This window comes from Chelmon rostratus, chromosome 6 (genome assembly GCF_017976325.1).
Source record: "Chelmon rostratus isolate fCheRos1 chromosome 6, fCheRos1.pri, whole genome shotgun sequence".
Taxonomy (NCBI): Eukaryota; Metazoa; Chordata; class Actinopteri; order Chaetodontiformes; family Chaetodontidae; genus Chelmon; species Chelmon rostratus.
Genome location: NC_055663.1, coordinates 6,883,600 through 7,005,495, shown reverse-complemented (window position 1 = coordinate 7,005,495; position 121,896 = coordinate 6,883,600). Strand labels below are relative to the sequence as shown.

Genomic DNA, 121,896 nt, shown 5'->3' with positions numbered 1-121,896 from the left:
TGCTAAGTTAGCTGTGCTGAGCCCATGTGAACACAGCTGCACCAGCTGTGGAAAATGTGGCCATAAGCATGAAAGGCTACATACGTGTGATCATAATCAATTCAACTGTTGACTAAGCTGTTGATTGTTTTTCATAAATTTGTGTATTTTATAAAATTGAAATAAATAAAATGGTCAAATGTGATTTTGGTCAGGACAATATCCTTTTCTCTCCTGCCGTGCTGTATTTTCCTCTCCTCTTTGTAATCAGCCTCCCTCCTTCTATCTGTTCCTGTCTAAAAAAAAAACACCCCACCCTTTTCAAAATAGGAGACAGAGACGAGGGCTTAAAGATGAGAACGAAGACAGCAGGAGAGGGCTGTGTGCCGAGAAAGAGGAGAGGGAGTGGCGGAGGCGAGCGCTGCACGGCCAGGCACATCTCGGCGATGAGGTGTGAGGATTAGCTGTATCTGAGGCAACGCCCCCGCTATGCTTCTCCAAATGAGTATTACCCCCCCCCCCCAAGTTGGCACAAGAGCAAAAGCTCACACAATGCCATGTTGTCAGGGCTGGGAGGAAGAGGGAGGCCAGCACACTGTAGGCCTCGCTTCATTATCTGTGGCAGGTGGCAGGCGGCCATAAAGGCAGCTATTAGGTAACTGCTGATGTATGTGTCTGACTATGCAATCGTGATACATGTATTTAGACAGGCTCTCTGTTTATGGTATGGATGATGCTTGATACGCTGCTGACTAATGCTTTCGACTACATGTGGTGTGAACGGGGTCACTAATTGTGATGTAATCACAGATGATTTTGAGGCAAACAAATTTAGCGATGAACATAGTGGAGCCACAAATCTCCATTAGGAGTCAAATGCTATGACCCTGTGAATTAAAACTACATTAAAGAGTCTGGTCATCATCCACACCATGTTATTCCTCTTTACTTCAAAAACCATCTAAATCCACTGCTGAAAAAAATGTTGCTCATGCAAAGGCAACAACAATTTTAACTGCAGCCCGTTGTAGGAGCAGTTCATCCACTTTTCAACAGCCGTTGCCTGCAAGGACCCCCCCGGGGTGGCCAGAGTGAGCTCACGTGGCACACTGAGGTTTTAGCAAAGGTTAAGCAATTCAATATTACACAAAGTGATGACATTCAATTCATTAGAATTCAATTCATTGAGGCTCTTTCTCAAAATTATACAGTTTAGATCAGGTGGGTTTTCATGTGACATTTGGAGGCGATCAATGGTTTGACGTAGGTTGGAATTTTTCTAATACAGGTGACAGTCAGACTCAGAAATATGGTGTTAACACACAAACCCCCGCTCTCTTGTCTTGGTGGTGACAGATCTTTACAGCAAGGACTACAACAGGTTACATACTGACACGGGGCAGGGACGGCTTTACTGTCCACCTCCAGGTTCCAGCAGCACTTACAACTCCCAAGAGTCTGACTCACATGTTTACACAGGAAGTTGTTTTCATGTCACTATGTAAAGGAGCTTTCAACAAAATGAAGGGAAAACTAAGCACATTGGTCGTCAGCTTCCCAGTTGTTTATGACACAACTTCAACGAGCCACCAGGATTAAAATAAAAAAAGTGATGTGTGGAAACAGTTTGTGCAGGAAATGAACTACTTGCTGTGTGCCAGTGTCAGTTGCATAAAGTACATAAACATATTATTACATATATAGAGTACATACACATATTAAACTCCTCATTAGCACGTTACTGTACCTCATTTAGCTGTAGTTTTTGCACAAAATAATCAGTTTATCCTCGTAAGACTGATAAGGACTTTGTGTCTTTAAAGGGAGCTCCAGGAGGCCTTCAGTATATCTTTATGACACCAATGTGAAATTACATACAAAAGAAAATTTTCAACAAAATTGGGTAGCACTTATTTTTGGGGTTTGAAATTTCCAAATGACTTCCTAATAATCTCTGAGAAACCTTTTAGAAGAAATCATGTAATTTCATAATAATCATATGGAAAATAGAGATAGTGTCCAATTGGTGCACTTTCACTTAATTAATTCTTATTAATTGTGTGTTTTTTTTTTCCTGAAAATGTAAGCATGTAAAATTTTCTATGGGCGTCATATCATTCAATGGAGATCCATTGTTTCCAGTTATAAAGGCAAAATCAACAAATATTTACTTGGGATTAAACTGAGCTTTGACCACCAAAGTGCAAAATTACACAGTTTTTTTCAAGGAAGCTTTGTGGGAGTTTATTGGGAAATTAGTAGGAAATTACAGACCTGTAAAATAAGAAGTTACACACAGATTATGTGATATTTGACCTTCATCAGCTTTCAGCTGGTAACCAAGTGGATCTCAAATGAGAATATTTAGCACAGATGGTTTTAAAGAAGAGCCGCACTAATTTTAACCATCATTGTCTCTTTCCAGGTGTTAGAGAACAGCTGCACATCAGGGGTTGCAGTAAGTGTTTTTTTAACAGTGACAGACAAATTTGAAGGCCATCCATCATTCTGACAGATCAGAACACTGAGGGCGATCTACTGCGACATAAAGCACAGGCATTCACAGGCAACACTGTGAATAACCACATGTAGCAGCTCCCTCCTGTCTGCATGGTGGTGGGTGTGCCTATTCATTAGCTATAGTCTTTGATCTCGTCTCATTTCTAGCTGGCTTTAGCCGCCACACTGTTATGTGCTATAGGCAAAGTGTCACATGTGCAGTGTGCTTTTGGTATATGATATCTTGTTTGTCAATAGTGGAAGAAATTAGACTTATGTTGAGAATATTTACCACTCAAGCCCTTATATAACTCCATTGTCCCTCCCTCAAAGAGTTTGGCAAGCTGGTCCAGACCCAGACCTGTACTGGCCATGAGGAGAGTTCCCGGTAGCCTGGCAAGCTGATTGGCCAGAATTAAAAATGCTAAATGAAATGGGTAAATCACCGCACAGGGCAGCTGCAGTTCCTCTAGGGCAGCGTTGAGGTGGGGAGTGAGTTTATCTCTGAAAGCCTTGAACCGTTCCATCGAGGCACGGGGATTTTCCACTGCACATTAGTGCTATTGTCTTTAATATTTCCATCTCATAAATGGGTTTCCCCCAGCGTGTCCAGCTCCTCTTTGGTACTATAAGTGTCAGATTTATAAATGTAAAATAAGACAAAGATGACTTGTCAAACTGCCTTTTCCCTCCCCAATCTCTAATCCCTGCTCCAGTGCTGTTATTCTCTTTCTGCTTAAGCAGGCGTGCCAAATATTTACTAGGTGTGTTTGAATATTCATACAGTTGTTGCCTTTGATAAAACAATGGCCGAGAGGCTTTCTCATTCAGAACAGAATTTAGTGCCGCTCTGATAGTTTGTATGTTAATGAAGTTTGTTTTAGTTGGATGAGATTTATGAGCTATCTCTGACTTTTTAAACTGCTCTCAATTCATCAAAACTGGAAAAAGGCACTTTCAAAAACATGCTATTAATGGGCTAACTCCAACCAACCAGATCAACAAAGACTCACAGCGATGCCAGTCAGGGAAGAGTGAAAACATCTTTTCCATGGAGAAAAGCCTTCAGTGCCATGCTTTGCTCTTCTTTAAATGAAGAAATGCTCTCCAGTTCTGATCAGCAGTAACTGATGTGCACGCCTTTAGGTGCTGTGTTGTTTTCGAATGAATGGTGGCCTCTCTCACTGTCTTCATGCTGTAGCTACCAGTGGTCCCTCATAGGATGCTGACTGGTTCAAAATGACCTCATCAAACACCATGTGTTTATCAACTAAATGGCTTTCTTGTACCTTGTCTTTTTTTGAGAAATTGGATGATGGATCCCTTTTATGTTAAAGGTACAGAACTTGCTATTCATACATGACATTTTCCACTTTTTTCTTGTGTCACAGAGATACACTGTCCTTCTGGCAGCTCACTGGACATCTGTGTTATCTGACCTTGGCCTACCTACTTCAAATGAATACTCCCTTGTGGTGGTGGGGTATGAAAACCGACACTTAAATACACTCATGTAACAACAAAAAATAACTCAAGTAAACACACGCCTGCTGTAACGTTAACTTATCTATTAGTAGGATGAAAAGAAGCTCCTCAGACTTTATATTGTGTACAAACATCTTTCAGGGAAAGTAACTATGCAGTGTACACCACCAACCATGATGTTTCTTTTCTAGTCGTTGCACTGCAGCCTGTGTTATAAATGTACAAGCATACAAAACTAAGGCAAGATCATTTCAATCATACATGCATCGTGCTCACAAGTGACTGCTTCATCATAATACCAACAAAGATTAGCAAAATGATACATTCCATTGAATTCCAACGACAGAAATGTTATCAACTTAAACTTTGAGCACACTCTGCAACTGGGCAAACTACTAGGAAAGTGCAGTAAGCTACCAGGTATTCTACATTAAATGAAGCATCGCTGCACTGGCGCTACCCCTCCACAGAAATGTAGCAAGGTAAGCAGCATGACAAAAGTAGTTTAGTTTAGATCAAAGTTACCGGTATTATTTTTTTTACACTAAACCCAACTGCAACCACTGTGCAGCAGCCCGGGGACCGACTCTACACCACTGCCTTGGACAAGGGCACTGACAGGAGAACTGACCTATGACGGCCTGCATGTTTTGATGGTACCGTCTAGCTGTGAGGCTACAGTGTTCAATTACTGTGAGTTCAATCGCCTGTGGCAACAAAAACAAGCATGGGTATGCTCAATTTCGTCCTGGGCACATTTGCAGAGCAAACTCAAGTGGCGTTGCTATTTGATGACCTGGGATGAGAACATATTAAATACAGGCTGAGAATAAGACACGAGGGGCCGGCCCGTGGCTGAGTTTGCCTGGGGCTGCCAAATCACTGAATCCAGTGGGTCTGGATTTAAAACATGTAGCGGTGTGAAATTAGAAAGAAGTGTACTTACCAGACCTCTGTAGACCACTCCTCATCTGGGCTTTAGGCTAGTGGCTTGGGGCTATGTTACTTGTAGCAGCTACGATCATAACACATCAAATCTCCAAACTGGTGTTCAAATTGCATCGAGGGTAATGTATGTGCCAAGTTTTGACAAGAAGGAAGCACCTGAAGAAAAAACATTCTGAATATGACAATAATATACAGGTTAAATCAATGGAGTGTTCTCCTAATGAATTAACTGGGTCATGTTCAAGGATCTCCTTCACAGGGACCACAGTCTGACTGTGCTCCTCCCTGGCTTGTTTACCTTTGCACTTGTGACTTCAACTGCCACCACTCTGTGTCATGCCACAAGCAGAAGTAGCAAGAAGAGACTGAGATTGTTTGGTGTATTAGGAGTGAGTACAGGACCCTGGTGAAGGACTCTGTAACACGGTTCAGGTCAAACCATGGTGATGGTGATGATGGGCTGGACTGGTCAGCAAACACTGACACTATGCGCAGGAAGGGGCAGAGCTGGCTTCTTTTCCTGAGGAGTGGTCCTTCAGCATCCGGTAGAAACTACTGCTGATGTTTGCCAGTCAGTTGTTCTCTTCTGTTCACTGGGGAGGCAGCATTAAGAAGAGGGACGCTCGGCAGCTGGACAGGCTGCTGAGGAGAGCGGGCTCTGTGGTTGGCATGGAGCTGGATTCCCTTATTCCCTCGGTGGCAGACAGAAGGACGTTAAATAAGGTGACAATGCCCGCCACCCTCTGCACAGCACATCCACTAAACAGAGGAGAGTGTTCAGTGGCAGCCTGCTGTCTCAGTACTGCTCAACAGACAAACTGATGAAGTGTCCCCCAGACCTTAGGACTATTCAGCTCCTCCCAGTGATGGCAGGGTGAAACTGAGTGCTCACCTGCATTCTGTCATTAGGCTGCTGGACTGTCAGCTACTGGCTATGTTAGCCTTTGCATACGATTTGTATATGTTTATATAGTTATCTTCAATTTATATTATCCAGATTCATCATTATTCTTACACTGTTTTTACTTTTTAATCACCTTACATTTGAATGACCTCCATTAGCACATCATCTATCATAGTGACAGTAGTTCTGGTGGTTAGACTATCACCTCACTGTACTTTTTATTACTGCATTCTTGTCTGTATAGGGTTTTCTTTTGCATGTGTCATATAAGCTACAGGATGCCTAAATTTCCCTCAGAATCAGTAATTTAACTGTCTGTCTGTCTATGGATGACAAAATGCCTGGTTCTGTCTGCGAGTTGCCATTTAATACGTTACACAGTGCTTACTACAAGCAACTCATTCACTTGCTCCCTCACACACTTTAATTACCCTGCACTGTGTCTCTGCCTTCTCACATAAACAGACACTCACATTTACAGAAATCTACAGAGGCCAATTTGCAGCATATCAGGTGGATGAGTCATAAGAACAATAACAGCAGCTCAGTCCTCCCAGGGGTCAGTCTGGCTGTTGGCAGTAGACACACTCCGGGCTCCTGTGGCATTACTGCACAGAGTGAGAGCTTTTTAGGCTGGATCAATGGGAATGGATGCTGGGGACGGACATGCCAGGGGGCTGGCTTTGTGGCTGGCACACGCTGAGGTTTAAATCCCTGCCTGTGTGTTGATTGTGGCTCCTTCATATTATGTTTCTGTGTATGCGGGGTTTACTTTTTAAACAACGGATATAAAAGCATACTGTCAGTGGGAGGTCGGGCGAGATTTCAGTGATTTTGCTGGTGGGTGACGGTTCGAGTCCATGGCTGGCTGAGCCATGTGGCAAAAAAGGTATTTGTTGATGGCGCTCCCTCCACCAACACAACCTCCTCTTCCTGTGCTAAGCTTACGGTCTGGCTGATTTTACTGTCTTAATGTTTGTGCATGTGTTTGTTACGGTTGTATTCTTTGATGAGAAGAGAGCCTTTTCCACCAAAATCCAGCTGTACAATCTCAATTCATATGTCTGTTTAACTAATTTAAATGAAAATAATGGTTTTAGCTAAACAACTGAAATAGTATGGGCCCAAAACAAGATTGATTAAATGATTAAAACTCCCATTTAGTCGATGTCTCCAGTTTTGCATGACAGGGAAGAATACTGTTGTAACCATTTTTTCCCCCAAATGCATCACAGTACAAACAAAAGTTAAATCATCTCTTTAGAAATGCTCACAGTTGGATTTAATGAGTAATAAGTCTTTCAATAGATTGGACCGTTATATATTTGGTAGCATGTTAATGATGATTGATTCACATTAACTGCTGTATATATATATATATATATATATAACAATAACAGATGACTGACTGCAGTGGACAAGCTGGTCTTACTTAGCTGTGTGGTTGACCAGCCTATGAGAGAAAGATCAGGTTTAATATGCCAGGCAGTGCATGAAACAATTCGTAGAAGTTGATCTAAAAGCTTGTGACACGTGTCAACAGAAATCAAATGATTCCACATGACAGACACGTCTGAAAAGTTGCTGGCGGACGTCACAGGGCTTAGGAAGGGATCTCGTCTCCGTCCTTCAACATTCTAGTTTTCCCTGAGGACAGTTATCATTTAGAATTGCTCGTCATTTTCAGTAGGTAGGAAAGCTTTACTTTTACATCCTACCTCATAATTTATGCATTCGGCTGACATTGTAGTCTCGAAAAATTAGCTGGAAACTGGCGAGGGCCCAGGCTTTTGCTCCAGGCCATTTTTGCAAGATACATGACTGTTGATGGACACACTGGGAGATTGCAGAGATTGAGCCTGTGGCTATCTGGTTCCAGAACTGTAACAGTCTCCAGCCTCACTGTTGGGTGGCCTACTGGTGAAGTTGTTGCTACGGTCTTACTGAGATAAGCCTGTCAGCATCTATGACAACAGCTCCATATACAGAGGAACTATACTACAAGGAGATAAGTGCAATTACGCACTGCTGTTGATGTGAACACACACATTTATTTAAAAGATGGATGAGGTGACATCAGAAATAATTATAAACATGGAAAATTATAAACATGAGGGAAAACACAATGCACTCAAATATTTAATTAGAATAATTATACATACATATATGATAGCCTGAACTGTGTTCAATCCTGCTGAATCCATATTTTTGATAATATCATTCAGTCAGATGCAGAGTTTAAGAGCTTGCTCACTGAAATGCAGACTGCAGAAATTAACTAGAATCTTCACCAAAATTTCCAAGCAGCACTATGGAGGTTTTCTTTATTTCTTTTAATTAATTGTGTTGGTTCTATAGTAAACTGGCTCAATGGTTCAGTCCTCAGACAGCAAAATCCATCATGAAAGCTCTCATAAACCTATTGTACACCAAACTGCAAACAGCAACTATCTGGTGTAGAAAGTTTAACGCATATATTTATATTTAGCTATAGATCAAATATTTCTTTCAGGAGTTTGTGGAGACCAAATGAAGAGCTAAAACACGAGAACGTTTTCACTGAAAACAGCTGCCTGCTGCAGCATAAATCACACCAAAACAATTGTGCTGGACAGTCAGACGATGAACTGAAAGTCACAATAAAACTATGTAAAGCTGAGCCACACCTTTCACACTGTGGTTTGATCCATTGTGATAAAAATACTGATTGGAGCCTCTTTAAGAAGTAAGACTACTCAGTTGGAGGATGCAGTACCCTGTCTTAATACAAAAAGCACAGGTGGATCTGATAACATGCATGATGGCTCTGTTCCACTGAAAAGAAGCCACACCAGTGAGGCACATGCAAAGACCCTGGAACCGTCTCAATGAAATGCTGCTATGTTATTAAGTACATCTGTGCATTTCCTGCCATAGCAGAATGAAAATGTTACTATAACATTACTTTATAACTTAGTGTCCCTTGTGAACGGTCATCCAGCTACCTGCCATCTTGACAGACCAGAGTCAGAGGAGGTGCATTTCAAAACAATGACATACTGAAGTCAGTCAGCCAGTGATCTCTTTGTCCTCTCTAGAAAGTTGTTCATGCCTCATAAACAGCCGTAACTAATTTCTCATTGCTCACAGGATTGTGCTGAAATGAAACAGGGGCAAAATAGATTACTTACTGTTACATCCTTGACCATTATTGCCAAATTAATAAACCCTGTAATTGACTCAGCATCACAGATTGATGCAAAAATCTTTAGAAATGGTAAAGTTGCTAAAGTCAAGACAGATAATCTCATTACAAGCTGTGCAAGATGATGCCATGTAATGTTTGCAAAAAATGCTCTAAATTTGTATGTGAAATCTAGGCTGCATGTTATATAATGTGGCACAGATATGCCTTAAACAACCCCATATTCCATCTGAATCATACTAAATGTAGCATGGTACAGCTTATCTAACGTAGGGTTGAGTCATACATCTATTTAAATCTAATACATTTCAATTAGATTAGAGTCCAGAGCGAGTGCTGGTTGATCAAGACAGGTTAGCTCAGAGTGTTCTGGCAAGCTCTCCATCAGTTTGAAGCTGCTGTCTAGCCAGTCAGACTGTGGCGTGCTAAGTAGGTCACACTATCCATGAGAAAGAAGAAAGTGTACCGGGCAGAGAAAGAGAAGGAAAGGATGGTGGGATGGATGGATGCACGGATGAACAGACAGATAAATGGCTCCACTGAAACAAATACAGGGTTGAGTTTCCTAATTCTGGATAATGCTGAAAATTTCTCATTTAAAAATGTTTCTAAAAGCTTTTCATTTGAATTTGCAAAACTTTACCATGACAGCGATATAAATATCAACAATTAAGCATCAAAAGCTCCATTTAAATTTACAGTTCATACACGTTTCATTAGCTAATGTCCACAGGGAGCAAACACTCAAAGCTTATTCTCTGCTACTTTGTATCCTGCATCACGATTCACTACTTAATTGGTTCTGTTTATTTGGACCATGGAGCGGTCTGGCCATCAGGAGCACCAGGAGAAGTCCCGGTGGGCCGGTCGCTCTGTGGGCTGCGTGAGCATCTCATTATACAAAAACAAGAGCCAGGGAGATGCGTCACTGGCCCGCTTTGAACCACCGTGCAACAGCTCCCTCACCAATCCCAGCAGCCAGAGAGTGGTGGTGTTGAGGGCTGGTGTGTTCGCATGTGCGTTGTTGGGGTGGGGGTGGGGGTGGGTCAGTATCTGCGCGCAGGTCTGAGTGAAAAAGTCCAGGGCCATTTGTCTATATGGAGCCCATAAACATCACTGAAATTCATGAAGTGCCACTTTTGGATGAAATACAAACGGAATGAGACATAATTTTGTCAGAAAAAGAGAGCGCATGCCAATGATCAAGAGAAAGGCAAGTAGAAAGAAACTGCCACCCAAATGATGGTGTTTAGTGAGTACTCCAGGGACGGGAGGTTAACTGAGGAGGAGGAAACACGGGGAGAAGATGGAGGAGGAATTACAGGAGTAGCCTGATAATCAGACTAAATTGCCCTATTGTTTCAAACACTTGACTAAGTTTGACGTGGCATCGTGTGTTCAGGGAGGATTATACTGACTCATTATCAGTCAATTCTGGCAATGTTACATCTAGCAGATTTACAGAGAGCTGATTTTTAAGAGATACAGAACTTGCTGGTTGAATCGTGATAACACACAACAAGGCATCATAGATTTCCACTGTGCACAACAAGACTTCAGCGCAGTCATCGTGGTTTTGTTGTGCGAGGAGAGAAAGGAGCGGGCTTAACAAGGCTACCAGGGGGAATTGTCAAGGTCATGACAAAGACGCTTGCCAAAGAAAAAAAAATAAGGCTGTGTTTAATGAACTGATGAGGGTGCAACGAAAACTACTGAAGACTTTCTCTTTAATGTAGTCAGTATGTGATCCTTTTTACATAATGAGCTGGATGGCTGATAATTGCAAGGTAGCTCGTTAGCATAAACCATTGAGTGAGCTTTTGGTCATAGTTATTGTTTTCTTACAAGAACAGGGATAGAAAATAGAGAAAAGAGACAATTTGTCCAGGGGCAGGGTTGTAACAGCGTCTAATTAGCTAGTAGAGCAGGTGAGCATAATGAGGATGTCCTCAGATATTGTCTGCTCATACTGGATAAACCATGGATCTGTTGAGAGAATCTGGACGATGTGTTTGGGTGACAAAGTTTTTCTGAAATGAAAAAATCGACTGATCTGACTCTTCCAGACATTTCGCATTTTGTTGGACCTAATTGATGAAATTCTGATGATACAAACAGTCAGTTCGGGGGTTGTGATGCTCGGAAAAGTTCATTGGTTTGCTATAGAGCCACATGATGTGGCCTCTGTACCAAACATGCGTCGGAGCACAGAGCAGTTCCTGGGGGCCTGGAGAAACTCGCTTTGCTAACTAGACAGAATGAACTTGTCGTGATTTTCAATGTGTGCTCGAATGCCTCCCCATTTCACACTTGTTGCTGTGGACGTTTTAATGCTCACAGTAGCTCTCTTGTTAGGTCAGTGTCTAAATAAGAACCTGCACTTTCTCCAACAGTTTACATGACTGCGTGCCAAACAGCGCTTTGTTTTCGGATCAGTACTCCTGGAGACAGTAGTCATACAAAAGAGGAATCCTTTCACTAGAACAACACCGGGTCCACTTAAAATGCTGACAGAGACGTGAGCAGAAATTCACAGCACTGAAACCAGGCTAGAACAGGTGGTGGTCCCAGACTCTCCTCTGAATCCTAAAGACATTAACACTTTGGCAAAAGTTCAGCCAGCAGCACAGTAAGATGCCCAGTCAGAGGTAGACAGGATCACACATCAGCCCAAACCCTGCTCTCCTGCACTATCAGAGGAACAGATCGTAGCAAACCACTCTGAACCAAACATCTGCCGGTGCAGGGAACTCATCTGGAGTACGAGATACGTGAACACGAGTGTAGTACAAACAGCGGAGAGTCTGACAAGGCTAAAATATCTGTTGTCATAAACATGCCATATTTTATTTATCGTCGTCTCTGCTGAAGTTTCGGCCTGGACTGCTGCTGCTACCAGAACCTCGTGGATGATGCTGCTATCAGCGTCCCCATCGCTTCAGTCCAGAGTTGCCCAAACATGGTCAGTTCCTTCGACGGCCGCTTTTACCAGACAACAAATCTCTCCCGATTGCCTGCAGGCTGTTGTGTTGGCTGCGTGTGTGTGTGTGTGGGCTTGTGTGAGGATGTCTGCGAACTGATACGGAGTCATTTGGTGTCACAATTGGATGCTCGGAAGAGGATGTTTTCCTCCAGATTCGGATGAATTTATTCCCATTTTGTCAACGTGTTCTAAGAGCATGAGTAATTTCATGGCTCGCGTTCGCCAACTCGCAGCCGCAGCGTCCTGCTCTCAACAACAAAATGAACGCACACACGCAGGGCGGACATACACACACATTTCTCTTCCAGCCAAACTCAACTCCTTCTCTCTTTTCTCCTCTTGACTCCCCTCCTCCACTTGTCCTCATTTCTCCTTCTTCAAGTCCTTTCTTTCCCCCTTTGTCACTTCTCTCCTCACTTCTCGGCGCTGTGGTCTTCAGTGTGCTGCATCACTGGTGAAGCCACGTGCTCTCTGTTTATCATCAGGAAGGGGAGGGAGATCGAGAAAGAGACTGCATCTCTCTCTCTCTCTCTCTCTCTCTCATTTTGCCTGGTGCACCCACAGACACAAACACTCAGCGACGAACACTCCTCCAGTCCTTAGTAGCCTGAGGGACGGACACTCGGACACAGACACCAAAAAGCAGCGAAACCAGACTGTGCTGCCCGGAGAAGCTCTGAAGTACACCACAGGTACAGTAAAGCTTCATCTATCTGGAGCATGATTTTTTTTTTTAACAGTTTCTGTCGGGAAATGTGTGTGAAACGGTCGCCCTGAAGTCTTGTTTTTGCGCCGAAATCAAGGTGAAAACAATTTGCGAAGCTGACATGAGCGTAATGTTTTCACTTTGTCCCTAATCTGTCCAGGAAAGTAAAACTTAAGCCCCCTTATGCTGCAGAAGGAGGAGGAGGAGGATGTTAAAATGAGGACAGGATTTTTGGCACAATGTGTGTGAATACTGCTGCTGAGGCTTTGTACTCTATACTTTACTTCCCCCCCGCCCCTCCACACACACACACACACACGCACACATGCACAGATACACACACCTCCCATCTCCAGCTTCTGCATTGGCGTGAATATCATGTCGACAGGTTGAATTTATTGACCCTGCATGAGCCAAAGTGTGCCATTTACACGACAGAGGTGCCTACCAACGCAACGAAATAGACTAGAACGCGTTTGATCTGACAGGCAGTGTCTTTGCATTGTGTTACTTGTATCTACAGTGAAATGTTGAAGTTGCCGCTTCTAGGAAAAAGTCTTTGCACTTTCAGTAAACACCTTAAATCTCAGTCTACAGCGGCATTTAGCTGCAGAGAGGAGCGAGCAGTGCGTGCTAAAGAAAATAATGTTTGGTTTGCAGCAGACGGAGGTGAGTGAATGCTGAGTCTACAGTAGGTGGAAGTCATAAAAGTTGATTGAATTTGGCGCTGGCTGGCGTTAGGGGTGCCCCCAAAACCTCCCTGCATTTGCTGAATGCTGCTGGCAACAACTGGAAGACTGAGGCTGGAATGCATGATGGCTTGCTCGGGTGCTTTTTCCAACAAGACCCCATGAGGCACTTAGATGTTTTAAAATGCCTGCCATTCTGTCTGGTTTCACTGACTGTAACTAATACTAATAAAGTTCAAAAGACTCACACATTTTATTTTCAGGGGGCCCGGTTGGGTCAGATCATAACTAGACTATCGGCAGCAAGATCAACTGAATTTTTGCATCCCATTCAAAACCTCTGTAATTGAGATAATGTTAATGTCCCATTTTTGTTTGGTCCTCTTACATAATTTCTCCGTAGGATTCAGAACTCTGCCCCCCTTCCAGTTTCCTTGAAGGGAGCATTTTCATTCTGTTTTAAAGATATAAAACTTATTGGCTTTTTTTCATTACCGTGCTGCTCCTTCACTACATGAAACCAGCGAAAAGCCACCGAAGCCTAGCCTGTCTTCCCTTTGGGAGCGGGTCTGTTTCTCAGCTCAGGGTTTATAAATAGATTTACAAAGAGCAATAGACTCCTGCTTTTGTTCCTACATGAGCCACACGGAGCCACATAGCAACGCTAGCCTCATCACCCACCTTGTCACTGCTCCAGTCCATACTGGGGGAAAGGAGCTGACTGTTTACCAGAATCTTTGAGCATGAATGTGCAAGAAACTAGATTTAAAGTTGAACTGAAATATATTTTTTATTCATATAGTGCTTGTTTTAAAGGACCAGTGTGTAGGATTTAGGAGGATCTATTGGCAGAATATGAAACAAAATATTCATAGGTATGTTTTCATTGGTGTATAATCACCTGAAAATAAAAATCACTGTGTTTTCATTATCTCAGAATTAGCCTCTTCCACCAAATTGCACAACCATGTTTCTACAGTAGCCCAGAGTGGACAAACCAAACACTGACTCTAGATCGGGTCTTTTGCATTTTTCAGGAGTTTTGCTGCCACTGTAGGTTCTGCAAAGGGGTGAGGCGAGTGGTATCCAGTTGGTTGCAACATACATCCTCACCACTAGATGTCACTAAATCCTAAACACCAGTCCTTTAATGCTTGTAAATATTTGGTCAACATTTGAATTAAGTTTTGTTTTGTTTTTGTTTTTTTCCAGCGACAGCTCTTTACATTATTGTAATATCGCTTCAATTCCATCTGCCACACTTGCGGGTTAGCAGCTGGTGGCAGTGTTAGCCGTTGCCTACTTCTGTTCGTGATTTGAGCACTTCCTGTGTTTCTCTGTGACTTCCTGTGTTACTTCCTGTCTTGATTTAATTCACTGGTTAACAGGCAGAGTGCTGTCAGTTTGGACAGTCTGGACATTTGCCAGAACTGGACCCACGATAGAGCTGAAGCTAGCTAGACCCCCTCCTCTCTAAAATGCTGGAGGAGCACAGAGAGTGACTCAGCAGGTGCTAAGATAGCAAACAAGAAGTAACGTCTACGCAGGGTTAAATTTAGCTTTGTAGGCTAACTAGCTAGATAGCAAGTTGAGTGGAACAACAACAGCACGATTGGTTTTCTTAAATGTTGAACATTGTTGAAGGACAGACAGCTTGAAGCAGACAATATCCGGACTGTCTTGTTGAAAAGGAGGGAAAATGTTAGCGACTTTTGTAGGATATATGATTATGACGTGTTCGAGTCAGTAATGGTGCCTCCTGACCACACCAGCTTTGAGGGTGTTAGCCAGTCGCAGTGTGCTGCCAAATCAGTCTACATGTCCTCACACAAAAAGTGAGGAGAATTCAGATTTCACTTTGACTTTAAGGGTAAAGTGAAGTTTCAACTCTCCTTTAGAGGAAAAGGACATTTATTATGATTCATATGGTTGCTGATCAATACTCATGATTCTTTTTTTTTTTTTTGTACTTGTTGTTTTTTGATGATTTTTGTTTCAGTTCTTTCTGTTCTGGGGCGACTCTTCTTCCTCCTTGAAGTCCCCAAACCCTACTCTCAGCTCCAACCCCCTCGCCCCCCTCCCACCCACTGGCATTTTCACCAGCTAAACAATGGCTGGCACTGCCAGGGGGGCCACTGGAAAAGCTCTGTTGTTATAACCATGTGTTGCATGCTGATATATTTCCTCTTTGCTAGATGTTTCTGTTGGATCTGTGCTCTACTTAGCATCTGTTGAAATGGGACAACAGTACTATTTATGTCAATTACAGTCTGTGTTGTTGCACTTCTTTCTGGCCTCTATTAGAGGCTGATAAAGGTCAGTTAATGCAGCTGTAGAGACCTCAAACTGGATTTTCTAAGAGCAGCGGACGCTGCTTGTCTTTTTTATTGATTATAAGATCAAATAACTGAAATAGCATCAATTACTCAATCACAGAAGAGTCTTTTTCTATTAATTGTTAACCTTCACATTTCTCTCCCTTGTCTTTTATGGCCACTTCCACAGAACCCTTTTAATACCTTCTTTCTGCTCTGTATAGTTTTATTGCATGAAGTCTCCTCTTAAATTCTGTGAATCTTATTACTGCCTTTGCACCTGCAATGCACCAACACCAGTACAGTAGATCTTGTCTCTTGTATTTTTATACCTGCTGCTAGATGGGGCCTGGATTGTTTTGGAACTTCCCTCCCAAGGCTGGCTGCACGGTTCCACAGAGCCTCCTGCAGACCATGTACGTAGGATCGTGAAGCCACTGTATAACGTACCATACCGTGCCACACAGGCCTCTCCTTTATCCAGCCTGTGTGGATTTCCTTATGGCATCTCCGTCCATCCGTTCCATTTTGTCAATCAGTCAGTCCAGTGTTTCACATATTCATTCCGCAACAATGGGCAAAAGCCCACAAATCAAATGAAAATCCATCATATGGTTAAACATGCAATTAAACAAACATGCATAGGACAGCAACAGGATGAGGAGTCCATCTGTCATGTCACACATATCTTTTTAGAAAACGTTTTCAAATCACAACAGATACTGGAACAGATACTGGGAATTAAGCTGGGAGCAAATCCAGACCGTCAAACTGAAAATTCCCTCTACAACATTTGGCGGCAACCTATTCCAGGAGACACACTGTGCTGGAGAGAGTAGTGCAGCACTAGCCTTTTGCTATTTCTTCAGATTTTTCACCCTTTTAATGTTGTTGAATACATCAATACCCAACACCACAAATAATATCTTAAATCAGTTTTGCCAGAAATCTCAAGCTTATTCCCTCCCATTCAATTCAGACTTAGAATTCATTCTATTCTGGTAAAAAAAACAATAATAAGCACTTGTGTTAGGTGCTGCATCAAATTGCTAATACCACTGTTTCAAATTAAGAGCATGTAAAAATAGCCGTTGACTGTATTTTAACATGCTTATTCCTTCCAAAACTAAAAGCCTCCAACCGTTCATTAATGCTCTTTGCAATTACATTAAGAACCAGTTCTGGTCAATCACAACCCTTTCAAGCTATAAGAAAAAAAAAAAAACAAAAGACACAACTTCACCAGCTACGTTATATAAAATACAAATTTCACTCAAATTCTACTCACTAGCTTTTTTTTGGAGCTTTCATCTCCGATCACACGTTATCACGTGACTGAAGTCCCATACATGATATAATGACAACTGAGCCATCTCCATGACAACTGAGCAAACTTCATCCACTGATGAACGCTGTGAGTTGCTGTTGAAAGCCTGGAAGAAAGCTAGTAAGTGCACCTCCGAAATGTCCACGATATATGCACTCATGTGACCTTGCATTAATAATGTCTACCAATATGTCATTATGGAAATATGCACAGGAATACATGACACATGACACATGACACAGAGAAAAGCCAGTGTCTCTTTAGCCAACAGCTAATGGCTATCACGCCACATTCTTGAGGTAAATACACGTTAAATTACAGTATATTCAGAATTAAATGTTGTCCTAATTCAACTGTGCTGGTTTGTTTAGGGTTCTAATTGTACAGACAAACTTTCCATTGATTTTAGAATAATTACTACATGGCATATTGTTGGCCTTCAAATTTGAATTAGTCTAGTTTATTGTAAATGGATCTCTGGGATGGACCTACAGTCTCATTAAACTGCATGCTGAATGGTTTTTAAAACTGACCAAAAATTACATTCATGTTGGCCTTGTCACATTAGAGCGCTAAGGTGCTGGAAATTGTCTTGCTATATGTAGTTACATTTTGTTTGTAGATGCTTGAGGTTATGAGGTAATTTCTCATTTGCTAGGTTCAATTAAGGGGCTGCACTGATTCAGTTTGTTTTGCATAATTCGTCAAGTAGATGATGACCTTCAGCAGCAGGATTACCAATAACGATGCTGATCCCACACTGGTCTTTTGGTGGAATTTCAGTCCCATGTAACTTTGTAGCCCCCCCCCCATCTGACCTGTAGCCCAGGTGACAGTCCAATCTCCAATCAATGCATTGGTAGCAAGTTTTCCGATCCATCTCTAAACAGCGAAAACACTTGATACGACTTGATTGGATGATTTAAGGTCAATCTGACCCTCATTGGTTAATATTATCACTCAGAAAGAAATGGAGCATAACGGCATGTTCTGTCATCACACATACACACGCACATTATTTTTTCTCAATGTGTTATCTATTACTGTCGTCCATCCGCTTTGAAATGCCAGCCCAGGTGCTGGCTGTCCTGTGTGGTTGTCTGAGTCAGTCTGGAAGGAACTGCATGTTCCACACATCTATGCATGCGTATTAATGCATTTTTGCTATGGAGCTTATAGCTCTTCTGATCTTAGCAACTGCTATAAAGAGTCACTTATCTGTGGTGATAATGATTATCTTGGGAAGTGTTCCTGAACAACAGATATACGTTTTGTGTTATGTGATCACTGCAGAAAAAAACTTCATGCTTAGAATGTGCTCAGTGCAGATGTCATGATGTGTTAGAGTCAAGAGGAGCCATTCATTAAGCGAATGCTGCTGCTTACATATTGGTTATTGAATGTCAGCGCTGTGCCACTCTATGGTCACTAATGGAGGAGGTCTATAAAAATGGAGGCTTCACACCAGGGGCAACAGCTTCATATAATGTGGAAACATGCTTTTGTGTTTTGCCCTCAAGTTGAGTTGCTCATTGGAAAACTGAATGCACCTCGCTCTCAACAAAAAAGCAGAAAGAGATTGAGATTGGTACGGAAATAGAAATGCGATGTTATTTGTATTGTTATTTGTACAGAACAAAAATAGAAGCCTGCCATGTCAGGATCACAATCCATCAAGCTAAAAATAATACATGTGGTGTGTTTCCATATCACCTCCTCAAATACCCCTCAGCTCTGTCTGAGTGTGTGTGAGGCAGCAACAACCAGAGGAAAACTCAGTGTGATGTTTTATAGCTAACCGATCCACCAGCCCAGCAGAGGTAGAGCTGAGCAGTGGTGTCAGGATTTGAGATATCTGCCTCCTCCCCAACACAATGGAGGTGAAGAGGACTTGCATTTAGGCCATCAGGACGAGCTGTGTGTCTTCCCAGATATAGCGTCCCCATTACTCTGGATAATCTACAGACCTTCTTGTTAACAGTCTCCATAGGAAATCTGCTCATGCAGATCTGCAGTTTATCCAAAGTAACAGTGACACCGTTTCTCCAAACAGATGTGGCTGATTAATTTTTTAAACGTCATTCCTCCGCTGTGTTTGGGTGGAGGCAGACACCTCGGAGAGGAGTATCTTGAAACTGGTTTTCACGCCCTGGTAGCCTAATGCAACCACATAACCACAATGCAATGCAGTGCTTTGTGTAGTGTGTGTCTTTTTTTATTAATTACAGGTTATTAGCAATAGATGTTTTCATAAAGTTCTATTCTAAAATTGTCTCTCTGGGAAATGATAACCCCTTTATCCCACTGCATGATTTGGCTTTACATCTCCAGCCCCACTCAGAAATAAAATACAGGGCGATCACTGCTGTTGGGGTTCGGGGTTATGGCCGTTTTCAGGGGACGCTGTAATAAAACCATGTGTCTCTGAAGGAAGTGATTGCCGTTTGCTCAGCAAACCATTCATCCCCTCAGCGTGCTCCACTGAGCTTTGCTCCTCGACATCTGGTTCTCCGTTTGGTTCAGGAAGGAGTCCGGTAAACACTCCCCTCTTCCCTCAATGTACTGCTGGTAGCCACACTGCCTGCCCGTCTGCGCTGCTGGCATCCGCTCTGCAGCCCTGTGAGCGGACCATAGAAACGCAATCACTAGAGTGGACATTTGGTTGCATTTTTCAGTGTGGCTGCCTGGACGATCCAACTGTGCCATTCAGCTTGAGCCAAATAAATCCAAGTCACGGTGTGTGAGTGTTGGTGAACAGTGTAGTGAACTAACATGTAAGCTTTAGCTGTGGCTGGTGGCTTCAGCATGGCGGTAGATGAGAGGTTCATTTCTCCACACCTCAGCAGGCCACTGTGATGCATGTTCATAAAACACTGGGATAATTACTGAGAGGTGGATGTGACCTTTTCAGCTTGAAGCTCATGCTCATTGAACCTTTAGGTGAGTTAAAAAGGCAGAGCTATTACTCAGAGAATGTCATGAGTCACTGGTGAGATAGTGACAGAAGCTTAGTGCCACTCTATTGTATAACTAATGTACACTACAGCTACAAAGTTGGAAGCACATTAATTTCTAAAATACTATATGATTCAGCATTGAGGGTTCACTTAATTTAAACCAAACAGGCTCAGAACATCATTCCTTCTCCACCACCACCGTTTGGCACCATGCATTCTGGCAGGTTACGTTCTCCTGGAATCCAGCAGACTAGATGTGTGAATCTGCGTTTTCCAGATAGTGAAGCTTCATGCATCACTGCAAACAACGGATAGGAGACCAAGCGACCTTTTCCTTACACAGAATATTAAAGTGAAAATATATATCAAAGCAACAAAGGATCTATTCATTTGTTAACTCCATAAAGTGTGGCCATGACTGCCGTACATAAGAAACACATTTTTTTACCATAACTTAAGTAAATCTGTTCATTTATAGGCAGTTTTTTTTCCATTACGTATGCTTCATTAACTGTAACTGACAATTATTTTTATTTATTTATTTTTTACAAGCAGATTTCAGAACAACAAATATCTTTTGTTTGAAATGCCTTGAATGAAAGTCACCTTTCCCTAAAATAAAAGTGCAAAACTGGAAAGGTATTTTCATATCAAATATGACCTCTAATGTTTCGTGCATCTCTGGCTGGAAATGTCTTATTGCGAGACATTTCCAAATATATTGCTGTGATTGGCATCCTGGCTCTCACACAGGCTGCAGCACTTTGAATCCTCTAAAATGTGCTTTCTGCTTCTGGGTAATGAAAAATCTAATTAGATACTTCTGTCCAAATTCTCTCCATGTTTGTGAACTGCTGCACTTCAATTGAAAGTCACAGTAGTGACAAGCCCACAGGCGCAAAGTTCAGGACTCAAAAAATGCAGACTCTAGACACAGAGGCGTGGTTTCAAAAAGGTGTGGTTTATTAACACAAGACGCTCAGGATATCTCACTACCGAACATCAAAAGTTAAGTTAACAAAGTGCAAACAAAAGGCGCCAAGGATATTTGGAAAACAAAGAAACAAAAACTCTCAATAGGCTCAAACTGGTAGATAACTAAGTAACAAACAAAAAACGCAAGGAAAAAAGGAATCTATTATCAAAACTAGAAAAAGGGTCTCAAGGACTACTCACGAATTTAACAATGCAACAAGAAGTCAAGGATCAATACAGAACTAGGTAGGTCAAGGCTGGTACATGACATGGCACAAGACAATCTGGCACAGGACAAAGGGAGACACGGACTATATATACACGAGGTAACAAGGAACAGGTGGAGACAATTAGGGCGGGGTAGACAATCAGACCAGGAAGCCAGGAAGTCAAGGGCCTGAAACGAGAGGAGAGTTAGGTTTCACAATAAAACAGGAAGTGCAAGACGAGACATGACGCTCGTGAACAAACACATTAACAGACACGACGAGACATGAAAAGGTAGCTCTTTCAAAATGACCTTTGTTTTCCCAACATACTCCTAGATACTACTAGATTTTTTTGTCATGAACTTCTTATACAATGTGGATGTAGCACCTTACCCTTCTTTCCGTGCTGGGTCATCTATATCTAGTAGACAATGTTTTACAGCTTGGTCAAAATAATAATTTCAGAGAAAGTCTTACTTTTCAAGAGCATATTCTTCTTTCCAAATCTTTTAATTATTCCTCACCGATTATTATCCAATTTTTCAAACTAGGATCCAGTTGATTAGGCTAAAAATTGGGATCATAGGCACACCATCTAATTATTTTTAGTTTATTGTGCAATTTATGTTCCTCTCTAACAGTGTTCCAGATTAAAACTGGATTTTTTCTTTTTCTAAATCCTCATTATTAACAGTGTCTGAGTGAGAGGGTCCTGCACAGATTCATAAGTGGACTAATATGAGCTGAGTAGAAGTAATCCTTCAAATGTGGTACTTTTATTTTTTTGGGAGGTGTAAAGTTTTAAACTTAACTCTATTTTTTTTTTTTTTTTTTTACTCTGCCAAATGTATCTGGAAATAATTTTAGCCCGCTTCGGGATTGTTTTGTGGAGATTTCTACGGGGAGGGGTTGAAACAGAAAAGGAGTCTTGGTTGAATGTTCATTTTTACATATTCAGTTCTTTGGGTGAGACTCGTGAAAGGAGTTCCATCTCAAATGGGGGTCAGAATTAAACTTCCTTCGGTATCAGCTCACCTAAATATTTCTGTGTAGCCTGGTCCCATTTCTGCTGAAAGTTATCTTGCTTTGGGGAAGTATAGTTTAATGGCAAAATCTGGCTTTTCCCAACATTTAGTTTGTATCCTGCACATTTACCAAACATGTCTAAAAGCTTCAACAGTTCAAAAATTTAATTGGAACGGTCATGTAAATATATCAAAACATTGTCTGCATACAGCACAGTCTTGCGTAGTTCAGTTTTATATGGGGAGCTATTGTACATTGTACTAATTCCATTAATAAATGCTTTGTGGAACCCAAGTGTCTCAAAAAACTTGTATGTAAACCTCCAACTCATGGAATCGAAGATCTTCACTATGTATTCAGACAGGCTGTAAGGCTTGTAATTTATGTTCCCACATATGACTGACTATATGCAGAAAACGTCTGATAAATCTAATGGGTTTGTCTCTGCAGGATAAAGCCTGTCTGGTCAGTGTGGATAAGATGTGGAAGGAACCTTTCAACTTTCTTGGCAAGAATTGATGTGTAACTGAAATTGATCTAAATGACCCGCAGTCCAATCTTTCTTTTTCCTCCTTGGGGATAACAGAGATAGCAGCTTCTCTCCATGATGGTTGGATTTTCTCATCTTTTAAAGCTGAGTTAAATGTCTGGAGAAGACTTGGTGCTAACTCAGACTGGAGGGTCATGTACCATTCGGAAGAAAAAACATCCAGGCCAGGAGACTTATTTGCTTTTAGCCTGGAGAGCACACCGTTCACTGTTATTTCAGCTATGAATTTTGTGTTTTGATCTTCTGAACGAGAGTAGTTAAATTCAGGTATTCTAAGAACTGTCCAACTCATTGTTCATCTGCAGCCTCGTGCTTTTCAACTTGCTCCTAGACTTCCTGCTTCATAATTACATGCACTCGACAGGGGCAACCCTATACTGATCCCTTTAACTGGAATGTTATGACAGTGCCACGCTGAAGCAACCAAACAGAGTTTTAGTTCCTACTGTATTGCAAATATTTGTTAATGGAGATTGCATCTCTGCATACTTGTTTTTTGCACCTGCTAGAAATGGGTGTGGCTGAGGCAGCTCAACCTACTACTTAGAAGGGGTATCTACATATTTGAAGATATAAGCTGTATCCAAAATCACTCCATATTAACTACTTAAGAGTACTAAATTCTAAGTATAAGATATACGCAAATTCCTACAATGTAACAAAAAGCAGGGTCCATAGTATGTGCACTACTTCTTGCTAAACATTCCACAATGCAATGCTTCACATTTGATAATTATGTAAATTATAGTTATAATGAATTAGTTATCATGAAATGAGTCTAAAAGTGTCTGAAATCTCACCTTATTGCTCATTGTAAAGTACAAAAAGAGAGATGCTTTTCTTCAAGAACTGCTGTTAAAAAGGATCGCACTGGTTTCACATTAGTCAAAGTTCATCAAACTTTACTCTCTGCCTACAAAATTTGCAGAGCTGAGTCCCAGCTGTGAACACATCCCTAACCGTGTGTCTGGAGCAACGTGATGATGAGTCCCCGGCCTGTCCTGATGAAAAAATGGTGGAAATGACCACTGGAGTGCCACTGGCTTCTTGTCTGTTAACAGTATATACATGCAAACCCGGACACGAGTGGCCTTCACTTTAATCACTGCTCTCACCTCAGGCGGTGGCAGCTCCTCATCCAACCAGCACACTCCTGGGAAAGCTGGGAACATATTTTAGATTATACATCAGAGCAGGATTTAGTTTAGTTGGCGTGCAGGTTGAAGTTACTGCTGGTGCTTGTAAAGTGTCCAGACATTCAACTCAAAATCTAACTAGTTTTTACATTTCCACTCTAAAATCAACATGAAACCGTCAGAGATATGATGGTAATATCACAATATTCTTCCAATATCACAATCTATCACACAAAATACCCCATCTACATTATTTTTAGTGCAATGAACTGTGCCCCACTGTTAAGTATTACATATACTATAATATATAGTATATATATATGTAAATATGTGACTGTCTAACTTTTGAAGAAGAAATAACACATTCTAGTTAAATTCGTAAAATATTCTATAACGCCTTTAATAAACTCCAAATATTCAGAGGTTTTGCTGCATTATTACAAACCTGGCTCAGAATTTGCAACAAATGTGACTGTATGGACTAATGAAAGGTGAAAATGCTATTTATTAAAACTAGCATAACAATAGAATTAAAGGAAAATAACCAAAAGCAGACTAATCTAAAGTGAAGGCCATGAGGACGGTGTCCTGGCTGCTCGGCAACAAAGGACAGGAAACTCCAAGGACAGCGGGCTGTTTGTACCCTTGGCCACGCCCTCTCCAGGTGCAGCCAACCGGCTCTGACAGACCTCTTTATGCTGATGCTGACACTACCGGACAATGGCCGTTACTGAGTCACTTCACCGAGTTGATGGCTTACCATGATGCCACAATGTCAGTGGCAAACCTTACGCAGGTTCCCAGTAAAGTTAATTTGTGGATTTAACAGCGCTGAAAACCAGCCTAACAGTAAATAATAAGCAGTCCTAATTTTCCATGTTCCTCAGTTAATGTCAACTCACTTCTTCCTCCATTTATATACATAATTTATATCTTACAGCCTGCCCTTATTGATAGGCTTTTAATCTTGTATTTATTCTTTTAGGCTTGTATGGTAGCTTGTTTTGTTGCTTATTTGAACTGCAAAACAGACAAGAGGGACAGGTCATGGATGTCATGTCAACTACTAATACCTGGGTTTTATATAGATATATATAATTATCATCTTGCATACAATGATATCACATGGAAATCTCTAAAACAGCCCAGCAATGACTGCCCCTCCACAGGAAGCTTAGCTGTTTTGAAGTGTGTGAAAAACTTTTGAAAGTCTGTGTGGAGTCTGTCATTACTTGCTTTGGTATTAGCTCTTATCTGCAGGAGAGGAAATTGAAAGGCTTGAGTCATTCAGGAGTGTCCTCCATATGGAGTGAATGGACAGAGAGACAAGATTATTGCTTCACAACTATTAAGTGGAAAAAACACCTTCAAAATTGATTTTCACTCAGGTCCCTGCAAGACAGAGCCTCATGATTAGGTCCTAACTATCATTTCAGTTTTTACTGTGCTGTGGCAGTGTGTACAGTGTGAACCTCAGGTCTCACTATTTCTATTCAGTCAGAGAGAAGCTGCATCAGACAATCTTTTTATAATGTGGGATTTAAAATAGTTCCCAAATTGAATTCCAGGGAGCATTAAAGGGCTCTTAAATTTGTCCTTTAGAAACCTGCCAATTCTCAAAGTAAATGAATGAGTAAGATTGGAGATAATGGCGGCTCAGTGCTCTGTCCTCTGCACACATCTTAACTGCTGGAACTCAGACTCTTAGGGGGGCGCTGCCCTCTCACACTGAGAGCTGAGGCAAAAATAGAGCTGCGAGCACACCCCTGTGTGACTGGACGCTGCCTGTGCCCTCGTTATTTTCTGTTTTTACCTGAAGTCGCTGGCTGTCTGCTATGAACACACTGTGTATAAAGGCAAAAATACACAGCCTTCAATCCAAGAAGGAGGCTGCTCCTCTTACTGCCTGTGAAGCTTTCTGGAGTAACAGTTTTTAGAGACACAAAGCTTTCATCTGACAGTGCTGACAAGGAAGCTTTTTATGCCAGGAGAAAAAGTGCTGCTGAAGGTTTCAGTCTGGAGCTGATAGCTGATATTTAATATTTAATCCTCCACTCAGACATTGATATCTCTGCTCTGGGTAGCTTCTCAGCCACAGAAGACTCCTCGAGACATTCAGCAGCTATAAATAATTAAAAGTTTCATTTCAAATGGGAGAGAGCTGAGCTCCTAACTGTGATTTAAAGACACTTCTAAGCAGTGCCGTGATTACAGCGCGCCTTTTTTGCTCAAAGGTGTGGAAGAACATGCGTGTCAGCAGATGTATCTGTTCATTTTAGAGGCGCACACAGACCGACATGCTGGATGGTGGTGGTGGGAAGGGTGATGTGTAGGAGTCAATGTCAGAGCATGTCAGTCAGGATTAAATCTCCGCTCTGCTTGGCTGGAGGAAGCTCCTCCAGGGGTCACAGCCACTTAGTTCAATAACCAGTCACTGAAGGAGATCAAGTCCAAAGGAAGGCAGAGACAGATGAGGAGTAGATGGAGGGATAGACTGCTGATCATTTCATTTCTTTATTTCTATATCATCGACAGAAAGAGCAGGTAGATTTTTGCACATACTTTTTTAACTAGGTGAGCAGTGTCAGTGTTATACACCTGTATAATTCTAATAGGCTGTTACTAGTCAGCTGGTAGCCAAACAGCCATGAACAAGCCAGTGGCTGTGAAGCATGGATGAAGCAGCTGATTGATGACAGTCAGCTAATGCAGGGATGATGTGCCATGTGAGAGCTGAATTCTTTGTACTTTTACATTTCTTGCAAAGCAAAGAAATATCAGAAATATTTAGCAGCTTTTTCAACTCAGAGAGAATAAAACATAGGACGAGTAAATCTAAAAGTGTAAGCAGTACAGCAACAGAATCCAGTTGTTTATATGTTTAAGAACATGATTGAATGCTTTGAAATGCAATCTGTAACATATGCTGTAAAGTATCTCTAACAGTAGCTCAACAAATGTTCTGTTGTTCAGCATTGTTTTCTACTTATGTTTCTATATATTTGAATAGAAACTATAACCATGCTAGCAGCGGTGTGAAGCTGTGCTCAGGCAAAGAGCATCCCGACCATTGTCATTCCCAGGTCGTCAGATACCGGCACCTTGACACACTCCTCACATCTCATACAGACGCACAAGGCGCCCTTTAGGTACCCCTTTCCCCATGAGATGCACTGGGCTTTTCAATGCAAACCCATCCTGACAAGATAAGATGCTCAGATCAAGGTGGCGCTGTATGAAAAGCAAGGTGGGGTGGATGGATGGGTCAGACAAACACACCCAGGAGTCCTCTGGTCATGTCCCGTGTGAATCCAAAACTAAATGGTGATTTATTTAGACTTAGACCTAAATAACTAATTAATCTTACATCACATACATAACTTGCATCATCTGCGTAACAAAGCTCATTCTAACCCAAACTTTTCGCAAATGTATTCCTAAACCTTATCAAATAGATTTGGTACTTAACCTAACCAAGGTATCCCTGTTTCACAGCATTAACCATGTGTTAGAAGGGCTTTCTGGCAAGAAGGATCTCATACAGATGCTGTGCATCAGTATGAGAGGCCAGAGGGAAGTGACAGTATTTGGTATTTGACGACGTAGGAATGAGAGCAGGTTGGAACTTATGGATCACTGAGTATGTTAAAAGGAGAAGGATGTTTAGCAAGTATGATGTTTACCATGTTCACCATTTTAGTTGAGTGTGTTAGCACAGTAACATTTGCTAATCAGCACTAAACACAACACAGTACAGCTGAAGCTGACGGGAATGTCATGCCAGTTTTGTAAAGCAAAGCAGTGGGCAACATTTTGTCCTGATGATGGCACTCCGAGGACCACCATGATCACAGTTCATCCTGTGGGAAACATGAACATGTGTAATAAATTTCATGGTTCATAGGTTTGTGTCCTTGTTGCTTGTACTTTACCAGTCGCCGCACGAGAAGCATGCAGGTAGAGGTGTGTGATCTCAGTGAAGGGGAGGAGGAGTGAGAGAGCATCCACATCCTTTAGAGTGTGGTTATCCTCTTTGAAGTGTGGCAGCCATATGTCTAATTAATACACTTGAGTGGAGTCAGTAACCTTGCAGCCTGACAGAGCTGGAGGAGAGGGGAGAGGCGGGCCTCAGCAGTTTTACTTAATGTTTGAATTGTTGGCTTAGCAGCTTTTCTGTATGTTGTTGAAAGGAAAGAAGTACAATTCGAGTGCTTTTATTAAGGTGGATTCAACTGATTTTTAATGGTGGACCAGTCAGAACATGCTGTTTCCTTCGTCTTATTTGTCCCCCTGCTGCCCTGCTGTCTCGCTTTCTGTCTGCCTCTGTCCCTGTGTGCTGCCCCAGTTTCCAGGTATCGATGCAGTGATCGTAAATCAGATCAGATGCTTCCCCTTCACATGGCTGTGCAATTGATTTCTTGTGTGACAGGAAGCTTCCGTCTGAGCCTCTTTAGTGTCCCTGCATCCTCTTAATGTGCTCCACTGTCAGTGGACGATTGGAGCTAAACACTGGCTCCAGACCTTCCATCAGCCATAAAGTACAGATGGTGTCATTTATAGAGACACAGTATACATCGTGTAGATACTGGGGCTTCTAGCCAAACACGTGGGTGTGAAAAACTGCTAAAATGTATACATTTGCACTAGTTAAGATCTTTCTCTTAGCAGTGGGTCACATGGTTCAGGGTAATGTGGAAGGCCCTGCTCATAGTGTCAAACCCACAGAGAATTATAATCAAACTCTCTCTTCTCAGCGCCACTGATTATCTTGGCCTCTTTCAGCTCATTGTTTTGGTTCCCAGCACTCTGCTCCAGCATCAGCAGCAGTTTAAAAACCGACACTACCATAGAAGGAGAGGGAATACCGGACATACCATTGTTGGCTAAAAGCATGACACCAAATGAATGCTAACGTCGCTCTGTGTTTGCTGGAAGTGGAAACAGGCCATTATTAGCTGACACATTAGCTCATTTCTACATCAGGTTTGACCGTTTTTTAAATTTTTTTCACTGTTTGTACTTTTTTCTTAACTCTTTAATATATTGTTTGCCATGTGGTGAGTTGAGATACACAGTATATCTGACTTCATACAATATAATACGTCCATTACCATACTCACTATTGTTTTTTAAAACTTTTTTTAAACTTTATTCCATTGACCTGCAGCAATATTTTTATTCACTATAAATCAATTTCTTAAGTCTCTTTTGACATTCATATGCTGACACTGTATATAATGATTTGCTCCTGTGTTTAACTCTGTGTTACTGTGACTAAGACAACTGATACTTGTTTGTAATGTTATGGCAGCTTGATGAGCCAGCCTGGAGATGCTCGGTGTGAAATGTGTTGTTCACTCGTATCTAATGCAAACATGGAGAATAAATAGTTCTGGCGTGCAGTGAGATTTAAACCTCCACTTTGATAGTGGCTTGGAAGAGGCTAAGGTGGGGATCACTGCATCTGTCACGGTGCTGATCATTGTAAAGAGCTATATGTGTGTGTACATTTAATCTGCCCTGTCTGTGTGTGAACAGCACAGAAGATCACAGTAATAATCGAAGACAATACAAACGCCGTCTCATAACCCCGTGTGAACTGGAGGAGGAGGCAGAGAAAACAAAGAGAAAGACAAAGAGAAAAGGTTACTACAGTGCGACTGTGAGAGGTGTAATTTGGCAAGATGTACTTGTGAATGGAGAACAAAAGAGGACATTATGTGATTTCAAGCATGAGAGGAGAAAGCAATAATACCACCTCTGTGAGTTAATACAGTGACAATGCAAATATAGTGCTCATACGGCGGTGTTTTGCTGCTTTATGAATAACCCAGCGTGAAGCACAAAGAAACAAATGTGACTGCTGTAAATGTGACAACATGAATAAAGTGAGAGCACACATGACAGCACAGAAGATGTGTAATTTTAACAAGTTGGTCTCATAAGATGGTGGAAAAATTATGTGTAGTGTGTAAAAAAGAAGAAAAAAGCAGTGAGAAGGTGAGCCAAACCCAATGTGACAAGACGGGGTTGTCATGGAAACGCTGTCTGGGCAGAACTAAAAAAACAAAAAGAAGGAGAAGCAATGGAGGGAGAGAAAAGACGACGGATCCATTTTGTTCTCTTAAATAAAAAAAAACACAGCAGTAAAAGCATACTGTTTTCTCCCCAAACTGGAAAAAACCCACGTGCGCTGAGCGAAAAAGCTCTTTTTTCTGGCAGCGTTCCTCCATGAAAGAGAGGACACAGAAAGCAGGCCTGTAAATAACTCCTCACCCACTGACACTTTGGCTGCCTGACCACAGTTGGTCGAGGGATGAAGAGAGGCTTTGAAGTTAGGCCCTCCACTGTGGAGAGTGGACGGTGACGACCACGTACCTCACCGTCCAACTCAATGGCTTTACAACGCTGCTCATCAAATACCATACACGGCACTGCACGGGGGAGGTGAAATGGAAGAGGGAGAGGCCGTGATGTGGGCACGTTGAAATGATATGAGCCGCAAGAGTGTAGGAATCAAAATGTTCCAAAATAAAAGCTGTGAAAGTAGAAAAAATAGAAGAATGTCGACAGTTATGGCAAAACATGAGCTATCTGAGTGACAATGTGAAGAAGATATATGATGAATTGTAGCTGGGTATACATCACATCAGCAGGCCTACAGAAAGCTACACAGATAAATCTTATAAATTTGTTATTTCTGCATGCAAAAACAGAACATACTGTTTTTGTGTAAACAGATCTAAAAGAGTACATATCTGCTAGAGCCCCCCCTTGAGGCTACACCAGAATATGTAAAAACCTGGAATAGCTTTCATCATGCTCTCAGCCTCAGCTTGGCCCTGCGTGTAGCAACTTCGAAGGGATCTCCCTGTTCTTTACTGCGAGCGCCCTCGCTCCTGAGGAGAACAGCTTTGATTCACCTGTAGTCTGAGGACTGGACTCTGTAACACACATGTGAAACAACGCCCTCTAACAAAGCTAATGGTGATGTCATCTCTCCTTTCTGCCAGCCAGCCCACTTTTCTCTAGACACAGGCCGTTCGGGTTATATTTTGCTGGTAGATGGCCGATGGCAAACTTTCCAAATTGTCAACAACTAATCAAACAATTAGCAGTTACCAGTGGCGGAGATAAGAATGGACAGTTTGTCCTCAAGGTGGCGCCAAAGATAAGCTCAAAGTCTGTGCTATTTCTTGTGTCAGATTGAAAATTTTAGCCTGTAGTCATCATTTTATGGGGACCATGAGTACAGACTTCATGACTACAAACTCTTTAAAACTCTGCCTAGTTTTTTATGATACCTTATTGGGCACCAAAGAAATTGTCAAGTAGAAATTTTGATTTGATGGAGGTGCTGGACAAAAGGTCACAGAGTTCCCCCAAATGATCTGGAATCATCCTCTGGCGACCATAAATGCTCCTACCAGTATAATGACAATCTGAATCTGAATCTTGTAGCAGACCAACAGGCTTCATACACCATTAACACACACTAGATACACTAACAGCAGACATACACAATCACATATGATTTCTTAACTACATGTATGAGCTTCTCTCATTAAGTACACCAAAGTTGCACACGACATTAAGCATTAAATCAGAGGAGGACAACACCAGTATCTTTCCACCGGCAGCAGTGGCGTCATGAGGCCAAATATAGCCGGTGTAATGCAATGGTAATTGATTTCACAAGCAGCTGTCTTACATAAGCATGTCAGAGCAAATAGAGATGGTGAGAAAGTGAGGGATGAGAGGGGTTGGAATGAGGAAAGAGGAAAGAGGAAAGAGAGAGATGGAGGGATGAGGTGGAGTGAAATAGAAAGAACTGAGACTGAAGTGACAGAGAGGATGTTAAGTGGAATTAAGGGTCGGACCCAAAAGCAGGACTCTGACAGGGAGAGCTTGCAAAGGTTTGATCACGTTAACTGAAAAGATGATGAGAGGGGGATGTGGAGCGCTGATCCACAGCTCACGGTGGAGCAGGACAGATGGAGAGAGCTGGGTTGTCGGCTGGAGGACAGACTGGCAGGACGCTGGGCGAGGCAGGCAGGGATCAAGGATGGACATGAATCACACTGGCAAACTAGTGGTGCGTAGAGTCAGGGCATATACATACTGATGGGTGGATGGCGGCAGGTGTGCAGGTTGATTGGCAGCAGGAGGCAGTGAGAGCCACGCCCAAACAAACTCACACATGGAGAACAGACACGAAACACGAGGAATGAGAGGCACAGCCAGACCGTGACAGAGGGTTAGAAAAGAGACATATGCTGGGATGGCAAAGAGAAGAAGAAAAAGAACGTCAAAAGATGGTGAAAAAAAGGGATAAGATGCTGGAGGACAGAGAAGGAGGGTGCAGAAAAAACATTTTCAGAGAGAGTTATACAAGCAGAGTGTCAAGAGCAGAGAGCCAAAGCAAGAGCAGCAGACATAAAGTCTGGATGGAAATAATACATTTCATATCTGATCGACGCAGAGTGGATATTTTGTGTACATGTGCTTTTACCAGTAATTTGTGAAGTCAGAAATGTTTTAGCTCTGACAGAAAACTAGAGCTCCTCACCTCTTCTTGGCTCTGTTTTCAGGTTTTTGAAAATCTAGCTCCTGAGGGGAGACGTTGCTGATCACGGGACCTTTCAGAGGAACCATGTTCCTGTTGGCTGTCCTACAAATGTAGATGTGTGTGCACGTCCCTTCAGATGGTGAAGGCGGGGAACCCTGCAGAAAATCCTGCAACTTCTTATACATTTCTAGCACCTCCTTCGCCTACGACAGCGTATAGTACGAAACACGTGTGCAAACCACATGGAGCTTCGGGCTCATTACACTCGATGCGCTTGCATCAACGAGGAGCAAAGAGGCAGGATGACAAACAGTGGAGAATGAATTTTGCAGGGAGGCAGTGGTGTGTGTGTGTGTGGTGTTTGAGCCTCTCATCCCACTGTTAGATGGCATTACAGCTGCCCCTGAAGGCTGAGGCGCTCTGTCCTGGGCCTTGAAGCGCTGGAGGGGCGTCTTTGAGAAGACGAGTTGTGGTGAGAGGGACCAGGGCTCATGCAATGGACGGCGGGCCCTGAAAGGCATGGGGCACCGGGGCACTTCTGCTGTCCAGACTTGTGAGTTTGGTTGGCGGGGCTTTGCGGAGGCAGCAGACAGAGAGAGGGTGAAGGTTTTGCCTACTGCAGCTTTAACTTCAGAGCTGCACTAATTAATATTCTAATGTTAACAATAGATCAAAAGATTACATACTCTTGTGCAGAGGATGCTTCATAGAACATTTTGTTTAGGTGGATCTCACGTCTGCTTTTGTATAAAGCTCTGTGCTGGTGGATCCATAAACACACAAGCTTCAGGGGAGAAAATGTTTTTCAAAGTAATGCAAATTTAGGGACAATCCAGTGTGATGTACACAGATGGTCCTGAAGGCAAAATTCTAAAGTGATGGAGGCAGTTATGTAAGAAATCCAAGGAGGGAAGAAACAAGGATTTATCGAGGTGGAATAAGGATAAAGACATAATCCTTTAGAATTGTTTTTGCAGCGCAGTGCTCATTGCTGCGCTGTCTACTGTCTGCAGAATGTGGGTGGCATTGTGTTCATTTCCTTTGAATATCTGTCAATGAAGTCTGAGTGTCTGCAGGTGGAGCTCTTTTCTTTGTCTCGTCAGCCATTTTGGTGAAACCTGCTGGTGTTAATCATCCAGTTTTTTTTTTTTTTTTAATTCCAGCTTCAGTTCACAGACTGTCTGATGCATATGGAGTTCATCTCCTTGACAGTCTGGAGGCTGTCAGAGTCTTCTGGTTCTCCAGTGTCATTCAGAGTGCCTCAGTGTTCTGGGTTTTATCCATAGACTAAACTATATATGAGCCATAGCCGCTGTGGATGAGGGTGGTCTTTTCTTTGTTGTCTTGTTCTCTTCACTTTCATTTTTTCAAGCAAGCAACGTTTATTTACAGCATATAGGACATTTCATTCCAGGTGGAAGCACAATGTGCGGCCACATTATTGAGGATTTTTAGGACTTTTAGCACTTTTACAGACTTTTCTACCAATTCTATTGGTTTTCCTCTCACCATCTCTGGCAACCCTCATTTTGTCAACAAACTGATTTTTTGGTTGGATTTCCATCCCACCTTTGCACATTTGAAGGCAGACGCCGAGGACCATGAAGCCTAATGTTGCTCTGCAGTTCTGTGGTTCATCAGTGAAGTGTATGAACTTCACTGCAGACTGGACTCTCTGTCACCGATGACAGACAGACAGATCTGTGTTTAGGCTTCTCTCGTCTCCACCTGCATCGTCACGGTGCAGCATTATCATAAACTATGATGAACTGGTCGTGGGTCACATCTCGTCCAGCCGCTGTCTCTCCCTCTTCATCTCCTCGCAGTTCTCATGCATTAGTTCACTGTTGCTGACTGTGTAGTTGCTGTGGTTGACATGCAGCATGCTGGTGTTCAACTTTACTGTCTGCTGTCGTGTAAAACATGTCCTTAATAACTATCAAAGTGATCCTGGCCATTCAAATTATAACTTTATTATTACAAAAAACGTGAATATGGTGCACCATTCAGTACGTCATTACAGTACATAGGCTGACCTTCTCTGCCCCCCCTGTTGTGACTGACTTCCAACATCCCTTGCCAACAACTGCAAGTTGCTGCAGTTTCCCCCCACCCCAGCGTTTTCTAAAGGACTGACTACCTTTGTCTCCCAGCAACTAGTATCAGTGGTGGTGGTCTCAGTCTTCAGATCCTTTACTTAAATACTAAAATCACAGTGTGAAAATACTCCACTACAAGTAAAAGTACTTATTGCGCAGTTCAATGCTTCCTGTCAGTGTTTTACTACCATATCTGATGTCTTCAGAGTAATATTATTGCTGCATTTAATGTGTGTGTTGCATTTCACTGCCACAGAACGCTGGACAGTTAATTTCAACCTCTTTATGTCCTGTTGGGTACTTTAATGTGCAGCAATGCATCATATTCTATAAGATCATCATGTGAAAACCACATATCTCTGAAAAGTCAACTTTTCACAAGCTGATAAAAACAGCCTGTTTTCAGCTTTGTGATGATGCATTTTCTAGCTCATCCAAGAGGGTTTTTAAATAATTTATTTTGTTTAAGAAGTAGGCAGTAGCTAAAGCTGTACAGCTACAAGTACAATATTTGCCTCTGAGATGTAGCAGAGTGGAAGTATAAAGCTGCGTATAATGTAAATACTCAAGTCAAGTACAAGTACCTTTAATTTGTGCTGTACAGTACTTGAATAAATAAAATAAAATGTAATTCTCTTACAATGTACCTACATGGGATAATATGCAAAGGCCTTAAACGGCTGTTCAAAAGCCTCATTTCAGATCTTGCTTTAATTGACCGTAAATGTATTTTCAACTATACTGTGATTTTATCTTTTTATTGCCTTTCTATTCATTTTTTTGTTCTACTTTATACTTCATTCTGTTTAGTTCTTCTATTTAATTATTTACTCCATGGCTCCTGAATCTCAGCGTTTAGCTATAAGTCATTATTGTTTTTTATTTGGTAGCTGTTTCGGTTGCAAACACTGTTTTACATCTTGACACCAGTGCAACTGACGATACCTCCTTCATGGACTTCAGGGTAAAATAAAAGCTGATGAGGAGTTTAAACCATTGAGAAAATAAAATTATTAAGATCAGTTATTGAATAAGACAGCGATTACACAGAGCATTTGACTTTTCATGTAACTTGCATTGTGACATACCAAAAGCTTGTAAAAAGAGCCTTTGGCTCCACAGAGTAATCACACAGCTGACTGTTGTTGAAAGTTTTGCATTTTGTTTGGTTTAATAATTGGGCCAAAGAGAAGTGCCACCTTACCTTTGTGAGGATGACTGATCTCTCAGTTTGTCACTTGTGAATTAGCAGATCTGTTCCAGGTCAGACTTTAATCTGACTAAAGTTTTTTTTTTTAGACCAACAACGTGGAAAAGTGATATGAGGATTGTTTGTAAGAAAAGAGCTTCCAGATATCAGGTGTCTAGTACAGCAGCTGTTAAAGTCTTTATCTGCAGTGTGCTGTCAATCAGAAATCCAGAATAGTAAACAATGAGACTAATATAAACACAATTATTTTTGTGAGAAGATAAAGGATCAGTGAAGTGGTGACAAACAAGGAAAGTGATGACAGAGGAAAACAGCCGACAGGCAGCCATGAAGTGAGGCGGCAGGAGGAAGAGAGGTGGTGTTGTTTGCTCTCTGTTCTCATATTAATACTCCTCGTGGCTGCGTTCCAGTGGCCTCAAAAAGGTCACACTCTCCCATTTAATAAACTGGCCACGGTCGGCGGGAGAGAGCGAGGGAGGGGGGAGACGGGAAGGAGAAAAAGAGGACGTAGAGCAGAGAAACAAAATCATTAAGTCTATTCTGAGGTTTGAATAGCAGGAGTGTGTCTTTAAGGCCGACCGATCAACCGCTGACGGCATGTCTGTGAAGTCTGATATTTTTAACTGTGTCAATTCTGATGTGAATAAAAAGAAAAACCCAAGCTGTCAGTCATTCTTCCAGAGCTGTCCTCCTGCAGGATGGCAATGCCTCTGAAACGACACATGTGTGAAGCTGAAGCTCTTCATTGAGAAGCAAATGGAGCCAGCATCATGTGCTGGTGTCACATTACAGTTAATCTGCTTCATGTAGATTGAGGAGAAAATACATGCATCCAGCGCTGCCATGTGAATCACTGAGATTTAAGAACAAGGTAACGATGTCAATGTTTTTATTTTTTCCTTTTATTTTTTTATTTATCCTTTATCGAACCTAAAATGTCCCAATAACTCTTCTTCCAGCGAGTTCTGGTCAATACAGTGACAGGAAAAAATGAAAAGGTTTCATATACAGTACAAACAAAAATACACTTAATCACAAAGAGGACACACATGTACAGGCATCAGGGGCTAAAAAGAGTCAAGACAAATAATGACATGACTTGTAAACAAATGTGCAGCTGAGTCACACTCAATTGGACGAGAAAGCAGAGATGAACAGTAAATCTTTACCCAACAGCAGCAGTCATAAACACATTTCACAGACCTACCTCCTGCTTCAGCCTTGATCTGCTGCACTTGTGCATACATACACAGCAGTCCTGTGCAATGAAAGTGATGATTGGCAACATTTCTTCTGGGCGCTCTTGCAGTTTGACCTCCAAATAAAGTGGTTTGAATAATCTGTCTGAATGTTGGCTGATTTACAGCCTGAGTGACTGTCTGACTGTTCTCTTTTCAAATGTTCTCTGTTCAAATAATTCCTAATAACCCTTTAAAGAAAGTGTCAGTGAGACTCGACTTGAGAGGCAAAAAGCTGAGGAGACTTTACTTGGTGACTCATGAATATGGAAAAAATGTTTTGGAGCTCTGCCAAACTGTTGTGAATAATTGATAACATAACCAGGATGCACACGTCTCCATAACTTAATGCACACTCTCAGTTGCAGCTGCTGGCAGCAGAATACAACCGAAAATACTCTTAAGATTGAGATTTAAAGAACTCCTTTCATTAGAAAATTAACTCTATACACCTATACAAGTACCTCAGTAGATTCCCCTCGTCCAAGCATATTCCCTGTTTTTCTTCCTGCAGCTGTCAACATGCACATATCACTTATTTATGTGTTTCTGCTAGTTATTTCTAAAAAAAAATATTTAAGATTATTATTATCATGGTTTCATTTGTCTGTTGAATGGGTGAAATCTCCGGTCAGACTTTGAGGGGCTCCAATGGGAGGAACGGGTTGAGGATGGCGGTTACTCTCCAAAAAGAGAGAAACAAAGCAACCCTGACACCCTCTATAACAAAGCTCTCACGTACAGAGATACCCTCGAGAGAAGCCCCCTCAGCCAGCTGCCCCTGGGGGCCTTCACAAACACAAGCAGAGCCCCCAGACAGAAACCCCACTAGACTAAAGCCATTTCTAACAAAACACAAAGAAAACTATTTGACACTTTGGAAACAACCGACCAAAAACCAGAGCAGACTGGAACGTTGTTTGGCCCTAAACAGAGAGTCTTCAGTGGCAGATTACCTGAGTGCCGTGACCGATCCGCGACCATGTACCGACTCAGTGAAGGCTCAGAGAGACTGCCGCAGGCAGACCTGCCTCCCCAGAGAATAAAGGCTGCGCACCCACTGTGCACTGCAGGAGGTAGAAACTGTACCAAGACATCAGAGAAATACTACCCGCAGATTACAACCACCAAAAGACTTTGAAAACATGCTTGATAGCAAACCCTTCCATATCCATGCATATCCATATCTACAGGGGGAAATACAGCAATGTGCAAACACAGCAGCAAGAGTTGTGAGATGTTGTGACCAGAAAAGGGCGTCCGATGGAATTCACTGGACTGGAAAATAAATACAGAGGAAGAGGCTTTAGAGGAGGCAAAAAACACAGCGAGAGTTGGCAGAAGGATCTCTAAGAAGCACGAGAAGCAAGGGCGATTTCCAGCAGCTGCAAAGAGGAAGCGGGTGGCCAAAAAACGAAAATACTCAGATGAATCATCAGACGATGAAGAGTGCTTCTGCTTTGTCTGTGTGTGCCTGTGCCTTGTCTCAAACGGCCGCCCCGAAGAAAAATGGGTGAAGTGTATCCAATACAGCAAAGGGCACACGAGGCTTGTAGTCCAGGGTTCACACTTTACTTGTGTTGGAACTGTGACTCTGCGATGACTCAGATTAGGCCATGCAGCCGATGTCAGGGACAAAATGTACGTTGAGCTGAGTGACTGAGTTTGGCTCATTCATGTTGCAGCTACTTTTGAAATAGAAACAAAGAAAGAAAGAAAGAAAGAAAGAAAGAAAGAAAGAAAGAAAGAAAGAAGTCAAAGTTCAGGACTAAATATTTGTTTTTTTACCATATGTTGTTCATTTACACTTGTTTTTCGAGTAAGAAGACACTTTGGTCTGCTTGACTTATCTCCTACATGTATTTGCTTACATGGACTGTTCCTTGTGAGTGCTTTACAAAGGCAGCTGAACTTGCTCGAGGTTGTAGAAGATGTTTCCCCTCTCATCCAAGAGGCTTCTTCAGTTCTAACTGAACCCCAGGCATTCATCCTCTCGCAGGATTGTTCACACCTTGGGAGTTATTGAGGTCACATGTGAGTCGTAGACCAACCCGGCCATCATTTCAGTCGTTGCTGTCACATGAGTCATGGTTTCAATAGGTGCTAATGGGGGAGTCATGGCCTGAATGGGGGGGGGGGGGTCGTGAGTCATGGTGTGAATGGGCAGCCTGAGATCTATAAAAATAAATGAGTGTAGAAATCCTCTACTTTCATATATATTCTTATTTGTTGAAAAACATAATGTGAAAACTCACCTTGTACAGTGTGACAACTTACCCAGTGATGGGGCAACTTTCCCGCATCCCTACATTTGGGGGACTCCAGTCCCCTGTAGCAATCATGCATGTTCAGTGCTAGCATTTCAACACACTCTATGTTAATGGTAGCTGAGTAGAATTACCTAAAGTACAAACACTGACCTCACAGCAGTTAATGATTTATTAGGACCTCCACGTTAAATTGCCAGTTCACTGCCCCCTCTGCCAAACACCAGTTGTCCAGTCTTATCCTGACATCTTTACAGAACCAAAAACACAAAAGTAAAATTGTAAAGAGCAGATTAATCATACACAACATGCGTGTCTGCACAGGCTGCCTAACAGTAAGATAGCATTACTTCAAAGGCTGACGAGCTTACTACATTATTTTGTGAGGTTAGATGTGCCATTACATAAAGCCCATGACTAGCACATCTCAGGATCCCCCAGTGTGTGTAAGCTGGCCCTGGATGCAACTGTATCAGAGGATAGGCCTGACCTGCTCTTCATTATTTGGAGCAGCCATACTCCTCACCTGAAAAGCATTACTTTTGCAGAACTCATCAGTTCATCTTCACCCTCAAAGCTTTTTACTTGGACTAGTGAGTCTACCCTGTTTTTCATTGTAAACTGCATATGTGCTGGGTGAGAATAAAAGCTTGAGAGGTGTAGCAACACTAACAAAGGTGGGCAGGTCTTAGGGTTAATGCGAGGCATTTCAGAGGAATAGCCATCATTTGCAGCGACCTGTTGTGAAATGACTGTTATCTAGACACACTTGGCCATTATCCATCGCTCTGACCTCACATTATCTGTGGAAAAGTAGTTCCACAGACTGTTGTTCAATGTAAGAGGGACTATAAATAATATCTGCCAGTTTTAACACAGAGCACCAGTCCAACAGTACCTCAGTCAGGTGATGTAGTATCAGTAGGAACTCAATTCAAAGTGTGTGTGTGTGTGTGTGTGTGTGTGTGTGTGTGTGTATGTATGTAGCAGTGTTTGTGTTGTGCTCTTGGATGTCCCAGGACTGATCATAATCATCTAGCAGTGCTATTGTACTGACACAGTCTGACCCCACTATTTGTCTGTGTTGATGCATCGAATAACTGTGTGTTACGGCTGTCCGTGTGTGTGTGTGTGTCTGTGTGTGTCTGTGTGTGTGTTTGTGACCTCAAACAAAAAAGGCCAGTTTAATTAGACCTTAACACAGCCTCAGTCCTCTTGTTATCTTTGGGGCAGCGGCCTGTACACTTCCAAGCTCTGCTTTTTCCAGAGCAATCTCGGTCAATAAGCATCTGTGTCAACTTCAATTTTCAAGTTTTTGACCTCCATTAGTGCTGCAGAGCAGCGTGTTTATGAGTCCCCGTTTGTTTGTCTTATGCACGTGCACAAGGACGCACATGCACACGGGTGACTGTCAGTGGTTTCCCGTTATTCCTGTGACCTACAGGTGATGGTTAGGAAAACAGTGATGCATCAGCAAAGGCAGAGAGGAGAAGAGTGCATGCTGGTTATGAACGAGGAAGGTTTCAAAATGCTCAGATGTAATGTTTGCAAATGTTTTTCTGAGGAGGAAAAGAGGGTTAGACCTTAAAGACACACTTGCCAGGTTCAGAACCTCTAACATTGGAAAGGATTTACATCTAGCTTGAAATCTATAGCATCACTGCTTTTGTAGTCTTGTTTTATAGTAACCTTTTATTAAATCTCAATGTGTACTGTGGCTGTTTATTATCACTATTATCTTTCACAAATAAGTTTTCCAATAAATCCAAAGCGAAACTAATTCTCATCTGGATTCCATTTCCTCCGTCTCCAATCAGTTTCTCATCTGTCAGATGCTCAGATTAAACGCTTCAGTGCAACATTCAATCAGCGATCTGAATCCTTCCACAATTTCACTATGTGGACTTGTGAAATTGCTCCATGAAGGACGGTTCCATTCCATTCAATAGAATCTGAACTGTCATCATCATGTTAGACACTAGCAGCAACGCAAATGCACATGAATTTATTTTTTTATTAAGTCAAACACAAACACCGCTCTGCATGATGAAATAATAGTGTAACCTTAGACATGTGTGTGTGTGTGTGTGTTTTTGTGCTTGTTGCCATGGTGATTGCAGGTTGCTGTCCAGGATGGCGGGGATGAAGGAGCAGCAGTTCACGGAGGAGAAGCCCCTGCTGCCGGAGCAGCGAGGAGTGGACTCGGACATGGTCAGTCCGCCTGCTTTATGTACTGTGCATGTCCTCTGTGCCGTTAACCCTCTCGTCCGGGTGTTCACAGGCTCATCAACCTGTGCAGGATGAAGGACTCTGAAACTCTCGGTGCATTAAGACAGAGATGTTTGTGCTCATTAGCCGTGATGGCTCATAATTAGACAGTGTGCTTGTTTACCAGCGGAGGAGGAAACTAATGAACTCCATCCAACCATGACTCTTTGATAACGCTATGAAAAGATGAAAGCTCATTTAAGCTGAGAGAGAGTGGTGGAGGACAAAGAGCGAAAACAGAGCAGGGAATAGGCAGTGGGTGGTTACATAAAGGCCACTTATTCCAGTCCACTTATCCATAAGCAACAGGTTGGGGCTGACTCCAGGGCTGTTGAATGTTTGAGAGCCACTTGTTGCGTGAAGTTGGAAGTGGTAGAGACATGCCAGATCTAGCTGACAGAAAAGCGACTTGAAGAGGCCCAATTTGTGCCTGAAAAAGACAAACTCCCTCCTGAAACAAGCATTTTCTTAGTGAGGTGAGTTGGTTATAATGCCTACAATTCTGCGTGAATGGCGAGTAAAACGGTAGACAAAGGGTGCTTGATTAAAGAGTAATGAATAAAGATCTAAGAGCCAATTATGAGAAGGCTGTTTTTATTACAGTGGGAAGCAAACAGGCGGCAAAATCATTACTGGCCAGAATAGCATGAAAACAACATATTGAACGAACCATAAATAAGAGAAAGTAAACATAATTAAACATGTTAGCTTGACTCATTTGGCCAGTGTGTCAGAAACGACACTGACCATCCAGGAGATTTTTTTTGACTCACTAGCTTATTAGACATAGCCTCAATATGCTGCACATCAATACTAATGACTAATTCTGTTATTGATCGGCTCATCTAGCAAAAGGTCATTATGTCTGCTCATTATGACTCGCAGCTTGTAAATTATCGAGGCCATCGACCGCTGCCGCATCGATCCAGTCGCATGTTTGCGTGACTCAACGGGGCGCTTGTTTTATTGTTGTGTCGAAGGCGACGTCAGCTGAGAAATGCTTGCAGTTTTGCCTCTCCCAGCTCATTTAAAGTCTGTGGCTCTGGTGTTGTGCAACAGTGTGTTACTGACCTTTAAGAGCAGTAACTTAGTGATTACCTCCTGGCACAAAACACTGGTGAAACCCTGTAAGTCATGTTGGACTGATGGTGCATTCACTTTGCCTGATGGTAGTTTGGAAGTTTTGCTTTGTTGGAACTGATTTGAAGCTTCGAGATGTCAGGAGTGAAGGCTGATTTTGCTCAGCTTTTCACGCTCAAAAACATATTCCAATCAATAGAAACGGTCACATAATCATTCATTTTGGTAGTTAAGTAGTTTTTCGTTACAAGTACAGTAGTAAGGAACAACGTTCTTCCATATGTGCCACAGTTTTGTCTGCATCAGGCATGAACAGAAGGTGTTGAGTTTGCAATAAACATGCAACGTGTGATTAGACTTTCAATAAAAAATTAATATAAATAACGTTTGCAGAGAAACATTTCAGGTGATGGTTGCAGTTTGGTTAGGTTTAGGCACCAAAAGCCTTGGTTAGGTTTAGGGAAATATCGTGGTTTAGCTTAAAATGTCCTGTCATTATCGCCCCCTGCTGGTAGAACACCATCATACGTGCGTACTTTTCATGCATAGGCAAGGCAAAACTTCACACTGACATGTTATCCTGTAGTGGGCTGACAGGTCTATCACATGCTATGGCGTGACTAGACTGTTTCATATGCTGATTTTTGGGGTTTGGGGAGCGAGTGGACTTATGACTTCAGTATGTTTAAAATCCTGGCTGTAGTCCTGAAAATAACATAACTAGTACCACCTTTTCCACTCTGAAGCTTATATTTATTTGTCGTTGCCGTGTGACATGAATGCAGCATAGTGCTAGCTAAAAGTTGCATGTAAACATCCTGCTAAAGGAACGCTCAACATCTTCAGCTTGACCTTTCTTATGATGCTGGAATAGAAATGAACAGCCCATCCTCACCAGTAAAACAGCCCCATAAGACGTCTGTGCAAGCAGGTTATTACAACCAGTATTCATGCTTATTGTTAGGCCGCGACCTCTACTAGGACTTGTTTTTATGATGGGAGCAAAGGACAAAGTCGGGTGACATAGGACTAAAAGCAAGAAAGTCCACACACTTTTTGTTAATGTAATGTACTTAAGTAACATATTTAACGCAAACCACGATTTTTTCTAAACCAAACTAAGTAGTTTTGTTGCCTAAACCTAACCAAGCTGCACCTGTTTCACAGCATTAACACATGATAACAAAGGTCTGGTATGACGGAGGTCCGGTCTAACCTAAACCTGAGCGTCACTGACCTATGCTGTTGTTTCAATCAGAGAATGTGTTGAAATGAAGCAAAGTGAGGCCAGAAGTTTCTTCTTTGGAGCTTTAAAGGTTTAAAGGTTTAATCACTGAGCACATTTCTAAGACTTCCATTAACATTGCATCAGAAAATGAATCGTGAATGATGTGCATCACATTTTTATGTTTACTGTATGTTGCTGCTCTCTCTTCCCAACACAGCAGGATAAAGGAGAGGAGGCGTCGGGGGGGTTACCGTGCCCCGCCAGCCCCGCGCCCCCTAACAACCCCCCTCCCCCCAGCCGCCCCACTCACCGCTGGCATGTCATCGCGCGGCACTGGCTCCGCCAGACCCGCCGTCGGGCCAGCGGGGTCCTCCCGGTAACTACCAGAACCACCAGAACAAGCAGAAACATCTGACTGCCAGCACACTGAATCTAACACACACAGCCAACATGGAACACAGCTGAGGGCAGCAGAGTGAAACCGTGAAGGAAAAATCACAAGGAATCCATTAAGCAACATTTTAATGTTGTTGCTAGTCGTAGTAAAACTGCTAGCTAGCTTTTTACAGTGCTCAAGCTGTAACAATGCATACATGTGCTGTATATAAAATGATTATATGTTTTCTTTTTTATATAGTCTTTATAAGTATAGTAACTATAGTTGTTTTCTGTACATCTTAACCTCCTTTGGTAAGCTTTGTATTCTTTCATAGCAGCCTTTTGACATAGTGCATACATGTTTTCCTAGAAAACAAGTTGTTTTTTTTTTTTGTTTTTTTTTTGCTCCTTCATCTCCATTTATAGCATCTCTGGGATAAGACTTAAATAAGTCGGTCCCCTGATCCTCCTGGACCTGATAATTAAATTTAGTGCCGCAGTAATTGTGCTTTTTTCAGCAGAGAGATCCATTTGAAAAGCCTAAAATCTGGGCCAAAGTCTACATTCACCAAACCAGTCTCCAGACCAGACTCTGAGATTGGCACATTACAGCAGCAAACACAACGCTGCTTGGTCCAGCACATCTCCACAGCACCGTATCTCTATGCAGCCTTACATAACACACAGCCTGTAGGATCACCTGGGCAGGCTCTTGGCGAGAGGAGGGCTCACAACATCTGCAAACATTTATTTCCACCAGTCCACTGGTCAATGAAGAATGTCTCTCAGAGACCTCCGCTAAGACAATATGATATACATTTTTCCAAAACGATGCAAGCCAAACATTTCACATAGATGTCACTGCCTACGGTACATGCTCCGGGTCCTCAGTGCTCCCCCCTCTCAGTGGGCTCAGCGCTGCACACCCTCCACATACACTAGCACGGGGTGGGAGTTATAAGGAAGAGAAGAGTGACACCTGCTGGTCCGACCACCGTACTGTCATCACTAACATGTTTCCTCTGAAAACAATGAACCATTTGCATGAAATCCGCAGGGACTGAAGTTGCCCTTTCAGCTGGGACGAGAAATCAATTTGATGGATTTCTTCCAGCTCACATCTTCAGATGCTCGGCTGACGATATAGTAGCATATTGGAAAAGTCAATAATATTCCCAGGCAGCTTCAGGTCCTGTTGTTTTTAGTGACGCGTTTCTCTCTCTTCAGGTGTGTCCCTGTTCTGACTTAGTTCACTCAGTGGAGTGCCAGTCCTGTCCTTTCTTTTCCAGTCTTCACCGCTTATAACTTACAATATGACTTTCTTTATTCTTTTCCCCAACCTTAATCCACCACTATTCCTTTTGACTTTGTATACTGTATGTACATTATCCATCATTAATCCTGTCATGTTTTCTTTCAGAAATATCTTCAAAAACTCCCACATGAACTCACAAACTAAGAGCTTACTTGTGCATGTTTAACAAGGAAGCAGTGTGGAAACCATCTGACAGTTCTGACTAACCTGTGTAATCATGTGCACGTCCTTATTTTTTCTGTCCAGATTTGCAGATGTTCCTGCTCTGCTCGAAGCTTGACAAAAGGCCGCAGAGCAGGAATGAGCTCTTAAATAACATGCGCTGAAATAACACAGGTTAAGATCAGTGAACTTTAACTGTCGTGTTGAAAAATGACAAAAAAAAAGACTATCACAGAAATCCATTAAATGTTGCTCTTACGCATCATTATCCAGCACATTAGCACACATTTAGCTGTGGATGAGAAACCTGTTTTATGTCAGTGCATCTCCTCATAATACAGAAACCAGATTCTTAAAAAGTGAGCGCTGCGTGATAAAAAAATCATTTTCTTCAAGACTTGTGTCCAAAAACATTTTGCCTCACATCCAGCGTGTTCAAATACTGGAAAGCTTTGACTGGCGCTGGCGCAGCTGTCACTTCCACTGAAACCGGCCGTTATCAATCAGTGTCTCTGAATTTTTAATTCTATTTTGGCAGTGAAGGAGTGAGACTGCCTCGCGGGTAATCTCTCCTCGCCGCTGTGGCCAGATGACAAAAATGCTATTTTTATGCCCCGATCGTATGCCCCAGCTCATCTTTGTTTACGGATGGAGATGACTGTTGAGGTGGCTTGCTGTGGAGGGAATCTGGTTGCTGTGCTCTCTCTCATCCTGTATTAAAAAACACCATCTTCCCTCACTTTTTACTGCTGGTTTGTTCCCAGTCTCCCACATGCACTTAAGTAAATCATATTTACTGTCTCTCTCAACTGAGATACACTGGATGAACAGATGTAGCTGGCACTCCATAATGCTTTCAAAGGGCCACTCCACCAATTTTTTACCAATTTTGTGTCACGTCTACTGTGGCTCTTGAGGCTGACAAAATAACCTCTGATGATATTGTGATGATGTCATCAGAGTTATCTCATCTTGAGCTCGGAAATTATTATTATTATTAAAAGATCTGTTGCTACATTATGAGAAATGTCGCATCCAGTGTTTTTGGAGCTAAAAGTCAGACTATCCAGACCTCTGTTTAGTCAGTTTTCACCGTTCTTTTTAAAACATGTCTCCTGTGAATATCCAAACCTATTGCAGTGCACTGCTAAATAACTGTTAAATAAGTTCAAATGCATACAGTGCAATTTTATGAGCAAATTCTTGGATCTTTGTGCCTATCACAGGTGCAATTAATGGTAAATTTGATATATATCACACATTTCTGTGTATGTTCAGAGACAGTTGAGCATGATATACTGTACTGCTGAGGTGCTTCTGGGAAACTGTGTTTTTCTGTGTCTGTGGTTTGGACCTACAGTGCACAGCTTGTGCTCCTCTTCTGCTATAGTGGTCTACAGGTGCAACAGTGGATGCACCCTTTACTGTGTGCGTGTGACTTCACACCGCATATCTCCTGCCTATCTTAATTTTTTGTCTTTCTGTCTTCTGTCTCTGCTTGTCTTTCTCTGCAGGAGAGCTGCGAACAGCTGATGCCGGCAGGGGATTGGAAGGTATGAACTGATGTGTGTGCAGCTGCTCTGCTGAGACTGAGCCCTCTTCTCCCTCCTCTTACCTGCTCTTATCAGTGCTCCTCGTCTGTCATGTTCTTACTGTGTATCATCCATCTTTTTTTGTTTGTCATCTCTCCGCGCCTGCTCTCTTGGGTAAACAGCGATCCTTGCCTGAGTCCACAGAGAAAATAAAAAGAGGTGGAAGATAGATATCTGTAATTCCACAAGGCTAAATATAACAAGGATGATAATCAAAACCTTGAGATTATTCAGCAGAAAGACAATGGCTTGAATGATGGAGTCATTAATGCAGCAGGAAGGTCCTGAGTTTGAAGCCATTCTCCACTTAAGGCCTTACTGTGTGGAGTGTGCGTGATCTCCTTGTGTGTGCATCCAAAGACATACTGGTTAGGAACAGATAACTCTAACATGCCCACAAGAGAGATTGTGAGTCTGACTGTCTGCCTTCTGTGTCAGCACTATGATAGACTGGTGACCTGTCCAGGGTGTACCTGCCTGTCTCCCAGTCAATGCTGGAGCACGACCCTGCACAGGATAAATCAAGATAATGAACAGATAGATGGAAAATGACAGTTTTCTGATTAATAGCGGTGACTCAGTGATTAGCCTACTTGGCTGAGATTTACAGCTTTCAGGGCTCATTTGCACCATTTTGGAACCAGTTCTCCCACACTTGGTGTGTCAAGGTGTGCCACATTTCAGCTTTGGAAACTAAAATAACCTCAGCCTCAAAACAATGTGACAATGTGACAGTGACAGTACCGAGATTTTTCTGTTCAATTTCACATTAGCTACAAGAGCATCATCTTATCTTTGTTATTGAAGTGCCACAATTTCAGTTACCTGTGAGCGTTTTAATACAATAATAAGCAGTAGTTTTAATGCAAGCTAATGCTACGTACCAAGAACGAAGCAGCAAAGAGCTGAAGTGAAGCTGAAGGGAGCAAGAAAAAGGACTCTGATACAGGTTTTTGCCATGAAACATTGAAGTTTATCAGCCAGGTCCTGCTGAGCAGTGGTATGATGATGATGATGTAGGAAGAAGTCCGCTGATACAAGCTTGAGTTAAAGAGACCTTTATTAACAAGCAGGATCAGATCAGATGCTGACCATCTGAGAGAGCTTCAGGGTCAGATCAGAAGACTCTGCCCTTCACATACAGACAACACAATATATAGCAAGACTGTTTATCTGACTCCACCCATACCTTTCCCTAGCTTAAAGACCAGATCATGCTCTGGGCATTGTCCCACTGAGGAATGTTCTCCTTTGTGACAATCTATGTCTACATCTAAAGTTAATAGTCCTAATAGCCCCCTAAACATTACTACCTCTGGTTTATCTATCCCGTATCTGACCCTAGTGGCCTCACATACCACAACTAAAAGTGGTCTCCATTCCAGACATCAGTTTACCCCTGATCATGCTTGATCTGACCATATACCTCAACATAATAAAAGCTGCCCCCTATTTGAGTGTACCACTCCCAGGACCCTGGTATTGTGCATGGTAGCTCACTGGTTTACAAGCACACTCACATGGATTGGAGCTATTCCATATGGAGTCATTTATTACACCTGTGCTTTACTTGCTATGCTCCATTAATGTGATTCATTTATACAATTCAAATTGAATATAAGTATTGTTGCACCATGAGTATGCATTAATTGGATATTTTACTCCAGTTTTAAACTTGAGCACCTGAATTCTCCAGTTTATGAACTTGCATGGAGCATTACGCCATCAGTTTGAGAAGTCCTCTGGGTTTGTTTTTTTTTTGTTTTGTTTTGTTTTTTTCAGTTGATAGATAGATAGATAGATAGATAGATAGATAGATAGATAGATAGATAGATAGATAGATAGATAGATAGATACTTTATTCATCTCTGAAGAGAAATTTTCACACAAGTAACAACTCTACTATCTTATTTTAGTCAGATGTGCTAATTGCCAGAGAGGAGTCATGAGACCTTTCCTATGAAACACCTCTGTCTAGCACTCCATCCTGACATTTCAAGTTCTCAGAAAATAACACAGCATGTGAAGAGCAGTGTCGTCTCTGCTAGCTGGCTGCCTGTGAGGTAAAGGACGCTGCCTCTATCTCCCAGAATCAATTCTATAAGTAATTAATACCTTTTAAAGGGCATCCGCGTTTGTTTAGCCTTTAGTCATGTCGTTATTTATAAAACCTCGACAGTGAAATGATCTTATCCTGCAGATCACTCGAGGTGAAATTGCTCCAGGTTATGTCAGTTCATGTTAGTGACACAACTTCTGAAAAACATCAGTAGAATGCATCATTAAGCTCAGTAAAGGCTGTGAAGAATTAAAAAGCCAACAACTTTTTAATTAAGATCGAGACGAGCTGCTATAAAGGGTGTGCCAAATCTGAAAACTGTAAATATACCACATTCACTCATTCAGTCAAATGTATGACTCATTTAACCGAACTTAAAATGACTTTGTTTTTAATTGAGGTATCTCAAGTGATGAAGTATCTCATAGGAAATTATCTTAAGACGATACTTAATAAATCCAAGGAGCCTCAGGTGATAATTGAACCCTCTGATCTTATTGCTTTATGTTCCTCCACCATAAAAGATGGCATGGGTTGTGTTATACAGTATATTCTGTATTTTATTAATGCAGTGTCCCCGATGCAGTTTAAAGTTTGAGGGCCTACACTATTCAGGAAAATTTGTTTTGATTTTCTTGAAACAATTGTAAAATTTGAGTGCTTAATCAAATCATTTTAATACCACCCATGGCTCTACAAAGATGATCATGGAGACATTTAGGATGTGGTAATTACTGCAATTACTGCAATAAATTGTTTAATTATTCTCCTCATTAAAGTAATGGAGGCACATAATGGCAGCTGATGTGTCGAGACAGCTAAGACTGTAATCATGTGTTAACTGCTTTTGCAACATGCTCACATGCCTCACTCTCAGAGACATTTCACACTGACAACACACTTGTGCGTGTTGGTTAGTAACTATATTTACACGTAATTATCTAGTCCATACATAAAGGGCGTCTGAATAGGAAAGAGGAAGTCACTGTGCCCGATGGCTGTTCTTCAAGAAGTAGTTACAACACAAGTCACTGTCATTTTTATATTTCTCCTTGTGTAGAAATGAAAAAACAATGTGTAATGTGTTAATTAGTGAGCTGTAGAGATGGATGAACTTTAGACAGTGAAGCTATCTGTTTCCCCCTGCTTCCAGTCTTTATGCTATGCTAAGCTGCTGGCTCCAGCTCCATATTTTGTGTACAGACATAGTGGTATCGACATTATCAAACTCTTGCCAAGAAAGAGCATAATCCTTTCTAAAATGTAAAAATATTCTTTTGACAGTTCAGCTTTATAGATGAATATCATGGTATGATTACTCTTTCTTGTCAGTAAGGAATCCATCCAGCTTTGCAATACAAATTAAAATAGTGTAATATGCTGTGATAGACTGGGTTTACAGAAATTGCCTGTCTGTTGGTGCAGGCATTGGAGAGTACTACTGCATATATGAAAAAAAAAAAAAAAGCTTAAAGCTGTACGTGGCTTAAGAGCACGCTGTTAGACAATTGTATAAATTGCTTCGACTGATGTCACTTGAGTCTGTGTTGGTTGGGCCTGAAGACTACAAGTTTGAAAATCCAGAAAATCAGAAGGTGTGGAGTATCGCTGTTTCTGCAGCATTGATTTTGATGTGTTAAGAAAAAAAAAACGTATTTATTGGTGGAGTACTCCTTTAAGTGATGATGGGGCAGGATGGCATTGCAGAATGTCAAGTAAAGAAAACTTAACAATAGTTTTACGGCTTAGGAAGACATTCAGACTTAATACGTACAAAGAAAGTGTTTATAAGAGTCACTTAAAATGACAGAATATTCAGCAAAACAGCTAGATACACATGTAGATGATACTAATTCTCATCTGTCCCTGCCTACATTAGCTCATACACTATAAGAGAGTCAGTGATATGAGACATCCAACAAGCCTGGCACATCTTCATAAGAGTCGAAGCACAACATATCACATTTACATTGTGATCTTAAAAAGAGGGAAACAGCTTACAGGTGTGATTGTGTGTGTGTGTGTGTGTGTGTGTGTGTGTGTGTGTGTGCGTGTGCGTGTGCGTGTGTGTGTGTGTGTCAGGTCCGGGGTGTTATGTGTTATTGCACTGCATATAAAACAGGTAAGAAGATAGGAAATGGCAGCATTACTGGAGAACCTGCTGACACAATCATGATCTAAATGCCTATAATTCAATCAAAAGTTCTGCAAATATAATTAAATTTAATTAACAGTGTCAGCCATCATCGTTCACACTTCCACCTACTCTGTTTTGTCATATGCGGGTGTACATTTCTTTCTCATATCAATATTTGTTCAAGCTCCCTCCCGCCCATCACTGGTCGTCAAACGCCTGCTGGCAGAGATTGTGTGTTTAAAGTGGACGGAGTGATGCAGAGTCAGCAGCGAAAGCGACAGCTAATCTCTGCTGTGGAGGAAAAGGGGACAAAGTCAGAGAGAGAGAGGGAAAGCAAAGAGTGGCGTTTCAAGTTGAGTCAGCATGCCGAGTGTTCTGTCAACAGGAAAGTGGGGATAGAGGGAGAGAGAAAAGAGGGGATAGACGGAGAGAAAAGGGGGAGAGATGGGGTTGAAGAGGCAGGACAAAGAGCTGGGAGACTGGTGTGTGTGTGTGTGTGTGTGTTGGTGAGAGTGTGTGTGAGCTGCAGTCAGCATGATAGCGAAACTGTGACACCATCACTGTCATGTGAATGTGCACGTACACTTCTCAGCCTTCTGCAAACGTCAGTATTCTATTTTATTTGGAGTGGAGAGATACTCCTGAATGTTAAAGCATTAGTGTTCAACTACACTGACTTTTATTTCATTTCCAGAAAATTTGTACCTGAGCTGAGACCTCAGCAGCATTCGCCTCCTCGGCTGCTTCTTCTTGGAATTGTGTTAATTTTGCAGGGTTTAAATGAAGAAGAAGAAGAAAAAAAAAATAGCATGATTATGCTGTAATTTAATTATTTCTGTCTTCTTCCTGACCCAACAGAGCAAGTGAGGAAGGTGTGGGTACAGCTAACCATACCGAAATGTACAGTGCTATGTCCACCTTTAAACAAATTATCCTCTCAAATTTAAGGATTTGATTTGAATCCCTCTTTTTACCTTTTTGTAACAAGATAAAAGATGGTTTCACATCCGCGGTGTCAATGAGAGCAAGAGAGCAGCTGAAACAAAATGGAGGAAAAGTGGTCTCATAGTTCGCTGTAATATATACAAAGAAGCCATGACTGTCTATAAGAAAGCAATACATCATGCAAGAAATGACTACTTCTCCAAGATTATTATAGAGAATGCTGGGAAGTCTAGAATATTATTCTCCACTACTGACCAGCTACTCAACACTGCCCCCACCTGTCCACATTCCTCTGCAGCAAATTGTGAAGAACTAGCATCGTTCTTCCTAAAAAAATAACCTCAGTCAGAGTCAGCATTGCCACTGATGTAACTACTGATGACTTCAACAAACCCTGTCAAACAGATGTAACCATGGGAAAATTCACCTGTCTGTCCCTGAGTCGAACTCCTCCACCTCCTGTGCTGACAGTGTATCTACAGCAGTTTTAAAGCGGGTGTTTGACTGTGTTTCAAGTCATGTCCTGAAGATTACAAACACATCTCTGCTAACAGGCATCTTCCCAGATGCCTTCAAAATAGCTGTAATGAAATCATTTCTGATAATAATGCACTCACCAGCTATACACTGATATCCGACCTTTCATTCATCAGTAAGACACTGGAAAAGATAGTTTCAGTGCAAATTAACTCCTTTCTTAAAGAAAATAACATTCTGGAGGATTTTCAGTCAGACTTCAGAACAAACCACAATGCTGAAACTGATCTGACTAAAATAACGAGTGACCTCTAAAGACTAAATTCTGATGAAAATAAGCTTTCAGTTCTTGTCCTCTTAGACCTCAGTGCAGCGTTTGATACGACTGACCATGATATCTTAATCAATGGTCCTGAACAGTCGGCTGGTCTTTCTGACTGTGTGTTTAACGGGTTGTCTCAGAGATCATCTGTCTGAGAAACATGTAATCTGTTTTGGGGTTGCAGGGAGCTGCTTTGGTCCATTACTGTTCTTATTATACATGCTGCCACTTGGTGACATCATCAGAGAGCAAAATGTGTGTCTTCGTAGTTATGCAGATGACACACAAGTGTACATCTCTGCCTAACCAAATGATGCTGCAGCTATAGACTCCATTACTAACTTACTTTGGCAATAAACAAATGGATGATCAATAATTTCTTAAGGTTAAATGAGGACAAAACTAAAACCCTACTCGTCAGCCCTAGAACAAAAAGAGAAATGCTGTTTAACAATCTGGGGAAATTAAGTCCCTGAATTAAATCTGAGGTTACAAGTCTTGGTGCTATTTTATATTCAGATCTAAGCTTCAAGTCCCACATCAACAAGGTGATGAAAACTTCATTTTTCCACCTTAGAAAGCTAGAACACGACCATTTATAAATCAAAAAAGATGCTGAAAATCTGATTCATGCCTTTATTTCAAGCCAACTTGATTATTTTAACACACTATTTACTGGCCCAATAAAAAAAAACAAAAAACACTGAGAGTCTTCAGCTCATTCAAAACTCTGCAGCTATTTACCAGAGCCAAGAGGAGAGAGCACATCAATCCGGTTTGAGCTACTCTGAACTGGCTTCCATTTATCACTCATCCTCCTCCTTGTATACAAAGCCCTTAATGGGACCAAGCTACATTGCTAACTCGATCATTTATTAACTCCCTTCAAGAACACTGTGATCATCTGCTGCTGGTCTGCTCGAGGTTTCCGACTACAGCTGAAAGAAAATCAGGGATGCAGCCTTTGTCCATTACACCCCAAAGCTCTGGATCACAGTAACTACAGATATCAGGGAAGGAGCTTGCTGAATATTTTTAAAAGAAAGCTAAAAACTCTCTCTTTACTTTAGACTTCAACCACCTGTGACTTTCCTCATACAGGCCTGAAACGTTTGTGTTTGTCTTTCACTTCTTTCAAGTTCTTATATTTTAAAAGAGCTATACAAATAAAGTTTATTATCATCATTATTATTATACCAGGTATGTCCCACTGAGCTTGGAAACCTCTTTGTTCAGGGAGACCTGGCAAAAACAACATGAAAACATAACAAGACAAAGCAAAAGGAAATCAGTGAATGAATTTTAACACTGTTACTGCGTTACGTACAGGTGTAGCTGGGTCTGAAACATCTGAGACATGGCCATGCCTCTTAGTTCTGGTTAGACGCCTGAGTCCTGAACAGTCTGAAGCCGCTCAACACATTTTAACAAGTGAAGAAGGCTGCGATTCTCGGTCACTTCTGACTAACTTGTTACGTCCAGGCTAACTGCAGATTTACAGGTCCCCGAATATTTTTTATGAATAGATTTGGCCTCATTACAGCTAATTCATGAATGGCAGCTGTATTGTTTTTTCCAAGAGGCTGGCACACAGCAAGGTCGCAGAGGAAAACAAAAAGGCAGGAGAGCAGAAACAGATCCGAGTTGGAGCAGTGGTGCTGATGGGAGAGTGCCTTCAGTCTATGACTGAAAAGACAGCTGGCCAATCCTGTGGAGGGGAGGTAGCGCTCTGAGCGAATCATCTCCAGCCTGCCCCACACCCTGTCTCGGGTGCCTATAGAGCGTGAGGAGGAGGGGAGGGGGGGAGGAAGAGGAGGGCTGCAGCTCTGAGCTAAAGAGTCAGGGTGGGAGTAGTGCAGAGCAGACAAAGACACTGCAGCAGCCTGCAGCATCTACCATCCAAATCTCCATCCTACAGCGAGTGCTCACCAGCACCTAGTCCTTCAAAACAGGAGAGGTCTGGCTGCTCGTCTGCCCGTCTGCACACCCCTCTTCCTCCTCTTCTTCCTCGACTAAGAGTACAGTCACTTTGGAGCCATGCCTGAGTGCTGGGACGGGGTGAGTGGCAGGAAGGAGTGTGTGATGGAGGGATGTGTACTTCACCTGAGTGTGTGTGTGTTTGATTTAATCATATCGTGTGTGTGTGTGAGTGACTGTATTTAGATGTGGTGTCACCTGCGTCAGAATAAATTCCCTGGTCTGATGATGGTTTGTGAGCTGCTTGTGTTTGCCTGGAAATGTCAAATTTGTTGTATTTCTTTACGAAAAAAAGAAAAAATTCATATTAGTCTGAGCCAATTTTTGCTGGCAGTCAGCAAAGTGCAGCTGTGTCACAACGAATGTATGGAATATGTTTTGTCATTATGTTCTGCATTCAGAGGGAGAAACTGCAGCGTCAGTGTCAAATGATGGGTCATTCTTTGACTCTGGCCCACTGACACACTTAAGCTCGCCAACATAGCAGTGTGCCGATGCGCATATCTCTGCGGCTAAACACATGAGAGTGTGTGTGTGTGTGTGTATGCGCATGCATGGCTGTGCAGAGGACGTGTTAATCCTTCTGCAGTATCATCCATTTTGGCAACCTTGAAACAGCTGAGGAAAGGAAGAGAGGACAGAGCGAAGGGAATTTGATGCATCTGATTTTTCTTTCTGCTTCATGTGGTCCATGTTGCACTGTGACATGATTTTTGCTCAATTTTTGGGCTTCGGGTGATGATTAGCTCAAATTAACCCCACTTATCATGTTGCTATGGAGCATCCGTCATTTTATTTTGAAGATTTTCACATCCACTCAGAGACGTTGTAAATTCCTCTCTGTGTTTTCCTCCTGGACGTCTGAAGGTCACCACAATGCAGTCACTGAAAACAGACTCTGAACAAAGCCCCTCATGCCGTAACTGCCTCAAATTAGAATGCTGATTGCAGATAACACTGATGTTGACGCTGAAATAATAGAGAGATAATCTTCCCAGATTAACTCATGACTGCTGGCTGCATGACTATCTGCTGCTGGGGGGGGGGGGGGGGGATTATGTAGAATTTTAGCAGTAAGTTGGCTGCATCTAAAAGTGCTGTTTGTTTCTGTACTGTGAGTTATTGGGAGGTCTTTAAAGCACTCCATAGTGAACGCGTATTAAATTACAGATAGCAGACGGCTGCTGAGAGATGCTGCAGATTGACAGTTGACAGAGGATTTCACTCAGTTGTGTCTGAATAGTTTCAGGTGTGAAGAGATGCTGAGAGGAGGGCAGTCGTGATGGCACGGCAGTGTGTATCAGATCTCAGTTTGTTTGGTGTAAAGCATCTGCATCATTAGTAAAGGCTTCAGTGCAGTTTACAGCCGAAACGAGGCTTAATAATCCCACACCACTGCGGTGTGTTTGTGTGTGTGTGCGTGCGTGCATGTGTATGTGTGCCTACATTGCGCAGCTCATGGAAACACATATCTCCTACCTCCATTTTGAGTTTGGCTGTCTCTGACCAGCGGACGCTGACAAAATGTGGGTCATAACAAGACAAGTTTGGTTACACAACAAGCCAAATATTTGGAGCAGGCGGTCGAGATTTCCACTTTGGTTTTATACCAGATAAATGAAAAATCATTTAAAAATCAGGAGGGAAAAAACAGAGGACTTCAAATAGACATTTTTTTTGTAATTAAAAGCAAAATCCCGAATAGACACTTTAAGTTATTATCTGGTATGTTCTCAAATAGAATACCAACGGTTTTGGGATATAAGAAGAGTAGTTCTAACTTCCCTAATTTTGACCTTCCATTCAAATTTTGTTTCATGTTTGGCTTTTTGTTTCAATGTTTCCTCCCACGTTTCTCACATTTTCAGGTTCTTTGTTGTCAGGGTCTTCAAGTCATAGGTGTTTTCTTTCAGATGCCATTTCACATGTTCTACCAGTCTGTGTTCATGAAGATCATGTCTCTCCAAATTAAAAGGCTGTTTTGTGAATATCTGAGTGGTTTTTGGACATAGACATTTCACTTTCATGCAGTTATTAATTATTGAGATCTGTTTTTGAGTCATAAATGAAAGTGACTCAGCAATGGACTCTCCTCAATATATGCTCATCAGTGGTCTCACCCTATAAGACATTACTACATATTTCAAACATTAATTCCTGTTTTCTTTTGTCGCTGTAGAAATCTTAGATTCTCCGTCCTTTAAAGCCATTTACTATACGCGATGGCAGAGCATGACATGTTTAGTCAATCCATGTCCAATAATTTGCTGTCAGGACTCATCGTGGTCACAGCTCACACTAATTAAAGACTTTCTCGTTATCTAACTTAGCCCCTGCACCTTTGTCATACAGCTGTGAAAGCTGTAACACTGATGATTAATAAGGAACAGTCCTGCACATATTAATGGAAAAGGAGTATCTGACTGAAGTTCAGGCAGTTTAAATAATAAGTATCTTGCACAGTGTTTAAAATGTGCCACAATGAAAAACACTTGAGATTATGGATCACTGAGGTGTTTGGTTTTTTTTTTTTTTTTTTTTTATATCACCCCTACATCTGTTTACCTAGTGAGGATTCAGGTGCACATGTTGTTACAGAACCAAATGGCCGTGTGTGATCCACCAGGTGAGTGAGAGTGTGTTTGTGTGTGTCACAGGAACATGATATTGAGACCCCTTACGGGATGCTGCACGTGGTGATCCGCGGGGCACCCAAAGGAAACAAGCCTGCTATTCTCACCTACCACGATGTGGGACTGAACCGTGAGTATCCACCAAAAATGTGTGTGTGTGTCTTGACAGATCTTCCAGGCTTGTCTGTAAGGTGTTCCTGCACTTTTAGAGGTGATAATTAGCCTTCCCGCCTGCACTCACACACATATACATCTATTATCATCTCCAGCAGGGGGTCCATGTCGCCGGCGTCACGACTCAACCGGGTATCACGTCATGTAATGAAAACGCCCGTCCACTGTGTCAGTGTTACGTTTTGCAGAGGGATGAAAGTTACAACAATAAAGTCTGCTTAGATTTTCAAAATAAAACTTGCTGAGAAACATTTCAGGTGACACTGCAGTTTGGTTAGGTTTAGGCACCAAAATTACTTGGTTAGGTTTAGGAAAAGATTGTGGTTTGGGTTAAAATCACTTTAAATCAATCAACATTAGCTACTGGATTCACACGGAAACCAACCCATCTCCTGTGTGAAAGATCACACAATCCACCTCCTCCCTGCACAGACTTTATCACCCTTTATTTTTTCCTTTTCCCATTAATATCAAGCTTCACATTCATACAAATGTCACAAAAAGTCACACTGACGCTGTCTTTTATATACATATAAAACGTCCTTTATTTAGCTTTGCCGTGATACTGGGCTGCAAAGCAAGGAATAAGTCATATGGAATTAAGTTATTTGTTTAAGTGTGTTTAATCAGGAAGTCATTGAACAGTTTACTGTACCTGAAGCATTAGAATGTATGTTATGAAATCACTTCAGTTTTTTTTCAGATTTTCTGTCATGGATTCAATCAAATTTTTCATATAACAAAAGGTAGCAGAAATATTGTTGAAGTGAGAAACGCTGAAGTCTAAAGGCTGAGTGTTGACTGCCATGATGTTGATGTCCCTCCACAAAGTCCCAGTATGCCCTATATGCCAGCATTTAATACAGGCTGAGTGGTCAATAATCTAATAAAGGGGGGGATAATGATATAATCTCGTGTATAGGAGAGGAAGGACGGATATGTAGAGAGATGCAAAGGAGATAAAAACAATGAGGCAGGGGTTGTCTTAAAGTGGGATCAGTGGCGACAAAAATGGAAAAGAGGAAGAGATGAGGAGGCAAATGAAAGGGTGAGCGTGAAATGTAGGTCAGAAAAACATCCCCATCCTGCGGAGGGAGGCAGGGCGGGGCCAGCAGCGCTGCGGCTCTGCTTTGATGGGTGGAGGTGGGATAGGGATGGTGGGGGTTTGGAGGATAGCGTGTCATGGACCGAAGCTGATCCACAGCTCTGCTGACTGCAGATATCTGGCTTTTGTCATCTGTCTCGCTGCCTTTTGTCGGTCCTGTTCCTTTTTATTGTCATCATTAAGCTGATTATCCATCTCATTTAGAAAAAAAAAGATGCAGTAAACAACACAAAGCAATCCACTTCAGCCAATGAGGAGTGATGCAAAAAAAACAAAAAACAATTGAATAAAGAATAAATCACATACATCAATACATGAGGTAGAATCTAACGATAGACTAAACCAGAATATAACTGCTGGAGCAGAACCACAAGGCTATTAGTATTCACAGCCAGTTACTAAATCACTGGACTGTAGCGCACAATCATGCAGGGTGGAGGGGAAAGTGAGGGATGAAAGGAGTCGCACTGGAAAAAAAAAAAGAAAATTGGTGGGGAGTTCACAGTGACTCCCAATCAGCAGATGGCACAGCGACCTGCCAGTCTTTGATTAAAAACACAGAAATAGAAAGAACAAGAGAACAGGAGGGAGTGGGAAAAATAGAAAGTGAGAGAGAGGAGAAGAAAGAGATCAAGGAGCAGGAATTGTGTCAGGAAACAAAGGAGAGGGATTATAGGAAGACAGGCTTAAACAGAGAGAGAAGAAGACATAGAAGAGGCGGAAAGTAGGTCATGGAGTCAGGAGGAGTGCAGACTGGCCAGTGATTCAGCACGAAGCAGAGTGGGAGAAACTTCTCACCTCTGTCCTCGCATGGCGTCTGTGTTTTTAAGCACATAAACAGCTCGCACAGCGCGCTCCAGCGGGGCAAAGACTAATCGGTCACCTTCCCTGCCTCCCGTACTTTTCATCTCCAACCCAGTTGTCATGCTAATTGGTCCGTTTAATTAACAAGCTCAGCCGGAGCCTGAGGAGGAAACAACGCTCGGCGGTTGACACACATGTGCTGAAAGTAGGCCAACTGCAGAAACAGAGGGAGGAGGGCAAATGGAGAGCTGACATCTATTATACATGCAGCGATTGCAGAGCGCAATGCTCAGAGTTTTCTATAGCCTCGACGAAATTCATTTTAATGATGCCGCTGTGACAACACATGCCATTCATGGCAAAGAACATTGTTAAACATGCTGTGCTTCTCTGCAAATACAGTATGTTCTATCAGCTGACATTAATAAGCCAGTGTAACCGGCATTAACGTACGTATCAAAAGCCTGCCAAAAGACTTATATTACAGCTGCCTTTGAATTCCATGGATAGCACTTATAAAAACTATAAATATCTGCATAAATAAAAACAGACCCAGCTGTGACTCAGCCACTCCTAATAAACTTATGCCGAGTACAATCTGTATGAAAATGATTTAAACAAAAGGCTGCCTCACTGTACCAGAGGCGATACAATGCAGCAGAGCAAACACATCAGAAAACCCGCAAACCAGTCAGATCAATGTGTGTCCATAATCCTGCGGTTAGCTCCTTGAGATGTAACACCTGGACAAAAAGGCAGCATCGAGTAGTTAAAACATTGACTAATCACTCAGTACAATAACATAACGGACAGAGCTCGACTATTTTGAATAACTACATTCATCATGGAGCATGTTTTAAAGCGGTGTTTATATGCCTGGTAAAAGGCAGCGTTCCAAAAAAAGTTTCTCCTCTAAATTACTTTTAGACCTGCACAAAACTGCAGTTCAGAACGACCTGCAGGGACGCTGAACGCTGCGATCTGCTTAGATAGCGATCTGAAAGAGGAGAAATCATCTTTAGAGAAGCTTTAAAGAGACAAAAGTACATGTAAGTCTTCCTACATGAGTAATTAATGGAGTAATTCATGGTGTCAGTTCTCTTTTAGAAATCAAGGTGAATGAGGGTTGTATGACATGTCAGGTTTGCCTCCTCCTTCTGGCACCGGATCAGTTGTACAGATGGCCACCTTCAAGGTCCCCTCTGACCGCCATGCATATTTAATGTGATCACATTCCTCCGCTCTCATCCCTCCATCCTGTCCTCCTGCTCCTCCTTACCCCCCTCCCATTCTCTTCCACCCTATCTCTCCATCCTCTCACCCCACGCTACCTCTACTTATGTCCTCCCCTCCCCTCTCCTCCCTTGCTCTCTTCCAGATAAGCTGTGCTTCAACACTTTCTTCAACAACGAGGACATGCAGGAGATCACCAAGCACTTTGTGGTTTGCCACGTCGACGCCCCGGGACAGCAGATTGGAGCGTCGCAGTTGCCACAGGGGTAAAAAAAAAATCACAACAAAAAACCAATACAGTACAAATACACACACACACACATTTATGCACATGGCCTGAAAACAACCACTGATGAATGGATAGTTGTTTATTATTTAACATGTGTTCATTATGTGGTGGTCAGGGGATTAGGACACTAAGGATTACCTCAATCTAAAAAGTATAAAGTATTCATGAATGATTTGAATCATATGGAAATATGTGTTCACTGTACTGATCACACACACACAGCATGTGAAGTACTGATGAGCAGGAGTCGTGTCCCTTCCCTCCGCAGGTACCAGTACCCAACCATGGACCAGTTGGCCGGGATGCTGCCCACTGTGGTGCAGCACTTTGGGTCGGTGCTGTTTGCTTTTAAATCACACATTTATTCACAGAGCCGACACAGCCAGTGTTTTAGCGTCCTCCTTCTACTTTGCAAACTGGCAAAGACAGTGTGTTTTCTTTTTTTGTTGCTGCAACAACCGAAATCTATTACATCTGTTCCCTTTGTGTTAAATGCAAAATTTGCACTGGTATCTGTTTCCTATTCACACCAATACTTTTTCATATTTTTTTAAGTACTTTTTCATTGATTATCAGGATGCAATTTCAGTTCAAAAATTAAGCTAATATGTGCAAACTAAACAAAAGCAGAGAACGCTGGTACAAAATTCACCTTTTCCTCAACACGATGTAGCTTCATGGCCGCCGTCTTTAAATCCTGAGCAGTTTGCAGAGTAGAAATTACTGAGCGGAGATGTTTCTTGCCAGCAGGATGTAATTTTAGCCTGGACATTCAGTACCAGCCACAGCTGAGATGTACAACACTCTTCGCTCTGCACAAGGATAAATTTCAGCATGTGCTGCCAACAATGCCATTGTGTTACATCGTATAGCCGCACCAGAGTGTCACAACACTTCTTGTTTCGATGGTGTCTCCGCACAGATGTACCATTGACAAGAGTATAGCATTATTCATCTTTAAAGCTTTTCTTCTAATGCACCAATAATCTTTGCAGATTTAAGAGCATCGTTGGGATCGGAGTTGGAGCTGGAGCTTACATTCTGGCCAAGCTTGCTGTAAGTCACATCCTGATTCTCTGTCTGTAGCCGTGCTGGATGAAACATTCAGATATTCAGGGTTCATTCAGGGTGTCCTGAGCTCTGTTTTTGTCTTACACGTGTTTTTGTGTCCTCTGCTCTCAGCTGATCTTCCCTGACCTGGTGGAGGGTTTGGTTCTGCTCAACATCGACCCCAATGGCAAAGGCTGGATTGACTGGGCTGCCACCAAGGTACCTGTCTATAACTGCATGCTAGTCTGTCCTAGTCCAGACCTGCTTTTTGGTTTCTTACACTAATCGTCTCTCCATCTTTCTCTCAGCTGTCAGGTCTGACAAGTGCTCTGCCAGATACTGTGCTGCCGCATCTTTTCAGCCAGGTAAGCTATCTCTCTCTCTCTCTCTGTCTCTCTCTCTCTTTATATATGTATATATATATATATATATATAATTCATTCTTGTATCTTTGCAAAGATTCTGACTCAGTTTGTGATTGTCTGCAGGAGGAGCTGATGAGCAACACAGAGCTGGTGCAGAGCTACAGGCAACAGATCAACAACACCGTCAACCAGTTCAACCTGCAGCTTTTCTGGAACATGTACAACAGGTGGAGGAATACAATTTCCTGCTCTCACGGACACTCACACACACACTCACACACGCACTCACACACACACACACACACACACACACACACACACACACACACACATAATGATGACGTCTTGTCTCTTTCAGTCGGAGGGACCTGGAGATGAATCGCAGTGGGACAGTGATCAACGCCAAGACCCTGAAGTGAGTCTGCAGACACAGTTTGATAGCACAGCAATGGACATACTGCAGTTAATTCACATTGATATTTTCTAACAAAAAAGCTATACACAGCAACCTTGGATGCACTGTAATTTAATCCATAAATGAACTCATTAGTCGAAAAAACTGTTCAATAATACGATTAATTAATTGCTTATTTAACTAAACCAAATATTTGCTAGTCCCACCTTCTCATATGTGAAATTTGCTGCTTACTATTATAAATACTGTGTGATATTTGGGGGTTTTGGACGCTCGGTGGAACAAACCAAAGAATTTTAACTTGTCGTCTTTTCCCTGTTTTGTGCGATTCTACACACACACACACACACAAACACACACACACACACAAAAAATAAATAAATAAAATAATAATTAGCAGAATCACACCAATACTGAAAATAATCAGGCCTCATCCTCCAAATATAAGCACAATTCTGATTCAAGTCAACATGAAGTCACCTCTAGCTACTAAATATTGTAACTGTTCCTGTAGGTGTCCTGTGATGCTGGTGGTGGGAGACAACGCCCCTGCCGAGGAGGGAGTGGTGAGTCCGTCATCCTTCTTCCGTCTTTTTATCCCCCTTTCTGTCTTTACCTCATCATGCAGTACCTCTGTTTCATCAGCTTTCTTCCTTCCTTAGCTCGCTCCTTGACCTTTTCCACTCCGATAACTTCCTCCTTCAGACTAATCCTGCTCAAAAAAATATTAGTCTATCTAAAGCTCTTAACAACAACCCCCCCACTGTTCTTGCCTTGTTCAGTGTTTTGTACTTGGCATGTAGATCCAGTTCGTGACTGTTTGTCCTCATTCAGTAAAACAGAAACAGGTCAGCCAGCACAGACCTGGTTCACCCTCTCTGCACCCCCAGGGAGTGTGTGAGTGTGTGTGTGTTTGGGCTCGCTCTGTCTGTCCATCTGTGTCTGTGTGTGCAGTGAATGTCTTTGATACTATAGGTGTGTGTCCATGTCTGTGTGTGTGTCCGTTCTCCAGGGGCCAGATGGCCTCGCTCCGTCTCTCGGGTTTCCTAGTTTGAAGTGGCCCAGATATTTATGCTTCTGCACCAGTTAATCTGCCGCATGTTCAAATTTAAATCAAATCACTCCTCTGTCAGATGAAGGAAGGGGCTGAACGTGGAGGGAGGGTGAGCAGGGATATTGTTATAAAACGTCTTGGAAAGAGAGGAAGATGGAGAGATGGAAAGTGACCGAGAAATGGAACGGAAGCGATGTGAGGAAGCAAGAGACGCAAACAAAGGTTGTGTTATTGGATGTGACAGATGGAGGTCACGTTAATATTTCATATCATATGAGGCTGCTGTGTTTGCCCCCTCTTACATGACACGTTCCTTTAGAGCAGAGGAGCAGGGAAATGGAATATGTTGAGAGATGCATACATATGAGATTCACATTTGCATATCCTGCTGCTCACTTGCAACTGTTCTGATGTAAATTTGCAAATCTGTACATGATTTGTAATTATTATCTGACAATTTATCAGCAGATGGAGATGATTATACAACTCTTCATTGGAAAAGCTTTGAAGAAAACACTGTGAGACGAAGCGCAGAAATACATGCATTTCTTTTCACATGTTTGGGCAGTAAAATCTGTAATTTGGCAAATTGTGTGAAGGATTAAAGATTAAATGCTGCAGAGAGCAAAACCATGTTGCATGTGTGCGTGACACTCGCTGTGTGTTTCTCTGTGTGGTCTGTGTGTTTGTCGGTGTCCACAAGCGCAAGTGGTCATGTATGCCTGTCTGTGTGTGTGTGTGTGTGTGTGCGCGCACACTCACTGCGGCTGTGCTCTCAGCCTCGTGGAGTGACTCATCTCTGCAGCACATTGCAGCATCTGGGTCACTCACATGCAGTCTCCATATATTAAACTATGCAAACAGTGCGTCCACAGTCCCGACCATCTTTAATGCTCCGTGAAGTTAACATGCCTTTTGTTACGGCAGTTTTTTTTTAGTTCAACCTGCTGTTTTTGTCCTAAAGGTCGAGTGCAACTCCAAACTGGACCCAACCAACACCACCTTCCTTAAGGTAACTGTTTGTCCTTATCTGTCCAATGATGGCTACCCCATCATTAGACAAAAAGTCTTATTTGTTGCTCAAGCACGACCTCAATTTAGACGCACTTTATACACATGCAAAATAATCATAAAAGCATCTTTGTTATTGCAACTCATTGATTGACTGGAAGCAGCAGGTGCACTTTCATTTCTGCAACAATCCATCAGGACCACAACAACCTTTTCCTTTCATTTTGCATTAAACTAAACCAAATGATTCCCACTTTTAATAGAAGAACAGCAAAACAAGAAAATGTAACGAGGCAAATATTTTTAATGTAGTTAGTTTAGTTAGTTTTCTTTTTTTTATTTTTGCACATTGTGTGCACTTACAAAAAAGGAAGTAATTCATAAAACATGGATTAGCAGGATACATACAAAGAAAATAATGGACAATAAGAGATCGTACATTCATCATACATTGAGCAAAAGAAAAATAATCTTGAATTCCGTAATGCAGAACACATTGCGTCCAGCACTAGATGAGTGACTACTGATAACATGACTTATTTAAGAGAGAAAGTCAACAAGCAAGAAAGGTCTCCAAGCAGGTTCAAACAGGACCGCTGGGACACTTACACTTGAGTTATCATTGCTAGCAGAATCCAGGAAAGCAAAGAGGGTGTACATTCGCTCTAGTTCCTCTAGCTGTGAGGTATTAGCAGTTTGGCTAACTGCTGTTCTCTCCTGTCATGGTAGATGGCTGACTCTGGTGGACTTCCTCAGCTCACGCAGGTAACAGTCATAATCATCAGGCTGCCACATTACCAATAGAAATAAAAAATCCAGACACAACACTAATGCATCATCCATATTTGACAATTGTTGGCTCCAAGTTCAGTGAAATGAAAACTGATGTGTTGTTTTCCAGCCTGGCAAGCTGACCGAAGCCTTCAAGTATTTCCTGCAGGGAATGGGCTACAGTAAGTATCCATAAAAAATGAGTAGTTAGTCAGTGAGACTGTGATTCTTCACATGTGTTTCTGTTATAGAAGCTTTTTCTGCAGTAATGTTGTAGTAATGTCTCAGCGTGTTGTGATGTCATGTATTTCATGCAGAGGGACATGAGTTGTGTTAATCTTGCCCTCTGTCTCCCTTGCCCCGTTCTCTCAGTCGCTTATGTGAAGGATCGGAGGTTGAGTGGAGGGCCAGGTACTTCCTCCTCCCTGTTCACCTCTGACCTCTTATGGCTGCCCTGTTCGATGACATTGGCATTTTAAAATTCATTTTTATTTGACTTGGTTGTGAATACGATATGTTGGGCTGTTACGGAATTACTTTTACTTTTGCTGTCATTTCTGGTGTTTTTGTTTCTTATCCCAAGGACATTTAACCCCATCATTGTTTTATCAAAGATAATTTTTCCACTCACGGAAAAATATACTGCCCTCACTTCCCCTCCCCCAATTCCTTTACCATTGCATCTCCAATACTGCTCTTTGCATGGCCTTCAGCGAGCTTTGAGCGAAGCCTTTTGGACTAAGTTTGTAACAAATGACCGTGTCTTTAAATGCTACATGAGAAAAGTAATCGTTTGGGCTTTAAAGGAGAATGGGTAACAGAACACTAAATGTACATGTTGCTGGAACCAACTGAGAACTTAATCTCACTAAAACTCCATAAACCGCTGACTGAACACAAGATAAAAATGAAAATTGTCCTCAGGGTTATGCAGATTATGCGTTAAACCGCTGAGACTGAACTACATAAGCACATTATGCTATATATAACAATAAAAGGTGTTGCCTACCTTTGACACTCAAAATGATCCCCTGAGGCTCTGGGCTTCAGTGTTTTCTTGACCTTTATTACTGTCCGGGTGGAAACACTAAAACCCATCATGAAAGCAGATAAATGAAAATGATTCAGGGTTATCAGCTCTTTAAAGCTGCCCTAATCAAAACTTGTATGTGACAAACAGTGGATCAATGGTCTTTTTTTGTAATGGACCCACATAGAATCTAGTTCCAGCTCTGCAGCTCTGCAGCCTCTTGTAGTTCACTGTTTTTAAATTTTCCGGCCCATCTACTCAGCTTTATTTCTCGTATCAGAAAAAGCTGTGATAAATCGACAGTGCACTAACCAACCAGCACCAAATGACAGACAAAATAAAGTGTATGACGAATTGGAGAATATATGTAGCTGAGCATTAAGCATCTTAAAAGCCTGATGTTCTCCCCAGTAGCCGGTGGAGCCCAAAAACAGAGCTAAAAGAGAAAAAGAGTGAGTAATTTATTTACATTAGTCAGGTGACCCGAAATACGACCCAGATTGAATGCTAATATTGCTCTGTGTATACTGGAAGTGCAAAAAGGCTTTAACAAAACTTTTAGTTATTATGTTTTCTATACTAACTTTATAAAGTGATAATACTGTTTTTCAGTGTTGTGTTTGTTGCGCTGCCCCTAAGTGGCCATTAACCATTAACACATGTAACCCTTTCAACCGAAAAATTAATTATAGATTAATCACTGCTTTAAACTTACATTACCTACCACCAAAACAATTACTGAGCAATTACATCAATAATAAACCATGTTATTGCATGTATACTGCTGATTTTACTGTTGAATTATATGCATTTGGTTAATCTCAGGATTAACATATTCACAAACAGGATTAATACATGGAGTTTGACAGATTATTCTTGACATTGGAAACAGTAGTTGACAAAGCACTCTCATCTCAAGGCCCACTTATTCACTTGCTCTAATGCAATTAATTAGTTGATCAATACTTAATAAATCATTTAATACAAGTTCTACACTCGTAGAAGAATTGAGCTTTACATAAGACAAACTGAGCCCAGAGTTGCTCCTGTGCATGGTGCTGACATGTCTCTGTGTAGACATGCAGGCACATTAACTGCTTTAAAAGACAAACCCAACCATTCATGGCTGTTGGTTAAGCCATTTAGATGCCTTTTCACACCAGCTATAAAAAGGGATAATCTTCAGTTCGCCACATTAGCATGTATTCCCCACATCTCCCCAACATCAACTCATCGCACAGTTTTTTACAAAATGTAATGCTGAATTGTCCCCCCCTGCCACCCCTTCCCCCCTTCCTCCCAGTGCCATCTGCCAGTATGACCCGCCTGGCTCGCTCCAGGACGGCCTCCCTGACCAGCGCCAGCTCCATGGACGGGTCCCGCTCTCGGGCTTGCACCCATTCCGACAGCACCGAGGGAGTCGGCACGGTCACCCACACCATGGAGGTGTCCTGCTGAGTATCTAGCCAGCCAGCCATAGGAAGAGGGAGGGAGGGGGTAGAGGGATGGAAAGAGAGAGACAGGATGGGATGACAGTAAAGAGGAGATGGGGGGAAAGACAGGAAGGAAAGCTTGTGAGACAGCTCTCTTTGTCTTCATCTATCTCCTCCAGATCCCTATGTCTGCCATCTTTTTCCCTCCTCCACTGTAAAATTCCATATGCATTGCTACTAAAACCCCCAACCACACCTGACACCCAGCACTTAAAGATTTAGGCAACTGTTTTTGTTCTGTAAGTGTCAATCTTGTGTTTGCTAAGTGTCCCTTCATTCTTTGCCTGCACCCCTTTTACCCCCCCCCCCAAAAAAAAAGAAAAAAGAAGAAGGTAACCCTGTCTGTCAATCCACACAGCAATATGTGATAATGAGCTGCTGTTAATAATGCCATATGAAAACCTGTCAGAGATGGAGAAAGTGCAGGATACAGCAAGGGAAACTTTTAGGGGGCTGCATAATGAAAATGTGTTATGCATCAGTGTTTTGAAACAGTTGTTCTTTTGTTGTATGGAAAAATGTGAGTATCTCTCTCTGTGTTGTTAGTAAGCAACGTTTATTTCTCTCCATGAGTGACAGGTGAGCATCAGGCGGGGTGTGTCCAGAATTTGACAGACAGCAGAACACAGCCTATTGTAGCCGAGTGCGCCTGTAGTGCTTAGAGAGGATTTGTTAGCTTTTTTTAGTCTAAGAGCATAGCTAGAGTTCACCACACTGTTTTAAAGCTGCACTTGGTAAGACTTTCTGTCAAACCTGTAAACTACACTTAAAAAGCAAAAGAATGATGTCATCAGCGTACATGAGTTTCGACGCGTGGGTAGTGTGAGAATACCGCTCGGAGCAGGTTGGCCTGTTGTTTATGGATGGACCTACATTATCATCATCCACGCTTTTCCAGACAAGTATTAAAAATACAGCTTTCTAAAAATACAGCTTTGTAATAATAGATGACTCTGTGTGTGCAGATAGTCACAGATCTTTACAAATGTCCTATCTGAGACACAATCTGAGGCTGGAATCTATGAATTATTATTGCATCCTGAACAATCAACAGAAATGAAACCCAGGCGCCAGTCATAAGCACACTGAACCCTAGCCACTACACCACCAGGGAGCTTGGCTGACATAAAATGTGCAGCCTCATCTGTTTTTATTGCTTTTCCCATAATAATCTGTGCATGATATGGCCAAAAGATAACCAAACGTGTTTGAATAATCTTGAGTTTGAGTACGATGACAATCTGTAATTTGTAAACCGCTGGAGTCCACCTGCTGTTCAGCATCAAATGAGCAGAAAATGATTGATATGCTGTAAATATACAATCCAGTGTAGCTCATGTAGCAGTACAGTTACAATGAATGGCACTTGATGATGGCACTTGATCAGCATGCAGAAAACTTTTAACTCAGAGGTGGACTTATATTCCCAGACTTTAATCACTCACCTATAATCAATCAAAATGTCAATATCTTACATAGTGAAGTGTTTAACTGCTTAAAAAAGACAGTGGAAAATGTACCAAGGTAAGCTGAATAGTTTCATGATGGCTGTATGCAGCATGCAAACTGCAGAATACAGTTATGCCTAGTAGGGAAATATATCTGTATGAGCTTAAATTGCAAAATAGGAGTGCAGTATAGATCACCCAGTTCGTACTAATCAGGACACAGATTCATACAGTTCAATCACTTGTTATGTTTGTAATGTCACGTCTCTGCCTAGGAAGAGATTAATTAAAACATCAAATCATTATGCACAATGCTGTATGCATTAGGCCAGTCAGGACCAGTGTACTGATGTCACATTGATTACTGAAGTTCAAGTTTTCCTTTATAACTGGCATTTTTGGCTCAAATTAGTGCAATGCAGCTGAGTGCAGCTTTAAGCTGTGTGTCATCTCGCATTTCCAAGACAGTCCACTACATGAATATAGGCTAGAATAAGTATATAACATGTATATGCATGTGATTGTGAAAGTAATCGTAGGACATTCTAGTATCTGAGTAGTATCTAGTAATTTTGGCATTTGTCATTAGCACCCTACATATGGTTAGTTAAATAGAGCCATGAATGCAACCACCATCATCAGTCTCGAAACTCCAGTGCATGGACGTGGTTCTGGCCATAGTCGGCTCTTTGTGGTCTCTAACATGACAATCACACTCTGACCCAAACCAAACCAGACCAGGGGGACCGAGGCAGGACCAGGCTGACCCAACAAATTCTCTTTCCGAGTCACCACCAAAGAACTCGCAGCAGCCTTCCCTTACAGCGCCCAGCCCCTCTCTGTGGATATACCAAAGCTACCCTCTCTCTCTCTCCCTCTTTCTCATGCACACTCACACAAAGTTGCCACAACCACACGTGCATTTTAATGCACACACACATTTTCACCCATCTTCTGAAATGAAAGCTGTGTGGGCTGTGCTTTGTAAGGGAACTGAGCCAAAGAAAAGACATAAATACACAAAATTCACACACAATATGGAATTCATTGCTATGTGGTCAGTGTGTGTTTTGATGTGCTGTGTAATCATAATCTCACCATTATAGCACATGTATATAAGTATAGTTTTAGACTAGTGAAGCTGTGTGGTGTTATCTGCTGCAATACTGGACCACCTCGTCGACAGTGATCAGAGATGGGGTCCCCTGCTTGTTGGCTTAGTAATGTACAGTATTCATGTACCATAGTCACCTTCTCCTGTTTCCAGTTTTACAAAAAAAAAAACCCTTTGGTCCCCTGTCAGAAGGGGAGTAGCTTCCAATCACTGAGGTGTGCGCTTCCCTGTGGAGGCCTGTAAGGGGCGGGGCTTTTTTGGAGCCATTTGGGCGCCAAGCTCGGAATGTAGGGCAACCCCCAGCCACCATAAAAAAATAACCCCTTCCCTCTAAAACAATCACAAGGTGCCCCGGCTCTCACAGGCAAACCCAGTCGCACCCTAAAGGGCTATCAGCTGAAGTCACTTTTTAAAAATGTTGGTAGTGTTAGTCGTGTTTCTGAGCTCCAGGGGACCCAGGAGAGAAGCCGATGGATGGGGAAACCCTTTTTTCATGCAAATAAGAAGAGAAAAGATGGTCACCAAAACTCAGAGAGAGATACTGAATGAATGTTAAAGGAAACGAATGTGTTTTTGTTGAAGCTTGAGAGATGATTGTTGAGTTGTTTGAAGTATCCAATAAATGTAGTAGTTTGCAAAAAAAAAAAACCCTGACATGCAGGAAGTAGAGATTATGAGGAAGATGTTAGACAGTCAGATCAAACACCTCAGTCACTCCTCTCAGAACCTCATGGATGAATTTCATGAACACTGAAGTTTGCATGTAGCGGAGTTCGTCCACGATCGTCTTTCAGTGTTTTCTCTCTTCACAAAGCTATTTTCTGCCATCTACACTTTGGTTTCCTCCTACTCGCCTTCTACCCAAACTGCCTGGGGGGCTCCTGAATGTATTTTGTCCTTTTTTGAAGTGCTGTACAGTATTGTCAACCTACGCCTCTCAGAAACCCCTCCCCATGGTTTGCACTTCTATCCCTAACCCACATCTTTGACCCTAACCCTGTATATGAAAACCCAGCTCCTTCCTGCTCCTCTTCAAGGTCTATGAATAGTGAAGTTCAGTAGCGATGTGTGAAAGTCTACAGTAAACTGGCACTGGATCAGTTTGTTTAGACCTTGGTCCTCCTTGCAATTGTAGATACTTTTTATTTATAGAGCAGGTTACCCAGACTGAACACTCTAACACTACTGTATTGTGAAGATAACTTCAACATATTTCTGTTCCTCTTCCCTTGGAGTTTCTCTTTTTTATAGGCAACAATAGGGTGTAACCTCATCTTGGTATAACGGTATTGGTTCTTGTGTAACACTACTATTCTTCTTCTTCTTCTTCTTCTTACTGCCATTATGATTGAATTGTATTGAGCAATAAGTTCTTTTCTTTCTCGTTTGGATTGTTTCATATTGTGGGAGTCTTCCCCATGAGCTTGTTTCTATTCAGAACATTAGAAGGACTCTTACCTGCTTTGTTGTCATTCAGATGTGTAATGTAAAGTTTAAATATATTATATATAAATACATATACAAAGTAAGCTGTCTCTGTCCATGTACTGATCAAGTAACAAGTAAGAAATAAAGACTTTATGTCAGAATTGGAGGAGTCATGTGTCGGATCATTTTTAGTCCTGTTTTCAATGTGATGAGCAGCTCTCGTTTCTCATTTCCTTAATTTTTTTCTGAGATCCTTATGATTTAATGTACAGATGGCGTCCTTGGTGAACAGATTTCAATAAGACATTTATGACACAAACTGTTTCAAATCATTTTTTATTAGCCTTAGCATCATTTTGTAAACATTCTAGAAAAGTACATAAATCAGCTACAGAGAGAACTGGAGTTTTATTTGAAACAGGCTTATATATTTTTTTCTCGGCCTTATGAGTATGTTTTATTATATTTCAGCAAAAAGCGCACAATAGAGCCCGAATGATTTTGTTTTTATCATTCTTTCTTTGTTTGTTATTATTTTTCTCCACTGAAAGTGTTAACATGACAACCAAAAATCACCAAACTGGACAGTCAGACTCCACTACTTAAGCACATAAAATGACACTCACTGACCTCAACCTAAAATATGTCAAATGTTGCAATCTTTTCTAAATTTTCTCAGAATCCTATTTTCAACAACTCAGAATCCGATGGGCTAATCATACTGAAAATGAGTTAGGATCATCTGCGGACTTCGCTGGTCTGAAGTTATCAGGGAAAGTTCAGCACATCAATCTGTTTTGAAACTATTCATTTTTAGACCTGTGCCTTTAACTTCATTTTTACATGAAAGCTCAGAAATCAAAATTAAGCTATTGTAACCAAACTTGGATGCTAGTTCTGAGCTTCACTTTGATGAATGCTTTAACTTAAGCTGCATTAATTCCCATAGATCTCCATTGTATTAAACTATTCTCACCAACAAAGCCAGTAGTCTATGGGTTAAATGTGGGCCTGGGTCAATACTAGTGTACTTAGCTGTACACTAGGAGCTAAAGGTGTAAGAGGCAGCTATAATAACTCAACGTTTTACAAACTCACTGGGATGTTTCGATCACTGCCATTATATTTCATCATGGTTATGTGTTGCCACTAGTAGAAAGAACAGTGGAGTAGAAACAACTGAACTTACAAAATGAAAAAGACAGAAGAAAATAAACCGAGAGTAGCAGGATACTGAGTATGACATGATTCAAATTAAGCCATTTTTAAAATACAGGTATAGAAAATGTTGTCAGCATTATCCTTTCACGAAAACAAAGCCTTGTAGGAAACCATGTAGGAGTTACAGTAGGCGTGCAGCATCTGGTCCACAGGGCTGTAGTTCAGAGAATAAATGTTGGGAGACATCTTGTTGATGAAGATGTCGAGGTTGAACCTTTCTACTCCTGTGGTGGTGTCGAACGAATAGAAGATCTGCTCAGTGTCTTTGTTGACATACCGGGTTGCGTAGAGCACTCCGCACGCCATAAAGGTGTTGGTCACCCCCTGCTTGTAGATCGAGGTGCGCCAGGTTTGGCCGAGCGCCAGTGGTTCCTCCACCTTGGATAGCACCATGTAGCCAAAGTCCTGGGTGGTGGTATAGATCACCCAGACGCCTGACTCATCTGTGGCCAGGTCCAGGTCTGTGAACAAGTAGCAGTCATCGAGGTGACAGAAGTTACCCTTTGAGTTAAACCTGAAAAAAACAACAGAAAACAGATGTTTTGTTTTTAAAACGTAAATCTGGTGAAGAATATATCTGTATCTTAGTTTTCTTTGAGTCATTACATCATGCTTTCATTTGTTTTTTCATGTGTTATGACCCGTTTATGTTTAGTTTTCTCTTGTTTATCTTTGCCTTTGCCCCATTCAGTTTGTAAGTGTTTGTCCATGTGCTGTCTTTGTTCACATCCAGGTGTGTATTCCTAGTGTTGTCTCAGCCATGCCTTGTTTCTCGTAAGTGTATCCCTAATGTCTTCTAAGTCATGCCATGTTTTATGTGCTCGATTTTATAGTCCTGTCTTAGTCTATAGCCAGCTACGTTTTAGATAGATAGATATAGATACTTTATTCATCTCCAAAGAGAAATTTGCAATTTATGTAAGAGAGTTTTGTATTGTCTTAGTCTCAACCCTTGCCCCGTGTTTTTGTGATTGTGTGTTGTCTTTGTCTGGATTTTGTCACGTCCTGTTTTATTTTGAAGGTTCATGTTATGTGTCTTTGGGTTACTTTGCTTCCTGTGTTTTCCATCCCTGTGATTATCTGATTGCTTCCACTTGTGTGTCATTAGTGATCCCTCCTTGTGTATTTCAGTCTGTGTCTTCCCCCCTGTCCTTGTTGGGTCGTTGTCTGCACTACCTTGCTGTCTTGTCACCTTGCCGTATACCATATCCACAGCCACAGCCATAGCCATAGTCATAGTCACAGCCTTAGCCATAGCCCCATAGTGAGTGTTCTTTGTTGTGTTCCTTTGTTCATGTGCGCGCCGTGATTTATGTAATTGTCTCCTTAATTTGGTCTTTGTCTCTAATTTGCCACAGTTCTAGTAAGTATGTTTCTTGTCTTGTTCTTGTCCTTGTTCCTGTTTATGCCTTGTTTTATGTTAGTGTTCCACCGTCCTTAGTGTTTGTCTGCGTTTCCCTGGTTAGTTTGAGCTCCCATGCCATAGTTCGTTCATGAGTGTTATTTGTTTGTAACGTTAATAACCTAGTTTCTGTTTTCTTTTCCTAGTTTGTTCTCCTCGTTAAAGAGTGAATTTCTGTTTGATTACTTTTGTTATTTAGATTCTTGTTCCTCCGTTTTTAGGAGTGTATTATGAGTTGTTAGTTTTTCTTATCTAGTTCTTTCACTTGGTCAGTTCCGTTTCATAGCCCTTTGTGTTTTCCTACTTTGGGAGCATTTTTGGTTTTCTAATTTTGTAGCCGTAGTGTTTTAGTCTTGCCATGTTTCATGTATGTGTGTTTCTAGTATTGTCTTAGTCGTGCCATGTTTTATGTAAATGCAAGTTGCTAGTCTTGTCTGTGTCTAAAGTTGTCATGTTCTAAGTTAGTTAGTTCAAGTGCTGTGTTTGTGTTTTGTGTTTTGTGTTTGTGTGTAGTGTTTGCTCAGTGTTTCCCGGTGTTTGCCCTCGTTGTATGTATAACCCTTGTCCCTAGTGAGTGTGTTTTATCATAGTTCCCTTAGTTGTGTTTTTTCGTTGTGTTTCATAAATTTATGTATTTGAACCAAGCACCCCACGAGTCTGCATCTGGGTTCTACCCCATAGCTCCCATAGTTTCTTTAAGTCCACACCTTCCTGACAAGCTGGTTCATTTGTTGTTCTATACTCTTGTTTTGTTGAATTCAATATTTTTATGCAAAAGATGCCAAAACTTGTTATTTTTTGTCATATCAAGGCATTAATTCTGGCATCGACAACACCCGGTCAAAAAATAATGAAGCAGTGAACCTGGTGCCTTTGGGCAGCTGTAAGGTGGTAACAGCTTTGGTGGTGAGGTTGAATCGACAAACAGCATCTTGGTTGTAACAGTTGTAGTACAAGGCCCCTCCATACAGCACCACGTTTGGACCCTGGATGGTGTTGGTGGTTGGGTTAGAGGAGTGGATCTGGACATCACCTGGAAAATGAAGAAGAGAAAGCCAGAACAGTAGGAGCAAATGCAATGATAAATAAGTATCGATGTCAAGCAATCAATAATATGTATGTTTTGAAGCCTGATAATGTGCTAGGTTTTTAAGCATGGTCAGCAAAAAGACCAAAACCAAAATGACTTGATAAAAGTATTGAGGGAACTGTTTTTCAAAAGCTTAAAAACACTACATCTTGTTCCTGTAAATGAATAAACTGTAAACTGTTAGTTAGACTCACATCCTGCTGCCATAAAAACTCATTAGAGCACCAAATGTGGATAATCCACGCTGAAAATAGTCCCTAACAAATGCACTTTTGAGTCAGGTTTCCTAAAAACTACAGATCCAAGCTGAGCCTCTTTAAAAAAAATAAAAATTTATATGTACAGACTAGGGATGTGGAGATTCACCGATTCGTATTGGTGGTCCGATATAAACGTTTGCGATGCGACTGCACCGGTAGAATGAACGTGCATCGGATATAATTTACGGGTGAATTCGCGGTGCATCTCTTCTAGCCTGTCTACACCGGCAAATCCCATTGTTAAATCGACTATTTCTATCTATGTTCTAGTGTTTTCAAGGCAACCTGAATGCACCATCGCGTCCCCAGGCAGTGACGCAAGCAGGTGTTGTACACAACAGACAAACGAGGCAAACGAGAAAGACGATAGCTGCGACGAGATATTTAATGTACCAAAAAAGACACATTAATCAAACGTGTGGCAATATTTTGGGTTTTTTTAAGCGAGGGGGTCAGCGAGACAAGACGCACGCAATTTGCAAACAATGCCGTGCGGCTATCAAGTACGTCGGCAGCACGACGCAACAAGCGTTCCTTCTGAACGAGTGTTCAGTACCGCTGCTGACATAGTAATAATAATAATAATAATAATAATACATTTTATTTGGAAGCGCCTTTCAGAACACTTAGTGACACTTTACATTGCGGGTAAAACACAAATAACACAAGATGAATACAAGCAGAATAAAAAAAAAAATAGTGACTGCTCAGCGCAGTTTGCTATTCCCAGAACATGTAGACCTGTTAATATTTCTAAAGAAAAACCTGAAACTAAGCCATATGAGGTAAATCAGTGAGGTGTTTGCAGTAAATGACATTGTTTGATTGCCAGTTGTTGATGTTTTTTGCTTACATTGTCAGCAGTTAAGAAAGACTTGTTAGGAAATGTTATTTATTTACATGTTCAATTTCTTATAGAAATTACACCAATACGTTTTCCTCCTAATACACAGGAGCACTATGGACAAGAAATACCTCTATTTGAGCCCCTTGGTGAGAGTATTGTTTACAGCAGCTGTTACTGGCTGCCAGTTATAGTTTTATTTTTTTTTTACACTTGATTCTGTAAAACATTGTTATTTGATTTTCATTCTTTGTAAGAAATCAGTCAACTTACTGAAACAAGCACATCATTCTGGCAGACAGTAGTATGTGTTGCTGGTCATGTTATTTGCACTATTCACATTGTTAATACTGAGCTTTCTGAAACAGTTTAAACTGTGAAGTTTTATACATTTTGTATAATTATAGAGACAGAGAACATAATTGGGAGTTAGGAGTGCTAATTATAAATACAATTGAATGCTCTGTCTACTGAAATATGTCTTTTTTTAAATATGATTTATTGGTTACTCCATAAAAAAAACAAATATTAAATACATCCCTCAAATCGATACAGAGATAAAGCAGAATTGTGCTATTGAGGTAAAAAACCTGATGTTACTGTTACTCTCTCATACTGCAACTAACTGTATTGAATGATCACATCATATCGAAACATCCTTTTATAGTTAAGTCATATCGTTATCAAATCATTTTTGAATCGCATCGTATCGTGAGCAGGAGTGAATCGTATCGCATTGTATCGATGGGAGCTTCAGTGTATCGTAACTGTATTGTATCGGTGTCAGCGCATCGAGATGCATATCGAATCGGCCTCAGTGGTGGAGATATACAACCCTAGTACAGACATATTTTTCAAGTTTTAGTGTAGATGGGCAGGTTCATTGTCTTGCCTGGACCTTTATAGCAACGGTTACCAAGTAAACAGTAACTAAAGTCACGTTGCAGCTGATGCACAGTGATTTCTGTACAGAAACAGGTTGACTTAAATATGGACACTCTATGTTCCTGTTCGTTGTTGCTTTTTATATACACTACTTACATGTATATGTAGGTGAAAAAAAAAGATGCTTACATAAAGGTGTCAACCAAACTTTTATAATAGCTCCCATTTCTCGAAGCTGAGTATAGTATAAAGTGTGGTCCCTGTCTACAATTTCATCTGCGTTTTCTAATCCATCATCCTCCAATCCCGATCAATCCATGCTGTCCAGACACTGTCTGGACAGCCTCCGGGCAGTAAAGGTTCATGTGGATGTGTATATTGATCTCCACTTGATAGGTCTCGGCAGGCACGGATCCGTCCGTTGAGCTGTGTACAGACCTATCAAGTTACTTACGTCTTTACAGATTTCTTATTTTAAAACAAAGCCAGTCTTTGCAAAAATAAATGGATGTGTGGTGTCATGGATAGATAAAAAATGTCATCCATCTCTCGAGTATAAAGTTAGACTTCCCTTGTTCGAACAACTCACCTGAAACCCTGTCTCCCACATCCCACTCATACTGTGGAGACGGTGCTTTTTGGTCCAGAAATCAAATCAATATTTTAGCAGACTTTTTCTGTTGAGGAGCTGCAAGTAAAATCAGCATTCAGGTTTGTACAATGTTTTGGATTTCCAAAAGCAATATCTGGATTTTCCATGTTGACTCTTACCACTCCTACACCCTTTAATTATTGTGTGTGTGTCCAAACATGTCTTTTATATGCTATTTGTATATTACAGTTAATTCTTTCAGTTTACCTACTGTATTGTTGGCCATCTTTGTTGTCTTTGCTTTTAACTGTATCTCTATTTCTACCAATCTTGTTCTTGGAAAAGTGTCGTTGACAGCAATGCAAAACAGTCAAATTCTAATTATGTATGTGGCCAAGAAACCTGATTCTGAATAAGTAAAAAAACTAGAACACGAGAGTTGTTTACCTGGTGTGCTCACACCTACAATGAGAGCGCTCAGGCTGGAGTAGAAACGGACGTAGTTGGAGAACTTGTCGCTGGAGGTCAGTATGACCATCCAATACCAGTTCTCCTTCCCCGCCTCTGGTTTAGGATCCCGACCCCAGGCTCCATACGCGTAGGACCCAGGGTACTCTCCTGCCGTGTAGACCCTCGGCCCGGTAACGTTCCGAAACTGGCCGTGGGGACAGTAACCTGGAGGAACATATAAAATCAGAGTGAGAGACAGAAACTGTGCAAATGTGGAGCTACTGAGATGTACTAAATAAGTACAGCTGGTTGTCCACTGCTTGATTATTACTTCCTAATTGTGGTGATTGGTGCTGAGAGATTCCCACAGTTCATTTACACCCTTCATTAGCTCTTAATGAGGAGACCTGAGAGAGAGAGACTGACAGAGAGGTTTTGTCTTTGAAGCAGGAAGAGTTAAGAGGTGACATTATACGTTTAAAAAGGTTTTTATTCTTTTTTACATTTGGCCTTCGCCTTTTTCTTCCTGCTTTTAAAACAAAGACTCTCGTCCGGCCTCTCTCGCGGATCGAAAACCAAGCTGTTCCTCTTAGCACTCCTCCTAGAGGGAGGGAGAGGAGTTGTCTTTACAGGACATATAGCTTTTTCTGTTTGCTTGGCGTTTCTGTGTTTTAGACATTGTTTCTGTGTCTGCAGTGTGTTTCCTGTTAATGTATTTGTTTTGGCATTGTGCAGCAGGTTTTCTTTGTTGTATTTGTTTTGACTTTTTTTATGGTCTTTCAGTTGGTATTGTTTCTGAAGCTGCAGCACATTTCTCCTAATGGACATGTTTTGAGAAGTGCATTTGCCCTTGTTGGCCGTAAACTATACCGAAAAAAGCAATGGCATACCATGTGGAGGCTGAGTGGGTAGGGTGGTGGGTTGAAGTCCATCCCTGCACTGGTCCAGGTCCCTCTTCAGACGCTGGTTGTCTTTTTCTCTCTTCACCACCTGCATGGTGTCATATGTCTCCAGCTCCTGCATCTCTGCTCTCAGGTCATCCAGCTGACAAACAGCAAATATGAGTGCCCTTGAAAGCAGCATTAACTGTCATCAGAGAAACTGGACTGGCTTTTGCTTTGATGAAGAAAGAATATATATACTCCTGCAAAAGCATGATTGGGTTTTTCATGCTTTTAGTTTGTAGAAAGTTACTCTTTGCAAATAGATGTTAATTTCCAAAACAGGAATGTTTTGTATGTGAAAGAAATAGAAGATAAGTGTAGGGTTAGCACCACTGGAATTCTCAGAATATCAACTGAGCGTAAAAAAATGAATACAACAATAAAAATAAGCCTAGCATTCTTTTGACAATAAATACATGATGGGCCAAGCTTTTGACACAACATGCACTGAGTAGTGGGAACATTTAAAAAACTAGAAAGGTTAATTGAGTTGAAACTGATGTGTGAAGTGAAGTGTGTGAACACCATGCCAACACAGATAATACCCAGAGTGAGGTTAAACCTGTAGGAAGACATTCTGGGCTTGGCTGAATTCTATTTCTTTTGGTTAATCAAACCTGGAGGTGAATCTGTGTCCACCAGGAAATGGGAGGCTCTGTTATGCTTGTTCGCTTCAGAGGCCTAAACACCAATTGGTGTGCACACAAGGCAAAATACTTCCTAAGCTTTTGCCTATAAAGTCTCAAATTCCTCACTGCCACTGCAGTGAGTGAATGCATAAGGATATAGTAAAATCACAATGTGTAATTGTTGGTGAGATTATGCATATGTGAAAAAAGTTGCGTAAAGCCTTTTGTCTGAGATGAAAATTTGATAAATTGCCTCAAGTGATGTCACTCGAGTCAGTGTTGCTTGGGGCTGAAGAGCACAGGTTTACCAAACCTGTGTAGCCCACTCCACATCACTGCTAGAGAATAGTAAGAAAATAGAGAGTTACATTTCAGGTTTGTAGGTAACAGTTTTGAGAGAGAAGATGTTATAATGTTATGAGTACAATGCTAAGTGGGTAAAGTACTCTTTTACAGAAACAGGGTAGTGCAACACTGTCAGAAGACAGTTTCTTTCATTTGTCTGTGACTGTGGAAATCTAATAGCTTTACCAACACTAGAGTACAGGACATTTTGGGTATAAATATCAAAAATCAATCCAGATTTTGATCAGACTTGCACACAAACGCTGCCTTCCTCAAAGATGCTAATGTTGAGCAGCTGGTGCTTGTCAATCCATGTGAATATACCTCTTTAGTGGTATTAGTAGTTAGCCACTGGTGTGCCAGCATGGTCCTGTTGAGCCTGTTGATGAGCTGCTTGATCTCCAGCAGTTCATTCTCTACCACCAGCAGGCTGAGAACTGAGTAGAGCTGTCCGTCATCCTCTCTCTCCAGCACGGACACATCTTCCTGCAGCTGGAGCACACGTCGCTCTAAACCCAGCAGCAGACTCTCCAGCTGCAGAGTCTGCAGAGCGAGCAGGTAGACACTGTGCTCACACATCACTCAGCATGAAAGCACACATACAGGAGTCTGGCTTTATCTTTATTAGTATTACTAGTACTACAGCTGCTGAGGGAGGTTGTGTTCTTTGCAGTCTGGTTTAGAAAATCTCCCAACAAGTTACCTTCTGTGGAGTGAGGTTACTGTTGCATTTTGATGCACTGTCCTCCGCTGTGCTGAGTTTGTCATGAGGGAATGCCTTCTCTGAATGAGTCAGCTCACACATACAATTCACATCACGTGAAGGTGTCTGAAATCAAGAAAATCGAACATGGCATGTCATGTCAGTATATCTGCATTTGAAAAGGGTGCTGTATGATAAATTATAAAAGAATTTAAGGAGCTGAAAGTCATTAACATACAACAGAATAATAATGACTATTTTCCCAGTGTCTTTTTTACCTGTTGGGTGAGAGTGAGCAGAGCACACAGAGGAACGACCACATGCAGCTTCATGGTGGATCAGAGAGCAGGGCTCAATGAACCAGTCCCTGAACACAGCTTGAATATGACTGCAGCAGCAGCTTCTGACTTGTGAACACACCCACTGATGTCTGCTTATGTGCGTGTGTGTCTGGTGTGTGTGCATGTGATGTGGCATTCTTCAGAATTTGATCGTTTTCTTCTTGTGATTGGGATTGCAGCAACACAAGGAATTGTTTCACACAATATGTGCTCAACTTGAACAGGAGAAACTGGATTTAGAATCTGGCTTTTCCACTTCAAAGCATTTGAAGTTATACAAAAAATAAATGCAAAACAAAAAAGTTCACGATATTTTGAGCTTCCTGTATCTTTATATATTGTTTATAGTTGTTCAATCGCAAACAATACATCATGATTTATAAGATCATGTGTGCAAAATCTAAATATGCACAATAACTACGTATTAGTAGAGTATACTTGTCAGAGGAGTACAAAGTACAACATTCAGGAGAGTAGTGGAGTAGAAATATGAAGCAGCATAAAATGAAATATTTATGAGTGCAGGTACTTTTTTCTTTTTTTCTGCTTTTGTCTGTTTTAATTAAAATAAAGGATTTTTGATGTTAAAACAGTAATTTGAAAGAGAACAAACCCCTGTAAACTTTACACAGTTTTTTTCTCTTTTTTGTGGAATCACTGTTACATTTTTAAAAAACATTTTTTGATTTAAAATGATATGAGTTTATGGCAGCATAAAACACATCAAGAAGCACTGTGCTGTACATGACAGAGCAGTTAAAACAGGTATGAAAAGTACTTATTACTGTTTATCTGAAAATTTGATTGTTTTGAGTTTGATTATTATTAGAAATTCGATTTTTGTATATGCTGGTCTCATCTGAACCTGAGGCAAATACATGTTTGTTTCACTGCTTATTCAGACAGAGTTGACAGTCTATGGAGGCTGGAGGCTGCAGTGATGTGACTGGACAATGGGGAGGAGATCTAAATGTGGAGGGGTATGTTATTGTCTGTATTGAAGATGTGGTTACAGGATTCAGGAACAGAAAGCAGCCACTTTGCAATGCAGTGCTCAAAATATTCACTGAGGAAACATACTACAGCATTTTAAATAAAAGCTTAATTCTGTGGTGTTTGTCTCACATGCAATGTGCTGTTTAACGATGACAGCATTTATTGTGCATACTACACTCTTTTAATGGTATACACGGATAATTAAGCCCCGTGAAAACTGTGTTATCATTCGCTACTGTTGGGTGCATTAATATATGTAGGTTAACAAAGTCCTTTCAAAAGTCAGATGAATGAACACAGCTTGCAAGCACAGGTGAAAGTGTGCAGGAGTGATTCAAATTTGTAAACATAGAGTACTATGAACATGGACAGTGTAAGTAAGACCTGAACACAATGGCTGCATCTTTTTGCATATTCTGCCTCTCTGTCACCTCTGACTGCCACATTCACCAGGCTGCTGCATGCTTTCCCATCACTCCTGGTCACCTGAGTCTTACATCCTCTTGTCTTACTCACCTGTTTTATTCCCCAGTCACCCTGTCAGTGTATTCATACCACCCCCTTTTCCCCAATCAGCTGCCACATTGTCAGTATTGCTTCGTGTGTTCTCTTTTCAGCCTTTTCTACCTGAACCTGAATCCCTGTCTGCATGTACGTTTTACCTGCTCCGATTCCTGTGGGCTCTTGGCTTCTGCTTGGACTTGCTGCCTTTGCCTGTGAGCTCATGTATCATAATTTCATTATTCCTACTCATTGACTATTCATTATTACCACATCATATTTACGATTTACTCTGCAGCTTGACTATTAAGCAGAACCAAGAGGAGAGAACACATGAGTCCAGTTTTAGCTGCTCTGCACTGGCTTCCTGTAACATTTACAATTGATTTTAGGGTACTTCCTTGTAGACCAAGCTACATTGCTTGTTTGTCTTCAAGAACACTGTAATAATCTGCTGCAGGTTTACTGGAGGTTTCCAGCCACAGCAGAAAGAAAATTGATCATGCAGCCCAATTAACACACTACTTATAGATACCAGGGAAGCAGCTTGCTGAATATTTTAAAAGAAAGCTAAAAACTTTTCTCCTCTCTTAAACTACCTGTGACTTTCCTCATACAAGCCTGATTTTTTTGCACTTTGTCTTGCACTTATGCACTGTTGCTCTTCTCTTAAATAGTTGTATTTTACTTGATTTTATGCATTCTATGTATTTTAGTTTTTAAGTTTATTTTTATCATTCATTTTCAGTGGTTTTGTGTTCCTCTTACTTTATGCATTATTCCGGGGCAGCTTTAGGTTGTGCCAACACAGATAACAGCAAGAGTGAGGTTAAATCTGTAGGAAGATAGTCTGGGGTTGGCTGGATTCGGCCTATTTTGGTTAATCAAGAGTAGAGGTGAAACGGGAGGCTCTGTTATGCTTGTTTGTTTCAGAGGCTTAGACACCAATTGGTGTGCACATGAGGCAAAACCCTTATTTTTTATCTTATTTTCACTATTATCCAGTGGGTTTTATTCTCCATTTCAATTTTCTTTCCCTGTTTATGTTCATTCAGTGTCTTTTTTATGTAAAGCACTTTCAGCTGCAATTCATTTGTGAAAGGTACTATGCAAATAAAGTTTATTATTAGTTAATAAATAAGCAAATGTGCACTACCTCACTGCTGGCTGATGAATGTTGTGCTGACCGACACATTATATTGAAAAATACCGTTTTTTTTTTGTTTTGTTTTTTTTTGTCTGTATTAAATGTAAATTTAATTTCAGGATTCTTTGTTTTTAAAGAATCCTGTTCTGCCAGAATGATTTATGGGGAACTAGCAAACTCCTGGCTAGACCATAATTGTTGTGAAACAGTTTCACATTTTTAGAGTTTCACTTCCACGTAAGCAGTTTTAAGTTTCTCTAGTGAGTCATTGGTGACAAGAAGCAAACCAGTAAATGTGTGTTTGTTGTGACTGAGTTTATAAGAGAAAAGAGAAGAGGAGGTGTGGTGATTTCAACAGATTCTGTCCTCATCAGTCCAGTATTCATTCAGCTTTAAACATGCTGCTGCTGCTCCTACTGCTGCTGTCACCAGTGAGTTGCACTTCATATCCAACTTTTAGAAACTAAGGATAACAGTAGAAGATTTGTTGAAGCATTTGATGGCATTAGACTGAGTTTTTGTTGTTGTTGGTGTTGGTGTTGCAGTCTTTTTACTATGCATGTAAATCTTCTGTATACATCCTAAGTGTTTTTATACTGGTGGTAGGAGGAGGACAGAAAATCTTTCCTCAATTAAAAGTAAAAGTATTGGCATAAAAATGACTATTAAAAATAAAAATGACCCTTCGACAAACCTATTGAAATAAAAGGATGGAAGTATCTGGTCAATAATCTACTCAAAGTACAAGTTACTTGATGCTTTAATGTAGATTAGTGTGTCAGACCAGAAATCTTCACAAGTCACTTTATGCAGGTCCAAGTCAAGCTTCAAGTCTCTGGTCAAGAGTCTGAGTCAAGTCTCACATCTCGTCTTGGAATACAAATGTTACATCTGCTGTGCATCAGGTTAAAAATAGTCACTATGCAATATGGTTATTTCCAAGAAATGCACTTTGCATTGCATGTTGATTTTCTCAAATTTACTATTTCTGTTTAAAATAATTATTTGACATTTTTTTAATCTCCTTGAATGTATCAATAAGATCACTTCAAAATATCTTATTTGGCAGTTGCCAAGCCCACTACTGTTGTATCTGTTGTTATCTTGATATGGACATGGACAGGGTGCTGCATATGATTTGCCTTCTCCAACAGCAAAGGCACCTAATAAAATATTATTACTCCTATAGCATCCATGAACATAATCTTTACAACATAAAGAATTATTGTGGCAATAACACAGGGCCAGCCCGTTGAACGAAGAAGGATAAGTCAATATACAAAGAGACCTGTGCATCATGTGAAGCCCAGCAGGACTGCTCTATCCACCATAATTGCTCTCTCCCACCTGTTTCCTTGATAAACAATGACTGGTAGCCTACTGAGTGAAAGCAACAGTCAGTTAAACCGGCATCATTCTATTTAATGGATTCACCATCGGGGGCTGTTGTAAAACAAATGTGCAACCAGTGTGAGTTAGAGAAAACAAATGAGAATAATTTCCATCAAAAGAAAGCCATGTTCTGTACAACGAGAAGGTTCTGTTCATGTACCAGAGTCAGTCCAGTGATCATGTGACTCTGAGTTTTTTTTATAGTGTATAGCTAATGCTTGTTCTGCATAGACTAAATAGGCTTTTAATAGCTCATTGATGGAAAGTGAGAGTACTTCCGCTGGTTTTCAACACAGCCATCAATGGCATAATGAGCAGTTTCAGGATTTAACTTACATTAGTAGAACAATCAAAATTTGAATTGAAAAGGTAATTTTTGCATTTGCCAAGCTCATTAATGTCTGGCACAAGCGCATGTCTCTTTGGACCACAAAATGCATCGTAGATAAGTGATAGATGTAGCAAAGGTGTAAATGTCAAATGTTGCAAAGTAGATTACTGGCCCAAAAAAACACTCAAGAAAAAATAAAAGTCAGATTTCAAAAAGGAGTCTGAAAAGTTATCGCCCATTACTTCTAACAAGTTAGTCCCAACATCTATTTTACACATGTGCGACTGCAGGGTGATGGCCAGGCTCAGCGTGTCTCGGGCCAGAAGAGGAACGGCTCGTGTGTGTGTCCGGTGGACTCCAAAATGTGGTTGTTCCCTGCTGTGAAGTACGAGGCCGTGCTGGAGCAGGTTCAGACCTGTGGAGGATCTTTGAAAACCTTGCAAGAACAGGTGGGAACTAAAGCAAACCAGCATCAGTTTACAGTGGTGGGTGGGGTACTTACTTCAGTCTGGGTTCGGTCCAATTCATCAACTTTGACTTGATGGATTGCTGTATATGGATCCAGTGGTACTGAGCCAAACTATACTGCATTTATTGTGATGTACATTTTGATTAGATTTAACAGCTGATACTCATGATTACTGTTGGCATGATTTGCGTCTTGTGAAGGTGAATGTACAGTACCCAGTGAAAATGAGAAGATTTCAGAAAATATGAACTTGATCCTGCAACCCTGAAAACACATTCAGTGATCATGAAACAGGACTTTCTGTCTGTATGTCCTTGCAGGTGAAGTTGTCCAGCCAGCGTCTCCCTCACATCCAGGCTGCGGTTGAAAACGTGACGGCCCGGCTGGAGCCTCACCTGTACCTGCATAACCGGGGCCTGTACACGGCTTTGTCTCTGCGCCAGCTGGGTGAGGAGCTCAGCCAGTTGGAGACAGACGTTGGTGCCATCCACAGCCAGTTTAACAATGCCCAAACACAGAAGGTCTCCAAAGAGGTACAGCAGAACATGAAGTCACTAAAATGATTGAAACTGAAATCAAAACTTCACTAAACACTGTGTCTGTGGCTTATAGCTGATAATGTGTCATGAGCACATACAGCAGACAAAGAAAGTGAATACAATGTTTTAAATGTTTGTGTGTTAGGTGGATAAATTGCGTACAGATGTAGACAGGATGCAAATGTCAGACACAATTAACATGAAGAGCGTCAAAGAGAGACTGCGCTACCTGAAAAATGCAGCTGAGTCCTGCAGATCAATCCCCAAAGACTTCAGAGGTAAGTATGCTGTGTGTGTGTGTGTGTGTGTGTGTGTGTGTGTGTGCATGTGTGTGTGCGCGTGTGTGTGAGTGTGTGTAATAGAGAACTGACTCATTCATTGCAATAACTACGAAGAACCAGAGAGAACTCCATTTAAATTTAAGTTTGTTCTCTTGTCACCGAACTTATTACTGCGCTTCCTACACTATGGGTTTAGTTGGGGTTTTTTGGCCTTGTGCAGGCTGATTAAAGCCCTGCAGGCAGTGCTTAGGGCTGGAATTAAACATCAATAAGCACTAAAGCAGTGAAACATTTCCCCACCCCCCAACAGAGGGTTATATTCTAGACCGTCCTATGTCGCCTGATCTTTAGACCCTTCTCATGTCTCTGTTTCCAGGCCAGGGCACACACTGCCTCAAGGGTCTGATCACCAACATTAGCAATCCTGTCACGACTAAGGTCAGTCCCCATGGCAAGAGCTACATCTCTGGTTCGTGGGGCAAACAGGCCCAGATGGACAGTGAGGGGGAGAAGAACAGCTACTGGGTTCAGCCTTTGCTCAACAGCAACATCTGGGGCAACTCCCTGCATGTATACCAAACCTACGAAGACTTCATGGCCTCTGTCAACCAGAGGGACTTTACCATCGCTCCATCCTTTAGCCATGCCTACACCATTGAGGGTCCCAGTGCTGTTCTATATGGTGAAGCGCTGTACTATCACTGCTACCGCTCTGCAGACGTCTGCCGCTACGACCTGAAAAGCAACACTGTTAAACAGGTGACACTTCCTGGCACCGGCGTGGGTTTCAACAACAAGTTCCCGTACTGCTACTATGACTGCCGAGTCAATAGTGATGTGGATGTGGAGGCAGATGAGATGGGACTATGGGCCCTCTATGCCACTGTCGGTAACCACGGTAATCTGGTGGTGAGCCGGCTGGTTTGGGACAGCGAGGCTGAGATACTCAATGTCTCACAGACGTGGGAGACGAGGCTGTTCAAGAAGGCGGTGAGCAACGCTTTCATGGTGTGCGGTGTGATGTATGCCACTCGTTACGTGGACGACTACCGGGAGGAGGTGTTCTACGCCTTCGACACAGCGTCAGGCAAAGACGACAACTCACTAGCACTGCCACTGGTGAAGGTAGCTAAAGGAGTGGCCAGTCTGAGCTACAACCCCACCAACAAGCAGATCTACATGTACAATGATGGATATCTACTGGCCTACCAGGCCCACTTCTGATCCCAAGCTGTTCTGATTGGCTAATAATTGCAGTTTCAATTCAGTGTCCATGTAAGGCTAAACAGAAGAGATAAGCAGAGCTAGAGAAGGTCCATCTCACGTCAAATTATATGTCCAAACATCTTATATAATGATGATCCATAAAGTTACCAATCAGGGACTCCGTGTTGGACTTATCACACGCTGTAGTATGTTGTAACAAAGTGTACTAAAACTGATGCCTTAAACTTTGTTCAATACTTTGGCCTTTATCAGAACAAATGCCAAATGATCATCATTGGACTATTTTAAATGGTCGCCTTTGGGCTATTTTAAAAGAGCCCTAAGTCGACCATTTTGCCCTGATGTCCTAAATGGCTTGTGGGCATGTTTTTGCTCTCATTGTGATTCAACGGCCATGAGATATCAAAGGCTTTTTAATTCACTACCCTGTCGAGTGCCTCAGACTTCAACAATTATAAGCTATTGTTGCTGGTTTGTAATAGTAGCCGAGTATTGAAACTTAGTAGCACTTAGTTGCTACTCAGGTTGAAGACCTGAGATATTTAGCTTCTTGCACATTTTAAAGAAGAGGCATTCGCATTATCTCAAATTGCACCAATCAGAAACAAGCCAACTATGAAACTCCTTCCCAACCTGCCAACAGACAAGCTGATGTCTCATAATTATCAAAGTTATCTGTTACTTATTCATTCCAACCTTTTTTTTTTATTTGTATACTTACATGATTAATTAAACTGTTTGACTCAGACTGGAATCAATTGTTCAATAGATATTAAATCGCTTTAACTATATATTTATTCTTCTGAGTTTATTGTGGACAGAATCACAGTATTGACAGCTCTAATAGATTTGTAGCTGTATGAAGTGCATATGGCATAGTATATACATATGTGATATATTTATTTATGTGGTGTCTTATTATGTCTTATTGTGCCCTGCCCCCCTAACCTGATTCTTTAGTTGGAAGCCCAAGAACAAGCAGAAGACATCTTCATCTCACAGTGGAATTTATTTAGGTCAAAGGTAAAGTAAGGCAGCGCTGGGCTCAGAGTAACAGAGCTCTTGCAGGATCTCTGTCAGAAGGAGCACCGATATCCGGGTGTGGTTCACAGTTATCCATCCATCCATCCATCCATTGTCAAGGCACCTCCTTGAACTACCACCTTATTGTGGTGGAGGGGTTTAAGCACTCAAATGATCCTAGGAGCTATGTTGTCCGGGGCTTATTGCCCCTGGTAGGGTCTCCCAAGGCAAACTAGGTGATGGGTCAGACTAAGAGCGAATCCACAGCCCCTATGGAAGAAAAGCCAACAAGGACCATTACGTCGCAGGCGAGCGCCTGGTGGCCAGGCATAGCCCGAAGGAGCGACGTGGGCCGATGTGGTGGGATTTGGGTAGTAGTCGTGGGCCCCAACGGCCCAATCCCTGGACTCGGAATCTGGCAATGGGGACATGGAATGTCACCTCGCTGGGGGGAAGGAGCCCGAGCTAGTGCGGGAGGTTGAGTGGTACCGGCTAGAGATAGTCGGGCTCACCTCCACGCACAGTCTGGGTTCTGGAACCCAACTCCTTGAGAGAGGCTGGACTCTCTTCTACTCTGGAGTTTGCAGCGGTAAGAGGCGGCGGGCTGGTGTGGGCTTGCTTATAGCTCCCCACCTTAGCCGCCATGTGAACGAGAGGGTTGCTGCCCTACGATGGGGACTGGTGCCCCCCTATTGTTGTGGCCTACGGGCCGAACAACAGTGTAGAGTACCCACCGTTCTTGGAGTCTATGGGAGGGGTGCTGGAAAGTGCTCTGACTGGGGACTCTGTTCTACTGGGGGACTTCAACGCTCACGTGGGCACATGATTGGGAGGAACGGCCTCCCCCGATCTGAACCCGAGCGGTGTTCTGTTATTGGACTTCTGTGCTAGTCATAGTTTGTCCATAACGAACACCATGTTCAAGCATAAGAGTGTCCATCAGTGCACGTGGCACCAGGACACTCTAGGCCGGAGGTCAATGATCAACTTTGTGGTCGTGTCATCTGACCTTCGGCCGTATGTTTTGGACACTCGGGTGAAGAGAGGGGCTGAGCTGCCAACTGATCACCACCTGGTGGTGAGTTGGATCCGCTGGTGGAGGAGAAAGCTGGACAGACTTGGCAGGCCCAAACGAGTAGTGAGAGTCTGTTGGGAACGTCTGGCTGAACCCTCTGTCAGGGGGGTTTTCAACTCGCACCTCCAGGAGAGCTTTGACCAAATCCCGAGGGAGGTTGGAGACATTGAGTCCGAATGGACCATGTTCTCCACCTCCACTGTTGACGCAGCTGTTCGGAGCTGTGGCCATAAGGTCTCTGGTGCCTGTTGTGGCAGCAATCCCCGGCTGGAAGTGGTGGTGGACACCAGAAGTAAGGGATGCCGTCAAGCTGAAGAAGGAGTCCTATCGAGCGTGGTTGGTTCGTGGGACTCCTGAGGCAGCTGACGGGTACCGGCAGGCCAAGCTTGCTGCGGCACGGGTGGTTGTGGAAGCAAAAACTCGGACATGGGAAAAGTTCGGGGAGGCTATGGAGGAGGATTATTGGTCGGCCACAAAGATATTCTGGCAAACCGTCCGGCGCCTCAGAAGGGGGAAGCAGTACCGTGCCAACACTGTTTACAATGGAGGTGGGGAGCTGTTGACTTCGACGGGGGATATTGTCGGGCGGTGGAAAGAATACTTTGAGGATCTCCTCAATCCCATTGCCACGCCTTCCGTAGAGGAAGCAGGGGCTGGGGACCCAGAGGTTGGCTCATCCATCACTCAGGCTGAGGTCAGCGAGGTAGTTCCTCGGTGGCAAGGCACCGGGGGTGGATGAGATCCGCCCTGAGTATCTCAAGTCCCGGGCTGTCTTGGTTGACATGCCTCTGCAACATCGCGTGGCAGTTGGGGACAGTGCCCCTGGACTAGCAGACCGGGGTGGTGGTGGTCCCTCTATTCAAAAAGGGGGACCGGAGGGTGTGCTCCAACTACAGGGGTATCACACTCCTCAGCCTCCCTGGAAAAGTCTATTCCAGGGTACTGGAGAGGAGAATTTGGCCGATAGTCGAACCTCGGATTCAGGAGAAACAATGCGGTTTTCGTCCTGGTCGTGGAACACTGGACCAGCTCTACACCCTCCACAGGGTGCTGGAGGGTTCGTGGGAGTTTGCCCAACCAGTCCACATGTGCTTTGTGGACTTGGAGAAGGCATTCTACCGTGTCCCTCGTGGCAATCTGTGGGAGGTGCTTCTGTATGACCGGAGAAGGAGCTTGGTTCGCATTGCTGGCAGTAAGTCAGACTTGTTCCTGTTCTTGGTTGGATATAATTCTTTTCAAGTAAATAAATTGTATATTCTGTCAACCTAATTATTCAAATTACTTTTCCAAAAAATTGCATACACTGATCCGTATACGTTTGAAGCTACCACATCCATTCAACTACACTACTTACTCTTCTCAAGATATCTTGTTAAGGGGGAACAAATATAATCCAGCAGACTCTATAGAAATGGTTTCAAGTCGAATTCCTCATTTAACATCTATGTAAAACTTCTGTTGGATTTCAGGGAAGAGGTGGATGATTCATTTCCATAAAGTGTGCTGCACCTGAATAAATCTCTTTTGAACATTACTCTTGATTTTTCCACATAAATATTTTTTGGCAATTCATCTATCTGTATTATGTGATAGTGTTTTTGAAGAATGTCTATGCCTTCCATTTACTAATGAACAAAATTGGCTAAGCGCATCCATTTGGTTTCCTTTGAAACATTTCCTCTCTTTTTATCAGTTTTCCCTGTTGCTTGTTTTCTGTCAGTATGGGTTTCGTCTCTTTGTGTCCATGGTGGCTAGCCTAGCCTATAAGGTAACTGTTTGCCCTCCTTCATCAAAGGAAAACCACAGTTTATTACAACTTTGGTTATGTTTTGTAGCATGAACCATCAGTTCTATCAGTCATGGTAAAAGTAATTACTCAGAATAGGTCCAAAGGGGTGAAATCACTGGCAGTCAGATAAGTAGACAGGATTTAAACAAACTCCTCAGTTCTGTATGTGGAAGAGCAACAAACGTGAAGTGACCGCACTTGCTGTCTAATACTCCATGTTTTTATGGCTACACCATTCCATGAAATCAAAATATTCTTGGTATCTTGCATATCATTTTCTCTCTGTCACTTCCCCAAAATTCAGCCTGGTGGTCTGTGAGTGTTGAGAGGCTGAAGTACAGCAATATTTTTGCCCCACCTCCAGATTCCAAGTAAAAATAAGGTTGAAATTTGAATACAGATATGTGACTGTCCATCCACATTAAACCAACAGGATCCCTGAGTCTTGCAGCCAAGCTATTTTGCCTCTTTTTCTCAACATGAAAAAACAAAAAAACAACACATGCCCAGGAATGATTTTCAAAAAGAGTGTTTATTTTACAAAAGCTCAAGATGTGGAACGGTCTGCCTTCATTTACAAATGAATTGCTGAACTTTATGAAAGTAAAAGCTGCAAAACAGCTTTCATGGTGTTCCTTTTGGTATTGTTGAAGTTACATACTAAAGCAGTCCAACACTAAATAATTCAAATCGCTCAACTTTGCTTTTCAGTTCAATGTTAACCTTTTCATGCATGAACTATTACAGCCTCAGTCAAGTTTTTTTTTCTAAGTGTTTTTATTTGTCTTTATGCATGAAAAAAGTTTTCAACTGAAGAAATGTGTAGTTAACACACCAATGGAAATTTTAACAATTGTATTACGCCTTCGTTGTTACTTGATGCTCCCAAATTTTATTTACTTGCAAGGGTCTCCTATTCCTGAGGGGCTGAGCATTCCTGGCCTTATGTCGGCCATCTTTGTTTTGAGACATTGTATTGCACTTACAAGGGCTGACCATTGGGTGGCAGTGTAGAGGATTACAAACAAACTTGCACTGTGGTGGTTGATGTGCAGCTATACCATTAAAACCCATACATATACAAGAAAACAGCTTTTGAATAGCTGTCCAGTTGTGACCCTAAGCGTGAAAGGGTTAAGATAATGTGAATGAAACTCCGTGTTTCTTACACAGATGTTTAAAGATGTCGAAAATAAATCAAGCAGCTCAGAGGAAATAACTCACCCCTTCACCTGAAGGCTTTGAATTGAAACATCTCCAGGAGGTGTAGGGTTCATCTCCAGGAGGTGTAGGGTTTCACTTATAGTAGCTTAAGAAGCTAAGAAGAAGCTTGAGAAAGAAGAAGATAAACTAAAAGCAGTAGAGTATGACATGACTGTGTTTTTGTGCTAATGGAATGAGTAGACTGCAAATTACATTACATTATGCTGATTTAACCATGTTAACCATGCCATGCCCATGTATAGCACAAGTAATTTCACAGGGTTTTATAGAAAATGTTGTCAGCATTATCCTTTCACAAAAACAAAACCTTGTAGGAAACCATGTAGGAGTTACAGTAGGCGTGCAGCATCTGGTCCACAGGGCTGTAGTTCAGAGAATAAATGTTGGGAGACATCTTGTTGATGAAGATGCCGAGGTTGAACCTTTCTACTCCTGTGGTGGTGTCGAACGAATAGAAGATCTCTTCAGTGTCTTTGTTGACATACCGGGTCGCGTAGAGCACGCCGCACGCCATAAAGGTGTTGGTCACCCCCTGCTTGTAGACCGAGGTGCGCCAGGTTTGACCGAGCGCCAGCGGTTCCTCCACCTTGGATAGCACCATGTAGCCAAAGTCCTGGGTGGTGGTATAGATCACCCAGACGCCTGACTCATCTGTGGCCAGGTCCAGGTCTGTGAACAAGTAGCAGTCATCGAGGTGGCAGAAGTTACCCTTTGAGTTAAACCTGAAAAAATAACATAAAACAGATGTTTTGTTTTTAAAGCGTAAATTTGGAGAAAACTATACCTGTATCTTAGTTTTCTTTCAGTCATTACATCATGCTTTCATTCATAACTCTACACGCATGGAATCTTTTACACAGGTTGGTCATTCGTTTTTTTATAGTTGCTTTGTTGTTTCGAAAACTATAGAATTCAACATTTGAATTGGAACTATTAATTCTGGTATCGACAACACCCGGTCAAAAAATAATGAAGCAGTGAACCTGGTGCCTTTGGCCAGCCGTAAGGTGGTAACAGCTTTGGTGGTGAGGTTGAATCGACAAACAGCATCTTGGTTGTAACAGTTGTAGTACAAGGCCCCTCCATACAGCACCACGTTTGGACCCTGGATGGTGTTGGTGGTTGGGTTAGAGGAGTGGATCTGGATGTTACCTGGAAGACGAGGATGAAGAAGGTTATAGCTCCTCTGCAGTGGTGACCGGGCATTTTGCGGATGAAAAAGAGCGTTCCACACCAGAAATAGCATTAAACATTTAAGTCACATGTCTCTGCTTCACGCACAGTACAATGCCTGAGGAGGCATTAATGTGTTTATTCTGCATCACCCAGGGCTTGCCTCAGACACTAAAGGAAGGTCATGATCTTGTTAAGTTGCCAGCCAAGTGAAAAGCAATCGACAGCTTCACACTATGACCTCAGCAGTTCAGTTAATTTAGTTTTATTTATATAGCACCAAATCACAAACAAAGTTGTCTCATGACACTTTCCATATAAAGCAGGTTCAAACTCTTTATGTACTGAGACCCAACAATTCCCCCATAAGTCTCGAGCAGAACCAGGCTCTGGGTGGGTGCCATCTGCCTCAACCACCAGGTCCACGTGTTGCATGTAACACCTGGACCAGGGGTGCACGTAACAGCAGATTTCAAACTAGTGTCAGAAATTCATTTAGCAAGACAAATTTCTAAGAATTTGTGCATCTGAACAACAATTTATTGCATTGTAATTTATTTTTACAGATTGATTGCTGCTTAAGTGTCAAAGTGATGTTAAAAAATGTGTAATTTCTCATTGACTGCAACAGTTCACATGTTGATAGAAATCAAAATATGATCAAAAGTTCTGACTCTTTTCAAGAACACTGCAGATTTGTTTGGCAAGAATTTGCAGAAGTTGTTTACAGTAAGATGTTCTGATGGACTGCGAGTTCAATTTTTGAAAGTTCAAAAATGTGGATTGCTTGCGGAGAACAGTCTGAAGATGCAGTGTAGCAAGAAAAAAACAGAGTGAAGAACTTAAAGAATAACTCCTGCCGGCTCAAAGCATCCGAACATTTCTGCACTCTGGGCCCACATTTTGGTGAAAGTTGCAAAGTCATAGTGTGTACGACTGACTTGTTCTGAATTTTCAATGTTTTCAAATCTAAATGGCTGCTGTAGCGCCACCATCAGGACTAGGAAGTTAGAAAGTTCCTATTGCCAGCATATCCCATGAAAAGACCGAAACCAATTTTTAATTGATCTGATCAAGTATTGAGCTCAATTCTTTTCCTAAAACTATTAAAAACTACGGAGGCCCTAAAGTGTCATGAAGAAAAAAAAAACTATATTGTGCGCACGAGATATTAAATCAAGCAAAAATAAGAATATATGCTAAATAATAGGCAATTAGAATATTAGTCAAACGTGGTTAATGTGATTTCTGCTCCTGAACCTCAGCGCACAGGGTCTGCACATCAGCGCTGTGCGCCGTCACCTGCATCTTTAGGCAGGATAAGCTGTCATCTGTGAACGCTCGCAGTGTTTGTTTCAAAACGAACAAACTAAAATAAAATACATTTTAAATAAATGCTCATTAATTACTTAATTATAATTTATTATCAGAGGAATGAAAGAGCCGCATGCGGTTCCGAAGCCGCGGGCTGCCGACCCCTGATCTAGTGGATGCATAATGCAACCCCAGACACCACAGTACGGTAGTTTCTTTCTATGCGCCTTAGAATGCGGTGCGCCCTATATATGAAAAAAGTTTTAAAATAGGCCATTCATTGAAGGTGCGCCTTATAGTGCGGAAAATACGGGTAAATATTAAAATCAGATTCAGTTGTGAAAGGAGCCCGGCTGTCTATTGTTGTTGCTGCCTGTCTGTATAAATGATCGAGTGCATTAAATCGAGTGCACGTTTTAGTATCTTGTGCGCACGATTTAGCTTAAACGTGCACACGTTTTAGTATCTCGTGCGCACGATAGTTTTAGTTTTTCTTCATGACACTTCAGGGGCTCTGTAAAAAACACCACCTTGTTTCACGAGCAACACATTCCTTCATCATCATGAGCACACACAGTGTAGTGTAAATAGTCCCCAACAAATGCACTATTTACCATTCCGTGGCATTGTTCATCAGAGGTATGGATTGCAAAATGATGCACCCTGTGCATTTCTAACAATAACACTTAAAACTAGAACATGAGAGTTGTTTACCTGGTGTGCTCACACCTACAATGAGAGCGCTCAGGCTGGAGTAGAAACGGACGTAGTTGGAGAATTTGTTGCCGGAGGTCAGTACGACCATCCAATAAAAGTTCTCCTTCCCCGCCTCTGGTTTAGGATCCCGACCCCAGGCTCCATACGCGTAGGACCCAGGGTACTCTCCTGCCGTGTAGACCCTCGGCCCGGTAACGTTCCGAAACTGGCCGTGGGGACAGTAACCTTGAGGGAAATATAAAATCAGGGTGAGAGAACGAATCTGTGCAAATGTAGAGAAACTAAATACGTACAGCTGGTTGTGCGACATGTCCACTGGTTGATAATTACTTCCTAATTGTGGTGATTGGTGCTGAGAGTTTCCCACACTTCATAACCTCCACAGCTGCGAGTGACCTCGTTCAAAGTGTCACTTGCTGGTGCAGACACTGTGCAGTCAGTCAGTTAATGTTGGCTGATTTGAATTTGCAAAATTAAGTGAACCACAACAAAAAAGCTACTGCTACATAACCCAAATCATCTGTCTTGTGGCTTCCAATGAGAGCCAAAGAGAAGTGAAGAACATTTCCGCACAGTCTCGTGTGTAGTGTGGTATTGGGACATACCATGTGGGGGCTGAGTGGGTTGGGTGGTGGGTTGAAGTCCATGCATGCACTTGTCCAGGTCTCTCTTCAGACGCTGGTTGTCTTGTTGTCTCTTCACCACCTGCATGGTGTCGTACGTCTCCAGCTCCTGCATCTCTGCTCTCAGGTCATCCAGCTGACAAACAGCAGCAGAACAGACATCCCAATATTTAGTGAGATGTGAGATAAATCTGATGAAGAATGTTATTCAGACATTTACCGATCAGTTCAGACCTCACCACTAGATTGGTTACCTTGATAATACAGCTCCCATATGGAATTAGATTTTTAAAAAATAAAATAGACTGTTGCATATAAAGACAGTCAGACACAACTTTGAAATTTGAAAAACATTTTGTCTGAGGCAGATGACAATGTAAGCAGCCACGTGGAGCTAGGGTGTAAATGGTTTCATGTAGAAAACATTAGTTACTACAGTATATGTAAGCTGTGGTGAGATTACAGAATCTTTCTGATGCAACAAGCATTGACGCCTACCGCTGTCACTCCCAGAAACGCCCTTTTATACCTGCTTTAATTGTTTTGGGTTTTTTTGCACACTTGGGGGCAGCGCAACAAGCTTCAAAGGCAACCCTGACAAGTCATCACAATTTAAAGCTGATATGGAGAATGTGTATAGGTAGCTTACAATGGGTTCATTAGTGTCGTTATGCTAACCCAAAACATTAAAGCTGTGGGCCGAAAACCAAACAGAGGTGAAAGACACAAATAAATCAACATAGAGCTGAGGGGAGCTGCAGAGTTGGGTTATCATTTTTTGCAGGTTTGTCACTTTGAGCATCACGTTTATCACATTACACATTACACATACACATACAGATTATAGCTACTTTAAAGGGAACTGCATCTTTTGCACATCAAAGTCTGTTTACAGGTGTCAGAGAGTCCAGCTTCATATGTGAAAAGAGTTGTATTTTGTTGCTCCAGACAGATTGATTGATTGATGATTTCAGCCCTGCAGAAGCATCGACTGTGAGTTTTATCATTCATAAAAACATACATTAAAAGTATTAGCAATTATTTCATAATTATTTAATCTAGAAATAATTATTTGGACACCTTTGTAATTAGGTATTTCATCACTAATTCCTGTTAACCAATGCTTAGCTACAGTCTGTGTTAAGCATCACAAATCATTACATTCAGCTTTGAGCAGGCACTTCATCACGCGAGTAGCCGTTGTTGTAAACCTTTTGTGCTATGTGTTTTCATAGTTAATATTATACTAGATATTTGCATGTTTAATTTAGGCTATAAATTAGAAAAATCAGTCCAGATTTTGATCAGACTTGCACACAAACGCTGCCTTCCTCAAAGATGCTAATGTTGAGCAGCTGGTGCTTGTCACTGAATTTACCTCATTAGTGGTATTAGTAGTTAGCCACTGGTGTGCCAGCATGGTCCTGTTGAGCCTGTTGATGAGCTGCTTGATCTCCAGCAGTTCATTCTCCACCACCAGCAGGCTGAGAACTGAGTAGAGCTGTCCGTCATCCTCTCTCTCCAGCACGGACACATCTTCCTGCAGCTGGGGCACACGTCGCTCTAAACCCAGCAGCAGACTCTCCAGCTCCAGAGTCTGCAGAGCGAGCAGGTAGACACTGTGCTCACACATCACTCAGCATGAAAGCACCCGTACAGGAGTCTGGCTTTATCTTTATTAGTATTACTAGTACTACAGCTGCTGAGGGAGGTTGTGTTCTTTGCAGTCTGGTTTAGAAAATCTCCCAACAAGTTACCTTCTGTGGAGTGACGTTACTGTTGCATTTTGATGCACTGTCCTCCGCTGTGCTGAGTTTGTCATGAGGGAATGCCTTCTCTGAATGAGTCAGCTCACACCTACAATTCACATCACGTGAAGGTGTCTGAAATCAAGAAAATCGAACATGGCATGTCATGTCAGTATATCTGCATTTGAAAAGAATAATAATGACTATATTGTCAGTGTTTTCTTACCTGTTGGGTGAGAGTGAGCAGAGCACACAGAGGAATGATCACATGCAGCTTCATGGTGGATCAGAGAGCAGGGCTCAATGAACCAGTCCCTGAACACAGCTTGAATATGACTGCAGCAGCGGCTTCTGACTTGTGAACACACCCACTGATCTCTGCTTATGACTGTATGTGCATGTGTGTTTGGTGTGTGTGCGTGTGCGTGTTATGTGTCATATTTTCACCAGAATGTGATCACTTCCTCCTTGTGGTTGGGATTGCAGCAACACTAGGACTTTCTGACATGATGAAGGGAAACATGTCATACATACTGACAGATGTAAAACTGAAGTAAAACTGAAACATCCGTTTTAGGTCACCTCTAGATGTTCTCCCCATCTAGAGGTGACCTAGATCCAACATAAAAAATGAAATGTGAAACTCCCAAGCTTCCATAGATTAGTGAATATGGTGATGGTTGTATTCATTTAGAATTTGAGAAGAACAAGACTGACAAGACAAATCTAGCTCAGAAGGTGACAAATATAACCTATAAGTACACGTTCTCATTCTGCAGTCAAGTTAATATTGTGTGTTAGACTTTGAAAATAAAGCTTGCTGAGAAACATTTCAGGTTGCAGTTTGGTTAATCAAACTACTTGGTCAGATTTAGGAAAAAATTGTGGTTTGGGTTCAAATAAATATGTTAGTTAAATTATGTCTGGTCCAGGGCTTAGTCTGTTACATATGTCTGTGTATGTTAAGTAAGATAATTTACGTACCAAAGTTAAAATAGGTTGAGGTTTTGGTTTCACATGGGAAACAAACCCAGTCTCTTCTGTGAAAGTTAATACAAGACAGAATCATAGGATGAAGTTTTTGCCACACTGCTTGCCATCCACACACTCCATGCGCTGAACGTTAATGTGTGCGTGTGACCGATAGCAAAAAGAGATCACACCGTCAGGTTAAAGCAGGCAGAGGGGCTGGTGGTCAGAAGTGGGGGCCTTTTGCACAAAGTATTATTAATTTGATTTATTATTTTTAAGAAATTTTACTATTCATTCTTAAAAAAATCCCATGTTTATCCCATTGTTTATCTGTTTTGCACTTAAATCTGTTTTGCACAAAAGGTCATTATAGTTTATTCTTTATTGGATCCCCATTAACTTCCATAAAGTGGTTGCTAGTCCTTATTAACACAACAATTGAAACTAGAAAATTCCCTCTGGGAAATTTTGAAAGGGACACGGGGTGCGTTTGAGCCGACAAAATTATCTACGTTTTAAAGTTTGAATGAAGTCTCTAGGAGAAACTATGGCGAAGCAGCGGACAATTGAAAAAGGCTGCAATTTGAGAAAACGGCAGATATCAGAGGTAGTCAGTCCCTGATTAATGAATTGCTCCCAGCTGTGTTTCTGTGGCTTTCTCCTTGTCTGTCTCTGTTGATCACCTCAGCTGTCTGTGTCTGCTTCTCTCCTCTGCTTCATGTCTCTGTTAACATGAATTAATGAACTGAATCAATAAACATGAATGGAGCTAATGCTAACGGAGCTAACAGAGCTAACACTAACAGAGCTAACAGCTAACGGTGCGAATAGAGCTAACGGCGCTAACGCTAACAGAGCTAACTGTGCTAACAGAGCTAATAGAGCTAACGGCGTTAACAAGGGGGCGGGGGGATGGGATTTTTCATTATGCTTTTGTCTGTGTGTGTGTGTGTTTATGTATCTGTCGTTGTGTGTGACTGCGTATGTGTGTGTCTTCGTCTGTTTGTATGTGTGTGTCTGCTTGAACTACACAAGCAGCCCAACCAGCTCCTACATGGAGATGTGTCTGGTATATGTGTGTCTGAATGTGTGTGTGTGTGTGTGCGTGTGTGCGTGTGTAACTTCTGCCCCACCTGCTGATAATTACCTCTGCACCTCTCCCACTGTTTACCTGTTCCTGTTCAGTTTTGACGTGCTTGTTTTTAATCACTTTTTAGCTGTTGGTTAGCCCTTTTTGTGTGTGCATTTGTGTGACTACTGTCTGAAACTCTTTGGCAAAGTGCTTTCTGAAGCTGAGTTTAACTGTTTGTTGGACAGAGATTGTTTTCAAACAATGCCCTTGTTTTGACTGAGCTCGTTAAGATAATCATTCTCAGGCTTGTTGTCCTGCAGATGTGTGTGCGTGGGTTATTGACCGGTGTGTGTGTAAATGACAGTTGCACCTGTTAAACTCTTCCCTTGAAAAGCGGCTTTTTCGCTGTCGGTTTCTTCCGAACAACTTGCGATTGTGTCAAAACCGTAGCTGCTATCAAAAAACCGATTACACTGTGAGATGCGGACAAGTCTGGGCCAGATGTACGTGTGTTTTGTGTCCAGATATTCTTTAGAAAAATGACAAAATGGTCGACTTAAAAAGACTCTGCGACTCAGAGAACAGGAGTTTGTATTGTATGCAGTGAGATTTGGGTTCGGCGAACCTCCCGAACTAAATCCTCTGGTGAGAGAACCGTACCTCGTATCAGAGTGTACTATAGATCATCGGACTCCCGAGAACTTCCTGAGTCCGACCATCTCCTCGTTTTATTCCTGAGACAACAACTTTTTGTTTTATGGCGATCTAAAGACAAGAGGCATTTCTGCTTTGCTCACAAAACAGCTCTGAATTTTAACATGGGACTTAATGGGAGAGCAGGAGGGAGCTGGCTGCACAAAAAGCCTCACTATTTAAATTCAGTAAGTCTCTCAGCTTTTTCGAGGACATCGCATGAAAGAGGACAAGTTTGTCTACAAACTGATCCCAAAATTATGCGTGTAGAGTGTAATTTGTGGCCGTAGCGACGAGAAAAAGAGAAGATTTTAGGATCGTTTTTAGACTCTGTGCCACTCTAGCACGCACTCTAGCGCGAACATTCCGCGCAATACACACCCATTATAATCTCAAAATTTCCCTCCAAACGATCACTGTCATTGAACAGTGACTGATCAAAAACTATAGGACCAATCAAAATGTGGATGAACACACCAATAGACCAGACTTGGGTCTACATTTTAAAGTTGAAATGAAGTCTCTCGGTGAATGTATGCCTGAGCTACAGATGTTTGAAAAACTCCAATTTCAATCTTGTTTTTTTCGCCCGTCCCATTCATTTCTTATGGGAAAAAACTGCGATAAATTTGAGAAAAGTAATAGCACACCGATCCCGAACAATACGCACGTTTTGATATATAATTGCAGCTATTTCATAGCTGTAGGAGCCAGTGACTCGGGACGTTGCCCCGTGTCCCTAAATACAAATAATGTAAGTTTGCTAATATTAAGTGTTGCGTGAATGTTGCCTTCTGGAATGTTAACAATGCAGATCACTGACATTTGGTCTGGCAATACTATAAATCTGCTAAATCTAGTCCACACATGTGAATTCAAATTATTTTGGTGGGATGTCAAAAGTTTGAATCTGATCCGGATCCAAAAAACAAACAAACAAACAAACAAGCGAAGAAGAAAAATGTTCAGAAAGAAACAGAGCCAAAAGATTTGGCTCCTTTCAAACAACAGTAATTCCCATCACATTCAGAAACAGAGATGCAAACTTCAGTGCAGGCCTCCTCAGAATGCGAAAATCCTCAAGACACACATACAGCTGATCGAACTGAAACAGAGGGAGGTTGTTGTGTCCACTGTAGCTTTGAGCTCATCATTTCTTTGCAGTTTGTATTGTTGGTTGTCAGGCACATCAGCTAAACTGTGCACAAAATATGTTCAGTTCTTTTCATTCACTTTTCATGCCCCTAAACTTCTCAATACAAAGTCCTATATTTCTTAAATGTAGTTAGTAGCAAATTAAATATATATCATCAAAATCAGCTTCACACACACACACACACACACAGAGTGTATGACTATATATATATGCATCTACATCTATATAACTTTAACTTTTTTCTGTTTCAATCAAAATAAAGGACACATGATGTTAAAACAATGATTAAATTGAGAATAAATCCCGAGAACAAACACAGCTTTGTAAAAAAAAGTCCATGAATTTATGGTGGAGCATAAAACACATCAGGTAGCACTGGATGCTATGAGCTCTGTGATGACAGAACACTTGCAATAGGAATGAAAAGTTAAAGTGAGAAGTTTTCATAGTCAGAAACAAACGTTGCCCTCGGATACTGGTTCATATGTCAAGCTGGGATAGTTGCATGTTTTTCCACTGCTCATCCAGAGAGACGGTCTGTAGAGGCTGGAGGTTGCTGGTCCTGCAGGCCGCCATGATGTGATCAGGTCACAGGAAGGTAATGGAAACGAAAGCTGTGACTAATTCAGTACCTGTCTTTTTTGAGTTTGTGGGTTTCCAAAGATGCATATACAGTATCTGTGCTGGAGATGTGGTCACGGGATTCAGGAACAGAAAGTGACCACTTCGCACTGAATATCAAGCCCACACCCAGACACACTGCAGCGTTTCAATTTTGTGCTTAATTCTGTGGCTTGTGTTGCATATGCAATCTGCTGTGCAATAACTAGAGCATTTTTGTGCACACTAAGCTCTTTTAATGGTACCACAAGTATAAAATTAAGTGTTAGCATTTCTTACAAAGGGTTTGAAATGATAAATACAGTAAATGGCCTCAGACATATGTAGCCTAAATATCAGTTGCGATACCCAAAATATGAATAAAGATGGGCTAAATATAGATTGCCTCACTTTAAATATAGATATTTATTCAGACAAATATAGGAAATGGAGAAAAATGTATGTAAAATATTCATTTTCTGTGGTATTCTTCAGTTTTTACTAACTAGAGCAGGCATGTCAAACTCATTCCATAAAGGGCCGTGTGGCTGCAGGTTTTTGTCCCAACCAAGGAGGAGCACATCAGGCCAACCAATCAACATCATGGGATCACTTAGTTATCAGCTGAAGACTGAGATCAGCTGATTAATTGATTCCAGCCAGGTGTGCTCCTCCTTGGTTGGAACGAAAACCTGCAGCCACACGGCCCTTTATGGAATGAGTTTGACATGCCTGAACTAGAGTAAGGTTTCTTGCTGTGGACCTGTTGTGTATCCGGCTAATTAGGCCCAGAAATAGTCATTTGCTGGCATCTATCTGCAAAAAGATATGCATATACAGGCAGAAAGAAATCCCTTGTACATCAATGTGTTTGCACTTCCATTTCTCAATGCCAGCAGCACTCAGCCTGCTGAGGACTTCAGTGTTACACGTTAAAAGAGATCAAACCCATGCTGTACTCCAAATTGTTCAAGAACAGCGTTCAGTTTACTTTGGGTCTGCCTTGGATAGGTGTTTTAGCTGCTTGTGCAGGAATGGGAAGTTTTGCAGCAGCTCGTTGGTTATCTAGTCTGCAAACTGATTTTAGCAGTGCACTCTTCCCCATTGAATGTTAGTTTGGTGGCTCGTTAAACAAGCTGAGGTGCAGGACAACATCATGTTATCTACGTCAGTTCATGTATAGACATTAGATAAGAGGGAGACTTGAGCAGGAAAGCCAGTGTGGTTGTTCAGAGTCTGTGGCTCGGTGTGACTGTCTGCTCTGCCTATGATTCAACACCGACATTTCTGCTTTATGCAAGATTTGATAAGCAGTATGCGTAGAAGGATACCAGAGGAATATTCCATCAAATTCCATCAAATTAATGCAAAACTAGGGTGTACCATCACTACACAAAAAAATATAGAAAATGTAACTTTCTCCCTTTTGGCCTCTAATTTTTTTCTCAGAGGATTTACGAAGAAAATAGGTATCTGTAGCAGAAAATAAACACATATTGACTTTAAGGTCTGACTGATGTGTGTTTCCATCAGAGTGAGCAGCATGCATGAAAGCTCTTTGTTCTTGTTCCGTCTGTATGAAACATCTCTTTAATCAACAGAACGAATTGTGGCAGAAACCAATTTTTATTCATTTTGTTCACTTTCGTGAAGTCCTGACCTTTTCCTCTGGTGCCATCATCAAAATTTTCATTTTTCTACTACTTTGGTTTACGACCAACTACCAACAAAACTAATGACATTACCGTCAGCCTAAGCTGCCCTTTGTGTTGGACTGTCCTGTGAAAACCATGCATCTCCAAAACAACAACTTCTCCTGAGCTACAAGAAAAACCCAGCAGTTTTGGCCTTTACAGCAAACACTGGAGTAGCCACAATAAAAGCTTCCTTGAAATGACCTCTGGTTAACCCAAGCAGTTTCCATCATCGGAAATATCAGTGCAATGAATTTCAAGATGTGTAGGCCTGCAGCATCAGATTCTGATGAAGAGGGGGGTAAAGATCAAGATATGGCATCCAAAGATGCCATCTCTCCACTTTCTCTCCCCAGAAAGACAGCTTTCCTTTCACTTGAAATGTGATTTAAACACTAAACCTAATTTCTAGCAATGATGTTGGCTAACAATGGAAACTAACTGCAAATCAGTCTAAAGAGGGGCCACTGGGAAGTTTTCTGGCCGGCCGTTCCACTGTGGCCTCGCTGAGCATACGTGTATGAGAAAACACATCAGGCTGACACCAACATGGAACTCAGTCCACGTCTGCAGTCGATGAAGTATCAGTTCCTTAAGGAATACTGGACAGTCACGAGACCACTAACTGTGTTGGACGTGACCACTTCCCACATGATTCTGATTAGCCGACACACGCAGCGCTGTGATATGGAAATGTGCTGCTTTGGTGAAAGATACATATGAATGATAAATATGAGCGCAGACCTGCATACATTCATCCTGCTTTTATGCAGTCAGCACTTAGATTAAGTCACATTGTCTCCATCAAGGTGTTTTATGTGCATTTTGAAATGTCGCATTCGAAAAGCTTCTCAGTCTGGTGAAAGCGTTTTTACACTCCTTAGGTATTTTTTTCCTTTGTTGATAAAGTGTTAATGTGCTAATTGGAAGATGGAAATACCTTTGCTAAATAAGTTCTGACACAGCGACATAACTCACATGACAGATCAGCTGTTTCTGCTACAAAGCCCAAAGAAGAAGAAGAGAAGGAGCTGTTTCCAGTTTTCAACGTTCTTCTTCTACTGTGTTTATTATAGCCATCTGATGAAACTACCCTTTGTGTAGCCTAGTTTATTCACTACAAACAGTTAATAAAATGCACCTAATTCACATTTTCTTTGTTGTTTTTTTTGTTTTGTTTTTTTTCTTTTTTGCAACATTTCAAACATTTCACTTAAAATTCTCTTGACCATAGATGGAAACATGGCTCGTGACTTGAGTCTACAGCTAAGTTACACTGTACAGTGCACAGCCAGCCTTATCCAATCTTTTCATTGCAGGCCATCACAGCGCGGTTTGAGTCTGTGTTGGACAGAAAAGATGTGCTCTCCTTGTTGCTGTCACATTGCTGAAGTTTAAAGTGCTGCGCTGAGAGAAGAGGAGGGAAAGAAGCCCAGAGGACACTGCTGACTGCAGAGTGCCACGCTTTCCCCTCCAGTTCTGAAGTGCTGCAAATCTTAAATACACTGTGGTCGTCCTTGTTAGGGACCACTGTTTACTTCTCAAATGGATGCGATGGGCAAGTCCCTTGGAGAATGAAGAATTGCCTCTGTTCTTAATTCAGAATGGCCTCGTCAACAGTGTAATTCAACCCCAGTTTAGTCCAGCAGCTCATGTTGAAAGTTCTTAAAACAGAGTCTTAGTGAGACCATTGGAGTATGCGTATTAGACGGGTGTTAGGAAGGTCAACATCTTTTATATTGTTTTATGTACTTCTGCAATTTTGTTTTTCCACCTCAATTTGAGCCCTGTTCTCGCCACAGCATTTTTCTAACAGCAGGATAAGAGCAAACTCTTGTGCCTCTCTGTGTCTGTGACATAATACCTTTTCATAGAGTGGGTCTGACATGAGTCGTTCCACAATACTCTTGAACCGGGTTGATTAAGCCACACAAGCAGAAATCTAGGAAACAACAAATGAAGCAACCTGTACTCACTGAAACAATATCATATCCTTCCTGATTTCTTTAATTTCTGGAAATTTTGTGGTTTGTTGTTGCGGATGCAGCAGTGGCGTCCCAGTGCAGAGAATAGTTGAACTAACTACAGACATCAGGAGGGTGCTCAACAGGCCTGTTTTTGTCTGTAATTTTCAATGTTTATTATATTAATCTAGTGTAAGTGGCTAAATAGCTGTTTCCCAGCTGCACATGGTTTAGTCCGCTGCTGCAATAAGGTCGTTCAGGATTAGTTGTGGTAATCAGGCCCCAGTTCTTTGTTTAAATCATTCAGATCTGGACTGTTGGACTGAACAGTTACTGAGAAACTGGTTTGAAACCCATCTGAAAGGGTCAAATGGGTCAGAGCAATAAAACGTTAAGATCAAACTTGCAGATGTACCTCTGGCGAGCACATGGAGGGCCGTGTGGCCCCCCAAAGAAATGCCACCCCACACCATTACTGATGGAGGATGTTGCAGGCAGCAGAACGTTCTCCACGGAGTCTCCAGACTCTGTCACGTCTGTCACATGTGCTCAGTGTGAACCTGCTTTCATCTCTGAAGAGCACAGGGCGCCAGTGGCGAATTTGCCAATCTTGGTGTTCTCTGGCAAATGCCAAACGTCATGCATGGTGTCAGTCTGTTTCTGACCGTTTGAGCAGACACATGCACATTTGTGGCCTGCTGGAGGTCATTTTGCAGGGCTCTGGCAGGGTGCTGGGTTGTTGCCCTCCTACGGCCTCCTCCACGTCTCCTGATGTACTAGCCTGTCTGCTGGTAGCGCCTCCATGCTCAGAAAGCATAGGAACTGAGAAGTGGTCTGTGGTCACCACCTGCAGAACCACTGCTTTATTTGGGGTGTCTTGCTAATTGCCTATAATTTCCACCTGTTGTCTATTCCATTTGCACAACAGCATGTGAAACTGATTGTCAATCAGTGTTGCTTCCTAAGTGGACTGTTGGATTTCACAGAAGTGTGATTGACTTGGAGATACATTGTGTTGTTTAAGTGTTCCCTTTATTTTTTAAGCAGTGTATAATAAACTCTGTTACTGCTGTATAACGATTTAATAATGTGTAAAACGGGAGAAAATACTTCAGAGGATATTGCAAAGAGGAAATAATGACCATTGCACTGACGGGGGAAATGCGGGAAACTCCTGGTTGGACCATAACTGTTGCGAAACTCCAGAGTTTCACATTTTTAGAGTTTCACTTCCACGTAAGCGGTTTTAAGGTTCTCTAGTGACTCATTGGTGACAAGAAGCAAGCCAGTAAAATGTGTGTTTGTTGTGACTGAGTTTATAAGAGAAAAGAAGAGGAGGTGTGGTGATTACAGTAGTAACAGATTCTGTCCTCATCAGTCCAGCAGTCATTCCTCCAGCTCTAAACATGCTGCTGCTGCTCCTACTGCTGCTGTCACCAGTGAGTTACACTTCATATCTAACTTTTAGAAACTAAGGATAACAGTAGAAGATGTAGCATTTAATGGCATGAGTTTTTCTTTTTTTGGTAATTTTTGTTGCAGTCTCTTTACTATGCATGTAAATCATCTGTATACAACAGAAGTGTTTTTTTTTACACATGTGCGACTGCAGGGTGATGGCCAGGCTCAGCGTGTCTCGGGCCAGAAGAGGGACGGCTCGTGTGTGTGTCCAGTGGACTCCAACCTGTGGTCGTTCCCTGCTGTGAAGTACGAGGCCGTGCTGGAGCAGGTTCAGACCTGTGGAGGATCTTTGAAAACCTTGCAGGAACAGGTGGGAACTAAAGCAAACCAGCATCAGTTTACAGTGGTGGGTGGGGTACTTACTTCAGTCTGGGTTCGGTCCAATTCATCAACTTTGACTTGATGGATTGCTGTATATGGATCCAGTGGTACTGAGCCAAACTATACTGCATTTATTGTGATGTACATTTTGATTAGATTTAACAGCTGATACTCATGATTACTGTTGGCATGATTTGCGTCTTGTGAATGTGAGGGTACAGTACCCAGTGAAAATGAGAAGATTTCAGAAAATATTAACTTGATCCTGCAACCCTGAAAACACATTCAGTGATCATGAAACAGGACTTTCTGTCTGTATGTCCTTGCAGGTGAAGTTGTCCAGCCAGCGTCTCCCTCACATCCAGGCTGCGGTTGAAAACGTGACGGCCCGGCTGGAGCCTCACCTGTACCTGCATAACCGGGGCCTGTACACGGCTTTGTCTCTGCGCCAGCTGGGTGAGGAGCTCAGCCAGTTGGAGACAGACGTTGGTGCCATCCACAGCCAGCTTAACAATGCCCAAACACAGAAAGTCTCCAAAGAGGTACAGCAGAACATGAAGTCAAAAAAATGATTGAAACTGAAATCAGAACTTCACTAAACACTGTGTCTGTGGCTTATAGCTGATAATGTTGTGTCATGAGCACATACAGCAGACAAAGAAAGTGAATACAATGTTTATATGTGTGTGTGTTAGGTGGATAAATTGCGTACAGATGTAGACAGGATGCAAATGTCGGACACAATTAACATGAAGAGCGTCAAAGAGAGACTGCGCTACCTGAAAAATGCAGCTGAGTCCTGCAGATCAATCCCCACAGACTTCAGAGGTAAGTATGCTATGCGTGTGTGTGTGTGTGTGTGTGGGTGTGTGTGTGGGTGTGGGTGTGGGTGTGTGTCAAAGTGTGTGTAAGAGAGAACTGACTCATTTATTGCAATAACTGCAGAGAACCAAGAGAACTCATTTGTTTTTTGGTCACTTTTAAATTATTGTCAAACCAATAAATGGTTATATGGAGACAACGATCTTTTGAAATCCAGCCCCAGGTTTGAAACTCCATTCCTGATATACTGATGTAAGTTTGTTTGAACGGATTCATCCTGTTGTACAGAACCTGCCACTTATTACAAGAGTTGTTCTGAAAGTATGGTTAACATTTTTTTTTACCTTATTTGTAGAGAGTTTTTTGGCCTTATGCAGGCTGATTGAAGCCCTGCAGGCAGTACTCAGGGCTGGAATTAAACATCAATAAGCACTAAAGCAGTGAAACATTTCCCCACCCCCCCAACAGAGGGTTATATTCTAGACCACATATGTCAAAGTCAAGGCCCGTGGGCCGGATGCGGCCCCCAAATGATTTATATGCGGCCCCCCGGATGATATTTGATTAGTATTAGAACTGGCTGCAGCCGCCCGCTGGTGTTTTGCACGCACCAATACTACATTCCCCACAATGCAACGGTAGCCCACGAACACACCGCAGCGCGGCAAACGGGCCTCGCTTCATTATTCATCAGCAGCCAGAACAGATGTTAACTTTCAGTTACCCACTCCCCAAAAAGGAAAGTATTGTTTTGTCTGTGTCCTATAGATTTTTGTATTTTAATTTATTTTATTTATTTAGATTTATTTTTCAGTTGAACTCAACTTGCCTGTTGAAAATGTTTTCCCTTAATTACTGACAGAGCCATAAGAAAATATTACTTTATTCATTTAATGCACAGGACTTTTTTTCTTTGAAGGAAGTTTGTTTTTGATCCTGTTGAAAAATGTTTACACTTGAAATTACTGACAGAGCCATAAAAGAATATTGGATTGTTCAATTAATCATTAAGTAATATACATTGTGTCAGATCTTAGTTTAATAGGCTATGTGCAATTATTAAAATATGTTTTAATAAACATTGAACCAGTCCGGCCCTCGGCTTGTAGCAAATCTGTTTCTTTGGCCCTCTGTGTATTTTGACTTTGACATCCCTGTTCTAGACCGTCCTATGTCGCCTGATCTTTAGACCCTTCTCATGTCTCTGTTTCCAGGCCAGGGCACACACTGCCTCAAGGGTCTGATCACCAACATTAGCAATCCTGTCATGACTAAGGTCAGTCCCCATGGCAAGAGCTACATCTCTGGTTCGTGGGGCAAACAGGCCCAGATGGACAGTGAGGGGGAGAAGAACAGCTACTGGGTTCAGCCTTTGCTCAACAGCCACATCTGGGGCAACTCCCTGCGTGTATACCAAACCTACGAAGACTTCATGGCCTCTGTCAACCAGAGGGACTTTACCATCGCTCCATCCTTTAGCCACGCCAACACCATTGAGGGTCCCAGTGCTGTTCTATATGGTGAAGCGCTGTACTATCACTGCTACCGCTCTGCAGACGTCTGCCGCTACGACCTGAAAAGCAACACTGTTAAACGGGTGACACTTCCTGGCACCGGCGTGGGTTTCAACAACAAGTTCCCGTACTGTTACTATGACTGCCGAGCTAATAGTGATGTGGATGTGGAGGCAGATGAGACGGGACTATGGGCCCTCTATGCCACTGTCGGCAACCACGGTAATCTAGTGGTGAGCCGGCTGGTTTGGGACAGCGAGGCTGAGACACTCAATGTCTCCCAGACGTGGGAGACGAGGCTGTTCAAGAAGGCGGTGAGCAACGCTTTCATGGTGTGTGGTGTGATGTATGCCACTCGTTACGTGGACGACTACCGGGAGGAGGTGTTCTACGCCTTCGACACAGCGACAGGCAAAGACGACAACTCACTAGCACTGCCACTGGAGAAGGTAGCTAAAGGAGTGGCCAGTCTGAGCTACAACCCCACCAACAAGCAGATCTACATGTACAATGATGGATATCTACTGGCCTACCAGGCCCACTTCTGATCCCAAGCTGTTCTGATTGTTCTAATTGGCTATTTATTACGATTTCCATCTTAGCCATGATCACATAACACATAGAACAAGAAATAAACAGACATAAAGAAGGTCCAGCTGAAAGACTGTTTCACATGTATGTTAACATCACGGACTCCATACTGTCATGATTTGTACTGCATATCACATGCTGTCTGTTTTTAATGTCGCAACACTGAATGGAATAAAGATGAAAATCAATAATAAACAAATTATATATAAATATAATGAAAACTGCAAAAACTAACTTTAATAGCTTTTCCATTCAGAAATATTGTGTTTGTTGTTGGCTGTAATTGCAGACTGGCGTGTCAGGTCTTCAGCTATGCCTGCGGCTTGTTGAGGCTGTGGAGTTCACTGCAAATTATAACATGCTGATGTTTAGAAGGAAATGTTTATTAAAGGTCCACCTTGAGATCTTCCATTTATTGGAGCATTGATGGTTCAATCCCCAAGCCCTGCAGTCCACATGTCGAAGTGTCCTTGGGCAACATACTGACCCCCAAATTGGTCCCAATGCTGTGCTATTGGTGTTTGAGTGTGTGTGGATGGTTATTGCTTGTGATGAGCAGGTGGCACCTTGCCATGCTAATTTTAGCAACTTTATTTCAGTCTAGCCCAAAGTGGCAAGTCCACTGACACTGCCTTTTGAGAGCCCATCTGCTGGCATGGCACAACACTCCTTTGGTTACCGTAGGTATTACACTTACCTGTCACGTGATTGGACAATGATTGAAGAGCAATACTTCTTTATTGCTTAATATTGACGGAATTGTCAACCAATGTAAAATGTAATGTAACTAGTTAAAGGATAACTTTCATTTTTTACAACCTGGACTTTATTTGTAGCATTAAATACGACCATTTAGACACCCAGACAACTTTGGTGGCATTTGGAGTCGTTTTGAAGAAGTTAGCCCCAGAAGAGCGGCGCGTATATCCGTATGATGCGAGTAATTGGGGCACCCGTGCGTAGCCTCTATAAACGCATAATCTGCGGCGAAACTCGTTCATATTCCAATATTTTGTTGTGATATGCTGGTGCTATTCCCCTCTGAGCCCGTGGTGGCATGTTATCAACATCCAGTGTCTCTAGACAACTACTTCTGACGTGGATGACGTCATTTTCGAGCACCGCGCGCTGCGAGCAACCAGCCACAACACGGCTAACTTGGTGGTCGGCTAGTTTAGCTGTAGTTTGCGACTGTTATTTTTCACAAAATGGGTGAATATTTTTCGGACTCTGAGGTGGTGGACGATGACTTTGTTTACGATGGACGTCCTTACCGTTTTGAGTACACGGACGAGGAGCTCGTTGAAAGGAGGACGCGGAGGCAGAGAGAGGAACAGCTAGCTAAACAACAACAAACGGCTGCGCGTCCACGAGTAGACGGTAACTGGTGGTGCTCTTGTGGACAATGATCATCGATGACAACAGAGGAGGAATGCCTCTGTTGCTCAGAGTAGGACTTGCGGCCAGGAGATACGCGTCTGGATGTGTCAATAAATGTCTGTATCACAACACTGGAGGATTTCCGCGCAATGATAAACTTCTGGTAAACAAAACCAAGGCAAATAAACAATCACAATCTATACATGTGTGTAAGCTACTTACTCAATCGAAAGTTGCCCATTTGGTCCTGCAGGCTTTGGCTGGGTCTTCCAGTTCTCTTTAGGGACACGAAAAAAACGTCTCCACCACAGCCCGGTTTATCATTGCGCGGAAATCCTCCAGTGTTGTAATACAGACGTTTAGTGACACATCCTCCTCTGTTGTCATCGATGAACATTGTCCACAAGAACACCACCAGTTACCGTCTACTCGTGGACGCGCAGCTGTTTGTTGTTGTTTGGCCAGCTGTTCCTCTCTCTGCCTCCTCGTCCTCCTTTCAACGAGCTCCTCGTCCGTGTACTCTGACTCAAAACGGTAAGGACGTCCATCGTAAACAAAGTCATCGTCCACCACCTCAGAGTCGGAAAAATATTCATCCATTTTGTGAAAAATAACAGTCGCAAACTACAGCTAAACTAGCCGACCGCCGCAGAGTTAGCCGTGTTGTGGTTGGTTGCTCGCAGCGCGCGGCGCTCGAAAATGACGTCATCCGCATCAGAAGTAGTTGTCTAGAGACGCTGGATGTTGACAACATGCCACCACGGGCTCAGAGGGGAATAGCGCCAGCATATCACAACAAAATATTGGAATATGAACGAGTTTCACCGCAGATTATGCGTTTATAGAGGCTACGCACGGGTGCCCCAATTACTCGCATTATACGAATATACGCGCCGCTCTTCTGGGGCTAATTTCTTCAAAACGACTCCAAATGCCACCAAAGTTGTCTGGGTGTCTAAATGGTCGTATTTAATGCTACAAATAAAGTCCAGGTTGTAAAAAATGAAAGTTATCCTTTAATGCTGACTTTAAGCAGCCCAGTACAAAAACAAAGCTACAACGCCCAGAGTATTATGAGGTCAGAGGATAATGTAAAACCTGCCAGTGAACACATCTGTTCAACATTCAAAGAACATAAACAATTTACCATCATGTTTTTCAACTATCATAAGACCACAGATGACTATGGCGTCCGACTAAGACATCTTAAGACAGCCAATGAAGGACTGGTGGATATTATTGCTGATCTTGTACTCATACTGTTACATTATATTTCACAGTACTACAGGACATTCAAAAGACTGGCACCTTCAGAAATAGTCCAACCGTTGCTGTACATTCATATTCAGCTCACAGTCCAGGTAAGTGTGTGTACAGCTTGGCAGATTTTTCAGTCAGATATGGATCATGGGCTACGTTACATTAGCTGATCATACGACAGGATAGTATGTTAATCGACTCAAAAACAGATTAACACTAAGCAAATGACAGCAATGAGCGTTTTCACCACCAGAGTGCACTGCAAGGCTGAGACATCACAGCAAAGCTCAGACTCACCAGCACTGGACCAGCGGTATCTATCTGTCTCTCTATTGGCCTGTCTATGCCTGCACTCACACATAATGCCTAGTCCAACGTTTTAACACATAGCACTGGTGCGACGTAAAAAAAAGTAAAAAGATGCTCAAAATTATATCCATCAATCATCATCCAGATTTTCATGTATTTATATGAGATTAGAGCTGAATGTATTGTTAATTTCTCTTGTGTAAACATGCAGCCCAGATTTATTTATTTGCCAGAAATTTCTTAACTTAGAGTTTGATTCAACAATGTCTTGTTTTTTTATTGAAGTCTTTCATCATTTCCAACATTATGAACAAAAAGATATAATGGCAGACAGTTTGCATGAAGGAGGAAAAAAGAATATACTTCAGGTAAGTTGTTAAATTTTTTGTTATAGAACTATTACTGTTACTATCTACATAAGAACAAAAATTATTTCCGTCCAGACGAGCATTTTAGCACCATTTCAGACTCACACACACACACACACTGCAAAGCTGTAATGCAAAGATGCAGCTGTGGTAGTTTCATTTATCATCCAGACCAATTATTGTGTAGCACATGTGGCATATATTTCACACTGTACAGGCCTTCCATGGGTCTTTTTGAAAGCAGAGTTTTTCCTCCTTTATTTCAAAAATAAAGAATCCTGTTCACACAAGCACGGCTTTAAAGAAATCTCAGCTGAAATGAAAACACAATTGAAACACTGTCTGGAGCATGCCAAACCAAAAGACAGTGATATAACCTTAAAGCAATATTGGCCAATCAGAAGCCTGAAAACAGACTTTTCAAAAGCTCTGTTTTCAGGGGCCTACAATGTATCGTGTATGGACAAAAGGTCATGACGCATAAAAAATGCTAAGTTTTCACAATTACCCACACATGTGTGGACGAGGCCTTATCGATTCGAAAAAGAATAAAAAATAAAACATCTATCTTATTACTTAAATGTAACAAGCCCAACACTATACAATATGTCAATATGTGGAGGTCTAAGCTGGAAATCAACCAGAAGCAAGGCATGTTCATATGTGTGTGTGTGTGTGTCTTTGTTTAGACTCAAATGAGAGTCTTGCTCAGTGTAGCTGGCAGCACTGTGTGTTTTAAAGAATCATTCCAACATTTTTAGAAATACACTTGCTTGCAGTCAAAAAAGAAAAGTGAAAGTAGTCCGAACGGGACGAACAGTACAACAAACCCCAGCAGTCCGATGACCAGACTGCATTTAAACAAGCCCCTAGACAGTGGAAGAGAAAACAAACCTGAACTGTGAATTTACATATGAAGCTGTCTGTTGTAAATATCTGAAACAGTTCACAGACCAACTCTAGGTCAACTTTGACTGACTCGCTGTAGTTATGCACATTCAGTCGCTGCGATATTTCTTTTCTTTTTTGACTGGTAATGTTTCCTTGTATATTCTAACTTGATAAGGAGCTGGTTAGACTGCTGTTCATGTCTGTGAGGTAAAAATAACACAAAACCTAATTTTAAATGAATGTTTAAATTAAAATGACAATGCCAGAATACATATAGTGCTGTGCAGTAAGAGAGTTTGCACTTATTGTAGTTATTTCCTTTAATTTGAATGTGAGGCATTGAAACTCTTAAGTAGTTTACACATTGAACGTACAATAGTAAACAGCACATGTGATATGAACCTGTGTGCTGTATGAACTGAGCAGTTTGTAGCAGTACCGGCTGTGACCAGTAGGGGGTGTTGTGAACTCACACTGAAGTCAGGGGGACTGACGTTTCTGCTGCTGTGGCCTGGTTTCCAGTTTCTGGCTGGCTGCCTCTCAGACACACCCAAAGCCCTGCTCACATAATGACAGACCTGGTGCCCTGCAGATTTAAAGAAGCCAAACAGCAGGCGGCTGGCTCATGACAAAACTTACTGGTCAACCCCTCACTGTGTATGTGGTCAGGCTGATTTCATGTTTCTGTTGAGGGAAAATAGACTGGGGAGGATCTACATGTTCTGTAATAATATGCTGGGATAATGTAACATTTTGGAAACCTTCAAAGCCGTAATTTTTATCTTCAAATCTTCTCTTTGATTAGGCTGCTCAAGTCCCTTCTGCAGATCAGTCACTGGAAAATGATATTAAACAAGGCACAAAATGTGTCGGAGATGAAGTAAGAGATGTAGAAATGCAACATCTGAGCTGATTTTATATGTGATTTACAACTGACGAGACCTAAGATGATTTATCTTAGGTCACAAGAGATTCATTTAATGGTAATCCATCACCTCAGATGGATCTGTAACACACTTTCTTTCTTCATATGATCTCCGTAACAACACTGCAGGGCTGAATCATGCGTACACTCCTCTAACCCCTTTGGGGCCCCAGAAACCAACCAGTATTTTTCTACACTTGAAAACTACCCACCCACAGGTTCTTTGCTATGGATATGCACCATGGGAGCATCACATCAACTGAAATATTAAATAAAAAATAGATTTTGAATGATTTTGATGATTTTGAAATATTTCAACTATTAGACTGATTGCCATGAAATCTTGCAGAGACATTCATGGTGCCAAGAGGATGAATCCAGATGGGTTTGGTGAAATGTATTCTGTACCATGAGGCTGACATTTGTGTTTTTGAGTGAAAAACTTTTTATTTAATGGATTGCAATGGAATTTATTACTATTAAGGTGCTTATACCTGCAGAAATCTGAACCATTGCTTGCTGATGTCAGTGTAACTGCAGCACAGATGTAGTGAGCTGCACATTGCGAACAATGCTAACACCGCAGTCTCTCCAGCCTTGTTCTCCTCATGCTCAGCGAGTTAGCTGCTTAACCACAAATTCATGATTGGCTGCTCCACGAGAACGTGGATAATGACAGACCTGCTGCCCTAATTTGTTCCGACAGAGAATGATCAGTGAGTTCACGGACAGTCTGTGAAAGGTGCTGCCTTAACCTTGTTACAGTATGCACCTCTGCCGTCTGAACTAGAAAAATGAAATACAAAAACTACATCGGAGGAAGCGAAGATGGAAAGTTTCAGTGAGAAAAGGCATGTGTGGCGTGAGATCTGTGTCAATTGCGTGTTAGCAGCCTTGGCAAAAATAATGACATTCCATTTTCAGCCTCAGGTGCAGCCTCCTTTCTGTTTAGTGCTAATTAGCAAATGTAAGACTGCTATCATGCTAACTAAGACGTGGTCATGGTAAACATCATAACTGCTAAGCATCAGCATGTTAGCATTATCATTGTTTAGCGCTAATTAGCAAATGTAAGACTGCTATCATGCTAACTAAGATGTGGTCATGGTAAACATCATAATTGCTAAGCATCAGCATGTTAGCATTATCATTGTGAACATGGTGGCATGCTGATGTTACCATTAGCCTCATTGCGGTAGTCTATCTAAGGCAGGGGTGGGGAATGCATATGCAATGGGGGAGGACCAGGCTCCTTTGGTGGGGTGGCAGTTATATCTGGATGGGCTTGCCCCCCCGGGTCAGTCAGTCTTGAGCAGAACTGAGCCTGTGCAGGAGCTAGCATTAAAAAGAGCTGCTCACAGTAGAAGGTTGTTGCTTTGCAGCTCAAGGATTTCATGTTGTAGGATGTCAGACGCATCAGCTTTTTCCACATTAAACGGCGCATCAGATATGTTCAGTTTCTTTTGTTCAATTTTCACATCCTGAAATTGTCAACAAACGCCTGAAGGAGTTATCGCTGTTGTGGGCTGTATACAACCTGCAGGCCGGAGTTCCACCACCACTGGCCTAATGACAGCCTCACAGACCTGCTAGTGTGACTGTAGACTGTGCTAAAGAATTAAATTCCAGACCAGACAGGAGTGAGCATGACAGACTACATAACAAATACTTCACCAACTCGACTGGAACTGGTTGTTAATGCAGCTTCAACATGCCTCTTCTTTCTAGTTTTCACTTCCACAGCTGCAGTATGTCACCCCATTGCTAGAAACTGGAAGCTGCAGCATCTCCCGTCTTTTTAGCCAAAGAAAGACTGCAAATAGAGAGACAGACAGTGCTGGCTCCACACAGAAAGGCCTCAGATACCCAGTTGATTCAGGCCCAGCAGATAAGCTGGGAAATTGGTTTCTGTAGGAACTGAGACTAAAGACCAACCAGTGGGTTTCAAGTGTAAAATTATTAGCATTTCTTCTGTGGACTTTTCTCTGGTTAACTGCTTTACTGACATTTTGTAGGACATTCTCATACTTACTGTATTTCCAGGAAGTCCATCCTGTTTTGTCTCCAGGGCAGGATCATACCAAGATGATTCACCTTTGCACGTCATCACACCATCATTGCCCATAAATATGTAATGGTCACATTAAAGAGACCATCTGATACACACAGCCATTATCACTTTCTGCCAGTATCAAGTGCGGATGATTACCAGTAATGACTGACATCAGCTGACCCTGCGGTGAGCTGCCCATCTTCCTTAAAGCTGCACCAGGCTGGGTTTTCAGGTAAAAATTAAGCCAGGCTTATCAGCTTAAATCACAAGCTGCTGCAGAAGAGAGCACCCTGTCCAAATGCTGATTGATATTATTCTGATCTAAGTATGTTCACTGCTTCATAAAGGAGGCGATGTCTCCCTCTTTTTTTGTCTCTCATCTGTTTGGTTTCTTATGGAATAAAGCAGCACAGGCAGCCCGGGTTAGTGAACATGAGCTGTGTGCTGTTTATTGACTGAGTCTGGCAGGAATTTGGGGTATTGAGTTTTGAGTCTTCCAGCCTCCTCTCTGTTGAAGCTGCCATTATGTAAGTTTTTCACTGTGGAGTTTTCAAAACATTTTCAAAATTTGAAAGTAGAGATAAAAATTGATTAGAACCTGCAAACATTGCAAAGTAGACCTGCATGGATCTTCGCACAGCAGTGTATGGACAGTTTCAGCTGTCTCTTCAACCCTTTTGGGTCAGAGCACCAAATCTCTAGAAATACTGGCCAGGGGTCCATTTCACAGAGACCCAAAGACTGCAAATGGTGGTCACATCTTAATTCACAAATGATTACAAATAGCTGATAAATTCATCTTCCTCATGGGTCACATGCAGAGTGTTTGTTTTAAATGGGGAAATGAGTGACCGCGCTTATAATCACAATGCTCTTTCTTTGGTATAATAAGTAAAATGTCATATTCTATAGGTTGCATGCAGCGTTAGAATTATACTTTTGTTGATATAAATATTAAAAAATCAGACCAGAAGTCACTCGCTCAGAGAGTCACAAGTTACCATTATTGTTCTGCACACATGGCTGTGATTTGACACTAATTCTAACATCGATTCAATCAAAGACACTAAACAAACTGTTACACATTAGTTATGGATGAACATGCTCTTCTACTGAATGTTTTGCAGTATTTCCAGTCCTCTTTCTTATCTGGACTGTGCAGAGAAGTTTCCTCCCACCCAGCAGCAACTACTTACAGTACATGTCTGATTGTACACAGACTAAATGTTGTGCAGAGTTTTCCATATTCTTGCCCGAGTCATTAGGTAGCGCTATGGATTCCAGTATGTACATTACATATAGTACATAATGTCTCAGGAGCATTAATCCACTCAAGCACACCCCTCCATCAGCCCCTCCTCCATCAGTATTAGTGACCCGGCTTTGTCTTTATTCTGTAATCTGCACATACTGTCTGCATTACAGACACTGTCTGATGATCGCAGTAAAGTTCCCTGTTATACAGTCATTAGCCAAAACATTAATTCTAATTCAAAACACTAGTTCTAATACTAAACTTTAATAATACAGAATGTAAAAAAATAATCCCGGGAAAGCGCTGCCATGTTTGATCATTATGTAATATACAGCTGAAAGGTAGATAAGGAACTGACAAGCAAGGCTGTTGGGGGTTAATAAGATTATAGTCACGCTACACTGGATTAACATCAGTGAATGGAGGATGCTTTTAGTGTGTATGTGTGTGCGTGTGTGTATGTGCCTGTGTATGTTTGAAGGAGGCGGAGGCTGTGGGTGTGAAGACCAGTGGAACTTGGCAGGTGCAAAAACACAGATTGTGTATTCAGTCCACTGTTCAAATACAGTCTCATTTATCATTTCTGCCACCAGTGACATGTTTTGGTTTTTTTTTCACTTTTTGTCTCTGTGCTTATTAGTACCCGTTCACACACACACAGTTGGACACAGTCTTTCATACGCATGCACTTACATTCACTGTGCATAC

At 41.9% G+C, this 121,896-nt stretch overlaps 5 protein-coding genes across 6 annotated transcripts; 3 read left to right on the top strand and 2 right to left on the bottom strand.

Annotated features, from left to right (window-relative positions):
* The first annotated feature begins 12,547 nt into the window (after positions 1-12,547).
* ndrg4 (NDRG family member 4) lies at positions 12,548-68,595 on the top strand. Of its 2 annotated transcripts, XM_041939840.1 has the most exons (18): positions 12,548-12,674; positions 41,376-41,466; positions 44,049-44,207; positions 47,201-47,239; positions 57,853-57,958; positions 61,290-61,410; positions 61,702-61,764; positions 62,429-62,489; positions 62,616-62,702; positions 62,792-62,848; positions 62,972-63,075; positions 63,207-63,263; positions 63,778-63,829; positions 65,282-65,329; positions 66,058-66,093; positions 66,230-66,281; positions 66,472-66,510; positions 68,433-68,595. In XM_041939840.1, exons 2-18 carry the CDS (start codon positions 41,389-41,391, stop codon positions 68,585-68,587), a joined length of 1,314 nt encoding a protein of 437 aa, XP_041795774.1. In that variant the 5' UTR covers positions 12,548-12,674; positions 41,376-41,388; the 3' UTR covers positions 68,588-68,595. The 2 variants fall into 2 exon arrangements, with proteins under 2 accessions (XP_041795774.1, XP_041795775.1); XM_041939841.1 differs by lacking the exon at positions 66,472-66,510.
* A 5,019-nt stretch (positions 68,596-73,614) lies between these two features.
* Positions 73,615-82,309, bottom strand: LOC121607877 (olfactomedin-4-like). Its single transcript, XM_041938897.1, has 7 exons — positions 82,256-82,309; positions 81,978-82,103; positions 81,599-81,817; positions 80,247-80,400; positions 79,354-79,581; positions 76,100-76,268; positions 73,615-74,347 (listed from the first exon to the last, which is right to left on the bottom strand). Exons 1-7 carry the CDS (start codon positions 82,307-82,309, stop codon positions 73,918-73,920), a joined length of 1,380 nt encoding a protein of 459 aa, XP_041794831.1. The 3' UTR covers positions 73,615-73,917.
* A 3,036-nt stretch (positions 82,310-85,345) lies between these two features.
* Positions 85,346-90,054, top strand: LOC121607878 (olfactomedin-4-like). Its single transcript, XM_041938898.1, has 5 exons — positions 85,346-85,393; positions 86,976-87,134; positions 87,475-87,687; positions 87,839-87,971; positions 88,351-90,054. Exons 1-5 carry the CDS (start codon positions 85,361-85,363, stop codon positions 89,196-89,198), a joined length of 1,386 nt encoding a protein of 461 aa, XP_041794832.1. The 5' UTR covers positions 85,346-85,360; the 3' UTR covers positions 89,199-90,054.
* A 3,571-nt stretch (positions 90,055-93,625) lies between these two features.
* LOC121607876 (olfactomedin-4-like) lies at positions 93,626-100,236 on the bottom strand. The gene is made up of 7 exons (XM_041938895.1): positions 100,114-100,236; positions 99,897-100,022; positions 99,518-99,736; positions 98,122-98,275; positions 97,514-97,741; positions 95,296-95,464; positions 93,626-95,034 (listed from the first exon to the last, which is right to left on the bottom strand). Exons 1-7 carry the CDS (start codon positions 100,165-100,167, stop codon positions 94,605-94,607), a joined length of 1,380 nt encoding a protein of 459 aa, XP_041794829.1. The 5' UTR covers positions 100,168-100,236; the 3' UTR covers positions 93,626-94,604.
* Positions 100,237-109,366: 9,130 nt separating this feature from the next.
* On the top strand, positions 109,367-113,177 carry LOC121608342 (olfactomedin-like). The gene is made up of 5 exons (XM_041939596.1): positions 109,367-109,477; positions 109,651-109,809; positions 110,150-110,362; positions 110,516-110,648; positions 111,857-113,177. The coding sequence occupies exons 1-5, from the start codon at positions 109,445-109,447 to the stop codon at positions 112,702-112,704; spliced, it is 1,386 nt and encodes a 461-aa protein (XP_041795530.1). The 5' UTR covers positions 109,367-109,444; the 3' UTR covers positions 112,705-113,177.
* The last annotated feature ends 8,719 nt before the right edge of the window (positions 113,178-121,896 follow it).

What these genes read in the sequence shown, in the direction of transcription:
- LOC121607878 (XM_041938898.1), top strand. Translation starts at nt 85,361, where the DNA reads ATGCTGCTGCTGCTCCTACTGCTGCTGTCACCA. An exon ending in TGAAAACCTTGCAAGAACAG is followed by an intron (nt 87,135 to 87,474) that starts GTGGGAACTAAA and finishes ATGTCCTTGCAG; the next exon opens with GTGAAGTTGTCCAGCCAGCG. An exon ending in AATCCCCAAAGACTTCAGAG is followed by an intron (nt 87,972 to 88,350) that starts GTAAGTATGCTG and finishes CTCTGTTTCCAG; the next exon opens with GCCAGGGCACACACTGCCTC.
- ndrg4 (XM_041939840.1), top strand. Translation starts at nt 41,389, where the DNA reads ATGGCGGGGATGAAGGAGCAGCAGTTCACGGAGGAGAAGCCCCTGCTG. An exon ending in GGGCCAGCGGGGTCCTCCCG is followed by an intron (nt 44,208 to 47,200) that starts GTAACTACCAGA and finishes CTTTCTCTGCAG; the next exon opens with GAGAGCTGCGAACAGCTGAT. An exon ending in TTGACTGGGCTGCCACCAAG is followed by an intron (nt 62,703 to 62,791) that starts GTACCTGTCTAT and finishes TCTTTCTCTCAG; the next exon opens with CTGTCAGGTCTGACAAGTGC.
- LOC121608342 (XM_041939596.1), top strand. Translation starts at nt 109,445, where the DNA reads ATGCTGCTGCTGCTCCTACTGCTGCTGTCACCA. An exon ending in TGAAAACCTTGCAGGAACAG is followed by an intron (nt 109,810 to 110,149) that starts GTGGGAACTAAA and finishes ATGTCCTTGCAG; the next exon opens with GTGAAGTTGTCCAGCCAGCG. An exon ending in CACAGAAAGTCTCCAAAGAG is followed by an intron (nt 110,363 to 110,515) that starts GTACAGCAGAAC and finishes TGTGTGTGTTAG; the next exon opens with GTGGATAAATTGCGTACAGA.
- LOC121607877 (XM_041938897.1), bottom strand. Translation starts at nt 82,309, where the DNA reads ATGAAGCTGCATGTGGTCGTTCCTCTGTGTGCTCTGCTCACTCTCACC. An exon ending in GTAACCTCACTCCACAGAAG is followed by an intron (nt 81,818 to 81,977) that starts GTAACTTGTTGG and finishes CTCGCTCTGCAG; the next exon opens with ACTCTGCAGCTGGAGAGTCT. An exon ending in TGTAGGTGTGAGCACACCAG is followed by an intron (nt 76,269 to 79,353) that starts GTAAACAACTCT and finishes TTCATTTTCCAG; the next exon opens with GTGATGTCCAGATCCACTCC.
- LOC121607876 (XM_041938895.1), bottom strand. Translation starts at nt 100,167, where the DNA reads ATGAAGCTGCATGTGATCATTCCTCTGTGTGCTCTGCTCACTCTCACC. An exon ending in TGCTCACTCTCACCCAACAG is followed by an intron (nt 100,023 to 100,113) that starts GTAAGAAAACAC and finishes TCTTGATTTCAG; the next exon opens with ACACCTTCACGTGATGTGAA. An exon ending in CGGCTGGCCAAAGGCACCAG is followed by an intron (nt 95,035 to 95,295) that starts GTTCACTGCTTC and finishes TTATTTTTTCAG; the next exon opens with GTTTAACTCAAAGGGTAACT.